This window comes from Colletes latitarsis, chromosome 12, assembly GCF_051014445.1.
Source record: "Colletes latitarsis isolate SP2378_abdomen chromosome 12, iyColLati1, whole genome shotgun sequence".
Lineage (NCBI taxonomy): Eukaryota > Metazoa > Arthropoda > Insecta > Hymenoptera > Colletidae > Colletes > Colletes latitarsis.
The window spans coordinates 10,729,637-10,873,815 of NC_135145.1; positions in this window are offsets into that span (position 1 = coordinate 10,729,637).

Here is a 144,179-nt window from a genome sequence, read left to right on the forward strand (position 1 = left end):
ACTTTTGCATTTTCCGCATACTTGTAGGCCAGATCCTGAGCTCTTTCTGGTTTGGATCACGTAGTAATGTGGCACCGCACTAAAACAGTGACTTAAACCTGGACTCGATCTATTTTTTAGAGGATAACACCGGTTAGGTTTGTGTTAGATCTGGTATTTACAATCATCTGGCTCATACCTTTTTTTTTTTTTTTTTTTCTTTTTTTGTCGTGGGGAAAATCTTCGAAAGACTCCCTCCCACCTCCTTGGGGAGAGGTGGGAGGGGTGTGTGGGATTCCCCGCGCCCGTACAACGACAGGCGCGGGACGTACCCACTAAGAACCCCACGGTGACCCTTCGGCACGCTTTGGGAGGATACCGGGAATCGCTCGAAGCATTCTTCCGGTATCCTCCCCGTGCCCGCGCTTTCGCGCCCATCCCCCGGGGGGACAATCGGTCCCCCCAGTAGACACACTGCCTCATAGCGGCGGGACGGGGCCACTCCATCCCGCCGCTATCCGTCCCGGGGCCGCGTTTAGTGGCGGCTGCGAGCCCCAACTCGCAACCGCCCGCGACCCCGTTTCCACCCCTCGGCGGCCGGGCGTTCATGGCCGCACCAGACCGCCGAGGGTGCCTCCCCTTGCGTCGGACCGGTAGGGGGAGGCACTCCTACCCCCAACCGGTCCGACCCGGCGCCGCCTGGCGGGAGGAGGGTCCCCTCAGGCGACCGGGCGACGACCTCGGGCCACCGCACGAGCGCGAGCTTCAGCGCGCCGCTGAAGCTCGCGCTCCCTCCCCGCGGCCTCCTTCTGCAACATTACGTTCTCGCAGAAGGAGGCCACGGCCCTCCACTTCTCCTCGCTGCCGAGCATGGCGCGCACCACGCCCGGCAGCGAGACATCCCGCCCGACGACGCCGACCAGGACACGGCGCTCCCCATCCCACGCGGGGCATACCTCCAGGGTATGATCCGCCGTGTCCTGCTCAGCGTCGCAGTGGCAGCAACGCGCCGTCGGCTCCTTCCCTATCCGGCACAGGTATCTTCCGAAGCTGCCATGCCCGGAAAATACCTGTGCCAGCCGGTAGGTGAGGCTGCCATGGCCTCTGTCCAGCCACTCCTTCAGGAGTGGCCGAACAGCCCCGACAGTCCGGTGCCCCGCGGTTGGCAGAGCCAGCCGCTCCTGCCACGCGAGCAACACGGACTGCCGGGCCTGGCGCTTCAAATCGCCCCAAGCAGGTTCCTGCCCGCCCGGGACCGCCCCCACCCCCGCGCGACGGTCGACGCGGTGCCGGTACATCACCGCGTGCGACCGCGCGAGCAGGTCCATGTGCGGCATCCCCGCTAGAACCGTCGCCGCCTCATGTGACATGGTCCGATACCCGCGGACGACCCTGAGCGCCATGCGCCTCTGCACCCGACGCAGCATAGTCATGCTGCGCCGGGAGGCAGCCAGGTCGTCCGCCCAGACGGGGGCCCCGTATAGGGCCACCGACTGGACCATTGCCACATAGAGGCGACGAACTCGGCCCGCCGGGCCCCCCAGGTTGGGCAGGATCCGGCCCAGAGCCGCAACCATCCTTTCCAACCGGGGGACCAGGCAGCGGAAGTGCTCCTCGAAACGCCAGTGGCTATCGAGGATCAGCCCTAGATACCTGATCTGGGGCTTCACCTCGATGTCAGCCCCACCCACCCGGATCAGAGGGGGTGGCGGATCCTGCCGAGGTGAATGAAACGCAATCACCTCGGTCTTATGGACCGCCACCGTCATCCCCATCCCCCTGATCCGGTCGACGACGCGTTGCGACCCCTCCTCCGCGCGACGCATGGCCCTCCCCCAGTGCGCCCCGACGGCCAGCACCAGTGTGTCATCCGCATAACACACCGTGCTGACGCCGTCGGGGAGGCCGGCCCGCAACACCGAGTCGTACGCGATGTTCCACAGGAGTGGCCCGAGGACCGACCCCTGCGGAACACCGCAGTACACCTCCCTCCGCATATCACCATCCCGGCCCGGATACTCGATCCACCTGCCGCGGAGATAATCCCCGACGACCGCCCTGAGACAAGGGGGGACTCGATGATATTCGAGTCCCCTCCTTATCTCTTCCCAGGGGAGGGTGTTAAAGGCATTGGCAATATCCAAGGATATTGCCAATGCCACCCCTCCCCGGGAGACGGCCGCCTCCGAGAGGGCCCTCAAACGACCTATCGCGTCGATAGTCGATCGGCCCCCCCGGAAACCGAACTGGCAGTCGGCCAGACCGGGATCACCCCGCGACAGGTGCTCGACGAGGCGGGCAGCAATCACACGCTCGAAGAGCTTGCCCACCTCGTCCAGGAGACAAATGGGCCGGTATGCGGAGGGAGACTCCGCGGACCGACCCTCCTTCCGGAGGAGGACCATCCTCGCCACCTTCCAACTGGGGGGGAATCGCCCGTCCCTCAGGCAGCGGTCGAACAACCGCCTGAGGTCGGCTCCAAGGACGCCCTGGGTCAAGACCCAAACCCGGCCGGGCACACCATCCGGACCCGGGGCCGTGTTACGAACCCCGAGCCGTCTGATGGCCGCTGCCAGCTCCTCCTGCGTGACCCCCAGCTCGGCCGTCCACTCCACTGGGACAGCCGCCGCCGCCGGAGGACGCGGTCCCCTCTCCCCAATTGGGAAGAGTGTATTGACCACGTCCTCCAGCAGCCGGGGGTCAAGACCCTCGGTGACGGGGGGCGCCCACGGGCGGAGCTTATTCAGCACCACCTTATATGGGCGCCCCCATGGATCGTCATCAAGGGTCTGGAGGAGCTCCTTCCATGCCTGGGTCTTGGCCCGTTTGATGGCGACCTGCAGAGCAACCCGCGCCACGCGGTATGCTCCATACAGGTCATCAGCTGCCCTCGCTCGCGCCACGCCGTCGCCTGTACGTTGACGACGGCGCGCGCGGGTGTACTGGCGTCGGGCGCGGACAGTCGCGACTCGCAACTCCGCGATCGCGTCCGACCACCAGTACACCGCCCGGCGAGGAGAAGCCCGTCCGACCCGAGGCATCGCCGCGTCGCAAATACCCGCGACCAATGCTCCGAGCCGGGCGACCTCCTCCTCTATGCTCGGCAACTCGGCCGCTCCCTGCGGCCAAGTTGCAGCGAGGGCAGCTGCCATCAGGGCGTCCTTGTCCAGGCGCCGAAGCGCCCAGCGGCATGGTGGGGTGCCACGCAGGCGGCCGTGTCGGGATGCACTCGCGGCGGCAGAGACCTCCATCCGGGTGTGCCGGTGATCGGAGAGTGTCTCTGCCCCCGCGACCACGTGCCAACCCGACACCATGCGCACGGCGTTGGGGGTCGCGAATCCAACATCCACGATGGACCCCCCATATCGCCGCACGCATGTGTGCTCCGACCCCCGGTTCAATACCCGGAGGTCGAGCCCCGCCGCCCAATCGCCCAGGATCCCGCCGCGAACGGAGGTCCTGGGGGATCCCCAAGCCACCGACTTGGCATTAAAATCCCCCAGGACCAGCACCGGCCGGGCCGCGTAGCGCTGCACGCATGCCGCGACCTCGGCCAAGTACAGCTCGAACGCAGCGTGACCGCTACGGGGCGAAATGTAGCACCCCACCACAGCGATTCCCCCCCAGTCCACGGCGACGAATCCCCGACCGCGCTCCAACAAGGAGAACGGTGGGGACCCGTCGCCCCCTCCCCATACCGTCGCCACCAAGCTGTCCGCGTCGCCCACCCAATGAGGGTGATCAGGGACGCGGTACGGCTCGGCGGCGACCGCCAGGCCAACCCCCCACTCCGCGAGGACTTGGGACATCAAGTCCTGTGCCGCGCGGCAGTGGTTGAGGTTGGCCTGGAGGAGGAGGCGGGGCGGCATTAATTAATGGCCGCGCCAGCCTCCTCCCAGCCGTCCGTCCCCGTAGCACCGTCCACCTCCATGGAGGACGATGCCACCGCCCTCGGCACCGGAGCCGGTGCAGCCCGCCTCTTCCTGTCTTTCCGGGTGGGGGGGGAGCACTTCTTGCTCCCCACCCTGTGATCGGCTGGCCTCCCCATGTCCGCACACAGCGGGCAGTGGGGGGCCGCCGAGCACTGGCTCGCACGGTGCTCTTTGGCACCGCAGCGGTAACACTGACCGCTGCGGTCCACCGGCGAGGTGCACCACTGCCTCACGTGCCCCAATTCGAGGCAGCGGTGACACTGGAGCGGGCGCGGCGCGAGGATTTCCACTCGCGCCGAAACCCACCCCACCAACACCCTCCCGGATTCCGCCACCTTACGGGCGGCGGAGAGGGGGCACCGGGCCCACACCGACCCGAGGCCGGAGGGCGACCTGCGGATCTCTCCGATCCGCAGGTCCTCCACAGGACAGTCCCCCGCCCTCGCAAGGGCACGGGACACATCCTGTGCGCTGACCGAGTCGTCCAGCCCACAAACGCGCATCTCCGTGCGCTTCGTGGGCCGGGCGACCCGGACACCTCGCTCGCCCAGCTGCTCCCGGAGCCTCTGGGCGAGACGATCCGCCTTCGCGCCGCCTTCTGCACCGGGGATCTCCAGCAAGAGACCCCCGGTCACGGCCCTCTTCGCCCTCACGGAGGCGATGCCCAGCTCTTCGAGGGAGATATTCTCCCTGGCGAGCCGCATCGCCTCCGCGAGGGTCAGGTCGCCCCCCTGCGCAACGGTCAGCGTCACCGCTGCCGTTTTTGGGGGACGACCTGGTCGTGCCTTCCCGACCTTCGCGGCCTTTACCTTGGCCGCCGGCGGCGGAGGCGGAGGCTGCGGTTGCGAGGCCTTCCTCGCCGCCCGCTTCGCCTTCCGCCCCACCACCTCACTCCACGCCACCCCCCCTTGGGAGGGTGCCGTGGAGGACGCGACCACCGCGACCACGGGTACACCACCCCCCTTGGGGGTCGCGACCCGGGGCCCTGGTGCCGCAACGCTGGGCGGAGCCTTCACTCCGCCCTTCTTTGCCTTCCCCGACTGTACCGGAACAGGGTCGGAGCCGTTCTGCTACAGGGGGACCCGCCGGAAGAGCACCCGGTCGAGTACGCAAGCCGCTTACTATCGGCCGCGGAAAAAAACTATTCCACTACGGAACGGGAAGCATTGGCCGTCATCTGGAGCATCTCCAAGTTCCGGGGATACATCGAAGGCGCACAAATACAGGTAATCTCAGATCACCAACCACTCCGATGGCTATTTAGCCTCAAAACGCCCAGCGGACGACTGGCCCGATGGGCCGTATTACTGCAGCCCTACAACCTGGTTATCGACTACGCTCCAGGAAAGGCCAACGTGGTCGCCGATTTCCTCTCGCGACCGTCCCCGAGTCCCCAGGACCAGGGGGAGCCAAGCAGGGTAAGCTTAGTCAGCATCGACTTCCCGACTAGGGGGAGCGCTGAGCTGCGCGAAAGCCAGCTCAGGGACGAACAACTACGGAACATCATCAACAGTTTCGAGGATACCGACCAAGGAGAAGAATTCCTCCGCTGGGCCCAGCGTGGCTACCTGCTCGCCAACGGAGTCCTGTACCACTTTTCGCCCGAAATAGACAGCGAGGACGCACAATTCGTCGTACCAAAGCACGAGCGAGAACACGCACTTCGGGAGTATCACGATTCACCTACAGCTGGTCACTACGGCACGGAAAGGACGATCCAACGAATAGCCTCCCGGTTCTTTTGGCCCCACCTTCGACGAGACGTCATTCCACACGTCCGAAATTGCGTACCCTGCCAGAGGTATAAGGCCACTAACCTGCGACCCGCGGGACTAATCCAGACACCCGCCATGCAGCAACGATTCGAGGTCCTCTCCGTCGACCTATTCGGGCCATTGCCCGCCTCCGCCAACAATCGACGATGGATCTTGATCGCCGAGGATTTGGCCAGCCGATGGGTGGAACTATTCGCCCTAGAAACCGCCACCGCCGAAGCCTGCGCCACTACCCTCATCGACGAAATATTTCTACGGTACGGCGTACCTCGCCGGATGGTATCCGACAACGGCACCCAATTCGTTAGCGGCATCATGCAGCACGCCCTACACTGCCTCGGGGTACACCTGCAACTGACACCCGTGTACCATCCCGCGGCCAATCCCGTGGAACGGAAGAACCGCGACCTTAAGGCGCAGTTAGCCATCCTGGTAGGAAACCAGCATATCCAATGGGAAGACAAGCTGCCGGCCATTCGCTTCGCCATGAACACGGCACGAAGCTCAAGCACCGGCTATTCCGCAGCATACCTAACGTTCGGACGAGAACTCCGCACCCCCGATGACGCCACCCGGGACCTGCGAACCATCACCGAACAGGAGAATTTTATTCCAGAGATCACCCCCCGCTTGCTGCAGCTCGCCAATATACTTGGCTTGGCACGCGAAACCCATGAGGAGCAGCAGGACCGCCGCAAAAGACATGGAGATCAGAAAAGGAGAGCCGACCCAGGGTACTCTCCCGGTGACCTGGTATGGGTCACGACGCACACCCTGCGTCGTGCCACAAAGGGAATCACCGCCAAACTCGCCCCGAAGCGGGACGGGCCATACGTAATCCTGCGGTCCGTGGGACCTGACAGTTATGAGATCGCCGCTCAGGATGACCCACAGACTCCATTAGGAGTGCACCACACCTCGGCATTGAAGCTTTGCCAGCTTCCCGAAACGCAGGACGACATCTCGCCCATCGTACCGCGCCGCCGCCGAGGTCGACCACGAAAAGCCACTACTTGAAGAAAACTAACCCACCCCTCCCCATCGCGTTCTCATTTTCTGGCCATCTTGCCGGGACGGCCTCGAGGCCAGAGGGGGAGTCTGTAACGCGATTTAATAGATATAAGAACGACGACGCGACTTTCGCCAATACCCCGCGCCCTTAGTTTTAACTAGGATAAAACACCGACGTAGCTCTCGCCAAAATACTCAGGTAAGGCTAAAAATAGAAAGGGTCGCGACCAATCAGCGGCGGCCCAGGTCAGCGCTAGCGCGCTACCCCGAGTATAAATACGGGCCCTCAGGCCCATGTTCGACAGTCTCTATCCGACTAAGTCAGAGAAGCTCCACAGTGTCGGCTCCTACGCGGACGTGCCAAACTGCTGGAAAACCTATCGGCTAACAGTCGGGTATACTCGCTCCGGAAAGCTCCTCAGTGCCGGCTCCTACGCGGATGTGCCAAACTGCAGGAGAGCGCCCCACCACCGTTCCGGAAGGACTACTCAATGCCCCGCGCACTGAGCCAAAGTCTAGCAACCTCCGACGTCGGACTTTTGTACGAGAAGTCAAATAAACACGAGTCCACCTCCGGGCTGACTCCTGCATCCACCAAAGCGGCCAGTGTCTTCTTAAGCACCCACACCTTCCCCATCTACCCCTTACCACATCCTCTCCCAATCCGTTCACATTTTCCTCACCGTCCCCTCCAGGACACGTAACTCTCCCTTACAAATTTCTTTTTATTATGGCACTCTATAGCTATACAGGGTGTTCGGCCACTCCTGGGAAAAATTTTAATGAGGGATTCTATAGGCCAAAATGAGACGAAAATCAAGAATACCAATTTCCTGAAGGAGACTTCGTTAAAAAGTTATCAACAATTAAATTCAAAAATTTCAAATCATTCAGGAAAAATTATTTTTGGTTGCAAAGGTCAGTTACAATCATTATTTATGAATACACATACCTCCGAAATCCTATCCACTTTTGAGAAAAAAAATTTGGCAGGTGCTGAAATTTTTCCGCGAAAAAAAAATTTTTCAAATCGTTCAATTACAATCATTTTTGGTGAATAGACATACCCCCGAAATCCTACCCACTTTCTAGAAAAAAACTCGAGAAGGTGTAAAATTTTTCGACGGAAAAAAAAATTTGAAATCATTTTGGAAAAATTATTTTCGGTTGCGGGGTAAATAAATACACCTCGGAAATCTTGCGCATTTTTGAGAAAAAAATTCAGTATGAGCAGAACTTCAAACGCTAACTTTTTAACGAAGCCTCCATCAACAAATTGGTATTCTTGATTTTCGTCTTATTTTGGCCTCTAGAATTCCCCATTAAAATTTTTTCCAAGGGTGGCCGAACACTCTGTATAGATTGGAAAGTAAAAATGCCTAGGCAGTCAAGATTCGAAATCGCATGCCGGTGATACGAGATCGAAATTCAACTGTGTTGAGAGCAAGAAGGGGAAAGACTCACATTCGACTTCCTTCTCGAATCCCCGAAGCTATACGAAACACCGGAACTCAAATACAAGGTGTCTATGCATTATTGCGTTTAAGTGGAGGGGTAGTTTCCTTTAGGCACAAGCCTGCCGCCTGATAATACAGTAGTGCCCACATAAGTGAACTGATGTTTGCTCACATAAATGACCAGGGATATCCCCACCAATTCTTAGAAGCCAAGCGACTTCGAACATCGAGCGTGTCGAATACAACCTGACGCCACCGGTCGATATCGATACATTGTATATATGGTTCCGGGTGGAAGCTATTGTACCTTACTCGCACTTATCCTCCTTCCCTATCTCTGCTGAATTCTGAGAACTAACCATGCCCACATAAATGGCCGAAGCCGGTCCCGAGCTTGGTCATTTATGTAGGCATTACTATACTGGATTGCCTTTTTCAATCCCTCCCATAGTCAATCCACATGCATTTACGCATATACTACAGCTGTCTGCCCATCAATACTAATTCGAAGAGGGCACTAAAATCACCTCCGAATTTTGCAGGTCTACTCGTATGAAGGAGCTCCTCCAGACCCTTGATGACGATCCATGGGGGCGCCCATATAAGGGGGTGCTGAATAAGCTCCGCCCGTGGGCGCCCCCCGTCACCGAGGGTCTTGACCCCCGGCTGCTGGAGGACGTGGTCAATACACTCTTCCCAATTGGGGAGAGGGGACCGCGTCCTCCGGCGGCGGCGGCTGTCCCAGTGGAGTGGACGGCCGAGCTGGGGGTCACGCAGGAGGAGCTGGCAGCGGCCATCAGACGGCTCGGGGTTCGTAACACGGCCCCGGGTCCGGATGGTGTGCCCGGCCGGGTTTGGGTCTTGACCCAGGGCGTCCTTGGAGCCGACCTCAGGCGGTTGTTCGACCGCTGCCTGAGGGACGGGCGATTCCCCCCCAGTTGGAAGGTGGCGAGGATGGTCCTCCTCCGGAAGGAGGGTCGGCCCGCGGAGTCTCCCTCCGCATACCGGCCCATTTGTCTCCTCGACGAGGTGGGCAAGCACTTCGAGCGTGTGATTGCTGCCCGCCTCGTCGAGCACCTGTCGCGGGGTGATCCCGGTCTGGCCGACTGCCAGTTCGGTTTCCGGGGGGGCCGATCGACTATCGACGCGATAGGTCGTGTGAGGGCCCTCTCGGAGGCGGCCGTCTCCCGGGGAGGGGTGGCATTGGCAATATCCTTGGATATTGCCAATGCCTTTAACACCCTCCCCTGGGAAGAGATAAGGAGGGGACTCGAATATCATCGAGTCCCCCCTTGTCTCAGGGCGGTCGTCGGGGATTATCTCCGCGGCAGGTGGATCGAGTATCCGGGCCGGGATGGTGATATGCGGAGGGAGGTGTACTGTGGTGTTCCGCAGGGGTCGGTCCTCGGGCCACTCCTGTGGAACATCGCGTACGACTCGGTGTTGCGGGCCGGCCTCCCCGACGGCGTCAGCACGGTGTGTTATGCGGATGACACACTGGTGCTGGCCGTCGGGGCGCACTGGGGGAGGGCCATGCGTCGCGCGGAGGAGGGGTCGCAACGCGTCGTCGACCGGATCAGGGGGATGGGGATGACGGTGGCGGTCCATAAGACCGAGGTGATTGCGTTTCATTCACCTCGGCAGGATCCGCCACCCCCTCTGATCCGGGTGGGTGGGGCTGACATCGAGGTGAAGCGCCAGATCAGGTATCTAGGGCTGATCCTCGATAGCCACTGGCGTTTCGAGGAGCATTTCCGCTGCCTGGTCCCCCGGTTGGAAAGGATGGTTGCGGCTCTGGGCCGGATCCTACCCAACCTGGGGGGCCCGGCGGGCCGAGTTCGTCGCCTCTATGTGGCAATGGTCCAGTCGGTGGCCCTATACGGGGCCCCCGTCTGGGCGGACGACCTGGCTGCCTCCCAGCGCATGGCGCTCAGGGTCGTCCGCGGGTATCGGACCATGTCACATGAGGCGGCGACGGTTCTAGCGGGGATGCCGCACATGGACCTGCTCGCGCGGTCGCACGCGGTGATGTACCGGCACCGCGTCGACCGTCGCGCGGGGGTGGGGGCGGTCCCGGGCGGGCAGGAACCTGCTTGGGGCGATTTGAAGCGCCAGGCCCGGCAGTCCGTGTTGCTCGCGTGGCAGGAGCGGCTGGCTCTGCCAACCGCGGGGCACCGGACTGTCGGGGCTGTTCGGCCACTCCTGAAGGAGTGGCTGGACAGAGGCCATGGCAGCCTCACCTACCGGCTGGCACAGGTATTTTCCGGGCATGGCAGCTTCGGAAGATACCTGTGCCGGATAGGGAAGGAACCGACGGCGCGTTGCTGCCACTGCGACGCTGAGCAGGACACGGCGGATCATACCCTGGAGGTATGCCCCGCGTGGGAGGGGGAGCGCCGTGTCCTGGTCGGCGTCGTCGGGCGGGATGTCTCGCTGCCGGGCGTGGTGCGCGCCATGCTCGGCAGCGAGGAGAAGTGGAGGGCCGTGGCCTCCTTCTGCGAGAACGTAATGTTGCAGAAGGAGGCCGCGGGGAGGGAGCGTGAGCTTCAGCGGCGCGTTGAAGCTCGCGCTCGTGCGGTGGCCCGAGGTCGTCGCCCGGTCGCAAGGCGTCGCGGGCGGCCGCCTCGGCGTGGCGGATGACCTAGGCTGGGAGGGGGGTCCTGAGGGGACCCTCCTCCCGCCAGGCGGCGCCGGGTCGGACCGGTTGGGGGTAGGAGTGCCTCCCCCTACCGGTCCGACGCAAGGGGAGGCACCCTCGGCGGTCTGGTGCGGCCATGAACGCCCGGCCGCCGAGGGGAGGAAACGGGGTCGCGGGCGGTTGCGAGTTGGGGCTCGCAGCCGCCACTAAACGCGGCCCCGAGACGGATAGCGGCGGGATGGAGTGGCCCCGTCCCGCCGCTATGAGGCAGTGTGTCTACTGGGGGGACCGATTGTCCCCCCGGGGGATGGGCGCGAAAGCGCGGGCACGGGGAGGATACCGGAAGAATGCTTCGAGCGATTCCCGGTATCCTCCCAAAGCGTGCCGAAGGGTCACCGTGGGGTTTTTAGTGGGTAGGTCCCGCGCCTGTCGTTGTACGGGCGCGGGGAATCCCACACACCCCTCCCACCTCTCCCCAAGGAGGTGGGAGGGAGTCTTTCGAAGATTTTCCCCACGACAAAAAAAAAAAAAAAAAAAAAAAAGTACGTTCACGTAAGTCGCTGCTTACGGACAAATTAACTTCGAGTAGATTATAAAATCCTCGAATCAGAAATCAGCATGTCTGTAGCCAAGGATGAAGGTCGAAGCGAGTTCGAAGACGATCTCGGCGACCTGATCACCCGGTTCGACATGATGTCAAGGTCGATCTCTTATTTAAAGAAACGTGGCCGAGCTCAATACACTGAAGAACTCCTCAGAACAAAGCTCGCCACCGTGTCCGAACAATATAAGGAAGCCGTTGAGCAGTACTTGTTGATTCGGAGAAAATATGCCCCTGCGAAACGCAACACTTGCGACTTCGTCGCAAAAGGTGGCGTAGAAACTAAGGAGACCGAGTACATGGAGTTCCAGGCGTACGTTACCACCCACGCACCCGTTTGGTTGTCCAGGCGGCAGGGGAGGTGAACCCCTACGTGGCGCGTCCCCAGGTGGCGGATAGGGGTAGCCGCTGGGATGGGGTGCGGGGATGGGGTCACCAACCTGTGGAGGCTGGTGACCACATCCTCGCATGTGATCCCGGAGGTTGGAGCGAAAGCTCCCGCGGACCAAACACCGGTATGAATGCTTTGCATGGGTGAATGTGTGTGTGAGTGGCCCGGGGCATAGGATATTTGCCGCGGGTGTTACCTAAGGCTGCAGGTTGGCCCGTTGGCTCCGGATAAGTCCAGCGGCCAACGTGGCCACCCAGTCGGCGGCTTAGTCCTATGTCACGGGGCCGTGGGCGCTGGTGACCAGGCGCCTGCGGTTGAGTGGGAATGTGGTGGGAGGAGTGCCTCCCACCGGGAGGGGCCTGAAAAGGCACGACGCGGTGGGGGACTCTGTGATGTCTCACTAGAGTTCCCGGTCCCTCGCCAGGCGTCTGAGGATGGTCACCGTGGGGTTTTAGTCGGTTAGAGTCCGACACATAAGTGTCCATGAGGATTTCCCCACGTACAAAAAAAAAAAAGGCGTACGTTACCACGGAGCTGACCAGACTGGCCGCTGAATCAAAAGCGGCACCCACGTCGGTTAGCCCGCATGACGTCGCTATCGAACTTCCGAAACAACGTCTCCCCAAGTTCGGAGGTGATCCACGCAAATGGAGACATTTCGCTAAAAAACTGCATTTGGCTGGATTGTTTCCGGCCCAACAGATACTAAGAGCAATAAAAACAAAACTTTGCGGACGTTGCACTGTAACGTCCTCGAATCGCTGGACACGGCGATTCGCAAGTTTTGGGAAGTCGAAGAACTCCCTTCGACCTCAGTACGCACCAAGGCGGAGGAGGAGTGTGAAACGCACTTCTAAAAAACCGTCGCTCGAGATGCGACAGGACGGTTTGTCGTCCGATTGCCTTTTTTTCACACCGAGACCGGACGAAGCGTTAGGAAACTCCTATCGAATCGCTCTCTCCGCCCTTGGGAGGTTAAGGAAAAAATTGGACACAAACCAGACCCTCGTAAGAGAATATACGACGTTTCTCGAGGAATATGAGGAGCTGGGTCATATGACTCGCATAGAGCCTATTGACGAGACCAGACTCTATATTCCACCTCGAGCGGTCATACGCACCGAGAGTGCAACGACTAAATTAAGAGTCGTATTTAACGCGACAAGCCGAACTACCGGCGGTCGTTCTTTAAATGACATCCTACACGTAGGTCCAAAATTGCAGAACGACATCACGTCAGTTTTGACCCGATGGAGTCTGTATGAATACGTGTTGGTGGCCGACATAGAGAAAATGTTCGGACAAATTCTCGTCGCCCCGCAGGATCGTCGTTTTCAATGCATCCTATGGCGCACACCCGAAAACGAACAGCTCAGTGCGTTCGAATTAAATACCGTAACTTACGGTACGTCGTGTGCACCATACTTGTCGATGCGAACCCTTCCTGAGCTGAAAAATGAGGACGCGCACAGGTACCCCCTTGCCGCCCCGATATTCGAGCAGGACATTTACGTAGACGACGTTTTTATGGGAGCACCCGATACGTCTTTGTTGGAGAAAATTCATAACCAAGTTTGCGAGCTCCTACAAAGCGGTGGGTTTAAGCTGCGAAAATGGGCAGGAAATTCGCCATTATTATTGCGAAATATCCCCCAAAGCGCTCACTCCCACGCCGTCGACCTTACCTTGTTCGATGACAGCGAATTAAAGGTATTAGGTTTACGCTGGATACCGTCCGGCGATTACTTTTATTTCAATCTGCAACGGTTTCAGCCGTCTGCCTTGCCGATGACAAAACGAAATTTGTTTTTGGAGATTGCTAAGTTGTTCGATCCGCTCGGCTGGTTATCACCAGTCGTGATTCGCGCGAAGGTTTTGATGCAATCCCAATGGCTGGAGAAAATCCAGTGGGACGATCAAATCTCGGCGAATACGCTCAATGCGTGGAATACGTTTTGCGTGGATTGGAGCAGCTTAAACAAGTTAAAAAAAAACCCAGATGGATTAATTACGGAGCCGACACAATTTCCGTGGAAATTCATGGATTTTAAGACGCTTCGCTCGCGACCTTCTCAGCGGTCACTTATTTAGGAGTGACAGCAATGAGCAATGTCACGTCCTCGACATTGATAATGGCAAAAACGCGAGTGGCTCCGATTAAAAAGCAGTCAATTCTTGTATTGGAATTGATCGGCGCCGTGTTGCTCGCCGAACTCGTTACGCACGTGGAAAAGTCACTTTCATTGAAGGTCGACCGAATAATCTGCTGGACAGATTCCACGATCGCATTGGCATGGTTGAGATAGCACGCCTCCACATGGAAGGTTTTAATCGCCAACCGTGTGTCAAAGGTCCAAACGTTACTTCCGAATGCTGCATGGAGACACGTTTCCACCCGCTGCAATCCCGCGGATCTGAATTCGCGCGGAACGGAAGCTACAAAACTCCTTCAATCTAAGCTGTGGATTTCAGGTCCAAATTGACAAACGGAATCGAAAGATTGTTGGCCGAAAACGCCTTCGTCCATCGAGACCGAAGAAGGGAAGCGGAAAGTGCACGCCCACGTAGCAATTCCGGAGAAAGAATGGGAATTTCTATTTCGATTCTCGACCTGGAATAAACTACTTCGCGTAACCGCATACTGTCTCCGACTGAGGGGACCGATGCAAGGTGAGCGAAGGTCGCATGATGCGAATATCGTTGAGGCGTCTGAGATGCAGCTCGCAAGCGAAAGAATTGTCCGTTACATCCAGCGCACGCATTATGCAAAGGAGTACCGGTGTTTGAAAAATCACCGAAAAATCCCAGCAAAATCAACGTTGAAAAGTCTGAACCCTTTTCTCGATGACAAAGATGTCTTGAGAGTCGGAGGCAGACTGGAAAATACAGCACTGGCATGGGAAATCAAGCACCCCATAATTTTGCCGAAACTTCACGTTTCTACTATGATAATTCGGCAGTGTCACATTGATACCTTGCACGGGGGATTGCAGTTGACCATGTGTACGGTGCGACAAAAATTTTGGATTCTCGGCTGTCGAAATGCAGCGCAAACGGTAATCCACGGATGCATGCGATGCGTTAGATGGAAGGCGAAAACCTCCACGCAAATCATGCAGGATTTAATACCTGAGCGTTGCCACGAGGCGAGAGCATTTTCGAACTGCGGAGTGGATTATGCGGGACCTTTCCGTGTCCGCGACTCCGCCGGTCGAGAAAAACCGCCCACAAAGCGTGCATAGTAGTTTTCGTCTGTTACGCGACACAGGCCATCCACATCGAACTCGTCCACGATTATACGACGAGTGCCTTTTTGGCAGCGTTAGATCGATTCATTGCACGAAGGGGAGTTCCGTGCTGTATTTTCAGTGACAATGGAACGAACTTTGTTGGTGCAGATCGAGAATTACGTGAAAATTTCGAAGCAGTGTACAACACGCCAGAAATGCGTAATAAATGCAGTCAAAAAGGAATTAGATGGAAATTTAACCCACCGAGTGCACCGCACTTCGGTGGCGTGCAAGAGGCCGGTGTGAAATCGGTGAAATTTCACCTGAAGCGGACTGTGGACGAATTCACTGCCACAAGCGAAGAGTTACAGACATTGCTTTGTAAAATCGAAGCAAGTTTAAACTCGCGACCGATTGCCGCTTTGAGTGATAGCTCGGACGATTACGCGACGCTCACACCAGGACATCTCTTAGTCGGAAGTCCGTTGAACGCGCTTACGACGCAATCAGTGGAAATTGAAAAACTCTCCCGTTTCACACGTTGGAGGGTAATACAAAAGTATCAGCTAGATGATGGCAAATACCATACCTAACCCAGACGTAACCGGCGTTATCCTCTAAGGTATTAATCGGAACCAAGTCAGTTGACGGTTTCAGTGTGGTACCATATTACTATGTGATCCAAAGCAGAAAAAACCCAGGATCTTGCCAAGAAGTATGCGAAAAATGCAAAAGTATGAGCCAGATGATTGCAAATACCAGAACTAACCCAAAAGTAACCGGCGTTATCCTCTAAATTATTGATCAAATCCAGGTTTAATTGACTGTCTCAGTGTGGTACCACATTACTACCTGATCCAAATCAGAAAAAGCCCAGTATATGGCCAACAAGTATGCGAAAAATTCGAAAGTATGAGGAAGATGATTGCAAACACCAGACGTAACCCAGACCTAACCGGTGTTATCCTCTAAAATATTGATCGAATCCAGGTTGAATCGACTATTCCAGTGTGACACCACATTAATACGTAATCCAAACCAGAAAAAGCTCAGGATCTGGCCATCAACTATGCGAAAAATGTGAAAGTATGTGCCAGATGAAGGCAAATCCCAAACCTAACCCAGACCTAACCAGCGTTATCCTCTAAAATATTCATCGGAACCAGGTTTAATTGACTGCTTCAGTGTGATACCACATTACTACGTAATCCAAACCAGAAAAAGCTCAGGATCTGGCCAAGAAGTATGGGAAATGTATGAAAGTATGAGCCAGATGAGGGCAAATCCAAGACCTAAACGTGACCCAACAGGTGTTATACTTTAAAATATTGATCGAGGCCAGGCTTAATTGACTGTTTCTGTGTAGTACCACATTACTACGTGATCCAAACCAGAAAATGCCCAGGCATTGGCCAACAAGTATGCGAAAAATGCGAAAGTATGTGGCAGATGATTGCAAATGCCAGACCTAACAAAAACTTAAACGGTGTTATCCTCTAAAGTATTGATCGAATCCAGGCTCAATTGAAAGGTTCAGTGTGGTACCACATTACTACGTGATCCAAACCAGAAAAAAACCCTGGATCTGGCCAAGGAGTATGCGAAAAATGCGAATGTTCCAGATAGATGAAGGCAAATCCCAGAACTAACCCAGACCTAACCGGTGTTATCCCCTAAAATATTGTTCGAAACTAGGTTTAACTTACAGTTTCAGTGTGGTGCCACATTACTACGTTATGCAAACCAGAAGCAACCCTGGATCTTGCCAAGAAGTATGCGAAAAATGCGAAAGTATGAGCTAAATGGGGGCAAATTCCCGACGTAACCCAGACCTAACCGGTGGTATCCTCTAAAATAGTGATGGAATCCAGGCTTAATTGACTGTTTCTGAGAGGTACACATTTACTACGTTATGCAAACCAGAAAAAAACCCAGGATATGGCCAAGAGGTATGCGAAAAATGCGAATGTAAGAGACAGATGGGGGCAAATCGACGACCTAAACGAGACCCATCCGGAGTTATCCTTTAAAATATTGATCGAGGCCAGGTTTAATTGCCTGTTTCAGTGTAGTACCACATTACTATGTTATGCAATCCAGAAAGAGTCCAGGATCTGGCCATCAAGTATGCGAAAAATACGAAAGTATGAGCCAGGTGAGGGCAAATCGCAGACCTAAACGAGACCCAACCGGAGTTATCCTTTAAAATATTGATCGAGCCAGGTTTAATTGCCTATTTCAGTGTAGTACCACATTACTACGTGATCCAAATCAGAGAAAGCCCTGGATCAGGCCAACAGGTATGCGGAAAATGCGGAAGTATGAGCCAGATGAGGGTAAATCCAATTGCTAAACGTGTCCCAACCGGTGTTATACTTTAAAATATTGATCGAAACCAGGTTTAATTGACTGTTTCATTCCGGTACCATATTACAACGTGATCCAAGCCAGATAAAACCCAGGATGTTGCCAAGAAGTATGCGGAAAATGCGAAAGTACGAGCCAGATGAGGGCAATTCCCAGACCTAGCCCAGACCGAACCGGTGTTATCCTCTAAAATATTGATCGAAACCAGGATTAATTGACTGTTTCTGTGTTGTACCACATTACTACGTGATCCAAATCAGAAAACGCCCTGGATCAGGCCAACAGGTATGCTTAGAATGCGAAAGTATGATCCAGATGATTGCAAATATGAGACCTAACACATACCTACGCGGTGTAATCCCCTATAATATTGATCGAATCCAGGTTTAATTGACTGTTACAGGGTGGCACACAATTACTACGTTATCCAAACCAGAAAAAAACCCAGGAACTGGCCAAGAAGTAGAGGAAAAATATGAAACTATGAGCCAGATGAGGGCAATTCCCAGACCTAGCCCAGACCGAACCGGTGTTATCCTCTAAAATATTGATCAAATCCAGGTTTAATTGTCAGTTTCAGTATGGTACCACATTACTACGTGATCCAAATCAGAAAATTTCCGGGATCTGGCCAACAAGTTTTCGAAAAATGCGAAAGTATGAGGAAGATTCCCTCAGGGGCTGCCAGCCTTTCAGCTGCAGTACGGGCTTAACGAACCCGGGGTACCCGAGTCATACACACACCGTAAGCCTCCTGTTGGTCGTCACAACGACCCATTCACAATTCCCTATTGGTTTTGTGAATGGTACGTGACGGCAGGAGGAACGGGGGTCTTTTTTTTTTTTTTTTTTTTTTTTTTTTTTTTTTTTTTTTTTTTTGTCGTGGGGAAAATCTTCGAAAGACTCCCTCCCACCTCCTTGGGGAGAGGTGGGAGGGGTGTGTGGGATTCCCCGCGCCCGTACAACGACAGGCGCGGGACCTACCCACTAAAAACCCCACGGTGACCCTTCGGCACGCTTTGGGAGGATACCGGGAATCGCTCGAAGCATTCTTCCGGTATCCTCCTCGTGCCCGCGCTTTCGCGCCCATCCCCCGGGGGGACAATCGGTCCCCCCAGTAGACACACTGTCTCATAGCGGCGGAACGGGGCCACTCCATCCCGCCGCTATCCGTCCCGGGGCCGCGTTTAGTGGCGGCTGCGAGCCCCAACTCGCAACCGCCCGCGACCCCGTTTCCACCCCTCGGCGGCCGGGCGTTCATGGCCGCACCAGACCGCCGAGGGTGCCTCCCCTTGCGTCGGACCGGTAGGGGGAGGCACTCCTACCCCCAACCGGTCCGACCCGGCGCCGCCTGGCGGGAGGAGGGTCCCCTCAGGACCCCCCTCCCAGCCTAGGTCATCCGCCACGCCGAGGCGGCCGCCCGCGACGCCTCGCGACCGGGCGACGACCTCGGGCCACCGCACGAGCGCGAGCTTCAGCGCGCCGCTGAAGCTCGCGCTCCCTCCCCGCGGCCTCCTTCTGCAACATTACGTTCTCGCAGAAGGAGGCCACGGCCCTCCACTTCTCCTCGCTGCCGAGCATGGCGCGCACCACGCCCGGCAGCGAGACATCCCGCCCGACGACGCCGAAAAGGACACGGCGCTCCCCCTCCCACGCGGGGCATACCTCCAGGGTATGATCCGCCGTGTCCTGCTCAGCGTCGCAGTGGCAGCAACGCGCCGTCGGCTCCTTCCCTATCCGGCACAGGTATCTTCCGAAGCTGCCATGCCCGGAAAATACCTGTGCCATCCGGTAGGTGAGGCTGCCATGGCCTCTGTCCAGCCACTCCTTCAGGAGTGGCCGAACCGCCCCGACAGTCCGGTGCCCCGCGGTTGGCAGAGCCAAGGAACGGGGGTCTTGGCTTAACCGCCTGGGCCACGAGTATGGCGACTCTATAAAATCGCCCTCCAATCCTAAGCTATGGTGCGCGGCGATGGGATGCATGGTTGGGGGAGAAGGCCCAATCCCAAGCGACCACCTCCGGGGAACCTGCCGAACCCCCGGAGTATATAGGCTTACCCGGGTAAGGCGGCTCTGCCCGGGCGGACCTTTTCTTCCGACCTGCTCGTGGGAATATTATGGAGTTCAATATTAAAACGGGGATGGGACGGGGTAAGTCAGAGGGGGAGGACGAAGGCGGTGTTGGGACTGGAGTGACGGCGCTCGCGCCGCCTCCAGCGCCTGGCCCGGCTTCGTGGAAGGTGGAGGAGGACGACGAGACTGCGTCAGTCTCGTCCTTCTCCTCCACCAGGAGCCTCATAGGCTCTAAGAGGAACAGGGCGGGGCAGGCCGTCGTCGAGGTGGGCGGAGCGATGAGCCCGTCGGTGAGGCTGAGTTGCCTCAGGGACGAGGTGACCGAGGAGATATCGGAGAGGATCTCCTCGTCCCTGAGGCGGGTGGAGAAAGTCGCCGCTGCCTGCGCCTTTAAGGGGCAGAAAAGCGGTAGCGCGGAGGCCCTGAAGGCCGCGGCGGAGGAAATGAGGGAGGCGGCGCGGGAGCTCAGAGGGCGGAACGCCCGTCTGCAGCTCCTGTTGGAGGAGGAGCGACAGGGGAGGAGGAGGGCAGAGGCGCTGTGGAACAGCGCGGCCCTCCCTCCCATCCTCCCTCCTCCTCCACCGCCGCGACCCTCGGCGGAGGTAAATAAGCGGAGTGCGGCGGCAGTGGTGCGGGGCACCGCGGGCCCCTCCACCCGCACTCCGCCCGTGAAGAAGTCCCCATCCTCCTCAGAAGACGATCTTCTGAGGAGGATTGGGGACATGATTGATGGCAAGCTGGCCGCCTTCCGGGAGGAGCTCCTCGCCGGAAGAGCGGTCAGCAGGAAGGCGGTGCCTCCCCGACCTGTTCCGGTACAGTCAGGGAAGGCAAAGAAGGGCGGAGTGAAGGCTCCGCCCAGCGTTGCGGCACCAGGGCCCCGGGTCGCGACCCCCAAGGGGGGTGGTGTACCCGTGGTCGCGGTGGTCGCGTCCTCCACGGCACCCTCCCAAGGGGGGGTGGCGTGGAGTGAGGTGGTGGGGCGGAAGGCGAAGCGGGCGGCGAGGAAGGCCTCGCAACCGCGGCCTCCGCCTCCGCCGCCGGCGGCCAAGGTAAAGGCCGCGAAGGTCGGGAAGGCACGACCAGGTCGTCCCCCAAAAACGGCAGCGGTGACGCTGACCGTTGCGCAGGGGGGCGACCTGACCCTCGCGGAGGCGATGCGGCTCGCCAGGGAGAATATCTCCCTGGAAGAGCTGGGCATCGCCTCCGTGAGGGCGAAGAGGGCCGTGACCGGGGGTCTCTTGCTGGAGATCCCCGGTGCAGAAGGCGGCGCGAAGGCGGATCGTCTCGCCCAGAGGCTCCGGGAGCAGCTGGGCGAAAGAGGTGTCCGGGTCGCCCGGCCCACGAAGCGCACGGAGATGCGCGTTTGTGGGCTGGACGACTCGGTCAGCGCACAGGATGTGTCCCGTGCCCTTGCGAGGGCGGGGGACTGTCCTGTGGAGGACCTGCGGATCGGAGAGATTGCGCCTCCTTCTCCAACCATGCATCCCATCGCCGCGCACCATAACTTAGGATTGGAGGGCGATTTTAGAGAGCCGCCATACTCGCGGTCCCGGGCGGTTAAGCCAAGGCCCCCGTTCCTCCTGCCGTCACGTACCATTCACAAAAACAAAAAAGGAATTGTGAATGGGTCGCTGTGACGACCAACAGGAGGCTTACGGTGTGATAAGCATCAGGTACCTCGGGGTCGCTACGCCCCGTACTGCGGCCGACGACTGCTGGACACAGCCCCTGAGGGGATCTGGCTCATACTTTCGCATTTTTCGCATACTTCTTGGCCAGACCCTGGCCTTTTTCTGGTTTGGATCACGTAGTAATGTGGTACCACACTGAAACCGTCAATTAAACCTGGTTTCGGTCAATATTTTAGGTCTGGGTTAGGTCTGGGTTACGTCTGGTATTTGCAATCATGTGCCTCATACATTCGCAATATTCGCACACTTGTTTTGGCCAGATCCGGGGTTTTTTTCTGGTTAGGATCACGTTTTAATGTGGTACCGGACCGAAAAGAGCCTATTAAACCTGTATTCGATCAATATTTTAGAGGATAAGAACGGTTAGATCTGGGTTACGTCTGGTATTTGCAATCATGTGCCCCATACTTTCGCAATTTTCGCACACTTGTTGGCCAGATCCTGGGTTTTTTTTCTAGTTAGGATCACGTTTTAATGTGGTACCACACTGAAACAGTCAATTAAACCTGGCTTCCATCAATATTTTAGAGGATAACAACGGTTATGTCTGGGTTACGTCTGGGATTTGCCATCAACTAGCTCGTACTTTTTCATTTTTCGCATACCTGCCGGCCTGATCCTGAGCTTTTTCTGGTTTGGGTTCCGTAGTAATGTGGTACCACACTGAAACAGTCAATAAAACCTGGATTCGATCAATATTTTAGAGGATAACACCGGTTAGGTCTGGGTTGTGTCTGGTATTTCCCATTATCTGGCTCATAGTTTCGCATTCTTCGCATAGTTGATGGCCAGATCCTGGGCTTCAACTGGTTTGGAGCACACAGTAATGTGGTACCACACTGAAACAGTGAGTTAAACCTGGGTCCGATCAACATTTGAGAGGATAGCACAGGTTAGGTCATGGTTAGTTCTGGTATTTGACACGATGTGACTTATACTTTAGCAATTTTCGCATACTTGTTGGCAGGATCCTGTGCTTTTTCTGGTTTGGATCACGTAGTAATGTGGTACCACACAGAAGCAGTGGGTTAAACCTGGATTCGATCAATATTTTAGACGATAACGGCGGTTATCTCTGGGTTAGATCTGATATTTCCCATGACCTAGTTCACACTTTCGCATTTCTCCCATACTTGTTGGCCAGATCCTGAGCTTTTTCTGGTTTGGATCACTTTGTAATGTGGTACCACACTGAAACAGTGAGTTAAACCTGGGTCCGATCAACATTTGAGAGGATAGCACAGGTTAGGTCATGGTTAGTTCTGGTATTTGCCATGATCTGGCTTATACTTTCGCATTTTTCGCATACTTGTTGGCCAGATCCTATCCTTTTCCTGGTTTCGATCACGTAGTAATGCGTTACCGCAATGAAACAGTGAGCTATACCTGGGTTCGATTAATATTTTAGCGGATAACACTGGTTAGGTCAGGCTTAGGTATGGTATTTGCCATCATCTGGCTCATACTTTCGCATTTCTCCCATACTTGTTGGCCAGATCCTGAGCTTTTTCTGGTTTGGATCACTTTGTAATGTGGTACCACACTGAAACAGTGAGTTAAACCTGGGTCCGATCAACATTTGAGAGGATAGCACAGGTTAGGTCATAGTTAGTTCTCGTATTTGCCATGATCTGGCTTATACTTTCGCATTTTTCGCATACTTGTTGGCCAGATCCTATCCATTTCCTGGTTTCGATCACGTAGTAATGCGGTACCACGCAGAAACAGTGGGTTAAACCTGGATTCGATCAATATTTCAGGGGATAACGCCGGTTCGGTTTGTGTTAGGTCTGGTATAAGCAACCATCTGGCTCATACTTTCGCATTTTTCGCAAACTTGTTAGCCCGATCCAGGGCTTTTTCTGGATTGGATCGAGTAGTAATGTGGTACCGCATTGAAACAGTCAATTAAACCTGGTTTCGATAAATATTTTAGAGGATAACACCGTTTAGGTCATGGTTAGGTCTGGTATTTCCCATCATCTGGCTCATATTTTCGCATTCTTCGCATACTTCATGGCCAGATCCTGTCCTCTTTCTGGTTTCGATCACGTAGTAATGCGTTACCGCAATGAAACAGTGCGTTAAACCTGGGTACGATCAGTATTTTAAAGGATACCGCCGGTTAGGTCTGGTATTTGCCATCATCTGGCTCATTCATTTCGCAAGTTTTTGCATACTTCTTGGCAGGATCCTGGGCTTTTTCTGCTTTGGAGCACGTTGTGATGTGGTACCACTCTGAAACAGTGAGATAAACCTGGGCCCGATCAATATTTTAGAGGATAACACCGGTTAGGTGAGGGCTAGGTCTGGTATTTGCCATCATCTGGCTCATACTTTCGAAATTTTCGCATACATGTTGGCCAGATGCTGGGCTTTTCCTGGTTTGGATCACGTAGTAATGCGGTACGACACAGAAACAGTGGGTTAAACCTGGATTCGATCAATCTTTCAGAGGATAACGCCGGTTATGTCTGGGTTACGGATGGGATTTACCCTCATTTGGCTCATACTTTCGCATTTTTCGCAATACTTGTTGGCCAGATCCTGGGCCTTTTCTAGACAGGATCACGAAGTAATGTGGTACCACGATGAAACAGTCAATTAAACCTGGTTTCGATCAAAATTTTAGATAACACCGTTTAGGTCAGTGTTAGGTCTGAAATTTGCATCATCTGGCTCATAGTTTCGCATTCTTCGCATACTTGACGGCCAGATCCTGGGCTTCATCTGGTTTGGATCACGTAGTAATGTGGTACCACACTGAAACAGTGAGATAAACCTGGGTCCGATCAACACTAGAGAGAATAGCACAAGTTAGGTCATGGTTAGTTCTGGTATTTGCCATGATCTGGCTCATAGTTTCGCATTCTTCGCATACTTAATGGCCAGATCCTGCGCTTCATCCGATTTGGATCACGTAGTAATGTGATACCACACTGAAACAGTGAGTTAAACCTGGGTCCGATCAACAGTTGAGAGGATAGCGCAGGTTAGGTCATGGTTAGGTCTGGTATTTGCCATGATCTGGCTCATACTTTCATATTTTTCGCATACTTGTTGGCCAGATCGTGGGCATTTTCTGATTTGGATGACGTAGAAATGCGGTACCACACAGAAACCGTGGGTTAAAACTGGATTCGATCAATATTTCAGAGGATAACGCCGGTTACGTCAGGGTAAGGTCTGGTATTTGCCATCATCTGGCTCATACTTTCGAAATTTTCGCAATACTTGTTGGCTAGATCCTGGGCCTTTTCTAGACAGGATCACGAAGTAATGTGGTACAGCAATGAAACAGTCAATTAAACATGGATTGGATCAATATTTTAGAGGATAACGCCGGTTTGGTCTGCGATAGGTCTGGCATTTGCCATCATCTTGCTCATCCTTTCGCATTTGTCACACACTTGTTGGTGAGATCCTGGGCTTTTCCTGGTTTGTATCACGTTGTAATGTGGTACCACACAGAAACAGTGGGTTAAACCTGGATTCGATCAATATTTTAGAGGATAACACCGGTTAGGTCAGGGTTAGGTCTGGTGTTTGCCATCATCTGGCTCATACTTTCGCAATTTTCACAAACTTGTTGCCCACATCCTGGGCTTTTCCTGGTTTGTATCACGTTGTAATGTGGTACCACACAGAAACAGTGGGTTAAACCTGGATTCGATCAATATTTTAGAGGATAACACCGGTTAGGTCAGGGCTAGGTCTGGTATTTGCCATCATCTGCCTCATACTTTCGCATTTTTCGCATACTTGTTGGCCAGATCCTGGGCTTTTTCTGGTATGGATCACGTTGCAATGCGGTACAACACTGAAACAATGGATTATACCTGGACTCGATCAATATTTTAGAGGATAACATCGCTTAGGTCAGGGTTAGGTCTGGTATGTCCCATCATCTGGCTCATAGTTTCGCATTCTTCGCATACTTGACGGCCAGATCCTGGGCTTCATCTGGTTTGGATCTCGTAGTAATGTGGTACCACACTGAAACAGTGAGATAAACCTGGGTCCGATCAACACTAGAGAGAATAGCACAAGTTAGGTCATGTTAGTTCTGGTATTTGCCATGATCTGGCTCATAGTTTCGCATTCTTCGCATACTTAATGGCCAGATCCTGCGCTTCATCTGGTTTGGATCACGTAGTAATAAGGTATCACACTGTAACAGCGAGTTAAACCTGGGTCCGATCAATATTTTAGAGGATAACGCCGGTTATGTCTGGGTTCGGTCTGGTATTTGCAATCACCTGGCTCATTCTTTCGGCAGTTTTCGCATACTTGTTGGCAGGATCCTGGGCTTCTTCTGCTTTGGAGCACGTTGTGATGTGGTACCACACTGAAACGGTGAGTTAAACCTGGATTCGATCAATGTTTTAGAGGATAACGCCGGATAGGTCTGGGTTTGGTCTGGAATTTGCCATCATCTGGCTCATTCTTTCACATTTTTCGCAATACTTGTTGGCCAGATCCTGGGCTTTTTCTGGTTTGGATCACGTAGTAATGTAGCACCGCATTCAAACAGTCAATTAAACCTGGTTTCGATCAATATTTTAGAGGATAACACCGTTTAGGTCGGGGCTAGGTCTGGTATTTCCCATCATCTGGCTCATAGTTTCGCATTCTTCGCATACTTGACGGCCTGATCCTGGGCTTCATCTGGTTTGGATCACGTAGTAATATGGTACCACACTGAAACAGTGAGTTAAACCTGGGTCCGATCAGCACTAGAGAGAATAGCACAAGTTAGGTCATGGTTAGTTCTGGTATTTGCCATGATCTGGCTCATACTTTCGCATTTTTCTCATACCTGTTGGCCAGATCCTGGGCCTTCTCTGGTTTGGATCACGTAGTAATGCGGTACCACACAGAAACAGTGTGTTAAACCTGGATTCGATCAATATTCTAGAGGGTAACACCGTTTAGGTCATGGTTAGTTCTGGTATTTGCCATGATCTGGCTCATACTTTTGCAGTTTTCGCATACTTGTTGGGCAAATCCTGTCCATTTTCTGGTTTGGATCACGTAGTAATGTTGTACCGCATTGAAACAGTCAATTAAACCTGGTTTCGATCAATATTTTAGAACGATAACACCGTTTAGGTCAGGGTTAGGTCTGGTATTTGCTATGATCTGGCTCATACTTTCGCATTTTTCTCATACCTGTTGGCCAGATCCTGGGCCTTCTCTGGTTTGGATCACGTAGTAATGCGGTACCACACAGAAACAGTGTGTTAAACCTGGACTCGATCAATATTCTAGAGGATAACACCGTTTAGGTCATGGTTAGTTCTGGTATTTGCCATGATCTGGCTCATACTTTTGCATTTTTCGCATACTTGTTGGGCAGATCCTGTCCTTTTTCTGGTTTGCATCACGTAGTAATGTCGTACCGCATTGATACAGTCAATTAAACCTGGGTCCGATCAACAGTTGAGAGGATAGCACAGGTTAGGTCATGGTTAGGTCTGGTATTTGCTATGATCTGGCTCATACTTTCGCATGTTTCGCATACTTGTTGTCCAGATCCTGGGCATTTTCTGCTTTTGAGCTTGTTGTAATGTGGTACCACACCCAAACAGGCATTTAAACCTGGTTTCGATCAATATTTTAGAGGATAACGCCGGTTAGGTCACGGTTAGGTCTGGTATTTGCTATGATCTGGCTCATACTTTCGCATTTTTCTCATACCTGTTGGCCAGATCCTGGGCCTTCTCTGGTGTGGATCACGTAGTAATGGGGTACCACACTGAAACAGTGAGCTAAACCTTGGGTTTGATTAATATTTAAGAGGATAACACCGGTTAGGTCACGGTTGGGTCTGGTATTTGCCATGATCTGGCTCATTCTTTCGCATGTTTCGCATACTTGTTGTCCAGATCCTGGGCATTTTCTGCTTTTGAGCTTGTTGTAATGCGGTACCACACAGAAACAGTGTGTTAAACCTGGACTCGATCAATATTCTAGAGGATAACACCGTTTAAGTCACGGTTAGGTCTGGTATTTGCCATCATCTGGCTCATACTTTCGGAATTTTCGCATACATGTTGGCCAGATCCTGCGCTTTTTCTGGTTTGGATCACGTAGTAATGAGGTACCACACTGAAACAGTGAGCTAAACCTTGGGTTTGATTAATATTTAAGAGGATAACACCGGTTAGGTCACGGTTGGGTCTGGTATTTGCCATCATCTGGCTCATATTTGTGCATTTTTCGCATACCTGTTGGCCAGATCCTGGGCCTTCTCTGGTTTGGATCACGTAGTAATGCGGTACCACACAGAAACAGTGGGTTAAACCTGGATTCGATCAATATTTCAGAGGATAACGGCGGTTACGTCTGGGCTAGGTCTGGGACTTGCCCTCCCCCCCGTGGCTGCTACCTTGGCGTGGTGGGGGGGCTTGTGTGCCCTGATGATCTCTGGAGCTATGCCGGCTGGGGTCATTGACCCCTAGCAGGTTCTACCATGCCGGACAGGTTCGGGGTGAAGGGTCAGACAAAAGTAGCCGACACTAGACACATACACACCTCGACGGACATATACATGCACATATACGCACGTTCATGCAGACATATACAGCCAGTCGCGCAAGTACACTACACTTCATAGTTACCTGAGAGACATACACTATAATTACCTACACCGATGCACACAGACATACACACCCACTGGACTTGGCCGACCCAGTGGGCTAGGTGGCCAAGCCAAATAAACATGGATATGGACAACAAAAGGGATAAAGTTACCGGACCAGGGGTGCTCGGAACCCCAGGTCCCGGCCCGAGTGTTGGTGCGCGGACAGGCCGCTCCGGGTCGTTATCCGAATACTGCCTAGCGTCTCTGGCGGATGCCGGGCCAGGACGCGGACTTAAGCTACCGGAGGATTGTAGGACAGGAAAGGGAAACGACAGGCGACTGACACTGGACATAGAAAGGAAGAATGACAGGAACGAGGATGAAGAACGCAAGGACACCAGCGACTCTGTGGAAGAGGTGGAGATTTTTGCTACCCCACAAAGCAGGGTACCCAAAAAAGAGGGAACAATGGACCCCTTCGTTGTCCGCAGCAGGGTGGTAAGGTCTCCAGTACGTAAGGGCTCTGGATCTGGTCACACTGCGCAGAAACCAAGGGACACCAAGTCGGCTAGGGGTCTGGTATACGAAACGGAATCCGAGGGGGAATCGGAGGCGGAAGGAATTCGAGAAGACTCAGGGGGCGGCAGGATTAAGTTGACCATGGCCAATGTATACGCTGGCGTTAAAAAGGTTGGAAAATACATGGCGAATGTAGAAAACATAAGACCCGACATACAGCAATCCATCCTGGATACTTACCTGGAGCTTAAAAATTTAAGAAAGCATCTGAAAGAAAATAGTAATATGAGGAACAGGATGGTGGAGGAGATAGCTGAGATGAGGGAGGAAATAGGAAGGATGAGGAGAAGAGAGATAGATAGGGAAAAGGAAATGGACGAAATGAAGAAAAGGCAGGAGGACCGTGAAAAGGAATTAGAAGGAATGAAGAGGAGAGAGAAGGATCGAGAAAAGGAGTTGGAAGAAATAAAGAGGACAGAGAAGGAAAGAGAAAGGGAGCTGGATGCCAGGGTGGAAAGAGAAAAGAAGAGGGAGAGGGAGAATAGAGAGGAGATGGAAAAAATGAGAGAGAGGGAGCGAGATAGAGATAGGGAAATACAGGAACTGAGAGGAATTGTGGGAGCAGGATTCCGGGGGGAAGCGGGCACACCGAATGTGCCTAGTAAAAGGAAGATCCGATCGCCCCCGGTGGACGGTGCTGCACAGGAGGCAGTCAGAAAGGTCAGATGGAAGGGGATGGACAAGGAAGGGTCCAAGGATAAGGAAGGGACAGACACGAGTGCTTTGGAGATTAGGAGGGATCAGGATGAAACCCCTAAGGACAAGGAGGCAACGATGGGGAAGAATGGGGCCACCAACGACAAAGGAAACGATTGGGGCGCGGTCACGAGGGGTGGAAGGGTAAGAAAAGGAAGTATTGGAACAGAGGCAGTACGGCAGGAGACACAGGCCCAGGGAGGAAAGGGCGCCAAGGAAGCAGCAGAGAGGGGGGGAAGGAAGAGGCCCAGCGGGAAATCTGAGGTCCCAAGGATTTTAGGTCCGAAAACGGAGGCGATCTGTGTAACCGCAGGAACGAAGACCTACGCGGAGGTCTTCAGGGACATCGCAGGAAAGGCCAGGACGTGCTTGGAGGATATAAGAGGGGTCAGGAGATCCAGGAAAGGAGAGTTAATCGTCGAATTTTCGAAGACGGGGTCTGCGGTAAAGAGTAAAGAGACGATATTAGGAAAACTGGGAGCAGAATACGTAGTAAGGGCCATGGTCCCAAGGGTGGAAGTTGAGATTAGGGACCTTGACCCTATATGTGAGGCTCCGGAAGTGATCGAAGGGTTTTGCAATTCTTACGGGATCGTGGAGAAGAGCGGGATAAGGGTAAAGGCACTCAGGGTTACTTACCTGGGTACCCAAATCGCTGTGCTGGAGATACCTGCGGCGTTGGCCCCTAAGGTTGACAAGAACCGAAAGGCCAAGATTGGGTATACCGTGGTGAGGGTGAGTGTAGTACCTAGGGTCCTAAGGTGCTTTAGGTGCCACGCTTTTGGGCACATGAGTTACGGCTGCACGAAGAAAGACGCGGAAAGGTGTCGGAAATGCGGTGAGGATGGACATGGGATGCGGGATTGCGCGAAGGACCCCTGCTGCGTATTGTGCAGGGAAAAGGGGATCCCGGCAGACAGGAGTCGCCATGTGGCAGGGGCGGTTAGCTGCCCACAATTTAGGGAGGCCTTAAGGAGGAATAGGGCAACCGGGGGTAGTTAATACTTACCTTCTTGCGGCTACTTCAGATTAACTTAAACCACTGCAGGCTGGCACAGGACCTGCTCTTAAGGACGGCGGAGGAGCTGAGGGCAGACGTTGTCGCCATAGCGGAACCCTATAGGGTAAGGGCAAACTGGGTCACCGATACCTCCAGCAGGGCGGCGATATGGATCACAGGATTCAATGGAAGGAGACACAAACAGGACAGGATCGACAGAGGGAACGGATTCGTCGCTGTTGAGGTGGAGGGGGAGACGATAGCCAGTTGCTACTACTCCCCCCGCCTCAGCAGCGGCGAATTTGCGGCAGTTCTAGGGGAGCTGGAGGAGGCCAGGAGGATTTGGAACAGGAATCTCGTGGTGATGGGGGACTTTAATGCGAAGTCCCCTGCCTGGGGTGCAAGGACGTTGGATGCTAAGGGCGGCATCCTACTGGCTGCGCTCACCAGGATGGGCCTGGAGGTTGCGGACACGTGTGGCACGCATACATTCGAGAAAGCGGGAAGGATGTCTAAAATAGATATCATTGCCTGTAACAAAAACAAGTTAGAAATACTTACATCGAGCGAAGTCCTCTCAAGATACACGGCGTCAGACCATTTGTACCTGCTACACGTGTTCGCGGGCCGTCGCCGGGTGCGACCGGCGGATCCTGGTGGGTGGAAGGTGTGCACGCTGGACGCACCCAGGATGTTACAGGTGCTGGACATGGAGACCGCGGATCTGGATTTCACGCGGCCGATGGACAGTAGGTCCATCGAAAGGGTTCTCGATGCATTCATTGTAGCATGCGATGCCAGCATGGAGCCCAGAAGGACGGCCCCCTTTTACAGGGCCACGAAAATCTGGTGGTCTAACGAGATCGCCGAGCTGAGGACGCAAGTAAACGCGTGCCGCAGGCGGTATCAACGGGCGGCGAAGAGGAGGAGCCCTGAGACACCAGCACTCGCTGCGGCGTATAAAAACTGCAGGAAACTGCTGAATAAGGAGATCATTAAAAGCAAGATCAGGGCGTGGCGAGAGCTGTGCGGTTCGGTTGAGAGCGATGTATGGGGACGGCCCTATAAGGCAGTCATGAAGACGGTAAGGCCCAGGAAGGACCCCCCGGAGCTGACCAAAGACAAGATCAGTCAGGTACTGGAAGAGCTGTTCCCAACTGCGGCCGGTCCCAGGGAACAGGGCGTTAACCTAGCCTGGCTCGTAGGGGTCGGTAGGAGGTTGGCAACAGATGAAGAGATTCTGGAGGCAGCTAAAAACGTAAAGTTCGCGAAGGCACCCGGACGAGACCTAATACCTGGGGAGACAGTAAAAATAATAGTAGAAAATAGACTGGAACTAGTTAAGAGCTTCCTCAATGGATGTATTGTGCAAGGGACGGTACCAGCGAGATGGAAAGAGCAGAGGTTAGTACTACTGCACAAGGATGGCAGGGACCCCAACCTTGCGTCGGCATATAGTCGGCATTAGCCCTTATGCCTAATTAGCCACTGGGCTAAATTGTTTGAATGCGTCCTTAGGCAGCGCATATTGGAAGCCCTGGGCCCTGAGGGGTTGTCCAGACGACAGTTTGGGTTCCGTAAGGGATATAGCACCCTGCAGGCGCTGTCAGAAGTACAGAAAATGGCTGAAGAGGCTAAGAAAAAACGAAATTATTGCTTGTTACTCACCTTTGATGTGAAGAATGCATTTAACACGGTCCCATTCCGCTTGATAATAGAGGAAATGACTAGGAGGGGGTTCCCACCCTACCTTGTCAAGATAATCGACGAGTACCTGAAAGGAAGAAAAATTTATTATAAAGTAGATGATACCTGGTGCTGGAGATGGATGGATATGGGTGTTCCGCAGGGATCCGTCATCGGACCGCTTCTTTGGAACATCGCCTATGACGGAGTCCTGAGGGTGAAGCTTCCGAAGGGCTGTGAGAGCATCGGCTTCGCTGACGATCTGGCGTTGGTAGCCATGAGCCCTGACGAGCTGAACCTGAAAAAGAAAACGGAGGTTAGTACAAAAGGGATACTCAAATGGTTTGAGGAGAACGGGCTTAAAATCACGCCCGAGAAGACGGAACTGATGTTCCTCAACAAGAAGAGGCATAGGGGCCCCGAGTTCGCGATCGACGTCTTACACCAGAGGATCCGTGCAGGGACGGAGGTTAATTATTTGGGTCTCACGTTCGATAAGAGCCAAATATTCAAGAAGCACATTGAGAACGTGACCAGCAAGGGCATCAAGACGATGGCAGCGCTCGGTAGGATTATGCCGAATGTTGGAAGACCGGGGCATAAGACGAGCCTTCTTTTTTATTACGTCCTGGAATCCATCCTGCTGTACGCGGCGCCAATTTGGGCACGATGGACTAGCGTCGGGGCCAACCTGAAAAGGCTTGAAAGCGCGCAGAGTCTAGGATTGATTAGGGTTACCAAGGCGTACCGCACGGTTGCGCGAATCGTCTTACCGGTGATAGCGGGCGTCATTCCGATTGCGCTGAAGATCAAGGAGAGAGGTCGGATCCTGCAGGCAGAAGAGGAGGTAAGGGAGATGCTGGGGGCGGACCATCAGGATCTTCATGCCACCATCCTCGCGGAAAGAAAGAGGGTAAGAGAGGAGACCCTAGAGGAATGGCAGGATGCATGGGATCAGGAAGGAAGGGAGAAACTAACCTATCGTTGGATCCCGAATATTGAGGCATGGCTCAAAAGACCTGTAGGACAGGTGAATTATTATTTGACACAGGCGCTTACAGGACATGGATCCTTTGCCACGTTTAGAAAAAGGATTGGAAAAGCGCAGAGTGAGTTATGCTGGTACGGGTGCGCGGTCGCGGACACGGCAGAGCACACCATCACTCGATGTAAGAAGTGGATGGGACAACGTGAGAGACTTCGTGAAGAACTACAATTAGAAGAGGAAATTAGTATTGAAGATCTGGGTACCAGGATGATTCAAGGACACGATCAATGGAGTGCGATACTGTCGTTCATTACGGAGATCATGATTGGGAAGGCCGGAATGGAAAGAGAGATGGATAGAGAGGCTAGACGTAGACGTACTAGAACATAGAAACAGAGATAGTAGCAAGAATGGCGGAATGATTTATTTCATTACTGACTGGACACACCCATGTGTACAACTTATCGAATTTATTTAACTGTTTATTATTTATGTATTTAATTATTTATTAGTGGCTTTCTTAAACATTTACTTATTACTTTAATAACTTATTCGTCACTTACTTATTTATTTACTGCGTTTTGCCTCAATATTTATTTACTTATCTACTTATTTATTTATTTACTTATTTATTTATTTATTTATTTACTCACTGTTATTTTATTTATTGTTATTTTACTGACGGGATGGTGACTTTACACGCCTCCCCTATTTATTTTATTTTATTAGTTTGACAGTTATGTTATTTTACTTTTAATATTTTATACTACTTTGTTTTATCTTATTTTATCTTATTTGACAGCGCCTTATATTATTATTGTTATTATTTTTATACACTGTTTTATTCTATCATCACATATTTATTTCTATCATTTTCATTGTGCTACAATATCACCTTTACTTTTATCATCTTCATTGTGCTACAATACTACCTAGACTTTCATTATTTTCATTGCGCTATTATTTGTATTATTATTATTTCTTTCTTTATTATTATTTCCTTTTTATGTTTATGTTTATGTCACGGTAGGTCTTATCCTAGATGTTCGGTTATACTTTGTATATATATATGTATAAGTATTAGGATAATAAAGACAAGCGGGGAACTAACACCGACCTATTGTGATACCCCACCCTCGGGCTTCTCCCGACTGTGGGAAGTTTGTGTGCCCATTTGTCACCAGGACTTCCCTGGTGACCTCCGCGGGGCGAAGTAATGCGGAAAGCAGTTCCGCCCTGCGGTGTGGGGGTCAGTGGAGGGTCTTTAAAAAAGAAAAAAAAAAAAAAAAAAAAGGTCTGGGACTTGCCCTCATCTGGCTCATACTTTCGCATTTGTCACATATTTGTTGGTCAGATCCTGGGCTTTCCCTGGTATGGATCACGTAGTAATGTGGTACCACACTGAGACAGTGTGTTAAACCTGGATTCGATCATTATTCTAGAGAATAACACCGTTTAGCTCAGGGTGAGGTCTGGTATTTGCCATCATCTGGCTCATAGTTTCGCATTCTTCGCATACTTGATGGTCAGATCCTGCTCTTCATCTGGTTTGGATCACGTAGAAATGTGTTACCGCAATGAAACAGTGAGTTAAACGTGGGTCCGATCAATATTTTAGAGGATAACGCCGGATAGGTCTGGGTTGGGTCTGGTATTTGCCATCATCTGGCTCAGTCTTTCGCTGTTTTCGCATACTTCTTGGCAGGATCCTAGGCTTTTTCTGCTTTGGAGCACGTTGTGATGTGGTACCACACAGAAACAGTGGGTTAAACCTGGATTCGACCAATATGTTAGAGGATAACATCGGATAGGTCAGGGTTAGGACTGGTGTTTGCCATGATGTGCCTCATACTTTCGCATTTTTCGCATACTTGTTGGCCAGATCCTGTCCTTTTTCTGGTTTCGATCACGTAGTAATGTGGTACCGCATTGAAACAGTTACTTAAACCTGGTTTCGATCTATATTTTAGAGGATAACGCCGGTTAGGTCTGGGTTAGGTCTGGTATTTGCCATCATCTGTCTCATTCTTTCGCAGTTTTCGCATACTTGTTGGTCAGATCCTGGGCTTTTCCTGGTTTGTATCACGTAGTAATCTGGTACCGCACAGAAACAGTGGGTTAAACCTGGATTCGACCACTATTTTAGAGGATAAGATCGGTTAGGTCAGGGTTAGGACTGGTGTTTGCCATGATGTGCCTCATACTTTCGCATTTTTCGCATACTTGTTGGCCAGATCCTGTCCTTTTTCTGGTTTCGATCACGTAGTAATGTGTTACCGCAATGAAACAGTGAGTTAAACGTGGGTCCGATCAATATTGTAGAGGAAAACGCCGGATAGGTCTGGGTTGGGTCTGGTATTTGCCATCATCTGGCTCAGTCTTTCGCTGTTTTCGCATACTTCTTGGCAGGATCCTAGGCTTTTTCTGCTTTGGAGCACGTTGTGATGTGGTACCCCACAGAAACAGTGTGTTAAACCTGGATTCGACCAATATTTTAGAGGATAACACCGTTTAGGTCAGGGTTAGGTCTGTTATTTGCCATCATCTGGCTCATATTTTCGCATTCATCGCATACTTGATGGCCAGATCCAGGGCTTCATCTGGTTTGGATCACGTAGTAATGTGGTACCACACTGAAACCGTGGGTTAAAACTGGGTCCGATCAACAGTTGAGAGGATAGCACAGGTTAGGTTATGTTTAGGTCTGGTATTAGCCATCATCCCGCTCTTTCTATCGCAGTTTTCGCATACTTGTTGGTAGGATCCTGGGCTTTTTCTGCCTTGGATCACGTTGTGATGTGGTACCACACTGAAAGAGTGAGTTAAACCTGGGCCCGATCAATATTTTAGAGGATAACATCGGGTAGGTCAGGGTTAGGACTGGTGTTTGCCGTGATGTGCCTCATACTTTCGCATTTTTCGCATACTTGTTGGCCAGATCCTGTCCTTTTTCTGGTTTCGATCACGTAGTAATGTGGTACTGCATTGAAACATTTACTTAAACCTGGTTTCGATCAATACTTCAGAGGAAAACGACTGTTATGTCTGTGTTTCGAATGGGATTTGCTCTCATCTGGCTCATGCTTTCGCATTTTTCGCAATACTTGTTGGCCAGATCCTGGGCTTTTTCTAGACAGGATCACGAAGTAATGTGGTACAGCAATGAAACAGTCAATTAAACCTGGATTTGATCAATATTCTAGAGGATAACACCGTTTAGGTCATGGTTAGTTCTGGTATTTGCAGTGATCTGGCTCATACTTTTGCATTTTTCGCATACTTGTTGGCCAGATCCTTTCCTTTTTCTGGTTTCGATCACGTAGTAATGCGGTACCGCATTGAAACAGCCACTTAAACCTGGTTTCGATCTATATTTTAGAGGATAACGCCGGTTAGGTCTGGGTTAGGTCTGGTATTTGCCATCATCTGACTCATTCTTTCGCAGTTTTCGCATACTTGTTGTCCAGATCCTGGGCATTTTCTGCTTTTGAGCTTGTTGTAATGTGGTACCACACCCAAACAGGCAATTAAACCTGGTTTCGATCAATATTTTAGAGGATAACACCGTTTAGGTAAGGGTTAGTTCTGGTATTTGCAATCATCTGGCTCATAGTTTCGCATTCTTCGCATACTTGATGGCCAGATCCTGGGCTTCATCTGCTTTGGAGCACGTTGTGATGTGGTACCACACTGAAACAGTGTATTAAACCTGGGCGCGATCAATATTTTAGAGGATAACACCGGTTATGTCAGGGTTTGGTCTGGTATTTGCCATCATCTAGCTCATACTTTCGCATTTTTCGCATACTTGTTGGCCAGATCCTGTCCTTTTTCTGGTTTCGGTCACGTCGTAATGCGTTACCGCAATGAATCAGTGAGTTAAACGTGGGTCCGGTCAATACTTTAGAGGATAACGCCGGATAGGTCTGGGTTAGGTCTGGTATTTGCCATCATCTGGCTCATTCTTTCGCAGTTTTCTTCGTATACATGTTGGCAGGATCCTGGGCTTTTTCTGGTTTGGATCACGTAGTAATGAGGTACCACACTGAAACAGTGAGCTAAACCTTGGGTTCGATTAATATTTTAGAGGATAACACCGGTTAGGTCACTGTTAGGTCTGGTATTTGCCATCATCTGGCTCATACTTTCGCATTTTTCGCACACCTGTTGGCCAGATCCTGGGCCTTCTCTGGTTTGGGTCACGTAGTAATGTGGTACCACACTGGAACAGTGAGTTAAACCTGGATTCGATCGATATTCTAGAGGATAACACCGTTTAGGTCATGGTTAGTTCTGGTATTTGCCATGGTCTGCCTCATACTTTTGCATTTTTCGCATACTTGTTGGCCAGATCCTGTCCTTTTTCTGGTTTCGATCACGTAGTAATGTGGTACCGCATTGAAACAGTCACTTAAACCTGGTTTCGATCTATATTTTAGAGGATAGCACAGGTGAGGACGTGGTTAGGTCTAGGATTTGCCCCCATCTGGCTCATACTTTCGCATTTTTCGCATACTTGTTGGCCAGATGCTGTGCTTTTTCTGCATTGGTGCACGTTGTAATGTGGCACAACACTGTCACAGTGAGTTGAACCTGGGCGCGATCAATATTTTAGAGGATAACACCGGTTAGGTCAGGGTTAGGTCTGGTATTTGCCATCACCTAGCTCATTCTTACGCAGTTTTCGCATACTTGTTGTCCAGATCCTGGGCATTTTCTGCTTTTGAGCTTGTTGTAATGTGGTACCACACCCAAACAGGTAATTAAACCTGGTTTCGATCAATATTTTATGGATAACACCGTTTAGGTCAGGGTTAGGTCTGGTATTTGCCCTCATCTGGCTCATACTTTCGCATTTTTCGCATACCTGTTGGCCAGATCCTGGGCCTTCTGTGGTTTGGATCACGTAGTAATGCGGTACCACACAGAAACAGAGGGTTAAACCTGGATTCGATCACTATTTCAGAGGATAACGGCGGTTATGTCTGGCTTAGGTCTGGGATTTGCCCTCATCTGTCTCATATTTTCGCATTTGTCACATATTTTTTGGTCAGATCCTGGGCTTTTCCTGGTTTGGATCACGTAGTAATGTGGTACCACGCAGAAACAGTGTGTTAAACCTGTATTCGATCAATATTCTAGAGGATAACACCGTTTAGGTCATGGTTAGTTCTGGTATTTGCAGTGATCTGGCTCATACTTTTGCATTTTTCGCATACTTGTTGGCCAGATCCTGTCCTTTTTCTGGTTTCGATCACGTAGTAATGTGGTACCGCATTGAAACAGCCACTTAAACCTGGTTTCGATCTATATTTTAGAGGATAACGCCGGTTAGGTCTGGGTTAGGTCTGGTATTTGCCATCATCTGGCTCATTCTTTCGCAGTTTTCGCATACTTGTTGTCCAGATCCTGGGCATTTTCTGCTTTTGAGCTTGTTGTAATGTGGTACCACACCCAAACAGGCAATTAAACCTGGTTTCGATCAATATTTTAGAGGATAACACCGTTTAGGTCATGGTTAGGTCTGGTATTTCCCATCATCTGGCTCTTAGTTTCGCATTTTTCGCGTACTTGATGGCCAGATGCTTGGTCTTTTCCAGACAGGATCACGAAGTAATGTGGTACAGCAATGAAACAGTCAATTAAACCGGGTTTAGATCAATATTTTAGAGGATAACGCCGGTTAGGTCTGGGATAGGTCTGGCATTTGCCATCATCTTGCTCATACTTTCGCATTTGTCGCATACTTGTTGGCGGATCCTAAGCTTTTTCTGCTTTGGAGCACGTTGGGATGTGGTACCACACTGAAACAGTGAGCTAAACCAGGGCCCGATCAATATTTTAGAGGATAACACCGATTAGGTCGGGGTTAGGTCTGGTATTTGCCATCATCTGGCTCATAGATTCGCATTGTTCGCATACTTGATGGCCCGATCCTGGGCTTCATCTGGTTTGGATCACGCAGTAATGTGGTACCACACTGACCCAGTGAGTTGAACCTGGGCGGGATCAATATTATAGAGGATAACGCCGGATAGGTCTGGGTTAGGTCTGGTATTTGCCATCATCTAGCTCATTCTTTCGCAGTTTTCGCATACTTGTTGGCAGGATCTTGGACTTTTTCTGCTTTGGATCACGTAGTAATGCGGTACCACACAGAAACAGTGGGTTAAACCTGGCTGCAATCAATAGTTTAGGGGATTACACCGTTTAGGTCTGGGTTAGGTCTGGGATTTGCCCCATCTGGCTCATACTTTCGCATTTTTCGCATACTTGTTGGCCAGATGCTGTGCTTTTTCTGCATTGGAGCACGTTGTAATGTGGTACAACACTGACACAGTGAGTTGAACCTGGGCGCGATCAATATTTCAGACGACAACACCGGTTAGGTCAGGGTTAGGTCTGGTATTTGCCATCATCTGGCTCATAGTTTCGAATTCTTCGCATACTTGTTGGCAGGATCATGGGCTTTTTCTGCTTTGGTGCACGTTGTGATGTGGTACCACACTGAAACAGTGAGTGAAACCTGGATTCGATCAATATTTCAGAGCATAACGCCGGATAGGTCTGGGTTAGGTCTGGGTTAGGTCTGGTATTTGCCATCATCTGGCTCATTCTGTCGCAGTTTTCGCATACTTGTTGGCTGGATCCTGGGCTTTTCCTGGTTTGTATCACGTAGTAATGTGGTACCACACAGAAACAGTGAGTTAAATCTGGGTCCGAGCAACAGTTGAGAGGATAGCACAGGATAGGTCATGTTTAGGTCTGGTATTTGCCATCATCTGGCTCATTCGTTCGCATTTTTCGCATACTTGTTGGCCAGATCCTGGGCTATTTCTGGTATGGATCACGTTGTAATGCGCTACAACACTGAAACAGTGGATTATACCTGGATTCGATCAATATCTTAAAGGATAACACCGTTTAGGTCATGGTTAGGTCTGGTATTTCCAATCATCTGGCTCATAGTTTCGCATTCTTCGCATACTTGATGGCCAGATCCTGGGCTTCATCTTGTTTGGATCACGTAGTAATGTGGTACAACACTGAAACCGTGAGTTAAACGTGGGCCCGATCAATATTTTAGAGGATAACGCCGGATAGGTCTGTGTTAGGTCTGGTATTTCCCATCATCTGGTTCATTCTTTCGCAGTTTTCGCATACTTTTTGGCAGGATCCTGGGCTTTTTCTGCTTCGGAGCACGTTGTGATGTGGTACCACACTGAAACAGTGAGTAAAACCTGGGCCCAATCAATATTTTAGAGGATAACACCGGTTAGGTCAGGGTTAGGTCTGGTATTTGCCATCATCTGGCTCATACTTTCGCATTTTTCGCAATACATGTTGGCCAGATCCTGGGCCTTTCCTAGACATGATCTCGTAGTAATGTGGTACAGCAATGAAACAGTCAATTAAACCTGGTTTGGATCAAAATTTTAGAGGATAACGCCGGTTAGGTCTGGGATAGGACTGGTTTTTCCCATCATCTGGCTCATTCTTTCTCATTTTACGCATACTTGTTGGCCAGATCCTGGGCTTTTTCTGGTATGGTTCACGTTGCAATGCGGTACAACACTGAAGCAATGGATTATACCTAGACTCGATCAATATTTTAGAGGATAACATCGCTTTGGTCAGGGTTAGGTCTGGTATGTCCCATCATCTGGCTCATAGTTTCGCATTCTTCGCATACATGATGGCCAGATCCTGGGCTTTTCCTTGTTTGTATCACGTAGTAATGTGGTACCACACAGAAACAGTGGGTTAAACCTGGATTCGACCAATATTTTAGAGGATAACACCGTCTAGGTCAGGGTTAGGTCTGGTATTTGCCATCATCTGGCTCATAGTTTCGCATTCCCGCATACTCGATGGCCAGATCCTGGGCTTCATCTGGTTTGGATCACGTAGTAATGTGGTACCACACTGAAACCGTGAGTTAAACCTGGGCGCGATCAATATTTTAGAGGATAACACCGGTTAGGTCAGGGTTAGGTCTGGTATTTGCCATCATCTTGCTCATACTTTCGCATTTCCGCATACTCGATGGCCAGATCCTGGGCTTCATCTGGTTTGGATCACGTAGTAATGTGGTACCACACTGAAACCGTGAGTTAAACCTGGGCGCGATCAATATTTTAGAGGATAACACCGGTTAGGTCAGGGTTAGGTCTGGTATTTGCCATCATCTGGCTCATACTTTCGCATTTTTCGCAATACCTGTTGGCCAGATCCTGGGCCTTTTCTAGACATGATAGCGTAGTAATGTGGTACAGCAATGAAACAGTCAATTAAACCTGGTTTGGATCAATATTTTATAGGATAACGCCGGTTAGGTCTGGGATAGGACTGGCATTTGCCATCATCCTGCTCATACTTTCGCATTTTTCGCAAACTGGTTGGCCAGATCCTGGGCTTTTCCTGGTTTGGATCACGTAGTAATGTGGTACCACACAGAAACAGTGGGTTAAACCTGGATTCGACCAATATTTTAGAGGATAACACCGTCTAGGTCAGGGTTAGGTCTGGTATTTGCCATCATCTGGCTCATAGTTTCGCATTCCCGCATACTCGATGGCCAGATCCTGGGCTTCATCTGGTTTGGATCACGTAGTAATGTGGTACCACACTGAAACCGTGAGTTAAACCTGGGCGCGATCAATATTTTAGAGGATAACACCGTCTAGGTCAGGGTTAGGTCTGGTATTTCCCATCATCTGGCTCATTCTTTCGCAGTTTTCGCATACTTGTTGGTCAGATCCTGGGATTTTTCTGCGTCGGAGCACGTTGTGATGTGGCACCACACTGAAACAGTGAGTCAAACCTGGGCCCGATCAATATTTTAGAGGATAACACCGGTTAGGTCAGGGTTAGGTCTGGTGTTTGCCATCATCTGCCTCATACTTTCTCATTTTTCGCGTACTTGTTGGTCAGATCCTGGGCTTTTTCTGGTATGGATCACGTTGCAATGCAGTACAACTCTGAAACAATGGATTATACCTAGACTCGATCAATATTTTAGAGGATAACATCGCTTAGGTCAGGGTTAGGTCTGGTATGTCCCATCATCTGGCTCATAGTTTCGCATTCTTCGCATACATGATGGCCAGATCCTGGGCTTTTCCTTGTTTGTATCACGTAGTAATGTCGTACCACACAGAAACAGTGGGTTAAACCTGGATTCGACCAATATTTTAGAGGATAACACCGTCTAGGTCAGGGTTAGGTCTGGTATTTGCCATCATCTGGCTCATACTTTCGCAATTTTCGCATACTTGTTGGCCGGATCCTGTCCTTTTTCTGGTTTCGATCACGTAGTAATGTGTTACCGCAATGAAACAGTGAGTTAAACGTGGGTCCGATCAATATTGTAGAGGAAAACGCCGGATAGGTCTGGGTTGGGTCTGGTATTTGCCATCATCTGGCTCAGTCTTTCGCTGTTTTCGCATACTTCTTGGCAGGATCCTAGGCTTTTTCTGCTTTGGAGCACGTTGTGATGTGGTACCCCACAGAAACAGTGTGTTAAACCTGGATTCGACCAATATTTTAGAGGATAACACCGGTTAGGTCAGGGTTAGGTCTGGTGTTTGCCATCATCTGCCTCATACTTTCTCATTTTTCGCGTACTTGTTGGTCAGATCCTGGGCTTTTTCTGGTATGGATCACGTTGCAATGCAGTACAACTCTGAAACAATGGATTATACCTAGACTCGATCAATATTTTAGAGGATAACATCGCTTAGGTCAGGGTTAGGTCTGGTATTTGCCATCATCTGTCTCATTCTTTCGCAGTTTTCGCATACTTGTTGGTCAGATCCTGGGCTTTTCCTGGTTTGTATCACGTAGTAATCTGGTACCGCACAGAAACAGTGGGTTAAACCTGGATTCGACCACTATTTTAGAGGATAAGATCGGTTAGGTCAGGGTTAGGACTGGTGTTTGCCATGATGTGCCTCATACTTTCGCATTTTTCGCATACTTGTTGGCCAGATCCTGTCCTTTTTCTGGTTTCGATCACGTAGTAATGTGTTACCGCAATGAAACAGTGAGTTAAACGTGGGTCCGATCAATATTGTAGAGGAAAACGCCGGATAGGTCTGGGTTGGGTCTGGTATTTGCCATCATCTGGCTCAGTCTTTCGCTGTTTTCGCATACTTCTTGGCAGGATCCTAGGCTTTTTCTGCTTTGGAGCACGTTGTGATGTGGTACCCCACAGAAACAGTGTGTTAAACCTGGATTCGACCAATATTTTAGAGGATAACACCGTTTAGGTCAGGGTTAGGTCTGTTATTTGCCATCATCTGGCTCATATTTTCGCATTCATCGCATACTTGATGGCCAGATCCAGGGCTTCATCTGGTTTGGATCACGTAGTAATGTGGTACCACACTGAAACCGTGGGTTAAAACTGGGTCCGATCAACAGTTGAGAGGATAGCACAGGTTAGGTTATGTTTAGGTCTGGTATTAGCCATCATCCCGCTCTTTCTATCGCAGTTTTCGCATACTTGTTGGTAGGATCCTGGGCTTTTTCTGCCTTGGATCACGTTGTGATGTGGTACCACACTGAAAGAGTGAGTTAAACCTGGGCCCGATCAATATTTTAGAGGATAACATCGGGTAGGTCAGGGTTAGGACTGGTGTTTGCCGTGATGTGCCTCATACTTTCGCATTTTTCGCATACTTGTTGGCCAGATCCTGTCCTTTTTCTGGTTTCGATCACGTAGTAATGTGGTACTGCATTGAAACATTTACTTAAACCTGGTTTCGATCAATACTTCAGAGGAAAACGACTGTTATGTCTGTGTTTCGAATGGGATTTGCTCTCATCTGGCTCATGCTTTCGCATTTTTCGCAATACTTGTTGGCCAGATCCTGGGCTTTTTCTAGACAGGATCACGAAGTAATGTGGTACAGCAATGAAACAGTCAATTAAACCTGGATTTGATCAATATTCTAGAGGATAACACCGTTTAGGTCATGGTTAGTTCTGGTATTTGCAGTGATCTGGCTCATACTTTTGCATTTTTCGCATACTTGTTGGCCAGATCCTTTCCTTTTTCTGGTTTCGATCACGTAGTAATGCGGTACCGCATTGAAACAGCCACTTAAACCTGGTTTCGATCTATATTTTAGAGGATAACGCCGGTTAGGTCTGGGTTAGGTCTGGTATTTGCCATCATCTGACTCATTCTTTCGCAGTTTTCGCATACTTGTTGTCCAGATCCTGGGCATTTTCTGCTTTTGAGCTTGTTGTAATGTGGTACCACACCCAAACAGGCAATTAAACCTGGTTTCGATCAATATTTTAGAGGATAACACCGTTTAGGTAAGGGTTAGTTCTGGTATTTGCAATCATCTGGCTCATAGTTTCGCATTCTTCGCATACTTGATGGCCAGATCCTGGGCTTCATCTGCTTTGGAGCACGTTGTGATGTGGTACCACACTGAAACAGTGTATTAAACCTGGGCGCGATCAATATTTTAGAGGATAACACCGGTTATGTCAGGGTTTGGTCTGGTATTTGCCATCATCTAGCTCATACTTTCGCATTTTTCGCATACTTGTTGGCCAGATCCTGTCCTTTTTCTGGTTTCGGTCACGTCGTAATGCGTTACCGCAATGAATCAGTGAGTTAAACGTGGGTCCGGTCAATACTTTAGAGGATAACGCCGGATAGGTCTGGGTTAGGTCTGGTATTTGCCATCATCTGGCTCATTCTTTCGCAGTTTTCTTCGTATACATGTTGGCAGGATCCTGGGCTTTTTCTGGTTTGGATCACGTAGTAATGAGGTACCACACTGAAACAGTGAGCTAAACCTTGGGTTCGATTAATATTTTAGAGGATAACACCGGTTAGGTCACTGTTAGGTCTGGTATTTGCCATCATCTGGCTCATACTTTCGCATTTTTCGCACACCTGTTGGCCAGATCCTGGGCCTTCTCTGGTTTGGGTCACGTAGTAATGTGGTACCACACTGGAACAGTGAGTTAAACCTGGATTCGATCGATATTCTAGAGGATAACACCGTTTAGGTCATGGTTAGTTCTGGTATTTGCCATGGTCTGCCTCATACTTTTGCATTTTTCGCATACTTGTTGGCCAGATCCTGTCCTTTTTCTGGTTTCGATCACGTAGTAATGTGGTACCGCATTGAAACAGTCACTTAAACCTGGTTTCGATCTATATTTTAGAGGATAGCACAGGTGAGGACGTGGTTAGGTCTAGGATTTGCCCCCATCTGGCTCATACTTTCGCATTTTTCGCATACTTGTTGGCCAGATGCTGTGCTTTTTCTGCATTGGTGCACGTTGTAATGTGGCACAACACTGTCACAGTGAGTTGAACCTGGGCGCGATCAATATTTTAGAGGATAACACCGGTTAGGTCAGGGTTAGGTCTGGTATTTGCCATCACCTAGCTCATTCTTACGCAGTTTTCGCATACTTGTTGTCCAGATCCTGGGCATTTTCTGCTTTTGAGCTTGTTGTAATGTGGTACCACACCCAAACAGGTAATTAAACCTGGTTTCGATCAATATTTTATGGATAACACCGTTTAGGTCAGGGTTAGGTCTGGTATTTGCCCTCATCTGGCTCATACTTTCGCATTTTTCGCATACCTGTTGGCCAGATCCTGGGCCTTCTGTGGTTTGGATCACGTAGTAATGCGGTACCACACAGAAACAGAGGGTTAAACCTGGATTCGATCACTATTTCAGAGGATAACGGCGGTTATGTCTGGCTTAGGTCTGGGATTTGCCCTCATCTGTCTCATATTTTCGCATTTGTCACATATTTTTTGGTCAGATCCTGGGCTTTTCCTGGTTTGGATCACGTAGTAATGTGGTACCACGCAGAAACAGTGTGTTAAACCTGTATTCGATCAATATTCTAGAGGATAACACCGTTTAGGTCATGGTTAGTTCTGGTATTTGCAGTGATCTGGCTCATACTTTTGCATTTTTCGCATACTTGTTGGCCAGATCCTGTCCTTTTTCTGGTTTCGATCACGTAGTAATGTGGTACCGCATTGAAACAGCCACTTAAACCTGGTTTCGATCTATATTTTAGAGGATAACGCCGGTTAGGTCTGGGTTAGGTCTGGTATTTGCCATCATCTGGCTCATTCTTTCGCAGTTTTCGCATACTTGTTGTCCAGATCCTGGGCATTTTCTGCTTTTGAGCTTGTTGTAATGTGGTACCACACCCAAACAGGCAATTAAACCTGGTTTCGATCAATATTTTAGAGGATAACACCGTTTAGGTCATGGTTAGGTCTGGTATTTCCCATCATCTGGCTCTTAGTTTCGCATTTTTCGCGTACTTGATGGCCAGATGCTTGGTCTTTTCCAGACAGGATCACGAAGTAATGTGGTACAGCAATGAAACAGTCAATTAAACCGGGTTTAGATCAATATTTTAGAGGATAACGCCGGTTAGGTCTGGGATAGGTCTGGCATTTGCCATCATCTTGCTCATACTTTCGCATTTGTCGCATACTTGTTGGCGGATCCTAAGCTTTTTCTGCTTTGGAGCACGTTGGGATGTGGTACCACACTGAAACAGTGAGCTAAACCAGGGCCCGATCAATATTTTAGAGGATAACACCGATTAGGTCGGGGTTAGGTCTGGTATTTGCCATCATCTGGCTCATAGATTCGCATTGTTCGCATACTTGATGGCCCGATCCTGGGCTTCATCTGGTTTGGATCACGCAGTAATGTGGTACCACACTGACCCAGTGAGTTGAACCTGGGCGGGATCAATATTATAGAGGATAACGCCGGATAGGTCTGGGTTAGGTCTGGTATTTGCCATCATCTAGCTCATTCTTTCGCAGTTTTCGCATACTTGTTGGCAGGATCTTGGACTTTTTCTGCTTTGGATCACGTAGTAATGCGGTACCACACAGAAACAGTGGGTTAAACCTGGCTGCAATCAATAGTTTAGGGGATTACACCGTTTAGGTCTGGGTTAGGTCTGGGATTTGCCCCATCTGGCTCATACTTTCGCATTTTTCGCATACTTGTTGGCCAGATGCTGTGCTTTTTCTGCATTGGAGCACGTTGTAATGTGGTACAACACTGACACAGTGAGTTGAACCTGGGCGCGATCAATATTTCAGACGACAACACCGGTTAGGTCAGGGTTAGGTCTGGTATTTGCCATCATCTGGCTCATAGTTTCGAATTCTTCGCATACTTGTTGGCAGGATCATGGGCTTTTTCTGCTTTGGTGCACGTTGTGATGTGGTACCACACTGAAACAGTGAGTGAAACCTGGATTCGATCAATATTTCAGAGCATAACGCCGGATAGGTCTGGGTTAGGTCTGGGTTAGGTCTGGTATTTGCCATCATCTGGCTCATTCTGTCGCAGTTTTCGCATACTTGTTGGCTGGATCCTGGGCTTTTCCTGGTTTGTATCACGTAGTAATGTGGTACCACACAGAAACAGTGAGTTAAATCTGGGTCCGAGCAACAGTTGAGAGGATAGCACAGGATAGGTCATGTTTAGGTCTGGTATTTGCCATCATCTGGCTCATTCGTTCGCATTTTTCGCATACTTGTTGGCCAGATCCTGGGCTATTTCTGGTATGGATCACGTTGTAATGCGCTACAACACTGAAACAGTGGATTATACCTGGATTCGATCAATATCTTAAAGGATAACACCGTTTAGGTCATGGTTAGGTCTGGTATTTCCAATCATCTGGCTCATAGTTTCGCATTCTTCGCATACTTGATGGCCAGATCCTGGGCTTCATCTTGTTTGGATCACGTAGTAATGTGGTACAACACTGAAACCGTGAGTTAAACGTGGGCCCGATCAATATTTTAGAGGATAACGCCGGATAGGTCTGTGTTAGGTCTGGTATTTCCCATCATCTGGTTCATTCTTTCGCAGTTTTCGCATACTTTTTGGCAGGATCCTGGGCTTTTTCTGCTTCGGAGCACGTTGTGATGTGGTACCACACTGAAACAGTGAGTAAAACCTGGGCCCAATCAATATTTTAGAGGATAACACCGGTTAGGTCAGGGTTAGGTCTGGTATTTGCCATCATCTGGCTCATACTTTCGCATTTTTCGCAATACATGTTGGCCAGATCCTGGGCCCTTCCTAGACATGATCTCGTAGTAATGTGGTACAGCAATGAAACAGTCAATTAAACCTGGTTTGGATCAAAATTTTAGAGGATAACGCCGGTTAGGTCTGGGATAGGACTGGTTTTTCCCATCATCTGGCTCATTCTTTCTCATTTTACGCATACTTGTTGGCCAGATCCTGGGCTTTTTCTGGTATGGTTCACGTTGCAATGCGGTACAACACTGAAGCAATGGATTATACCTAGACTCGATCAATATTTTAGAGGATAACATCGCTTTGGTCAGGGTTAGGTCTGGTATGTCCCATCATCTGGCTCATAGTTTCGCATTCTTCGCATACATGATGGCCAGATCCTGGGCTTTTCCTTGTTTGTATCACGTAGTAATGTGGTACCACACAGAAACAGTGGGTTAAACCTGGATTCGACCAATATTTTAGAGGATAACACCGTCTAGGTCAGGGTTAGGTCTGGTATTTGCCATCATCTGGCTCATAGTTTCGCATTCCCGCATACTCGATGGCCAGATCCTGGGCTTCATCTGGTTTGGATCACGTAGTAATGTGGTACCACACTGAAACCGTGAGTTAAACCTGGGCGCGATCAATATTTTAGAGGATAACACCGGTTAGGTCAGGGTTAGGTCTGGTATTTGCCATCATCTTGCTCATACTTTCGCATTTCCGCATACTCGATGGCCAGATCCTGGGCTTCATCTGGTTTGGATCACGTAGTAATGTGGTACCACACTGAAACCGTGAGTTAAACCTGGGCGCGATCAATATTTTAGAGGATAACACCGGTTAGGTCAGGGTTAGGTCTGGTATTTGCCATCATCTGGCTCATACTTTCGCATTTTTCGCAATACCTGTTGGCCAGATCCTGGGCCTTTTCTAGACATGATAGCGTAGTAATGTGGTACAGCAATGAAACAGTCAATTAAACCTGGTTTGGATCAATATTTTATAGGATAACGCCGGTTAGGTCTGGGATAGGACTGGCATTTGCCATCATCCTGCTCATACTTTCGCATTTTTCGCAAACTGGTTGGCCAGATCCTGGGCTTTTCCTGGTTTGGATCACGTAGTAATGTGGTACCACACAGAAACAGTGGGTTAAACCTGGATTCGACCAATATTTTAGAGGATAACACCGTCTAGGTCAGGGTTAGGTCTGGTATTTGCCATCATCTGGCTCATAGTTTCGCATTCCCGCATACTCGATGGCCAGATCCTGGGCTTCATCTGGTTTGGATCACGTAGTAATGTGGTACCACACTGAAACCGTGAGTTAAACCTGGGCGCGATCAATATTTTAGAGGATAACACCGTCTAGGTCAGGGTTAGGTCTGGTATTTCCCATCATCTGGCTCATTCTTTCGCAGTTTTCGCATACTTGTTGGTCAGATCCTGGGATTTTTCTGCGTCGGAGCACGTTGTGATGTGGCACCACACTGAAACAGTGAGTCAAACCTGGGCCCGATCAATATTTTAGAGGATAACACCGGTTAGGTCAGGGTTAGGTCTGGTGTTTGCCATCATCTGCCTCATACTTTCTCATTTTTCGCGTACTTGTTGGTCAGATCCTGGGCTTTTTCTGGTATGGATCACGTTGCAATGCAGTACAACTCTGAAACAATGGATTATACCTAGACTCGATCAATATTTTAGAGGATAACATCGCTTAGGTCAGGGTTAGGTCTGGTATGTCCCATCATCTGGCTCATAGTTTCGCATTCTTCGCATACATGATGGCCAGATCCTGGGCTTTTCCTTGTTTGTATCACGTAGTAATGTCGTACCACACAGAAACAGTGGGTTAAACCTGGATTCGACCAATATTTTAGAGGATAACACCGTCTAGGTCAGGGTTAGGTCTGGTATTTGCCATCATCTGGCTCATACTTTCGCAATTTTCGCATACTTGTTGGCCGGATCCTGAGCTTTTTCTGCATTGGAGCACGTTGTGATGTGGTACCACACTGAAACAGTGAGTTAAACCCGGGCCCGATCATTATTTTAGAGGATAACACCGGTTAGGTCAGGTATGATCCGGTATTTACCATCATCTGGCTCATACTTTCGCAATGTTCGCATACTTGTTGGCGGATCCTGGGCTTTTTCTGGTATGGATCACGTTGCAATGCGGTACAACACTGAATCAGTGGATAGTACCTGGACTCGATCAATATTTTAGAGGATAACATCGGTTAGGTCAGGGTTAGGTCTGGTATTTCCAATCATCTGGCTCATTCTTTCGCAGTTTTCGCATACTTTTTGGCAGGATCCTGGGCTTTTTCTGCTTCGGAGCACGTTGTAATGCGTTACCGCAATGAAACAGTGAGTTAAACGTGGGTCCGATCAATATTTTAGAGGATAAAGCCGGATAGGTCTGGGTTAGGTCTGGTATTTGCCATCATCTGGCTCATACTTTCGCATTTTTCGCATACTTGTTGGCCAGATCCTGGGCTTTTTCAGGTATGGATCACGTTTCAATGCGGTACAACACTGAAACAGTGGATAATACATGGACTCGATCAATATTTTAGAGGATAACATCGGTTAGGTCAGGGTTAGGTCTGGTATTTCCCATCATCTGGCTCATAGTTTCGCATTCCCGCATACTCGATGGCCAGATCCTGTGCTTCATCTGGTTTGGATCACGTAGTAATGTGGTACCACACTGAAACCGTGAGTTAAACCTGGGCGCGATCAATATTTTAGAGGATAACACCGGTTAGGTCAGGGTTAGGTCTGGTATTTGCCATCATCTGGCTCATACTTTCGCATTTTTCGCAATACCTGTTGGCCAGATCCTGGGCCTTTTCTAGACATGATCGCGTAGTAATGTGGTACAGCAATGAAACAGTCAATTAAACCTGGTTTGGATCAATATTTTAGAGGATAACGCCGCTTAGGTCTGGGATAGGACTGGCATTTGCCATCATCTTGTTCATACTTTCGCATTTTTCGCAAACTGGTTGGCCAGATCCTGGGCTTCATCTGGTTTGGATCACGTAGTAATGTGGTACCACACTGAAACCGTGAGTTAAACCTGGGCGCGATCAATATTTTAGAGGATAACACCGGTTAGGTCAGGGTTAGGTCTGGTATTTGCCATCATCTAGCTCATACTTTCGCATTTTTCGCATACTTGATGGCCAGATCCTGGGCTTCAGCTGGTTTGGATCAGGCAGTAATGTGGTACCACATTGAAACAGTGAGTTAAGCCTGGGTGCCATCATCATTTGAGAGGATACCGCCGGATAGGTCTGGGTTAGGTCTGGTATTTGGCATCATCTGGCTCATTCTTTCGCAGTTTTCGCATACTTGTTGGTCAGATCCTGGGATTTTTCTGCGTCGGAGCACGTTGTGATGTGGCACCACACTGAAACAGTGAGTCAAACCTGGGCCCGATCAATATTTTAGAAGATAACACCGGTTAGGTCAGGGTTAGGTCTGGTGTTTGCCATCATCTGCCTCATACTCTCTCATTTTTCGCATACTTGTTGGCCAGATCCTGGGCTTTTTCTGGTATGGATCACGTTGCAATGCGGTACAACACTGAAACAATGGATTATACCTGGACTCGATCAATATTTTAGAGGATAACATCGCTTAGGTCAGGGTTAGGTCTGGTATGTCCCATCGTCTGGCTCATAGTTTCGCATTCTTCGCATACATGATGGCCAGATCCTGGGCTTTTCCTTGTTTGTATCACGTAGTAATGTGGTACCACACAGAAACAGTGGGTTAAACCTGGATTCGGCCAATATTTTAGAGGATAACACCGTCTAGGTCAGGGTAGGGTCTGGTATTTGCCATCATCAGGCTCATACTTTCGCATTTTTCGCAATACCTGTTGGCAGGATCCTGGGCTTTTTCTGCTTCGGAGCACGTTGTGATGTGGTACCACACTGAAACAGTGAATAAAACCTGGGCCCAATCAATATTTTAGAGGATAACACCGGTTAGGTCAGGCTCAGGTCTGGTATTTGCCATCATCTGGCTCATACTTTCGCATTTTTCGCAATACCTGTTGGCCAGATCCTGGGCCTTTTCTAGACATGATCGCGTAGTAATGTGGTACAGCAATGAAACAGTCAATTAAACCTGGTTTGGATCAATATTTTAGAGGATAACGCCGCTTAGGTCTGGGATAGGACTGGCATTTGCCATCATCTTGCTCATACTTTCGCATTTTTCGCAAACTGGTTGGCCAGATCCTGGGCTTCATCTGGTTTGGATCACGTAGTAATGTGGTACCACACTGAAACCGTGAGTTAAACCTGGGCGCGATCAATATTTTAGACGATAACACCGCTAAGGTCAGGGTTAGGTCTGGTATTTGCCATCATCTAGCTCATACTTCCGCATTTTTCGCATACTTGTTGGCCAGGTCCTGGGCTTCATCTGGGTTGGATCACGTAGTAATGCGGTACCACACTGAAACCGTGAGTTAAACCTGGGCGCGATCAATATTTTAGAGGATAACACCGGTTAGGTCAGGGTTAGGTCTGGTATTTGCCATCATCTAGCTCATACTTTCGCATTTTTCGCATACTTGTTGGCCAGGTCCTGGGCTTCATCTGGTTTGGATCACGTAGTAATGCGGTACCACACAGAAACAGTGGGTTAAACCTGGATTCCATCAATATTTTAAAGGATAACACCGTTTAGGTCATGGTTAGGTCTGGTATTTCCCATCATCTGGCTCATAGTTTCGTATTCTTGGCATACTTGATGGCCAGATCCTGGGCTTCAGCTGGTTTGGATCAAGCAGTAATGCGGTACCACACAGAAACAGTGGGTTAAACCTGGATTCCATCAGTATTTTAAAGGATAACACCGTTTAGGTCATGGTTAGGTCTGGTATTTGCCATCATCTTGCTCATACTTTCGCATTTTTCGCAAACTGGTTGGCCAGATCCTGGGCTTCATCTGGTTTGGATCACGTGGTAATGTGGTACCACACTGAAACCGTGAGTTAAACCTGGGCGCGATCAATATTTTAGAGGATAACACCGGTTAGGTCTGGGTTAGGTCTGATATTTGGCATCATCTGGCTCATTCTTTCGCAGTTTTCGCATACTTGTTGGCCGGATCCTGAGCTTTTTCTGCATTGGAGCACGTTGTGATGTGGTACCACACTGAAACAGTGAGTTAAACCCGGGCCCGATCAATATTTTGGAGGATAACACCGGTTAGGTCAGGTATGGTCCGGTATTTACCATCATCTGGCTCATACTTTCGCAATTTTCGTATACTTGTTGGCGGATCCTGAGCTTTTTCTGCTTTGGAGCACGTTGTGATGTGGTACCACAATGAAACAGTGAGTTAATCCTGGATTCGATCAATATTTTAGAGGATAACGCCGGATAGGTCTGGGTTAGGTCTGGTATTTGCCATCATATGGCTCATTCTTTCACAGTTTTCGCATACTTGTTGGTCGGATCCTCGGCTTTTTCTGGTATGGATCACGTTCCAATGCGGTACAACACTGAATCAGTGGATTATACCTGGACTCGATCAATATTTTAAAGGTTAACATCGGTTAGGTCAGGGTGAGGTCTGGTATTTCCCATCATCTGGCTCGTTCTTTCGCAGTTTTCGCATACTTGTTGGCCGGATCCTGAGCTTTTTCTGCATTGGAGCACGTTGTGATGTGGTACCACACTGAAACAGTGAGTTAAACCCGGGCCCGATCAATATTTTGGAGGATAACACCGGTTAGGTCAGGTATGGTCCGGTATTTACCATCATCTGGCTCATACTTTCGCAATTTTCGTATACTTGTTGGCGGATCCTGAGCTTTTTCTGCTTTGGAGCACGTTGTGATGTGGTACCACACTGAAACAGTGAGTTAATCCTGGATTCGATCAATATTTTAGAGGATAACGCCGGATAGGTCAGGGTTAGGTCTGGGATTTGCCTCAATCTGGCTCATACTTTCGCATTTTTCGCATACTTGTTGGCCAGATCCTGGGCTTTTCCTGTTTTGTATTACGTAGTAATGTGGTACCACACTGAAAGAGTGAGTTAAACGTGGGCCCGATAAATATTTTAGAGGATAACGCCGGATAGGTCTGTGTTAGGTCTGGTATTTGCCATCATCTGGCTCATTCTTTCGCAGTTTTCGCATACTTGTTTTCAGGATCCTGGGCTTTTTCTGCTTCGGAACACGTTGTGATATGGTACCACACTGAAACAGTGAGTCAAACCTGGGCCCAATCAATATTTTAGAGGATAACACCGGTTAGGTCAGGGTTTGGTCTGGTATTTGCCATCATCTAGCTCATACTTTCGCATTTTTCGCATACTTGTTGGCCAGGTCCTGGGCTTTTTCTGGTATGGATGACGTTGTAATGCGGTACAACACTGAAACAGTGGATTATACCTGGACTCGATCAATATTTTAGAGCATAACATCGGTTAGGTCAAGGGTTGGGTCTGGTATTTCCCATCATCTGTCTCATAGTTTCGCATTCTTCGCATACTTGATGGCCAGATCCTGGGCTTTTTCTGGTATGGATCACGTTGCAATGCGGTACAACACTCAATCAGTGGATTATACCTGGACTGGATCAACATTTTAGAGGCTAACATCGGTTAGGTCAGGGTTAGGTCTGGTATTTCCCATCATCTGGCTCATTCTTTCGCTGTTTTCGCATACTTTTTGGCAGGATCCTGGGCTTTTTCTGCTTCGGAGCACGTTGTGATGTGGTACCACACTGAAACAGTGAGTCAAACCTGGGCCCAATCAATATTTTAGAGGATAACACCGGTTAGGTCAGGGTTAGGTCTGGTATTTGCCATCATCTAGCTCATACTTTCGCATTTTTCGCATACTTGTTGGCCTGATCCTGGGATTTTTCTGCTTCGGAGCACGTTGGGATGTGGCACCACACTGAAACAGTGAGTCAAACCTGGGCCCGATCAATATTTTAGAGGATAACGCCAGTTAGGTCTGGGATAGGTCTGGCATTTGCCATCATATAGCTCATACTTTCGCATTTGTCACATACTTGTTGGTCAGATCCTGGGCTTTTCCTTGTTTGTATCACGTAGTAATGTGGTACCACACAGAAACAGTGGGTTAAACCTGGATTCGACCAATATTTTAGAGGATAACACCGTCTAGGTCAGGGTTAGGTCTGGTATTTGCCATCATCTGGCTCATAGTTTCGCATTCTTCGCATACTTGACGGCCAGATCCTGGGCGTCAGCTGGTTTGGATCAGGCAGTAATGTGGTACCTCACTGAAGCAGTGAGTTAAGCCTGGGTCCTATCAACATTTGAGAGGATACCGCCGGATAGGTCTGGGTTAGGTCTGGTATTTGGCATCATCTGGCTCATTCTTTCGCAGTTTTCGCATACTTGTTGGTCAGATCCTGGGAGTTTTCTGCTTCGGAGCACGTTGTGATGTGGCACCACACTGAAACACTGAGTCAAACCTGGGCCGGATCAATATTTTAGAGGATAACACCGTGTAGGTCAGGGTTAGGTCTGGTATTTGCCATCATCTAGCTCATACTTTCGCATTTTTCGCAAACTGGTTGGCCAGATCCTGGGCTTCATCTGGTTTGGATCACGTAGTAATGTGGTACCACACTGAAACCGTGAGTTAAACCTGGTCGCGATCAATATTTTAGAGGATAACACCGGTTAGGTCTGGGTTAGGTCTGGTATTTGGCATCATCTGGCTCATTCTTTCGCAGTTTTCGCATACTTGTTGGCCAGATCCTGGGCTTTTTCTGGTATGGATCACGTTGCAACGCGGTACAACACTGAAACAGTGGATTGTACCTGGACTCGATCAATATTTTAGAGGATAACATCTCTTAGGTCAGGGTTAGGTCTGGTATTTCCCATCATCTGGCTCATAGTTTCGCATTCTTCACATACATGATGGCCAGATCCTGGGCTTCATCTGGTTTGGATCACGTAGTAATGTGGTACAACACTGAAACCGTGAGTTAAACTTGGGCGCGATCAATATTTTAGAGGATAACACCGGTTAGGTCAGGGTTAGGTCTGGCATTTTGCATCATCTGGCCCATTCTTTCGCAGTTTTCGCATACTTGTTGGCAGGATCCTGGGCTTTTTCTGCTTCGGAGCACGTTGTGATGTGGTACCACACTCAAACAGTGAGTCAAACCTGGACTCGGTCAATATTTTAGAGGATAACGTCGGTTAGGTCAGGGTTGGGTCTGGTATTTCCCATCATCTGGCTCATAGTTTCGCATTCTTCGCATACTTGATGGCCTGATCCTGGGCTTTTTCTGGTATGGATCACGTTGCAATGCGGTACAACACTGGATCAGTGGATTATACCTGGACTCGATCAATATTTTAGAGGTTAACATCGGTTAGGTCAGGGTTAGGTCTGGTATTTGGCATCATCTGGCCCATTCTTTCGCAGTTTTCGCATACTTTTTGGCAGGATCCTGGGCTTTTTCTGCTTCGGAGCACGTTGTGATGTGGTACCACACTGAAACAGTGAGTCAAACCTGGGCCCAATCAATATTTTAGAGGATAACACCGGTTAGGCCAGGGTTAGGTCTGGTATTTGCCATCATCTGGCTCATCTTTGGCAGTTTTCGCATACTTGTTGGTCGGATCCTGAGCTTTTTCTGCTTTGGAGCACGTTGTAATGTGGTACAGCAATGAAACAGTCAATTAAACCTGGTTTGGATCTATATTTTAGAGGATAACGCCGGTTAAGTCTGGGATAGGACTGGCATTTGCCATCATCTTGCTCATACTTTCGCATTTTTCGCAAACTGGTTGGCCAAATCCTGGGCTTTTCCTGGTTTGTATCACGTAGTAATGCGGTACCACACAGAAACAGTGGGTTAAACCTGGATTCGATCAATATTTTGAAGGATAACACCGTTTAGGTCATGGTTAGGTCTGGTATTTCCCATCATCTGGCTCATAGTTTCGCATTCTTCGCATACTTGATGGCCAGATCCTGGGCGTCAGCTGGTTTGGATCAGGCAGTAATGTGGTACCACACTGAAGCAGTGAGTTAAGCCTGGGTCCTATCAACATTTGAGAGGATACCGCCGGATAGGTCTGGGTTAGGTCTGGTATTTGGCATCATCTGGCTCATTCTTTCGCAGTTTTCGCATACTTGTTGGTCAGATCCTGGGATTTTTCTGCTTCGGAGCACGTTGGGATGTGGCACCACACTGAAACAGTGAGTCAAACCTGGGCCCGATCAATATTTTAGAGGATAACGCCAGTTAGGTCTGGGATAGGTCTGGCATTTGCCATCATATAGCTCATACTTTCGCATTTGTCACATACTTGTTGGTCAGATCCTGGGCTTTTCCTTGTTTGTATCACGTAGTAATGTGGTACCACACAGAAACAGTGGGTTAAACCTGGATTCGACCAATATTTTAGAGGATAACACCGTCTAGGTCAGGGTTAGGTCTGGTATTTGCCATCATCTGGCTCATACTTTCGCAATTTTTGCATACTTGTTGGCCGGATCCTGAGCTTTTTCAGCTTTGGAGCACGTTGTGATGTGGTACCACACTGAAACAGTGAGTTAAACCTGGATTCGATCAATATTTTAGAGGATAGCGCCGGATAGGTCTGGGTTAGGTCTGGTATTTGCCATCATCTGGCTCATTCTTTCGCAGTATTCGCATACTTGTTGGCAGGATCCTGGGCTTTTTCTGCTTCGGAGCACGTTGTGATGTGGTACCACACTGAAACAGTGAGTTAAACCCGGGCCCGATCAATATTTTAGAGGATAACACCGGTTTGGTCAGGTATGGTCCGGTATTTACCATCATCTGGCTCATACTTTCGCAATTTTCGCATACTTGTTGGCGGATCCTGAGCTTTTTCAGCTTTGGAGCACGTTGTGATGTGGTACTACACTGAAACAGTGAGTTAAACCTGGGCGCGATCAATATTTTAGACGACAACACCGGTTAGGTCAGGGTTAGGTCTGGTATTTGCCATCATCTGGCTCATAGTTTCGCATTCTTCGCATACTTGATGGCCAGATCCTGGGCTTCATCTGGTTTGCATCACGCAGTAATGTGGTACCACACTGAAACAGTGAGTTAAACCTGGGTCCGATCAACAGTTGAGAGGATAGCACAGGTTAGGTTATGTTTAGGACTGGTATTTGCCATCATCTGCCTCATTCTGTCGCAGTTTTCGCATACTTGTTGGCTGGATCCTGGGCTTTTCCTTGTTTGTATCACGTAGTAATGTGGTACCACACAGAAACAGTGGGTTAAACCTGGACTCGACCAATATTTTAGAGGATAACACCGTCTAGGTCAGGGTTAGGTCTGGTATTTGCCATCATCTGGCTCATACTTTCGCAATTTTTGCATACTTGTTGGCAGGATCCTGGGCTTTTTCTGCTTCGGAGCACGTTGTGATGCGGTACCACACTGAAACAGTGAGTTAAACCAGGGCCCGATCAATATTTTGGAGGATAACACCAGTTAGGTCAAGGTTAGTGCTGGTATTTGCCATCATCTGGCTCATAGTTTCGCATTTTTCGCATACTTGTTGGCCAGATGCTGTTCTTTTTCTGCATTGGAGAACGTTGTAATGTGGTGCAACACAGACACAGTGAGTTGAACCTGGGCGGGATCAATATTTTAGGGGATAACACCGGCTAGGTCAGGGTTAGGTCTGGTATTTGCCATCATCTGGCTCATACTATCGCATTCTTCGCATACTTGTTGGCCAGATCCTGGGCTTTTCTTTGTTTGTATCACGTAGTAATGTGGTACCACACAGAAACAGTGGGTTAAACCCGGATTCGATCAATATTTTAGAGGATAACACCGGTTAGGTCAGGGTTAGGTCTGGGATTTGCGCCCATCTGGCTCATACTTTCGCATTTTTCGCACACTTGTTGGCCAGAAGCTGTGCTTTTTCTGCATTGGAGCACGTTATAATGTGGTACAACACTGACACAGTGAGTTGAACCTGGGCGCGATCAATATTTTAGACCACAACACCGGTTAGGTCAGGGTTAGGTCTGGTATTTGCCATCATCTAGCTCATACATTCCCATTCTTCGCATACTTGTTGGCCAGATCCTGGGCTTTGTCTGGTATGGATCACGTTGTAATGCGGTACAACACTGAAACAGTGGATTATACCTGGACTCGATCAATATTTTAGCGGATAACACCGTTTAGGTCAGGGTTAGGTCTGGTATTTGCCATCATCTGGCTCATAGTTTTGCATTCTTCGCATAGTCGATGGCCAGATCCTGGGCTTCATCTGGTTTTGATCATGTAGTAATGTCGTACCACACTGAAACCGTAAGATAAACCTGGGTCCGATCAACAGTTGAGAGGATTGCACAGGTTAGGTCATGTTTAGGTGTGGTATTTGCCATCATCTCGCTCATTCTTTCGCAGTTTTCGCATACTTGTTGGCAGGATCCTGGGCTTTTTCTGCTTTGGAGCACGTTGTGATGTGGTACCACACTGAAACAGTGAGTTAAACCTGGGTCCGAGCAACAGTTGAGATGATAGCACAGGTTAGGTCATGTTTAGGTCTGGTATTTGCCATCATCTAGCTCATACTTTCGCATTTTTCGCATACTTGTTGGCCAGATCGTGGGCATTCGCTGGTTTGGATGACGTAGTAATGCGGTACCACGCAGAAACGGTGGGTTAAAGCTGGATTCGATCAATATTTTAGAGGATAACACCGTCTAGGTCAGGGTTAGGTCTGGTATTTGCCATCATCTGGCTCATAGTTTCGCATTCCCGCATACTCGATGGCCAGATCCTGGGCTTCATCTGGTTTGGATCACGTAGTAATGTGGTACCACACTGAAACCGTGAGTTAAACCTGGGCGCGATCAATATTTTAGAGGATAACACCGGTTAGGTCAGGGTTAGGTCTGGTATTTGCCATCATCTTGCTCATACTTTCGCATTTCCGCATACTCGATGGCCAGATCCTGGGCTTCATCTGGTTTGGATCACGTAGTAATGTGGTACCACACTGAAACCGTGAGTTAGACCTGGGCGCGATCAATATTTTAGAGGATAACACCGGTTAGGTCAGGGTTAGGTCTGGTATTTGCCATCATCTGGCTCATACTTTCGCATTTTTCGCAATACCTGTTGGCCAGATCCTGGGCCTTTTCTAGACATGATAGCGTAGTAATGTGGTACAGCAATGAAACAGTCAATTAAACCTGGTTTGGATCAATATTTTATAGGATAACGCCGGTTAGGTCTGGGATAGGACTGGCATTTGCCATCATCCTGCTCATACTTTCGCATTTTTCGCAAACTGGTTGGCCAGATCCTGGGCTTTTCCTGGTTTGGATCACGTAGTAATGCGGTACCACACAGAAACAGTGGCTTAAACCTGGATTCCATCAATATTTTAAAGGATAACACCGTTTAGGTCATGGTTAGGTCTGGTTTTTCCCATCATCTGGCTCATTCTTTCGCAGTTTTCGCATACTTGTTGGTCAGATCCTGGGATTTTTCTGCGTCGGAGCACGTTGTGATGTGGCACCACACTGAAACAGTGAGTCAAACCGGGGCCCGATCAATATTTTAGAGGATAACACCGGTTAGGTCAGGGTTAGGTCTGGTGTTTGCCATCATCTGCCTCATACTTTCTCATTTTTCGCGTACTTGTTGGTCAGATCCTGGGCTTTTTCTGGTATGGATCACGTTGCAATGCAGTACAACTCTGAAACAATGGATTATACCTAGACTCGATCAATATTTTAGAGGATAACATCTCTTAGGTCAGGGTTAGGTCTGGTATGTCCCATCATCTGGCTCATAGTTTCGCATTCTTCGCATACATGATGGCCAGATCCTGGGCTTTTCCTTGTTTGTATCACGTAGTAATGTCGTACCACACAGAAACAGTGGGTTAAACCTGGATTCGACCAATATTTTAGAGGATAACACCGTCTAGGTCAGGGTTAGGTCTGGTATTTGCCATCATCTGGCTCATACTTTCGCAATTTTCGCATACTTGTTGGCCGGATCCTGAGCTTTTTCTGCATTGGAGCACGTTGTGATGTGGTACCACACTGAAACAGTGAGTTAAACCCGGGCCCGATCATTATCTTAGAGGATAACACCGGTTAGGTCAGGTATGATCCGGTATTTACCATCATCTGGCTCATACTTTCGCAATGTTCGCATACTTGTTGGCGGATCCAGGGCTTTTTCTGGTATGGATCACGTTGCAATGCGGTACAACACTGAATCAGTGGATAGTACCTGGACTCGATCAATATTTTAGAGGATAACATCGGTTAGGTCAGGGTTAGGTCTGGTATTTCCCATCATCTGGCTCATTCTTTCGCAGTTTTCGCATACTTTTTGGCAGGATCCTGGGCTTTTTCTGCTTCGGAGCACGTTGTAATGCGTTACCGCAATGAAACAGTGAGTTAAACGTGGGTCCGATCAATATTTTAGAGGATAAAGCCGGATAGGTCTGGGTTAGGTCTGGTATTTGCCATCATCTGGCTCATACTTTCGCATTTTTCGCATACTTGTTGGCCAGATCCTGGTCTTTTTCAGGTATGGATCACGTTTCAATGCGGTACAACACTGAAACAGGGGATAATACATGGACTCGATCAATATTTTAGAGGATAACATCGGTTAGGTCAGGGTTAGGTCTGGTATTTCCCATCATCTGGGTCATAGTTTCGCATTCCCGCATACTCGATGGCCAGATCCTGTGCTTCATCTGGTTTGGATCACGTAGTAATGTGGTACCACACTGAAACCGTGTGTTAAACCTGGGCGCGATCAATATTTTAGAGGATAACACCGGTTAGGTCAGGGTTAGGTCTGGTATTTGCCATCATCTGGCTCATACTTTCGCATTTTTCGCAATACCTGTTGGCCAGATCCTGGGCCTTTTCTAGACATGATCGCGTAGTAATGTGGTACAGCAATGAAACAGTCAATTAAACCTGGTTTGGATCAATATTTTAGAGGATAACGCCGCTTAGGTCTGGGATAGGACTGGCATTTGCCATCATCTTGTTCATACTTTCGCATTTTTCGCAAACTGGTTGGCCAGATCCTGGGCTTCATCTGGTTTGGATCACGTAGTAATGTGGTACCACACTGAAACCGTGAGTTAAACCTGGGCGCGATCAATATTTTAGAGGATAACACCGGTTAGGTCAGGGTTAGGTCTGGTATTTGCCATCATCTAGCTCATACTTTCGCATTTTTCGCATACTTGATGGCCAGATCCTGGGCTTCAGCTTGTTTGGATCAGGCAGTAATGTGGTACCACATTGAAACAGTGAGTTAAGCCTGGGTGCCATCATCATTTGAGAGGATACCGCCGGATAGGTCTGGGTTAGGTCTGGTATTTGGCATCATCTGGCTCATTCTTTCGCAGTTTTCGCATACTTGTTGGTCAGATCCTGGGATTTTTCTGCGTCGGAGCACGTTGTGATGTGGCACCACACTGAAACAGTGAGTCAAACCTGGGCCCGATCAATATTTTAGAAGATAACACCGGTTAGGTCAGGGTTAGGTCTGGTGTTTGCCATCATCTGCCTCATACTCTCTCATTTTTCGCATACTTGTTGGCCAGATCCTGGGCTTTTTCTGGTATGGATCACGTTGCAATGCGGTACAACACTGAAACAATGGATTGTACCTGGACTCGATCAATATTTTAGAGGATAACATCGCTTAGGTCAGGGTTAGGTCTGGTATGTCCCATCGTCTGGCTCATAGTTTCGCATTCTTCGCATACCTGTTGGCAGGATCCTGGGCTTTTTCTGCTTCGGAGCACGTTGTGATGTGGTACCACACTGAAACAGTGAATAAAACCTGGGCCCAATCAATAGTTTAGAGGATAACACCGGTTAGGTCAGGCTCAGGTCTGGTATTTGCCATCATCTGGCTCATACTTTCGCATTTTTCGCAATACCTGTTGGCCAGATCCTGGGCCTTTTCTAGACATGATCGCGTAGTAATGTGGTACAGCAATGAAACAGTCAATTAAACCTGGTTTGGATCAATATTTTAGAGGATAACGCCGCTTAGGTCTGGGATAGGACTGGCATTTGCCATCATCTTGCTCATACTTTCGCATTTTTCGCAAACTGGTTGGCCAGATCCTGGGCTTCATCTGGTTTGGATCACGTAGTAATGTGGTACCACACTGAAACCGTGAGTTAAACCTGGGCGCGATCAATATTTTAGACGATAACACCGCTAAGGTCAGGGTTAGGTCTGGTATTTGCCATCATCTAGCTCATACATTCCCATTCTTCGCATACTTGTTGGCCAGATCCTGGGCTTTGTCTGGTATGGATCACGTTGTAATGCGGTACAACACTGAAACAGTGGATTATACCTGGACTCGATCAATATTTTAGCGGATAACACCGTTTAGGTCAGGGTTAGGTCTGGTATTTGCCATCATCTGGCTCATAGTTTTGCATTCTTCGCATAGTCGATGGCCAGATCCTGGGCTTCATCTGGTTTTGATCATGTAGTAATGTCGTACCACACTGAAACCGTAAGATAAACCTGGGTCCGATCAACAGTTGAGAGGATTGCACAGGTTAGGTCATGTTTAGGTGTGGTATTTGCCATCATCTGGCTCATAGTTTCGCATTCTTCGCATACTTGATGGCCAGATCCTGGGCTTCAGCTGGTTGGGATCAAGCAGTAATGCGGTACCACACAGAAACAGTGGGTTAAACCTGGATTCCATCAGTATTTTAAAGGATAACACCGTTTAGGTCATGGTTAGGTCTGGTATTTGCCATCATCTTGCTCATACTTTCGCATTTTTCGCAAACTGGTTGGCCAGATCCTGGGCTTCATCTGGTTTGGATCACGTAGTAATGTGGTACCACACTGAAACCGTGAGTTAAACCTGGGCGCGATCAATATTTTAGAGGATAACACCGGTTAGGTCTGGGTTAGGTCTGGTATTTGGCATCATCTGGCTCATTCTTTCGCAGTTTTCGCATACTTGTTGGCCGGATCCTGAGCTTTTTCTGCATTGGAGCACGTTGTGATGTGGTACCACACTGAAACAGTGAGTTAAACCCGGGCCCGATCAATATTTTGGAGGATAACACCGGTTAGGTCAGGTATGGTCCGGTATTTACCATCATCTGGCTCATACTTTCGCAATTTTCGTATACTTGTTGGCGGATCCTGAGCTTTTTCTGCTTTGGAGCACGTTGTGATGTGGTACCACACTGAAACAGTGAGTTAACCCTGGATTCGATCAATATTTTAGAGGATAACGCCGGATAGGTCTGGGTTAGGTCTGGTATTTGCCATCATCTGGCTCATTCTTTCACAGTTTTCGCATACTTGTTGGTCGGATCCTGGGCTTTTTCTGGTATGGATCACGTTCCAATGCGGTACAACACTGAATCAGTGGATTATACCTGGACTCGATCAATATTTTAGAGGTTAACATCGGTTAGGTCAGGGTGAGGTCTGGTATTTCCCATCATCTGGCTCATTCTTTCGCAGTTTTCGCATACTTGTTGGCCGGATCCTGAGCTTTTTCTGCATTGGAGCACGTTGTGATGTGGTACCACACTGAAACAGTGAGTTAAACCCGGGCCCGATCAATATTTTGGAGGATAACACCGGTTAGGTCAGGTATGGTCCGGTATTTACCATCATCTGGCTCATACTTTCGCAATTTTCGTATACTTGTTGGCGGATCCTGAGCTTTTTCTGCTTTGGAGCACGTTGTGATGTGGTACCACACTGAAACAGTGAGTTAATCCTGGATTCGATCAATATTTTAGAGGATAACGCCGGATAGGTCAGGGTTAGGTCTGGGATTTGCCTCAATCTGGCTCATACTTTCGCATTTTTCGCATACTTGTTGGCCAGATCCTGGGCTTTTCCTGTTTTGTATTACGTAGTAATGTGGTACCACACTGAAAGAGTGAGTTAAACGTGGGCCCGATAAATATTTTAGAGGATAACGCCGGATAGGTCTGTGTTAGGTCTGGTATTTGCCATCATCTGGCTCATTCTTTCGCAGTTTTCGCATACTTGTTTTCAGGATCCTGGGCTTTTTCTGCTTCGGAACACGTTGTGATGTGGTACCACACTGAAACAGTGAGTCAAACCTGGGCCCAATCAATATTTTAGAGGATAACACCGGTTAGGTCAGGGTTTGGTCTGGTATTTGCCATCATCTAGCTCATACTTTCGCATTTTTCGCATACTTGTTGGCCAGGTCCTGGGCTTTTTCTGGTATGGATGACGTTGTAATGCGGTACAACACTGAAACAGTGGATTATACCTGGACTCGATCAATATTTTAGAGCATAACATCGGTTAGGTCAAGGGTTGGGTCTGGTATTTCCCATCATCTGTCTCATAGTTTCGCATTCTTCGCATACTTGATGGCCAGATCCTGGGCTTTTTCTGGTATGGATCACGTTGCAATGCGGTACAACACTCAATCAGTGGATTATACCTGGACTGGATCAACATTTTAGAGGCTAACATCGGTTAGGTCAGGGTTAGGTCTGGTATTTCCCATCATCTGGCTCATTCTTTCGCTGTTTTCGCATACTTTTTGGCAGGATCCTGGGCTTTTTCTGCTTCGGAGCACGTTGTGATGTGGTACCACACTGAAACAGTGAGTCAAACCTGGGCCCAATCAATATTTTAGAGGATAACACCGGTTAGGTCAGGGTTAGGTCTGGTATTTGCCATCATCTAGCTCATACTTTCGCATTTTTCGCATACTTGTTGGCCTGATCCTGGGCTTTTTCTGGTATGGATCACGTTGCAATGCGGTACAACACTGAATCAGTGGATTATACCTGGACTCGATCAATATTTTAGAGGTTAACATCGGTTAGGTCAGGGTTAGGTCTGGTATTTCCCATCATCTGGCTCATAGTTTCGCATTCTTCGCATACTTGACGGCCAGATCCTGGGCGTCAGCTGGTTTGGATCAGGCAGTAATGTGGTACCTCACTGAAGCAGTGAGTTAAGCCTGGGTCCTATCAACATTTGAGAGGATACCGCCGGATAGGTCTGGGTTAGGTCTGGTATTTGGCATCATCTGGCTCATTCTTTCGCAGTTTTCGCATACTTGTTGGTCAGATCCTGGGAGTTTTCTGCTTCGGAGCACGTTGTGATGTGGCACCACACTGAAACACTGAGTCAAACCTGGGCCGGATCAATATTTTAGAGGATAACACCGTGTAGGTCAGGGTTAGGTCTGGTATTTGCCATCATCTAGCTCATACTTTTTTTTTTTTTTTTTTTTTTTTTTTTTGTCGTGGGGAAAATCTTCGAAAGACTCCCTCCCACCTCCTTGGGGAGAGGTGGGAGGGGTGTGTGGGATTCCCCGCGCCCGTACAACGACAGGCGCGGGACCTACCCACTAAAAACCCCACGGTGACCCTTCGGCACGCTTTGGGAGGATACCGGGAATCGCTCGAAGCATTCTTCCGGTATCCTCCCCGTGCTCGCGCTTTCGCGCCCATCCCCCGGGGGGACCGGTCCCCCCAGTAGACACACTGCCTCATAGCGGCGGGACGGGGCCACTCCATCCCGCCGCTATCCGTCCCGGGGTCGCGTTTAGTGGCGGCTGCGAGCCCCAACTCGCAACCGCCCGCGACCCCGTTTCCACCCCTCGGCGGCCGGGCGTTCATGGCCGCACCAGACCGCCGAGGGTGCCTCCCCTTGCGTCGGTCCGGTAGGGGGAGGCACTCCTACCCCCAACCGGTCCGACCCGGCGCCGCCTGGCGGGAGGAGGGTCCCCTCAGGACCCCCCTCCCAGCCTAGGTCATCCGCCACGCCGAGGCGGCCGCCCGCGACGCCTCGCGACCGGGCGACGACCTCGGGCCACCGCACGAGCGCGCGCTTCAGCACGCCGCTGAAGCTCGCGCTCCCTCCCCGCGGCCTCCTTCTGCAACATTACGTTCTCGCAGAAGGAGGCCACGGCCCTCCACTTCTCCTCGCTGCCGAGCATGGCGCGCACCACGCCCGGCAGCGAGACATCCCGCCCGACGACGCCGACCAGGACACGGCGCTCCCCCTCCCACGCGGGGCATACCTCCAGGGTATGATCCGCCGTGTCCTGCTCAGCGTCGCAGTGGCAGCAACGCGCCGTCGGCTCCTTCCCTATCCGGCACAGGTATCTTCCGAAGCTGCCATGCCCGGAAAATACCTGTGCCATCCGGTAGGTGAGGCTGCCATGGCCTCTGTCCAGCCACTCCTTCAGGAGTGGCCGAACCGCCCCGACAGTCCGGTGCCCCGCGGTTGGCAGAGCCAGCCGCTCCTGCCACGCGAGCAACACGGACTGCCGGGCCTGGCGCTTCAAATCGCCCCAAGCAGGTTCCTGCCCGCCCGGGACCGCCCCCACCCCCGCGCGACGGTCGACGCGGTGCCGGTACATCACCGCGTGCGATCGCGCGAGCAGGTCCATGGGCGGCATCCCCGCTAGAACCGTCGCCGCCTCATGTGACATGGTCCGATACCCGCGGACGACCCTGAGCGCCATGCGCCTCTGCACCCGACGCAGCATAGTCATGCTGCGCCGGGAGGCAGCCAGGTCGTCCGCCCAGACGGGGGCCCCGTATAGGGCCACCGACTGGACCATTGCCACATAGAGGCGACGAACTCGGCCCGCCGGGCCCCCCAGGTTGGGCAGGATCCGGCCCAGAGCCGCAACCATCCTTTCCAACCGGGGGACCAGGCAGCGGAAATGCTTCTCGAAACGCCAGTGGCTATCGAGGATCAGCCCCAGATACCTGATCTGGGGCTTCACCTCGATGTCAGCCCCACCCACCCGAATCAGAGGGGGTGGCGGATCCTGCCGAGGTGAATGAAACGCAATCACCTCGGTCTTATGGACCGCCACCGTCATCCCCATCCCCCTGATCCGGTCGACGACGCGTTGCGACCCCTCCTCCGCGCGACGCATGGCCCTCCCCCAGTGCGCCCCGACGGCCAGCACCAGTGTGTCATCCGCATAACACACCGTGCTGACGCCGTCGGGGAGGCCGGCCCGCAACACCGAGTCGTACGCGATGTTCCACAGGAGTGGCCCGAGGACCGACCCCTGCGGAACACCGCAGTACACCTCCCTCCGCATATCACCATCCCGTCCCGGATACTCGATCCACCTGCCGCGGAGATAATCCCCGACGACCGCCCTGAGACAAGGGGGGACTCGATGATATTCGAGTCCCCTCCTTATCTCTTCCCAGGGGAGGGTGTTAAAGGCATTGGCAATATCCAAGGATATTGCCAATGCCACCCCTCCCCGAGAGACGGCCGCCTCCGAGAGGGCCCTCACACGACCTATCGCGTCGATAGTCGATCGGCCCCCCCGGAAACCGAACTGGCAGTCGGCCAGACCGGGATCACCCCGCGACAGGTGCTCGACGAGGCGGGCAGCAATCACACGCTCGAAGAGCTTGCCCACCTCGTCGAGGAGACAAATGGGCCGGTATGCGGAGGGAGACTCCGCGGGCCGACCCTCCTTCCGGAGGAGGACCATCCTCGCCACCTTCCAACTGGGGGGGAATCGCCCGTCCCTCAGGCAGCGGTCGAACAACCGCCTGAGGTCGGCTCCAAGGACGCCCTGGGTCAAGACCCAAACCCGGCCGGGCACACCATCCGGACCCGGGGCCGTGTTACGAACCCCGAGCCGTCTGATGGCCGCTGCCAGCTCCTCCTGCGTGACCCCCAGCTCGGCCGTCCACTCCACTGGGACAGCCGCCGCCGCCGGAGGACGCGGTCCCCTCTCCCCAATTGGGAAGAGTGTATTGACCACGTCCTCCAGCAGCCGGGGGTCAAGACCCTCGGTGACGGGGGGCGCCCACGGGCGGAGCTTATTCAGCACCACCTTATATGGGCGCCCCCATGGATCGTCATCAAGGGTCTGGAGGAGCTCCTTCCATGCCTGGGTCTTGGCCCGTTTGATGGCGACCTGCAGAGCAACCCGCGCCACGCGGTATGCTCCATACAGGTCATCAGCTGCCCTCGCTCGCGCCACGCCGTCGCCTGTACGTTGACGACGGCGCGCGCGGGTGTACTGGCGTCGGGCGCGGACAGTCGCGACTCGCAACTCCGCGATCGCGTCCGACCACCAGTACACCGCCCGGCGAGGAGAAGCCCGCCCGACCCGAGGCATCGCCGCGTCGCAAATACCCGCGACCAATGCTCCGAGCCGGGCGACCTCCTCCTCTATGCTCGGCAACTCGGCCGCTCCCTGCGGCCAAGTTGCAGCGAGGGCAGCTGCCATCAGGGCGTCCTTGTCCAGGCGCCGAAGCGCCCAGCGGCGTGGTGGGGTGCCACGCAGGCGTCCGTGTCGGGATGCACTCGCGGCGGCAGAGACCTCCATCCGGATGTACCGGTGATCGGAGAGTGTCTCTGCCCCCGCGACCACGTGCCAACCCGACACCATGCGCACGGCGTTGGGGGTCGCGAATCCAACATCCACGATGGACCCCCCATATCGCCGCACGCATGTGTGCTCCGACCCCCGGTTCAATACCCGGAGGTCGAGCCCCGCCGCCCAATCGCCCAGGATCCCGCCGCGAACGGAGGTCCTGGGGGATCCCCAAGCCACCGACTTGGCATTAAAATCCCCCAGGACCAGCACCGGCCGGGCCGCGTAGCGCTGCACGCATGCCGCGACCTCGGCCAAGTACAGCTCGAACGCAGCGTGACCGCTACGGGGCGAAATGTAGCACCCCACCACAGCGACTCCCCCCCAGTCCACGGCGACGAATCCCCGACCGCGCTCCAACAAGGAGAACGGTGGGGACCCGTCGCCCCCTCCCCATACCGTCGCCACCAAGCCGTCCGCGTCGCCCACCCAATGAGGGTGATCAGGGACGCGGTACGGCTCGGCGGCGACCGCCAGGCCAACCCCCCACTCCGCGAGGACTTGGGACATCAAGTCCTGTGCCGCGCGGCAGTGGTTGAGGTTGGCCTGGAGGAGGAGGCGGGGCGGCATTAATTAATGGCCGCGCCAGCCTCCTCCCGGCCGTCCGTCCCCGTAGCACCGTCCACCTCCATGGAGGACGATGCCAGCGCCCTCGGCACCGGAGCCGGTGCAGCCCGCCTCTTCCTCTCCTTCCGGGAGGGGGGGGAGCACTTCTTGCTCCCCACCCTGTGATCGGCTGGCCTCCCCATGTCCGCACACAGCGGGCAGTGGGGGGCCGCCGAGCACTGGCTCGCACGGTGCTCTTTGGCACCGCAGCGGTAACACTGACCGCTGCGGTCTACCGGCGAGGTGCACCACTGCCTCACGTGCCCCAATTCGAGGCAGCGGTGACACTGGAGCGGGCGCGGCGCGAGGATTTCCACTCGCGCCGAAACCCACCCCACCAACACCCTCCCGGATTCCGCCACCTTACGGGCGGCGGAGAGGGGGCACCGGGCCCACACCGACCCGAGGCCGGAGGGCGACCTGCGGATCTCTCCGATCCGCAGGTCCTCCACAGGACAGTCCCCCGCCCTCGCAAGGGCACGGGACACATCCTGTGCGCTGACCGAGTCGTCCAGCCCACAAACGCGCATCTCCGTGCGCTTCGTGGGCCGGGCGACCCGGACACCTCGCTCGCCCAGCTGCTCCCGGAGCCTCTGGGCGAGACGATCCGCCTTCGCGCCGCCTTCTGCACCGGGGATCTCCAGCAAGAGACCCCCGGTCACGGCCCTCTTCGCCCTCACGGAGGCGATGCCCAGCTCTTCCAGGGAGATATTCTCCCTGGCGAGCCGCATCGCCTCCGCGAGGGTCAGGTCGCCCCCCTGCGCAACGGTCAGCGTCACCGCTGCCGTTTTTGGGGGACGACCTGGTCGTGCCTTCCCGACCTTCGCGGCCTTTACCTTGGCCGCCGGCGGCGGAGGCGGAGGCTGCGGTTGCGAGGCCTTCCTCGCCGCCCGCTTCGCCTTCCGCCCCACCACCTCACTCCACGCCACCCCCCCTTGGGAGGGTGCTGTGGAGGACGCGACCACCGCGACCACGGGTACACCACCCCCCTTGGGGGTCGCGACCCGGGGCCCTGGTGCCGCAACGCTGGGCGGAGCCTTCACTCCGCCCTTCTTTGCCTTCCCCGACTGTACCGGAACAGGTCGGGGAGGCACCGCCTTCCTGCTGACCGCTCTTCCGGCGAGGAGCTCCTCCCGGAAGGCGGCCAGCTTGCCATCAATCATGTCCCCAATCCTCCTCAGAAGATCGTCTTCTGAGGAGGACGGGGACTTCTTCACGGGCGGAATGCGGGTGGAGGGGCCCGCGGTGCCCCGCACCACTGCCGCCGCACTCCGCTTATTTACTTCCGCCGAGGGACGCGGCGGTGGAGGAGGAGGGAGGATGGGAGGGAGGGCCGCGCTGTTCCACAGCGCCTCTGCCCTCCTCCTCCCCTGTCGCTCCTCCTCCAACAGGAGCTGCAGACGGGCGTTCCGCCCTCTGAGCTCCCGCGCCGCCTCCCTCATTTCCTCCGCCGCGGCCTTCAGGGCCTCCGCGCCACCGCTTTTCTGCCCCTTAAAGGCGCAGGCAGCGGCGACTTTCTCCACCCGCCTCAGGGACGAGGAGATCCTCTCCGATATCTCCTCGGTCACCTCGTCCCTGAGGCAACTCAGCCTCACCGACGGGCTCATCGCCCCGCCCACCTCGACGACGGCCTGCCCCGTCCTCTTCCTCTTAGAGCCTATGTGGCTCGTGCTGGAGGAGAAGGACGAGACCGACGCCGTCTCGTCGTCCTCCTCCACCCTCCACGAAGCCGGACCTGGCGCTGAGTGGGGCGCGAGCGCCGCCACCCTAACCCCAACCCCGTCTCCGTCCTCCCCAACCGACAAAACCCGCCCCATCCCCATTTTATTTTCAGTGTCCATAAAAATCCCACGAGATGGTCGGAAATAAAGGTCCACCCGGGCAGAGCCGCCTTACCCGGGTAAGCCTAATACTCCGGGGGTTCGGCAGGTTCCCCGGAGGTGGTCGCTTGGGATTGGGCCTTCCCCCCCAACCATGCATCCCATCGCCGTGCACCATAGCTTAGGATTGGAGGGCGATTTTATAGAGTCGCCATACTCGTGGCCCAGGCGGTTAAGCCAAGACCCCCGTTCCTCCTGCCGTCACGTACCATTCACAAAACCAATAGGGAATTGTGAATGGGTCGTTGTGACGACCAACAGGAGGCTTACGGTGTGTGTATGACTCGGGTACCCCGGGTTCGTTAAGCCCGTACTGCAGCTGAAAGGCTGGCAGCCCCTGAGGGGATCTAGCTCATACTTTCGCATTTTTCGCAAACTGGTTGGCCAGATCCTGGGCTTCATCTGGTTTGGATCACGTAGTAATGTGGTACCACACTGAAACCGTGAGTTAAACCTGGGCGCGATCAATATTTTAGAGGATAACACCGGTTAGGTCTGGGTTAGGTCTGGTATTTGGCATCATCTGGCTCATTCTTTCGCAGTTTTCGCATACTTGTTGGCCAGATCCTGGGCTTTTTCTGGTATGGATCACGTTGCAACGCGGTACAACACTGAAACAGTGGATTGTACCTGGACTCGATCAATATTTTAGAGGATAACATCTCTTAGGTCAGGGTTAGGTCTGGTATTTCCCATCATCTGGCTCATAGTTTCGCATTCTTCACATACATGATGGCCAGATCCTGGGCTTCATCTGGTTTGGATCACGTAGTAATGTGGTACAACACTGAAACCGTGAGTTAAACTTGGGCGCGATCAATATTTTAGAGGATAACACCGGTTAGGTCAGGGTTAGGTCTGGTATTTTGCATCATCTGGCCCATTCTTTCGCAGTTTTCGCATACTTGTTGGCAGGATCCTGGGCTTTTTCTGCTTCGGAGCACGTTGTGATGTGGTACCACACTCAAACAGTGAGTCAAACCTGGACTCGGTCAATATTTTAGAGGATAACGTCGGTTAGGTCAGGGTTGGGTCTGGTATTTCCCATCATGTGGCTCATAGTTTCGCATTCTTCGCATACTTGATGGCCTGATCCTGGGCTTTTTCTGGTATGGATCACGTTGCAATGCGGTACAACACTGGATCAGTGGATTATACCTGGACTCGATCAATATTTTAGAGGTTAACATCGGTTAGGTCAGGGTTAGGTCTGGTATTTAGCATCATCTGGCCCATTCTTTCGCAGTTTTCGCATACTTTTTGGCAGGATCCTGGGCTTTTTCTGCTTCGGAGCACGTTGTGATGTGGTACCACACTGAAACAGTGAGTCAAACCTGGGCCCAATCAATATTTTAGAGGATAACACCGGTTAGGCCAGGGTTAGGTCTGGTATTTGCCATCATCTGGCTCATCTTTGGCAGTTTTCGCATACTTGTTGGTCGGATCCTGAGCTTTTTCTGCTTTGGAGCACGTTGTAATGTGGTACAGCAATGAAACAGTCAATTAAACCTGGTTTGGGTCTATATTTTAGAGGATAACGCCGGTTAAGTCTGGGATAGGACTGGCATTTGCCATCATCTGGCTCATTCTTTCGCAGTTTTCGCATACTTGTTGGTCAGATCCTGGGATTTTTCTGCTTCGGAGCACGTTGGGATGTGGCACCACACTGAAACAGTGAGTTAAGCCTGGGTCCTATCAACATTTGAGAGGATACCGCCGGATAGGTCTGGGTTAGGTCTGGTATTTGGCATCATCTGGCTCATTCTTTCGCATTTTTCGCAAACTGGTTGGCCAGATCCTGGGCTTTTCCTGGTTTGGATCACGTAGTAATGCGGTACCACACAGAAACAGTGGGTTAAACCTGGATTCGATCAATATTTTAGAAGATAACGCCGGATATGTCTGGGTTAGGTCTGGTATTTGCCATCATCTGGCTCATTTTTCGCAGTTTTCGCATACTTGTTGACAGGATCCTGGGCTTTTTCTGCTTTGGAGTACGTTGTGATGTGGTTCCGCACTGAAACAATGAGTTAAACGTGGGCCCGATCAATATTTTAGAGGATAACGCCGGATAGGTCTGTGTTAGGTCTGGTATTTGCCATCATCTGGCTCATTCTTTCGCAGTTTTCGCATACTGGTTGGCAGGATCCTGGGCTTTTTCTGCTTTGGAGCACGTTGTAATGTGGTACAACACTGACACTGCGAGTTGATCCTGGGCGCGATCAATATTTTAGAGGATAACATCGGTTAGGTCAGGGTTAGGTCTGGTATTTGCCATCATCTAGCTCATACTTTCGCATTTTTCGCATACTTGTTGGCCAGGTCCTGGGCCTTTTCTGGTATGGATGACGTTGTAATGCGGTACAACACTGAAACAGTGGATTATACCTGGACTCGATCAATATTTTAGAGGATAGCATCGGTTAGGTCAGGGTTAGGTCTGGTATTTCCCATTATCTGGCTCATAGTTTCGCATTCTTCGCATACTTGATGGCCAGATCCTGGGCTTTTTCTGGTATGGATCACGTTGCAATGCGGTACAACACTGAATCAGTGGATTATACCTGGACTCGATCAATATTTTAGAGGATAACACCGGTTAGGTCAGGGTTAGGTCTGGTATTTGCCATCATCTGGCTCATACTTTCGCATATTTTGCAATACCTTTGGACAGATCCTGGGCCTTTTCTAGACATGACCGCGAAGTAATGTGGTACAGCAATGAAACAGTCAATTAAACCTGGTTTGGATCAATATTTTAGAGGATAACGCCGGTTAGGTCTGGGATAGGACTGGCATTTGCCATCATCTTGCTCATACTTTCGCATTTTTCGCAAACTGGTTGGCCAGATCCTGGGCTTTTCCTTGTTTGGATCACGTAGTAATGCGGTACCACACAGAAACAGTGGGTTAAACCTGGATTCGATCAATATTTTAAAGGATAACACCGTTTAGGTCATGGTTAGGTCTGGTATTTCCCATCATCTGGCTCATAGTTTCGCATTCTTCGTATACTTGAAGGACAGATCCTGGGCTTCAGCTGGTTTGGATCAGGCAGTAATGTGGTACCACACTGAAACAGTGAGTTAAGCCTGGGTCCTATCAACATTTGAGAGGATACCGCCGGATAGGTCTGGGTTAGGTCTGGTATTTGGCATCATCTGGCTCATTCTTTCGCAGTTTTCGCATACTTGTTGGTCAGATCCTGGGATTTTTCTGCTTCGGAGCACGTTGTGATGTGGCACCACACTGAAACAGTGAGTCAAACCTGGGTCCTATCAACATTTGAGAGGATACCGCCGGTTAGGTCAGGGTTAGGTCTGGTATTTGCCATCATCGAGCTCATACTTTCACATTTTTCGCATACTTGGTGGCCAGATCCTGGGCTTTTCCTGGTTTGGATCACGTAGTAATGCGGTACCACACAGAAACAGTGGGTTAAACCTGGATTCGATCAATATTTTAAAGGATAACACCGTTTAGGTCATGGTTAGGTCTGGTATTTCCCATCATCTGGCTCATAGTTTCGCATTCTTCGCATAATAGATGGCCAGATCCTGGGCTTCGGCTGGTTTGGATCAGGCAGTAATGTGGTACCACACTGAAACAGTGAGTTAAGCCTGGGTCCTATCAACATTTGAGAGGATTTCGCCGGATAGGTCTGGGTTAGGTCTGGTATTTGGCATCATCTGGCTCATTCTTTCGCAGTTTTCGCATACTTGTTGGTCAGATCCTGGGATTTTTCTGCTTCGGAGCACGTTGTGATGTGGCACCACACTGAAACATTGAGTCATACCTGGGCCCGATCAATATTTTAGTGGATAACACCGGTTAGGTCAGGGTTAGGTCTGGTATGTGCCATCATCTAGCTCATACTTTCGCATTTTTCGCATACTTCGTGGCCAGATCCTGGGCTTTTCCTGGTTTGGATCAGGTAGTAATGCGGTACCACACAGAAACAGTGGGTTAAACCTGGATTCGATCAATATTTTAAAGGATAACACCGTTTAGGTCATGGTTAGGTCTGGTATTCCCCATAATCTGGCTCATAGTTTCGCATTCTTCGCATACTTGATGGCCAGATCCTGGGCTTCAGCTGGTTTGGATCAGGCAGTAATGTGGTACCACACTGAAACAGTGAGTTAAGCCTGGGTCCTATCAACATTTGAGAGGATACCGCCGGATAGGTCTGGGTTAGGTCTGGTATTTGGCATCATCTGGCTCATTCTTTCGCAGTTTTCGCATACTTGTTGGTCAGATCCTGGGATTTTTCTGCTTCAGAGCACGTTGTGATGAGGTACCACACTGAAACAGTGTGTTAAGCCTGGGTCCTATCAACATTTGAGAGGATACCGCCGGATAGGTCTGGGTTAGGTCTGGTATTTGGCATCATCTGGCTCATTCTTTCGCAGTTTTCGCATACTTGTTGGCAGGATCCTGGGCTTTTTCTGGTATGGATCACGTTGCAATGCGGTACAACACTGAATCAGTGGATTATACCTGGACTCGATCAATATTTTAGAGGATAACACCGGTTAGGTCAGGGTTAGGTCTAGTATTTCCCATCATCTGGCTCATAGTTTCGCATTCTTCGCATACTTGATGGCCAGATCCTGGGCTTCAGCTGGTTTGGATCAGGCAGTAATGTGGTACCACACTGAAACAGTGAGTTAAGCCTGGGTCCTATCAACATTTGAGAGGATACCGCCGGATAGGTCTGGGTTAGGTCTGGTATTTGGCATCATCTGGCTCATTCTTTCGCATATTTTGCAATACCTGTTGGCCAGATCCTGGGCCATTTCTAGACATGATCGCGAAGTAATGTGGTACAGCAATGAAACAGTCAATTAAACCTGGTTTGGATCAATATTTTAGAGGATAACGCCGGTTAGGTCTGGGATAGGACTGGCATTTGCCATCATCTATCTCATACTTTCATATTTTTTGAATTCTTGTTGGCCAGATCCTGGGCTTTTCCTGGTTTGGATCACGTAGTAATGCGGTACCACACAGAAACAGTGGGTTAAACCTGGATTCGATCAATATTTTAAAGGATAACACCGTTTAGGTCGTGGTTAGGTCTGGTATTTCCCATCATCTGGCTCATAGTCTCGCATTCTTCGCATACTTGATGGCCAGATCCTGGGCTTCAGCTGGTTTGGATCAGGCAGTAATGTGGTACCACACTGAAACAGTGAGTTAAGCCTGGGTCCTATCAACATTTGAGAGGATACCGCCGGATAGGTCTGGGTTAGGTCTGGTATTTGGCATCATCTGGCTCATTCTTTCGCAGTTTTCGCATACTTGTTGGTCAGATCCTGGGATTTTTCTGCTTCAGAGCACGTTGTGATGAGGTACCACACTGAAACAGTGAGTTAAGCCTGGGTCCTATCTACATTTGAGAGGATACCGCCGGTTAGGTCATGGTTAGGTCTGGTATTTGCCATCATCTAGCTCATACTTTCGCATTTTTCGCATACTTGTTGGCCAGATCCTGGGCTTTTTCTGGTATGGATCACGTTGCAATGCGGTACAACACTGAAACAATGGATTATACCTGGACTCGATCAATATTTTAGAGGATAACATCGGTTAGGTCAGGGTTAGGTCTAGTATTTCCCATCATCTGGCTCATAGTTTCGCATTCTTCGCATACATGATGGCCAGATCCTGGGCTTCATCTGGTTTGAAAAAGTGAGACACACTGAAACAGTGAGTTAAACCTGGGCCCGATCAATGTTTTAGAGGATAATGCCGGATAGGTCTGGGTTAGGTCTGGTATTTGCCATCATCTAGCTCATACCTTCGCATTTTTCGCATACTTGTTGGCCAGGTCCTGGGCTTTTTCTGGTATGGATGACGTTGTAATGCGGTTCAACACTGAAACAGTGGATTATACCTGGACTCGATCAATATTTTAGAGGATAACGCCGGATATGTCTGGGTTAGGTCTGGTATTTGCCATCATCTGGCTCATTCTTTCGCAGTTTTCGCATACTTGTTGGTATGATCCTGTGCTTTTTCTGCTTCGGAGCACGTTGTAATGTGGTACAACACTGACACAGTGAGTTGATCCTGGGCGCGATCAATATTTTAGAGGATAACATCGGTTAGGTCAGGGTTAGGTCTGGTATTTGCCATCATCTAGCTCATACTTTCGCATTTTTCGCATACTTGTTGGCCAGGTCCTGGGCTTTTTCTGGTATGGAAGACGTTGTAATGCGGTACAACACTGAAACAGTGGATTATACCTGGACTCGATCAATATTTTAGAGGATAACACCGGTTAGGTCAGGGTTAGGTCTGGTATTTGCCATCATCTGGCTCATACTTTCGCATATTTTGCAATACCTGTTGGCCAGACCCTGGCCCTTTTCTAGACATGATCGCGAAGTAATGTGGTACAGCAATGAAACAGTCAATTAAACCTGGTTTGGATCAATATTTTAGAGGATAACGCCGGTTAGGTCTGGGATAGGACTGGCATTTGCCATCATCTTGCTCATACTTTCGCATTTTTCGCAAACTGGTTGGCCAGATCCTGGGCTTTTCCTGGTTTGGATCACGTAGTAATGCGGTACCACACAGAAACAGTGGGTTAAACCTGGATTCGATCAATATTTTAAAGGATAACACCGTTTAGGTCATGGTTAGGTGTGGTATTTCCCATCATCTGGCTCATAGTTTCGCATTCTTCGCATACTTGATGGCCAGATCCTGGGCTTCAGCTGGTTTCGATCAGGCAGTAATGTGGTACCACACTGAAACAGTGAGTTAGGCCTGGGTTCTATCAACATTTGAGAGGATACCGCCGGATAGGCCTGGGTTAGGTCTGCTATTTGCCATCATCTGGCTCATACTTTCGCATTTTTCGCAATAATTGTTGGCCAGATCCTGTCCTTTTTCTGGTTTCGATCACGTTGTAATGCGTTACCGCAATGAAACTGTGAGTTAAACGTGGGTCCGATCAATATTTTGGAGGATAACATCGGTTAGGTCAGGGTTAGGTCTGGTATTTCCCATCATCTGTCTCATAGTTTCGCATTCCCGCATACTTGATGGCCAGATCCTGGGCTTCATCTGGTTTGGCTCACGTAGTAATGTGGTACCACACTGAAACAGTGAGTTAAGCCTGGGTCCTATCAACATTTGAGAGGATACCGCCGGATAGGTCTGGGTTAGGTCTGGTATTTGGCATCATCTGGCTCATTCCTTCGCAGTTTTCGCATACTTGTTGGCAGGATCCTGGGCTTTTTCTGCTTTGGAGCACGTTGTGATGTGGTACCACACTGAAACAGTGAGTTAAACTTGGGCCCGAACCATATTTTACAGGATAACACCGTTTAGGTCACGGTTAGGTCTGGTATCATCTGGTTCATAGTTTGGCATTCTTCGTATACTTGATGGCCAGATCCTGGGCTTCGTCTGGTTTGGATTACGCAGTAATGTGGTACCACACTGACACAGTTAGTTGAACCCTGGCGCGATCAATATTTTAGAGGATAACACCGGTTATGTCAAGGTTAGGTTTGGTATTTGCCATCATCTCGCTCATACTTTCGCATTTTTCGCATACTTGTTGGCCAGTTCCTGGGCTTTTTCTGGTATGGATCACGTTGTAATGCGGTACAACACTGAAACAGTGGATTATACCTGGACTCAAACAATATTTTAGAAGATAACAACGGTTGGGTTTGTGTTAGGTCTGGTATTTGCCATGATCTGGCTCATACTTTCGCATTTTTCGCAAACTTGTTGGCCAGATCCTGGGCTTTTCCTGGTTTGGATCACGTAGTAATGCGGTACCACACAGAAACAGTGAGTTGATCCTGGGCGCGATCAATATTTTAGAGGATAACATCGGTTAGGTCAGGGTTAGGTCTGGTATTTGCCATCATCTAGCTCATACTTTCGCATTTTTCGCATACTTGTTGGCTAGGTCCTGGGCTTTTTCTGGTATGGAAGACGTTGTAATGCGGTACAACACTGAAACAGTGGATTATACCTGGACTCGATCAATATTTTAGAGGATAACACCGGTTAGATCAGGGTTAGGTCTGGTATTTGCCATCATCTGGCTCATACTTTCGCATATTTTGCAATACCTGTTGGCCAGATCCTGGCCCTTTTCTAGACATGATCGCGAAGTAATGTGGTACAGCAATGAAACAGTCAATTAAACCTGGTTTGGATCAATATTTTAGAGGATAACGCCGGTTAGGTCTGGGATAGGACTGGCATTTGCCATCATCTTGCTCATACTTTCGCATTTTTCGCAAACTGGTTGGCCAGATCCTGGGCTTTTCCTGGTTTGGATCACGTAGTAATGCGGTACCACACAGAAACAGTGGGTTAAACCTGGATTCGATCAATATTTTAAAGGATAACACCGTTTAGGTCATGGTTAGGTGTGGTATTTCCCATCATCTGGCTCATAGTTTCGCATTCTTCGCATACTTGATGGCGAGATCCTGGGCTTCAGCTGGTTTCGATCAGGCAGTAATGTGGTACCACACTGAAACAGTGAGTTAGGCCTGGGTTCTATCAACATTTGAGAGGATACCGCCGGATAGGCCTGGGTTAGGTCTGCTATTTGCCATCATCTGGCTCATTCTTTCGCAATTTTCGCATACTTGTTGGCCGGATCCTGAGCTTTTTCTGCATTGGAGCACGTTGTGATGTGGTACCACACTGAAACAGTGAGTTAAACCCGGGCCCGATCAATATTTTAGAGGATAACACCGGTTAGGTCAGGTATGGTCCGGTATTTACCATCATCTGGCTCATACTTTCGTAATTTTCGCATACTTGTTGGCGGATCATGAGCTTTTTCTGCTTTGGAGCACGTTGTGATGTGGTACCACACTGAAACAGTGAGTTAAACCTGGATTCGATCAATATTTTAGAGGATAACGCCGGATAGGTCTGGGTTAGGTCTGGAATTTGCCATCATCTGGCTCATTCTTTCGCAGTTTTCGCATACTTGTTGCCAGGGTCCTGGGCTTTTTCTGCTTTGGAGCACGTTGTGATGTGGTACCACACTGAAACAGTGAGCTAAACCAGGGCCCATTCAATATTTTGGAGGATAACACCAGTTAGGTCAGGGTTAGTTCTGGTATTTGCCATCATCTGGCTCATACTTTCGCATTTTTCGCAACAATTGTTGGCCAGATCCTGTCCTTTTTCTGGTTTCGATCACGTTGTAATGCGTTACCGCAATGAAACTGTGAGTTAAACGTGGGTCCGATCAATATTTTTGAGGATAACGCCGGATAGGTCTGGGTTAGGTCTCGTATTTGCCATCATCTGGCTCATACTTTCGTATTTTTTGAATACTTGTTGGCCAGATCCTGGGCTTTTTCTGGTATGGATCACGTTGTAATGCGGTACAACACTGAAACAGTGGATTATACCTGGACTCGATCAATATTTTGGAGGATAACATCGGTTAGTTCAGGGTTAGGTCTGGTATTTCCCATCATCTGTCTCATAGTTTCGCATTCCCGCATACTTGATGGCCAGATCCTGGGCTTTTCCTGGTTTGGATCACGTAGTAATGCGGTACCACACAGAAACAGTGAGTTAAATCTGGATTCGATCAATATTTTAGAGGATAACGCCGGATAAGTCTGGGTTAGGTCTGGTATTTGCCATCATCTGGCTCATTCTTTCGCAGTTTTCGCATACTTGTTGGTAGGATCAAGGGTTTTTTCGGCTTTGGAGCACGTTGTGATGTGGTACCACACTGAGTCAGTGAGTTAAACCAGGGACCGATCAATATTTTGGAGGATAACACCGGTTAGGTCAGGGTTAGGTCTGGTATTTGCCCTCGTCTGGCTCATACTTTCACAATTTTCGCATACATGTTGGTCAGATCCTGCGTTTTTTCTGGTTTGGATCACATTGTAATAAGGTACCACACTGAAACAGTGAGTTAAACGTGGGTCCGATCAATATTTTAGAGGATAACGCCGGATAGGTCTGGGTTAGGTCTGGTATTTGCCATCATCTGGCTCATACTTTCGCAGTTTTCGCATACTTGTAGGCAGGATCTTGGGCTTTTTCTGCTTTGGAGCACGCTGTGATGTCGTACCGCACTGACACAGTGAGTTGAACCTGGGCGGGATCAATATTATAGAGGATAACACCGGTTAGGTCAGGGTTAGGTCTGGTATTTGCCATCATCTAGCTCATACTTTCGCATTTTTCGCATACTTGTTGGCAAGATCCTGTTTTTTTTCTGGTTTCGATCAGGTAGTAATGCGTTACCGCAATGAAACAGTGAGTTAAACGTGGGTCCGATCAATATTTTAGAGGATAACGACGGATAGGTCTGGGTTGGGTCTCGTATTTGCCATCATCTGGCTCATACTTTCGCATTTTTCGCATACTTGTTGGCCAGATCCTGGGCTTTTCCTGGTTTGTATCACGTAGTAATGTGGTACCACACTGGAACAGTGAGTTAAACCTGGGTCCGATCAGCAGTTGAGAGGATAGCACAGGCTAGGTCATGGTTAGGTCTGGTATTTGCTATGATCTGGCTCATAGTTTCGCATTTTTCGCATACTTGTTGACCAGATCGTGGGCATTCGCTGGTTTGGATGACGTAGTAATGCGGTACCACACAGAAACAGTGGGTTAAAACTGGATTCGATCAATATTTCAGTGGATAACGCCGGTTATGTCTGTGTTACGTATGGGATTTGCACTCATCTGGCTCATACTTTCGCATTTTTCGCATACTTGTTGGCAGGATCCTGTCCTTTTTCTGGTTTCGATCACGTAGTAATGCGTTACCGCAATGAAACTGTGAGTTAAACATGGGTCCGATCAATATTTTTGAGGATAACGCCGGATAGGTCTGGGTTAGGTCTCGTATTTGCCATCATCTGGCTCATTCTTTCGCAGTTTTCGCATACTTGTTGGTAGGATCCTGTGCTTTTTCTGCTTCGGAGCACGTTGTGATGTGGTACCACACTGAAACAGTGAGTCAAACCTGGGCCCGATCAATATTTTAGAGGATAACGCCGGATAGGTCTGTGTTAGGTCTGGTATTTGCCATCATCTGGCTCATTCTTTCGCAGTTTTCGCATACTGGTTGGCAGGATCCTGGGGTTTTTCTGCTTTGGAGCACGTTGTAATGTGGTACAACACTGACACAGTGAGTTGATCCTGGGCGCGATCAATATTTTACAGGATAACATCGGTTAGGTCAGGGTTAGGTCTGGTATTTGCCATCATCTAGCTCATACTTTCGCATTTTTGGCATACTTGTTGGCCAGATCCTGGGCTTTTTCTGGTATGGATCACGTTGTAATGCGGTACAACACTGAAACAGTGGATTATACCTGGACTCGATCAATATTTTAGAAGATAACAACGGTTGGGTTTGTGTTAGGTCTGGTATTTGCCATCATCTGGCTCATACTTTTTTTTTTTTTTTTTTTTTTTTTTTTTTTTTGTCGTGGGGAAAATCTTCGAAAGACTTCCTCCCACCTCCTTGGGGAGAGGTGGGAGGGGTGTGTGGGATTCCCCGCGCCCGTACAACGACAGGCGCGGGACCTACCCACTAAAAACCCCACGGTGACCCTTCGGCACGCTTTCGGAGGATACCGGGAATCGCTCGAAGCATTCTTCCGGTATCCTCCCCGTGCCCGCGCTTTCGCGCTCCCTCCCCGCGGCCTCCTTCTGCAACATTACGTTCTCGCAGAAGGAGGCCACGGCCCTCCACTTCTCCTCGCTGCCGAGCATGGCGCGCACCACGCCCGGCAGCGACACATCCCGCCCGACGACGCCGACCAGGACACGGCGCTCCCCCTCCCACGCGGGGCATACCTCCAGGGTATGATCCGCCGTGTCCTGCTCAGCGTCGCAGTGGCAGCAACGCGCCGTCGGCTCCTTCCCTATCCGGCACAGGTATCTTCCGAAGCTGCCATGCCCGGAAAATACCTGTGCCAGCCGGTAGGTGAGGCTGCCATGGCCTCTGTCCAGCCACTCCTTCAGGAGTGGCCGAACAGCCCCGACAGTCCGGTGCCCCGCGGTTGGCAGAGCCAGCCGCTCCTGCCACGCGAGCAACACGGACTGCCGGGCCTGGCGCTTCAAATCGCCCCGAGCAGGTTCCTGCCCGCCCGGGACCGCCCCCACCCCCGCGCGACGGTCGACCCGGTGCCGGTACAACACCGCGTGCGACCGCGCGAGCAGGTCCATGGCCAGCATCCCCGCTAGAACCGTCGCCGCCTCATGTGACATGGTCCGATACCCGCGGACGACCCTGAGCGCCATGCGCCTCTGCACCCGACGCAGCATAGTCATGCTGCGCCGGGAGGCAGCCAGGTCGTCCGCCCAGACGGGGGCCCCGTATAGGGCCACCGACTGGACCATTGCCACATAGAGGCGACGAACTCGGCCCGCCGGCCCCCCCAGGTTGGGCAGGATCCGGCCCAGAGCCGCAACCATCCTTTCCAACCGGGGGAGCAGGCAGCGGAAATGCTCCTCGAAACGCCAGCGGCTATCGAGGATCAGCCCCAGATACCTGATCTGGGGCTTCACCTCGATGTCAGCCCCACCCACCCGGATCAGAGGGGGTGGCGGATCCTGCCGAGGTGAATGAAACGCAATCACCTCGGTCTTATGGACCGCCACCGTCATCCCCATCCCCCTGATCCGGTCGACGACGCGTTGCGACCCCTCCTCCGCGCGACGCATGGCCCTCCCCCAGTGCGCCCCGACGGCCAGCACCAGTGTGTCATCCGCATAACACACCGTGCTGACGCCGTCGGGGAGGCCGGCCCGCAACACCGAGTCGTACGCGATGTTCCACAGGAGTGGCCCGAGGACCGACCCCTGCGGAACACCGCAGTACACCTCCCTCCGCATATCACCATCCCGGCCCGGATACTCGATCCACCTGCCGCGGAGATAATCCCCGACGACCGCCCTGAGACAAGGGGGGACCCGATGATATTCGAGTCCCCTCCTTATCTCTTCCCAGGGGAGGGTGTTAAAGGCATTGGCAATATCCAAGGATATTGCCAATGCCACCCCTCCCCGGGAGACGGCCGCCTCCGAGAGGGCCCTCACACGACCTATCGCGTCGATAGTCGATCGGCCCCCCCGGAAACCGAACTGGCAGTCGGCCAGACCGGGATCACCCCGCGACAGGTGCTCGACGAGGCGGGCAGCAATCACACGCTCGAAGAGCTTGCCCACCTCGTCGAGGAGACAAATGGGCCGGTATGCGGAGGGAGACTCCACGGGCCGACCCTCCTTCCGGAGGAGGACCATCCTCGCCACCTTCCAACTGGGGGGGAATCGCCCGTCCCTCAGGCAGCGGTCGAACAACCGCCTGAGGTCGGCCCCAAGGACGCCCTGGGTCAAGACCCAAACCCGGCCGGGCACACCATCCGGACCCGGGGCCGTGTTACGAACCCCGAGCCGTCTGATGGCCGCTGCCAGCTCCTCCTGCGTGACCCCCAGCTCGGCCGTCCACTCCACTGGGACAGCCGCCGCCGCCGGAGGACGCGGTCCCCTCTCCCCAATTGGGAAGAGTGTATTGACCACGTCCTCCAGCAGCCGGGGGTCAAGACCCTCGGTGACGGGGGGCGCCCACGGGCGGAGCTTATTCAGCACCACCTTATATGGGCGCCCCCATGGATCGTCATCAAGGGCCTGGAGGAGCTCCTTCCATGCCCGGGTCTTGGCCCGTTTGATGGCGACCTGCAGAGCAACCCGCGCCACGCGGTATGCTCCATACAGGTCATCAGCTGCCCTCGCTCGCGCCACGCCGTCGCCTGTACGTTGACGACGGCGCGCGCGGGTGTACTGGCGTCGGGCGCGGACAGTCGCGACTCGCAACTCCGCGATCGCGTCCGACCACCAGTACACCGCCCGGCGAGGAGAAGCCCGCCCGACCCGAGGCATCGCCGCATCGCAAATACCCGCGACCAATGCCCCGAGCCGGGCGACCTCCTCCTCTATGCTCGGCAACTCGGCCGCTCCCTGCGGCCAAGTCGCAGCGAGGGCAGCTGCCATCAGGGCGTCCTTGTCCAGGCGCCGAAGCGCCCAGCGGCGTGGTGGGGTGCCACGCAGGCGGCCGTGTCGGGATGCACTCGCGGCGGCAGAGACCTCCATCCGGATGTACCGGTGATCGGAGAGTGTCTCTGCCCCCGCGACCACGTGCCAACCCGACACCATGCGCACGGCGTTGGGGGTCGCGAATCCAACATCCACGATGGACCCCCCATATCGCCGCACGCATGTGTGCTCCGACCCCCGGTTCAATGCCCGGAGGTCGAGCCCCGCCGCCCAATCGCCCAGGATCCCGCCGCGAACGGAGGTCCTGGGGGATCCCCAAGCCACCGACTTGGCATTAAAATCCCCCAGGACCAGCACCGGCCGGGCCGCGTAAAGCTGCACGCATGCCGCGACCTCGGCCAAGTACAGCTCGAACGCAGCGTGACCGCTACGAGGCGAAATGTAGCACCCCACCACAGCGACTTCCCCCCAGTCCACGGCGACGAATCCCCGACCGCGCTCCAACAAGGAGAACGGTGGGGACCCGTCGCCCCCTCCCCATACCGTCGCCACCAAGCCGTCCGCGTCGCCCACCCAATGAGGGTGATCAGGGACGCGGTACGGCTCGGCGGCGACCGCCAGGCCAACCCCCCACTCCGCGAGGACTTGGGACATCAATTCCTGTGCCGCGCGGCAGTGGTTGAGGTTGGCCTGGTGGAGGAGGCGGGGCGGCATTAATTAATGGCCGCGCCAGCCTCCTCCCGGCCGTCCGTCCCCGTAGCACCGTCCACCTCCATGGAGGACGATGCCACCGCCCTCGGCACCGGAGCCGGTGCAGCCCGCCTCTTCCTCTCCTTCCGGGAGGGGGGGGGGAGCACTTCTTGCTCCCCACCCTGTGATAGGCTGGCCTCCCCATGTCCGCACACAGCGGGCAGTGGGGGGCCGCCGAGCACTGGCTCGCACGGTGCTCTTTGGCACCGCAGCGGTAACACTGACCGCTGCGGTCCACCGGCGAGGTGCACCACTGCCTCACGTGCCCCAATTCGAGGCAGCGGTGACACTGGAGTGGGCGCGGCGCGAGGATTTCCACTCGCGCCGAAACCCACCCCACCAACACCCTCCCGGATTCCGCCACCTTCCGGCGGCGGAGAGGGGGCACCGGGCCCACACCGACCCGAGGCCGGAGGGCGACATGCGGATCTCTCCGATCCGCAGGTCCTCCACAGGACAGTCCCCCGCCCTCGCAAGGGCACGGGACACATCCTGTGCGCTGACCGAGTCGTCCAGCCCACAAACGCGCATCTCCGTGCGCTTCGTGGGCCGGGCGACCCGGACACCTCGCTCGCCCAGCTGCTCCCGGAGCCTCTGGGCGAGACGATCCGCCTTCGCGCCGCCTTCTGCACCGGGGATCTCCAGCAAGAGACCCCTCACGGTCACGGCCCTCTTCGCCCTCACGGAGGCGATGCCCAGCTCTTCCAGGGAGATATTCTCCCTGGCGAGCCGCATCGCCTCCGCGAGGGTCAGGTCGCCCCCCTGCGCAACGGTCAGCGTCACCGCTGCCGTTTTTGGGGGACGACCTGGTCGTGCCTTCCCGACTTTCGCGGCCTTTACCTTGGCCGCCGACGGCGGAGGCGGAGGCTGCGGTTGCGAGGCCTTCCTCGCCGCCCGCTTCGCCTTCCGCCCCACCACCTCACTCCACGCCACCCCCCCTTGGGAGGGTGCTGTGGAGGACGCTACCACCGCGACCACGGGTACACCACCCCCCTTGGGGGTCGCGACCCGGGGCCCTGGTGCCGCAACGCTGGGCGGAGCCTTCACTCCGCCCTTCTTTGCCTTCCCCGACTGTACCGGAACAGGTCGGGGAGGCACCGCCTTCCTGCTGACCGCTCTTCCGGCGAGGAGCTCCTCCCGGAAGGCGGCCAGCTTGCCATCAATCATGTCCCCAATCGTCCTCAGAAGATCGTCTTCTGAAGAGGACGGGGACTTCTTCACGGGCGGAGTGCGGGTGGAGGGGCCCGCGGTGCCCCGCACCACTGCCGCCGCACTCCGCTTATTTACCTCCGCCGAGGGACGCGGCGGTGGAGGAGGAGGGAGGATGGGAGGGAGGGCCGCGCTGTTCCACAGCGCCTCTGCCCTCCTCCTCCCCTGTCGCTCCTCCTCCAACAGGAGCTGCAGACGGGCGTTCCGCCCTCTGAGCTCCCGCGCCGCCTCCCTCTTTTCCTCCGCCGCGGCCTTCAGGGCCTCCGCGCCACCGCTTTTCTGCCCCTTAAAGGCGCAGGCAGCGGCGACTTTCTCCACCCGCCTCAGGGACGAGGAGATCCTCTCCGATATCTCCTCGGTCACCTCGTCCCTGAGGCAACTCAGCCTCACCGACGGGCTCATCGCCCCGCCCACCTCGACGACGGCCTGCCCCGTCCTCTTCCTCTTAGAGCCTATGTGGCTCGTGCTGGAGGAGAAGGACGAGACCGACGCCGTCTCGTCGTCCTCCTCCACCCTCCACGAAGCCGGACCTGGCGCTGAGTGGGGCGCGAGCGCCGCCACCCTAACCCCAACCCCGTCTCCGTCCTCCCCAACCGACAAAACCCGCCCCATCCCCATTTTATTTTCTGTGTCCATAGCAATCCCACGAGATGGTCGGAAATAAAGGTCCACCCGGGCAGAGCCGCCTTACCCGGGTAAGCCTAATACTCCGGGGGTTCGGCAGGTTCCCCGGAGGTGGTCGCTTGGGATTGGGCCTTCTCCCCCAACCATGCATCCCATCGCCGCGCACCATAGCTTAGGATTGGAGGGCGATTTTATAGAGTCGCCATACTCGTGGCCCAGGCGGTTAAGCCAAGACCCCCGTTCCTCCTGCCGTCACGTACCATTCACAAAACCAATAGGGAATTGTGAATGGGTCGTTGTGACGACCAACAGGAGGCTTACGGTGTGTGTATGACTCGGGTACCCCGGGTTCGTTAAGCCCGTACTGCAGCTGAAAGGCTGGCAGCCCCTGAGGGGATCTGGCTCATACTTTCGCATTTTTCGCAAACTTGTTGGCCAGATCCTGCGCTTTTCCTGGTTTGGATCACGCAGTGATGTGGTACCACACTGAAACTGTGGGTTAAACCTGGGTTCGATCAATATTTTAGAGAATACCACCGTTTAGGTCTGGGTTAGGTCTGGGATTTGCCCGCATCTGGCTCATAGTTTCGCATTCTTCGCTTACTTGATGGCCAGATGCTGTGCTTTTTCTGCATTGGAGCACGTTGTAATGTGGTACAACACTGACACAGTGAGTTGAACATGGCCCCAATCAATATGTTAGACGATAATACCGGTTATGTCAGGGTTAGATCTGGTATTTGCCATCATCTAGCTCATACTTTCGCATTTTTCGCATACTTGTTGTCCAGATCCTGTCCTTTTTCTGGTTTCGATCACGTAGTAATGCGTTACCTCAATGAAACAATGATTTAAACGTAAGTCCGATCAATATTTTAGAGGATAACACCGGTTAGGTCTGGTATTTGCCATCATCTGGCTCATTCTTTCGCAGTTTTCGCATACTTGTTGTCCAGATCGTGGGCTTCATCTGGTTTGGATCACGCAGTAATGTGGTACCACACTGAAACCGTGGGTTAAACCTGGATTCGATCAATATTTCAGAGGATAACACCGTTTAGGTCTGGGTTACGTCTGGGATTTGCCCCCATCTTGCTCATACTTTCGCATTTGTCACATACTTGTTGGTCAGATCCTGGGCTTTTCCTGGTTTGTATCAGGTAGTAATGTCTTACCACACAGAAACAGTGGGTTAAACCTGGTTTCGACCAATATTTTAGAGGATAACATCGGTTAGGTCAGGGTTAGGTCTGGTATTTGCCATCATCTGGCTCATACTTTCGCAATTTTCGCATACATGTTGGTCAGATGCTGCCCTTTTTCCAGTTTGGATCACATTGTAATAAGGTACCACACTGAAACAGTGAGCTAAACCTGGGTTCGATTAATATTGTAGAGGATAACGCCGGATAGGTCTGGGTTAGGTCTGGTATTTGTCATCATCTGGCTCATACCTTCGCATTTTTCGCATATTTGTTGTCCAGATCATTGGCATTTTCTGCTTTTGACCTTGTTGTAATGTGGTACCACACCCAAACAGGCAATTAAACCTGGTTTCGATCAATATTTTAGAGGATAACATCGGTTAGGTCAGGGTTAGGTCTGGTATTTCCCATCATCTGGCTCATAGTTTCGCATTCTTCGCATACTTGATGGCCAGATCCTGGGCTTCATCTGGTTTGGATCACGTAGTAATGTGGTACCACACTGAAACCGTGAGTTAAACCTGGGTCCGATCTACAGTTGAGAGGATAGCAAAGGTTAGGTCATGTTGAGGTCTAGTATTTGCCATCATCTCGCTCATTCTTACGCAGTTTTCGCATACTTGTTGGCAGGATCCTGGGCGTTTTCTGCTTTGAGCACGTTGGGTTGTGGAACCACACTGAAACAGTGAATTAAACCTGGATTCGATTAATATTTTAGAGGATACCGCCGGATAGGTCTGGGTTAGGTCTGGTATTTGTCATCATCTGGCTCATTCTTTCGCTTTTTTCGCATACTTGTTGGCTGGATCCTGGGCTTTTTCTGCTTCGGAGCACGTTGTGATGTGGTACCACACTGAAACAGTGAGTCAAACCTGGGCCCAATCAATATTTTAGAGGATAACACCGGTTAGGTCTGGGATAGGACTGGCATTTGCCATCATATAGCTCATACTTTCGCATTTGTCACATACTTGTTGGTCAGATCCTGGGCTTCAGCTGGTTTGGATCAGGCAGTAATGTGGTACTACACTGAAACAGTGAGTTAAGCCTGGGTCCTATCAACATTTGAGAGGATACCGCCGGATAGGTCTGGGTTAGGTCTGGTATTTGGCATCATCTGGCTCATTCTTTCGCAGTTTTCGCATACTTGTTGGCAGGATCCTGGGCTTTTTCTCTCTCGGAGCACGTTGTGATGTGGTACCACACTGAAACAGTGAGTCAAACCTGGGCCCGATCAATATTTTAGAGGATAACACCGGTTAGGTCAGGGTTATGTCTGGTATTTGCCATCATCTGGATCATACTTTCGCATTTTTCGCAATACTTGTTGGCCAGATCCTGGGCCATTTCTAGACAGGATCACGAAGTAATGTGGTACAGCAATGAAACAGTCAATTAAACCTGGTTTGGATCAATATTTTAGAGGATAACGCCGGTTAGGTCTGGGATAGGTCTGGCATTTGCCATCATATAGCTCATACTTTCGCATTTGTCACATACTTGTTGGTCAGATCCTGGGCTTTTCCTTGTTTGTATCACGTAGTAATGTGGTACCACACAGAAACAGTGGGTTAAACCTGGATTCGACCAATATTTTACAGGATAACACCGTCTAGGTCAGGGTTAGGTCTGGTATTTGCCATCATCTGGCTCATACTTTCGCAGGTTTCGCATACTTGTTGCCAGGATCCTGGGCTTTTTCTGCTTTGGAGCACGTTGTGATGTGGTACCACACTGAAACAGTGAGTTAAACCAGGGCCCGATCAATATTTTAGAGGATAACACCAGTTAGGTCAGGGTTAGTACTGGTATTTGCCATCATCTGGCTCATACTTTCGCATTTTCCGCATACTTGTTGGCCAGATGCTGTCCTTTTTCTGCATTGGAGCACGTTGTAATGTGGTGCAACACAGACACAGTGAGTTGAACCTGGGCGGGATCAATATTTTAGAGGATAACACCGGATAGGTCAGGGTTAGGCCTGGTATGTGCCATCATCTAGCTCATACTTTCGCATTCTTCGCAACTTGTTGGCCAGATCCTCTCATTTTTCTGGTTTCGATCACGTTGTAATGCGTTACCGCAATGAAACAGTGAGTTAAACGTGGGTCCGATCAATATTTTAGAGGATATCGCCGGATAGGTCTGGGTTAGGTCTGGTATTTGCCATCATCTGGCTCATACTTTCGCATTTTTCGCATACTTGTTGGCCAGATCCTAAGCTTTTTCTGGTATGGATCACGTTGCAATGCGGTACAACACTGAAACAATGGATTATACCTGGACTCGATCAATATTTTAGAGGATAACATCGGTTAGGTCAGGGTTAGGTCTGGTATTTCCCATCATCTGGCTCATACTTTCGCAATTTTCGCATACATGTTGGTCAGAAGCTGCCCTTTTTCTAGTTTGGATCACATTGTAATAAGGTACCACACTGAAACAGTGAGCTAAACCTGGGTTCGATTAATATTTTAGAGGATAACGCCGGATAGGTCTGGGTTAGGTCTGGTATTTGTCATCATCTGGCTCATACCTTCGCATTTTTCGCATACTTGTTGGCAGGATCCTGGGCGTTTTCTGCTATGGATCACGTTGCAATGCGGTACAACACTGAAACAGTGGATTATACCTGGACTCGATCAATATATTAGAGGATAACTTCGGTTAGTTCAGTGTTAGGTCTGGTAATTGCCATCATCTGGCTCATTCTTTCGCAGTTTTCGCAAACTTGTTGGCAGGATCCTGGGCTTTTTCTGCTTTGGAGCACGTTGTGATGTGGTACCACACTGAAACAGTGAGTTAAACCTGGATTCGATCAATATTTTAGAGGATAACACCGGTTAAGTCAGGGTTAGGTCTGGTATTCGCCATCATCTGGCTCATACTTCCGCAATTTTCGCATACATGTTGGTCAGATGCTGCCCTTTTTCTAGTTTGGATCACATTGTAATAAGGTACCACACTGAAACAGTGAGCTAAACCTGGGTTCGATTAATATTTTAGAGGATAACGCCGGATAGGTCTGGGTTAGGTCTGGTATTTGCCATCATCTGGCTCACACTTTCGCAATTTTCGCATACATGTTGGTCAGATGCTGCCCTTTTTCTAGTTTGGATCACATTGTAATAAGGTACCACACTGAAACAGTGAGCTAAACCTGGTTTGGATCAATATCTTAGAGGATAACATCGGTTAGGTCAGGGTTAGGTCTGGTATTTCCCATCATCTGGCTCATAGTTTCGCATTCTTCGTATACTTGATGGCAAGATCCTGGGCTTCATCTGGTTTGGATCACGTAGTAATGTGGTACCACACTGAAACCGTGAGTTAAACCTGGGTCCGATCAACAGTTGAGAGGATAGCAGAGGTTAGGTCATGTTGAGGTCTGGTATTTGCCATCATCTCGCTCATTCTTACGCAGTTTTCGCATACTTGTTTGCAGGATCCTGGGCTTTTTCTGCTTCGGAGCACGTTGTCATGTGGTACCACACTGAAACAGTAAGTCGAACCTGGGCCCGATCAATATTTTAGAGGATAACACCGGTTAGGTCAGGGTTAGGTCTGGTATTTGACATCATCTGGCTCATACTTTCGCATTTTTCGCAATACTTGTTGGCAGATCCTGGGCCTTTTCTAGACAGGATCACGAAGTAATGTGGTACAGCAATGAAACAGTCAATTAAACCTGGTTTGGATCAATATTTAACAGGATAACGACGGTTAGGTCTGGGATAGGTCTGGCATTTGCCATTATCTTGCTCATACTTTCGCATTTGTCACATACTTGTTGGTCAGATCCTGGGCTTTTCCTGGTTTGTATCACGTAGTAATGTGGTACCACACAGAAACAGTGGATTCGACCAATATTTTAGAGTATAACACCGTTTAGGTCAGGGTTAGGTCTGGTATTTGCCATCATCTGGCTCATACGTTCGCAATTTTCGCATACATGTTGGTCAGATGCTGCCCTTTTTCTAGTTTGGATCACATTGTAATAAGGTACCACACTGAAACAGTGAGCTAAACCTGGGTTCGATTAATATTTTAGAGGATATCGCCAGATAGGTCTGGGTTAGGTCTGGTATTTGCCATCATCTGGCCCATTCTTACGCAGTTTTCGCATACTTGTTGGCAGGATCCTGGGCTTTTTCAGCTTCGGAGCACGTTGTGATGTGGTACCATACTGAAACAGTGAGTCGAACCTGGGCCCGATCAATATTTTAGAGGATAACACCGGTTAGGTCAGGGTTAGGTCTGGTATTTGACATCATCTGGCTCATACTTTCGCATTTTTCGCATACTTGTTGGCCACATCCTGGGCTTTTTCTGGTTTGGATCACTTAGTAATGTGGTACCACACTGAAACCGTGAGTTAAACCTGGGTCCGATCAACAGTTGAGAGGATAGCAAAGGTTAGGTCATGTTGTGGTCTGGTATTTGCCATCATCTCGCTCATTCTTACGCAGTTTTCGCATACTTGTTGGCAGGATCCTGGGCTTTTTCTGCTTCGGAGCACGTTGTGATGTGGTACCACACTGAAACAGTGAGTCGAACCTGGGCCCGATCAATATTTAAGAGGATAACACCGGTTAGGTCAGGGTTAGGTCTGGTATTTGACATCATCTGGCTCATACTTTCGCATTTTTCGCATACTTGTTGGCCAGGTCCTGGGCTTTTTCTGGTATGGATGACGTTGTAATGCGGTACAGCACTGAAACAGTGGATTATACCTGGACTCGATCAATGTTTTCGAGGATAACATCGGTTAGGTCAGGGTTAGGTCTGGTATTTCCCATCATCTGGCTCATAGTTTCGCATTCTTCGCATACTTGATGGCCAGATCCTGGGCTTTTTCTGGTTTGGATCACGTTGTAATGCGGTACAACACTGAATCAGTGGATTATACCTGGACTCGATCAATATTTTAGAGGTTAACATCGGTTAGGTCAGGGTTAGGTCTGTTTTTTCCCATCATCTGGATCATACTTTCGCATTTTTCGCAATACTTGTTGGCCAGATCCTGGGCCATTTCTAGACAGGATCACGAAGTAATGTGGTACAGCAATGAAACAGTCAATTAAACCTGGTTTGGATCAATATTTTAGAGGATAACGCCGGTTAGGTCTGGGATAGGTCTGGAATTTGCCATCATGTAGCTCATACTTTCGCATTTGTCACATACTTGTTGGTCAGATCCTGGGGTTTTCCTTGTTTGTATCACGTAGTAATGTGGTACCACACAGAAACAGTGGGTTAAACCTGGATTCGATCAATATTTTAGAGGATAACGCCGGACAAGTCTGGGTTAGGTCTGGTATTTGCCATCATCTGGCTCATTCTTTCGCAGTTTTCGCATACTTTTTGGCAGGATCCTGGGCTTTTTCTGCTTCGGAGCACGTTGTGATGTGGTACCACACTGAAACAGTGAGTCAAACCTGGGCCCAATCAATATTTTAGGGGATAACACCGGTTAGGTCAGGGTTAGGTCTGGTATTTGCCATCATCTGGCTCATACTTTCGCATTTTTTGCAATACCTGTTGGCCAGATCCTCGGCCTTTTCTAGACATGATCGCGAAGTAATGTGGTACAGCAATGAAGCAGTCAATTAAACCTGGTTTGGATCAATATTTTAGAGGATAACGCCGGTTAGGTCTGGGATAGGACTGGCATTTGCCATCATCTTGCTCATACTTTCGCATTTTTCGCATACTTGTTGGCCAGATCCTGGGCTTTTTCTGGTATGGATCACGTTGCAATGCGGTACAACACTGAAACAATGGATTATACCTGGACTCGATCAATATTTTAGAGGATAACATCGGTTAGGTCAGGGTTCGGTCTGGTATTTCCCATCATCTGGCTCATAGTTTCGCATTCTTCGCATACATGATGGCCAGATCCTGGGCTCCATCTGGTTCGGATCACGCAGTAATGTGGTACCACACTGAAACAGTGAGTTAAGCCTGGGTCCGATCAACATTTGAGAGGATAACGCCGGATAGGTATGGGTTAGGTCTGGTATTTGGCATCATCTGGCTCATTCTTTCGCAGTTTTCGCATACTTGTTGGCAGGATCCTGGGGTTTTTCTGCTTCGGAGCACGTTGTGATGTGGTACCACACTGAAACAGTGAGTCAAACCTGGGCCCGATCAATATTTTAGAGGATAACACCGGTTAGGTCAGGGTTAGGTCTGGTATTTGCCATCATCTGGATCATACTTTCGCATTTTTCGCAATACTTGTTGGCCAGATCCTGGGCCATTTCTAGACAGGATCACGAAGTAATGTGGTATAGCAATGAAACAGTCAATTAAACCTGGTTTGGAGCAATATTTTAGAGGATAACGCCGGATAGGTCTGGGTTAGGTCTCGTATTTGCCATCATCTGGCTCATACTTTCCCATTTTTCGCAATACTTGTTGGCCAGATTCTGAGCTTTTCCTGGTTTGTATCACGTAGTAATGTGGTACCACACTGGAACAGTGAGTTAAACCTGGGTCCGATCAACAGTTGAGAGGATAGCACAGGCTAGGTCATGGTTAGGTCTGAAATTTACTATGATCTGGCTCATACTTTCGCATTTTTCGCATACTTGTTGGCCAGATCGTGGGCATTCACTGGTTTCGATGACGTAGTAATGCGGTACCACACAGAAACAGTGAGTTAAAACTGGATTCGATCAATATTTCAGAGGATAACGCCGGTTATGTCTATGCTACGTATGGGATTTGCCCTCATCTGGCTCATACTTTCGCATTTTTCGCAATACATGTTGGCCAGATCCTGGGCCTTTTCTAGACAGGAGAACGAAGTAATGTGGTATAGCAATGAAACAGTCAATTAAACCTGGTTTGGAGCAATATTTTAGAGGATAACGCCGGATAGGTCTGGGTTAGGTCTCGTATTTGCCATCATCTGGCTCATACTTTCGCAATTTTCGCATACTTGTTGTCCAGATCCTGAGCTTTTTCTGCTTTGGAGCACGTTGTGGTGTGGTACCACACTGAAACAGTGAGTTAAAGCTGGATTCGGTCAATATTTTAGAGGATAACGCCGGATAGGTCTGGGTTAGGTCTGGCGTTTGCCATCATCTGGCTCATTCTTTCGCATTTTTCGCAAACTTGTTGGCCAGATCCCAGGCCTTTTCTGGTATGGATCACGTTGTGATGTGATACCACACTGATACAGTGAGTTAAACCTGGATTCGATCAATATTTTACAGGATAACACCGGTTAGGTCAGGGTTAGGTCTGGTATTTGCCATCATCTGGCTCATACTTTCGCAATTTTCGCATACATGTTGGTCAGTTCCTGCGCTTTTTCTAGTTTGGATCACATTGTAATAAGGTACCACACTGAAACAGTGAGCTAAACCTGGGGTCGATTAATATTTTAGCGGATAACACCTGTTAGGTCCGGGGAAGGTCTGGTATTTGCCATCATCTAGCTCATACTTTCGCATTTTTCGCATACATGTTGGCCAGACCCTAGGCTTTTTCTGCATCGGAGCACGTTGTGATGTGGTTCCACACTGAAACAGTGAGTCAAACCTCGGCCCGATCAATATTTTAGAGGATAACGCCGGATAGGTCTGGGTTAGGTCTCGTATTTGCCATCATCTGGCTCATACTTTCGCAATTTTCGCATACTTGTTGTCCAGATCCTGAGCTTTTTCTGCTTTGGAGCACGTTGTGATGTGGTACCGCACCGAAACAGTGAGTTAAACCAGGGTCCGATCAATATTTTAGGGGATAACACCGTTTAGGTCTGTGTTATGTATGGGATTTGCCCTCATCTGGCTCATTCTTTCGCATTTATCCAATACTTGTTGGCCAGATCCAGGGCCTTTTCTAGACAGGATAACGAAGTAATGTGGTACAGCAATGAAACAGTCAATTAAACCTGGTTTGGAGCAATATTTTAGAGGATAACGCCGGTTAGGTCTGGGTTAGGTCTGGTATTTGCCATCATCTGGCTCATTCTTTCGCAGTTTTCGCATACTTGTTGGCAGGATCCTGGGCTTTTTCTGCTTTGGAGCACGTTGTGATGTAGAACCACACTGAAACAGTGAGTTAAACCTGGATTCGATCAATATTTTAGAGGATAACGCCGGATAGGTCTGGGTTAGGTCTGGTATTTGTCATCATCTGGCTCATTCTTTCGCAGTTTTCGCATACTTGTTGGCTGGATCCTGGGCTTTGCCTGGTTTGTATCACGTAGTAATGTGGTACCACACAGAAACAGTGAGTTAAACCTGGATCCGAGCGACAATTGAGAGGGTAGTACAGGTTAGGTCATGCTTAGGTCTGGTATTTGCCATCATCTAGCTCATACTTTCGCATTTTTCGCATACTTGTTGGCCAGATCCTAGGCTTGTTCTGGTATGGATCACGTTGCAATGCGGTACCACACTGAAACAGTCAGTCAAACCTGGGCCCGATCAATATTTTAGAGGATAACACGGGTTAGGTCAAGGTTAGGTCTGGTATTTGCCATCATCTGGCTCATACTTTCGCAATTTTCGCATACTTGTTGGCGGATCCTAAGCTTTTTCTGCTTTGGAGCACGTTGTGATGTGGTACCGCACTGAAACAGTGAGTTAAATCAGGGTCCGGTCAATATTTTAGGGGTTAACACTGTTTAGGTCTGGGTAAGGTCTGGGATTTGCCCCCATCAGGCTCATACTTTCGCATTTTTCGCATACTTGTTGGCCAGATCCTGTCCTTTTTCTGGTTTTGATCACGTAGTAATGAGGTACCACACTGAAACAGTGAGCTAAACCTTGGGTTCGATCAATATTTTAGAGGATAGCACCGGTTAGGTCAGAGTTAGGTCTGGTACTTGCCATCATCTAGCTCATACTTTCGCATTTTTCGCATACTTGCTGGCACGATCCAGTCCTTTTTCTGGTTTCGATCACTTAGTAATGTGTTACCGCAATGAAACAGTGAGTTAAACGTGGGTCTGATCAATATTTTAGAGGATAACGCCGGGTAGGTCTGGGTTAGGTCTCGGATTTGCCCTCATCTGGCACATACTTTCGCATATTTCGCAATACTTGTTGGCCAGATCCTGGGCCTTTTCTAGACAGGATCACGATGTAATGCGTTACCGCAATGAAACAGTGAGTTAAACGTGGGTCCGATCAACAGTTGAGAGGATAGCAAAGGTTAGGTCATTTTTAGGTCTGGTATTTGCCATCATCTCGCTCATTCTTTCGCAGTTTTCGCATACTTGTTGGCAGGATCCTGGGCTTTTTTTGCCTTGGAGCACGTTGTGATGTGGTACCACGCTGAAACAGTGAGTTAAACCTGGGCCCGATCAATATCTTAGAGGATAACATCGGTTAGGTCAGGGTTAGGTCTGGTATTTCCCATCATCTGGCTCATAGTTTCGCATTCTTCGCATACTTGATGGCCAGATCCTGGGCTTCATCTGGTTTGGATTACGCAGTAATGTGGTACCACACTGACACAGTGAGTTGAACCTGGGCGCGATCAATATTTTAGAGGATAACACCGGTTAGGTCACGGTTAGGTCTGGTATTTGCCATCATCTAGCTCATACTTTCGCATTTTTCGCATACTTCTTGGCCAGATGCTGTGCTTTTTCTGCCATGGAGCACGTTGTAATGTGGTACAACACTGACACAGTGAGTTGAACCTGGGCGCGATCAATATTTTTGAGGATAACACCGGTTAGGTCAGGGTTAGGTCTGGTATTTGCCATCATCTAGCTCATACTTTCGCATTTTTCGCATACTTGTTGGCCAGATCCTGTCCTTTTTCTGGTTTTGATCACGTAGTAATGAGGTACCACACTGAAACAGTGAGCTAAACATTGGGTTCGATTAATATTTTAGAGGATAACACTGGTCAGGTCGCGGTTAGGTCTGGTATTTGCCATCATCTCGCTCATACCTTCGAAATTTTCGCATACATGTTGGCCAGATCCTGCGTTTTTTCTGGTTTGGATCACGTAGTAATGAGGTACCAAACTGAAACAGTGAGCTAAACCTTGGGTTCGATTAATATTTTAGAGGATAACACCGGTTAGGTCATGTTTAGGTCTGGTATTAGCCATCATCTCGCTCTTTCCTTCGCAGTTTTCGCATACCTTTTGGCCAGATCCTGGGCCTTCTGTGGTTTCGATCACGTAGAAATGCGGTACCACACAGAAACAGTGGGTTAAACCTGGATTCGATCACTATTTCAGAGGATAACGCCGGTTAGGTCTGGGTTAGGTCTGGTATTTGCCATCATCTGGCTCATTCTTTCGCAGTTTTCGCATACTTCTTGGCCAGATGCTGTGCTTTTTCTGCCATGGAGCACGTTGTAATGTGGTACAACACTGACACAGTGAGTTGAACCTGGGCGCGATCAATATTTTTGAGGATAACACCGGTTAGGTCAGGGTTAGGTCTGGTATTTGCCATCATCTGGCTCATTCTTTCGCAGTTTTCGCATACTTGTTGGCCAGATGCTGTGCTTTTACTGCCATGGAGCACGTAATGTAGTACAACACTGACACAGTGAGTTGAACTTGGGCGCGATCAATATTTTAGAGGATAACACCGGTTAGGTCAGGGTTAGGTCTGATATTTGCCATCATCTAGCTCATACTTTCGCATTTTTCGCATACTTGTTGGCCAGATCCTGTCCTTTTTCTGGTTTCGTTCACGTAGTAATGCGTTACCGCAATGAAACAGTGAGTTAAACCTGGGCCCGATCAATATTTTAGAGGATAACACTGGTTAGGTCAGGGTTAGGTCTGGTATTTGCCATCATCTGGCTCATACTTTCGAAATTTTCGCATACATGTTAGCCAGATCCTGCGTTTTTTCTGGTTTGGATCACGTAGTAATGAGGTACCACACTGAAACAGTGAGCTAAACCTTGGGTTCGATTAATATTTTAGAGGATAACACCGGTTAGGTCATGTTTAGGTCTGGTATTAGCCATCATCTCGCTCTTTCCTTCGCAGTTTTCGCTTACCTGTTGGGCAGATCTTGGGCCTTCTGTGGTTTGGATCACGTAGTAATGCGGTACCACACAGAAACAGTGGGTTAAACCTAGATTCGATCACTATTTCAGAGGATAACGGTGGTTATGTCTGGGTTAGGTCTGGGATTTGCCCTCATCTGTCTCATACTTTCGCATTTGTCACATATTTGTTGGTCAGATCCTGGGCATTTCCTGGTTTCGATCACGTAGTAATTAGGTACCACACAGAAACAGTGTGTTAAACCTGGATTCGATCAATATTCTGGAGGATAACACCGTTTAGGTCTGGGTTAGGTCTGGAATTTGCAATGATCTGGCTCATACTTTCGCATTTTTCGCACACTTGTTGATCAGTTGCTGTCCTTTTTCTGGATTCGATCACGTAGTAATGCGTTACCGCAATGAAACAGTGAGTTAAACCTGGATTCGATCTATATTTTAGAGGATAGCGCAGGTTAGGTCATGTTTAGGTCTGGTATTTGCCATCATCTGGCTCATTCTTTCGCATTTTTCGCCTACTTGTTGGCCAGATCCAGTCCTTTTTCTGGTTTCGATCACTTAGTAATGTGTTACCGCAATGAAACAGTGAGTTAAACGTGGGTCTGATCAATATTTTAGAGGATAACGCCGGGTAGGTCTGGGTTAGGTCTCGTATTTGCCATCATCTGGCTCATACTTTCGCATTTTTCGCATACATGTTGGCCAGATCCTGTCCTTTTTCTGGTTTGGATCACGTAGTAATGCGGTACCACACAGAAACAGTGGGTTAAAACTGGATTCGATCAGTATTTCCGCGGATAACGCCGGTTATGTCTGTGTTATGTATCGGATTTGCCCTCATCTGGCTCATACTTTCGCATATTTCGCAATACTTGTTGGCCAGATCCTGGGCCTTTTCTAGACAGGATCACGATGTAATGCGTTACCGCAATGAAACAGTGAGTTAAACGTGGGTCCGGTCAACAGTTGAGAGGATAGCAAAGGTTAGGTCATGTTTAGGTCTGGTATTTGCCATCATCTCGCTCATTCTTTCGCAGTTTTCGCATACTTGTTGGCAGGATCCTGGGCTTTTTTTGCCTTGGAGCACGTTGTGATGCGGTACCACACAGAAACAGTGGGTTAAACCTAGATTCGATCACTATTTCGGAGGATAACGGTGGTTATGTCTGGGTTAGGTCTGGGATTTGCCCTCATCTGTCTCATACTTTCGCATTTGTCACATATTTGTTGGTCAGATCCTGGGCATTTCCTGGTTTCGATCACGTAGTAATGTGGTACCACACAGAAACAGTGAGTTAAACCTGGGCCCTATCAACAGTTGAGAGGATAGCACAGGTTAGGTCATGGTTAGTTCTGGTAATTGCCATGATCTGGCTCATACTTTCGCATTTTTCGCACACTTGTTGACCAGTTGCTGTCCGTTTTCTGGATTCGATCACGTAGTAATGCGTTACCGCAATGAAACAGTGAGTTAAACCTGGGTCCGACCAATATTTTAGAGGATAACACTGGTCAGGTCGCGGTTAGGTCTGGTATTTGCCATCATCTCGCTCATACTTTCGAAATTTTCGCATACATGTTGGCCAGATCCTGCGTTTTTTCTGGTTTGGATCACGTAGTAATGAGGTACCCAACTGAAACAGTGAGCTAAACCTTGGGTTCGATTAATATTTTAGAGAATAACACCGGTTAGGTCATGTTTAGGTCTGGTATTAGCCATCATCTCGCTCTTTCCTTCGCAGTTTTCGCATACCTTTTGGCCAGATCCTGGGCCTTCTGTGGTTTCGATCACGTAGAAATGCGGTACCACACAGAAACAGTGGGTTAAACCTGGATTCGATCACTATTTCAGAGGATAACGCCGGTTAGGTCTGGGTTATGTCTGGTATTTGCCATCATCTGGCTCATTCTTTCGCAGTTTTCGCATACTTCTTGGCCAGATGCTGTGCTTTTTCTGCCATGGAGCACGTTGTAATGTGGTACAACACTGACACAGTGAGTTGAACCTGGGCGCGATCAATATATTAGAGGATAACACCGGTTAGGTCAGGGTTAGGTCTGGTATTTGCCATCATCTGGCTCATTCTTTCGCAGTTTTCGCATACTTGTTGGCCAGATGCTGTGCTTTTTCTGCCATGGAGCACGTAATGTGGTACAACACTGACACAGTGAGTTGAACCTGGGCGCGATCAATATTTTAGAGGATAACACCGGTTAGGTCAGGGTTAGGTCTGATATTTGCCATCATCTAGCTCATACTTTCGCATTTTTCGCATACTTGTTGGCCAGATCCTGTCCTTTTTCTGGTTTCGATCACGTAGTAATGAGGTACCACACTGAAACAGTGAGCTAAACCTTGGGTTCGATTAATATTTTAGAGGATAACACCGGTTAGGTCATGTTTAGGTCTGGTATTAGCCATCATCTCGCTCTTTCCTTCGCAGTTTTCGCATACCTGTTGGGCAGATCCTGGGCCTTCTGTGGTTTGGATCACGTAGTAATGCGGTACCACACAGAAACAGTGGGTTAAACCTAGATTCGATCACTATTTCGGAGGATAACGGTGGTTATGTCTGGGTTAGGTCTGGGATTTGCCCTCATCTGTCTCATACTTTCGCATTTGTCACATATTTGTTGGTCAGATCCTGGGCATTTCCTGGTTTCGATCACGTAGTAATGTGGTACCACACAGAAACAGTGAGTTAAACCTGGGCCCTATCAACAGTTGAGAGGATAGCACAGGTTAGGTCATGGTTAGTTCTGGTAATTGCCATGATCTGGCTCATACTTTCGCATTTTTCGCACACTTGTTGACCAGTTGCTGTCCGTTTTCTGGATTCGATCACGTAGTAATGCGTTACCGCAATGAAACAGTGAGTTAAACCTGGGTCCGACCAATATTTTAGAGGATAACACCGGTTAGGTCAGGGTTAGGTCTGGTAGTTGCCATAATCTGGCTCATACTTTCGCATTTTTCGCACACTTGTTGGCCAGATCCTGTCCTTTTTCTGGTTTCGATCACGTAGTAATGCGTTACCGCAATGAAACAGTGAGTTAAACCTGGGTCCGATTAACATTTGAGAGGATAGCACAGGGTAGGTCATGTTTAGGTCTGGTATTTCCCACGATCTGGCTCATACTTTCGCAATTTTCGCATACCTGTTGGCAGGATCCTGGGATTTTTCTGCTTTGGAGCACGTTGTGATGTGGTGCCACACTGAAACAGTGAGATAAACCTGGGCCCGATCAATATTTTAGAGGATAACACAGGTTAGGTCAGGGTTAGGTCTGGTATTTGCCATTATCTGGCTCATTTTTTCGCATTTTTCGCACACTTGTTGGCCAGTTGCAGTCCTTTTTCTGGTTTCGATCACGTAGTAATGCGTTACCGCAATGACACATTGAGTTAAACCTGGGTCCGATCAATATTTTAGAGGATAACGCCGGTTAGGTCTGGGTTAGATCTGGTATTTGCATCATCTGGCTCATTCTTTCGCAGTTTTCGCATACTTGTTGGTAAGATCCTGGGCTTTTTCTGCATTGGAGCACGTTGTGATGTGGTACCACACTGAAACAGTGAGCTAAACCTGGGTCCGATCAACAGTTGAGAGGATAGCACAGGTTAGGTCATGTTTAGGTTTGGTAGTTCCCACGATCTGGCTCATACTTTCGCAATTTTCGCATACTTGTTGACAGGATCCTGGGCTTTTACTGGTTTCGATCACGTAGTAATGCGATACCACCCTGAAACAGTGAGTTAAACCTGGGCCCGATCACTATTTTAGAGGATAACGCCGGTTATGTTTGGGTTAGGTCTGAGATTTGCCCTCATCTGGCACATACATTCTCATTTTTCTCAATACTTGTTGGCCAGATCCTGGGCCTTTTCTAGACACGATCACGAAGTAATGTGGTACCGCAGTGAAACAGTCAAATAAACCTGGTTTCGATCAATATTTTAGAGGATAACGCCGGTTATGTCTGGGTTAGGTCTGGGATTTGCCACGATCTGGCTCATACTTTCGCATTTTTCGCATACTTGTTGGCCAGATCCTGGGCTTTTCCTAGTTTGGATCACGTAGTAATGTGGTACCGCATTGAAACAGTCAATTAAACCTGGTTTCGATCAATATTTTAGAGGATAACGCCGGATAGGTCTGGGTTAGGTCTGGTATTTGCTATCGTCTTGCTCATACTTTCGCATTCTTCGCATACTTGATGGCCAGATCCTGGGCTTCAACTGGTTTGGATCACGTAGTAATGTGGTACCGCAATGAAGCAGGCAACTAAACCTGGGTCCGATCAACATTTGAGAGGATAGCACAGGTTAGGTCATGGTTAGTACTGGTATTTGCCATGATCTGGCTCATACTTTCGCAGTTTTCGTATACTTGTTGGCAGGATCCTGGGCTTTTACTGGTTTCGATCACGTAGTAATGCGTTACAATAATTTCAACATACGAGAGGATAGCACAGGTTAGGTCATGGTTAGTTCTGGTATTTGCCATGATCTGGCTCATACTTTCGCATTTTTCGTAAACTTGTTGGCCATATCCTGGGCTTTTCCTAGTTTGTATCACGTAGTAATGTGGTACCGCATTGAAACTGTCAATTAAACCTGGTTTCGATCAATATTTCAGAGGATAACGCCGGATAGGTCTGGGTTAGGTCTGGTATTTGCCATCATCTGGCTCATTCCTTCGCAGTTTTCGCATACTTGTTGGCAGGATCCTGGGCTTTTTCTGCTTTGGAGCAGGTTGTGATGTGGTACTACACTGAAACAGTGAGTTAAACCTGGGCCCGATCAATATTTTAGAGGATAACACCGGTTAGGTCAGGGTTAGGTCTGGTATTTGCCATCATGTGGCTCATACTTTCGCATTTTTCGCAAACTCGTTGGCCAGAATCTGGGCTTTTTCTTGCTTGGATCACGTAGTAATGTGCCACCACACTGAAACAGTGAGCTAAACCTGGACCCGATCAATATTCTACGGGATAACACCGGTTAGGTCAGGGTTAGTACTGGTATTTGCCATGATCTGGCTCATACTTTCGCAGTTTTCGTATACTTGTTGGCAGGATCCTGGGCTTTTACTGGTTTCGATCACGTAGTAATGCGTTACAATAATTTCAACATACGAGAGGATAGCACAGGTTAGGTCATGGTTAGTTCTGGTATTTGCCATGATCTGGCTCATACTTTCGCAGTTTTCGTAAACTTGTTGGCCATATCCTGGGCTTTTCCTAGTTTGTATCACGTAGTAATGTGGTACCGCATTGAAACTGTCAATTAAACCTGGTTTCGATCAATATTTCAGAGGATAACGCCGGATAGGTCTGGGTTAGGTCTGGTATTTGCCATCATCTGGTTCATTCCTTCGCAGTTTTCGCATACTTGTTGGCAGGATCCTGGGCTTTTTCTGCTTTGGAGCAGGTTGTGATGTGGTACTACACTGAAACAGTGAGTTAAACCTGGGCCCGATCAATATTTTAGAGGATAACACCGGTTAGGTCAGGATTAGGTCTGGTATTTGCCATCATGTGGCTCATACTTTCGCATTTTTCGCAAACTCGTTGGCCAGAATCTGGGCTTTTTCTTGCTTGGATCACGTAGTAATGTGCCACCACACTGAAACAGTGAGCTAAACCTGGACCCGATCAATATTCTACGGGATAACACCGGTTAGGTCAGGGTTAGTTCCGGTATTTACCATAATTTGGCTCATACTTTCGCATATTTCGCATACTTGCTGGCAAAATCCTGGGCTCTTTCTTGTTTGGAGCACGTAGTAATGTGATACCACACTGAAACAGTGAGATAAACCTGGATTTCATCAATATTTTAGAGGATAACACCGGTTAGGTCTAGGGTAGGTCTTGTATTTGCCATATTCTAGCTCATACCTTCGCATTTGTCGCATACTTGTTGGCCAGATCCTGGGCTTTTTCTGGGTTGGATCACGTAGTAATGTGGTACCGCAATGAAGGAGGCAATTAAACCTGGTTTGGATCAATATTTTAGAGGATAACACCGGTTAGGTCAGGGTTAGGTCTGGTATTTGCCATCGTCTGGCTCATACTTTCGCATTTTTCGCGTACTTGTTGGCGGATCCTAAGCTTTTTCTGCTTTGGAGCACGTTGTGATGTGGTACCGCACTGAAACAGTGAGTTAAATCAGGGTCCGATCAATATTTTAGGGGTTAACACCGTTTAGGTCTGGGTTAGGTCTGGGATTTGCCCCCATCAGGCTCATACTTTCGCATTTTTCGCATGCTTGTTGGCCAGATGCTGTGCTTTTTCTGCATTGGAGCACGTTGTAATGTGGTGCAACACTGACACAGCGAGTTGAGTCTGGGCGGAATCAATATTTTAGAGGATAACACCGGTTAGGTCAGAGTAAGGTCTGGTACTTGCCATCATCTAGCTCATACTTTCGCATTTTTCGCATACTTGTTGGCAAGATCCAGTCCTTTTTCTGGTTTGGATCACTTAGTAATGCGTTACCGCAATGAAACAGTGAGTTAAACGTGGGTCTGATGAATATTTTAGAGGATAACGCCGGGTAGGTCTGGGTTAGGTCTCGTATTTGCCATCATCTGGCTCATACTTTCGCATTTTTCGCATACATGTTGGCCAGATCCTGTCCTTTTTCTGGTTTGGATCACGTAGTAATGCGGTACCACACAGAAGCAGTGGGTTAAAACTGGATTCGATCAATATTTCCGCGGATAACGCCGGTTATGTCTGTGTTATGTATCGGATTTGCCCCAATCTGGCTCATACTTTCGCATATTTCGCAATACTTCTTGGCCAGATCCTGGGCCTTTTCTAGACAGGATCACGATGTAATGCGTTACCGCAATGAAACAGTGAGTTAAACGTGGGTCCGATCAACAGTTGAGAGGATAGCAAAGGTTAGGTCATGTTTAGGTCTGGTATTTGCCATCATCTCGCTCATTCTTTCGTAGTTTTCGCATACTTGTTGACAGGATCCTGGGCTTTTTTTGCCTTGGAGCACGTTGTGATGTGGTACCACGCTGAAACAGTGAGTTAAACCTGGGCCCGATCAATATCTTAGAGGATAACATCGGTTAGGTCAGGGTTAGGTCTGGTATTTCCCATCATCTGGCTCATAGTTTCGCATTCTTCGCATACTTGATGGCCAGATCCTGGGCTTCATCTGGTTTGGATTACGCAGTAATGTGGTACCACACTGACACAGTGAGTTGAACCTGGGCGCGATCAATATTTTAGAGGATAACACCGGTTAGGTCAGGGTTAGTTCTGGTAATTGCCATGATCTGGCTCATACTTTCGCATTTTTCGCACACTTGTTGACCAGTTGCTGTCCGTTTTCTGGATTCGATCACGTAGTAATGCGTTACCGCAATGAAACAGTGAGTTAAACCTGGGTCCGACCAATATTTTAGAGGATAACACTGGTCAGGTCGCGGTTAGGTCTGGTATTTGCCATCATCTCGCTCATACTTTCGAAATTTTCGCATACATGTTGGCCAGATCCTGCGTTTTTTCTGGTTTGGATCACGTAGTAATGAGGTACCAAACTGAAACAGTGAGCTAAACCTTGGGTTCGATTAATATTTTAGAGAATAACACCGGTTAGGTCATGTTTAGGTCTGGTATTAGCCATCATCTCGCTCTTTCCTTCGCAGTTTTCGCATACCTTTTGGCCAGATCCTGGGCCTTCTGTGGTTTCGATCACGTAGAAATGCGGTACCACACAGAAACAGTGGGTTAAACCTGGATTCGATCACTATTTCAGAGGATAACGCCGGTTAGGTCTGGGTTAGGTCTGGTATTTGCCATCATCTGGCTCATTCTTTCGCAGTTTTCGCATACTTCTTGGCCAGATGCTGTGCTTTTTCTGCCATGGAGCACGTTGTAATGTGGTACAACACTGACACAGTGAGTTGAACCTGGGCGCGATCAATATTTTAGAGGATAACACCGGTTAGGTCAGGGTTAGGTCTGGTATTTGCCATCATCTGGCTCATTCTTTCGCAGTTTTCGCATACTTGTTGGCCAGATGCTGTGCTTTTTCTGCCATGGAGCACGTAATGTGGTACAACACTGACACAGTGAGTTGAACCTGGGCGCGATCAATATTTTAGAGGATAACACCGGTTAGGTCAGGGTTAGGTCTGATATTTGCCATCATCTAGCTCATACTTTCGCATTTTTCGCATACTTGTTGGCCAGATCCTGTCCTTTTTCTGGTTTCGATCACGTAGTAATGAGGTACCACACTGAAACAGTGAGCTAAACCTTGGGTTCGATTAATATTTTAGAGGATAACACCGGTTAGGTCATGTTTAGGTCTGGTATTAGCCATCATCTCGCTCTTTCCTTCGCAGTTTTCGCATACCTGTTGGGCAGATCCTGGGCCTTCTGTGGTTTGGATCACGTAGTAATGCGGTACCACACAGAAACAGTGGGTTAAACCTAGATTCGATCACTATTTCGGAGGATAACGGTGGTTATGTCTGGGTTAGGTCTGGGATTTGCCCTCATCTGTCTCATACTTTCGCATTTGTCACATATTTGTTGGTCAGATCCTGGGCATTTCCTGGTTTCGATCACGTAGTAATGTGGTACCACACAGAAACAGTGAGTTAAACCTGGGCCCTATCAACAGTTGAGAGGATAGCACAGGTTAGGTCATGGTTAGTTCTGGTAATTGCCATGATCTGGCTCATACTTTCGCATTTTTCGCACACTTGTTGACCAGTTGCTGTCCGTTTTCTGGATTCGATCACGTAGTAATGCGTTACCGCAATGAAACAGTGAGTTAAACCTGGGTCCGACCAATATTTTAGAGGATAACACCGGTTAGGTCAGGGTTAGGTCTGGTAGTTGCCATAATCTGGCTCATACTTTCGCATTTTTCGCACACTTGTTGGCCAGATCCTGTCCTTTTTCTGGTTTCGATCACGTAGTAATGCGTTACCGCAATGAAACAGTGAGTTAAACCTGGGTCCGATTAACATTTGAGAGGATAGCACAGGGTAGGTCATGTTTAGGTCTGGTATTTCCCACGATCTGGCTCATACTTTCGCAATTTTCGCATACCTGTTGGCAGGATCCTGGGATTTTTCTGCTTTGGAGCACGTTGTGATGTGGTGCCACACTGAAACAGTGAGATAAACCTGGGCCCGATCAATATTTTAGAGGATAACACAGGTTAGGTCAGGGTTAGGTCTGGTATTTGCCATTATCTGGCTCATTTTTTCGCATTTTTCGCACACTTGTTGGCCAGTTGCAGTCCTTTTTCTGGTTTCGATCACGTAGTAATGCGTTACCGCAATGACACATTGAGTTAAACCTGGGTCCGATCAATATTTTAGAGGATAACGCCGGTTAGGTCTGGGTTAGGTCTGGTATTTGCATCATCTGGCTCATTCTTTCGCAGTTTTCGCATACTTGTTGGTAAGATCCTGGGCTTTTTCTGCATTGGAGCACGTTGTGATGTGGTACCACACTGAAACAGTGAGCTAAACCTGGGACCGATCAACAGTTGAGAGGATAGCACAGGTTAGGTCATGTTTAGGTTTGGTAGTTCCCACGATCTGGCTCATACTTTCGCAATTTTCGCATACTTGTTGACAGGATCCTGGGCTTTTACTGGTTTCGATCACGTAGTAATGCGATACCACCCTGAAACAGTGAGTTAAACCTGGGCCCGATCACTATTTTAGAGGATAACGCCGGTTATGTTTGGGTTAGGTCTGAGATTTGCCCTCATCTGGCACATACATTCTCATTTTTCTCAATACTTGTTGGCCAGATCCTGGGCCTTTTCTAGACACGATCACGAAGTAATGTGGTACCGCAGTGAAACAGTCAAATAAACCTGGTTTCGATCAATATTTTAGAGGATAACGCCGGTTATGTCTGGGTTAGGTCTGGGATTTGCCACGATCTGGCTCATACTTTCGCATTTTTCGCATACTTGTTGGCCAGATCCTGGGCTTTTCCTAGTTTGGATCACGTAGTAATGTGGTACCGCATTGAAACAGTCAATTAAACCTGGTTTCGATCAATATTTTAGAGGATAACGCCGGATAGGTCTGGGTTAGGTCTGGTATTTGCTATCGTCTTGCTCATACTTTCGCATTCTTCGCATACTTGATGGCCAGATCCTGGGCTTCAACTGGTTTGGATCACGTAGTAATGTGGTACCGCAATGAAGCAGGCAACTAAACCTGGGTCCGATCAACATTTGAGAGGATAGCACAGGTTAGGTCATGGTTAGTACTGGTATTTGCCATGATCTGGCTCATACTTTCGCAGTTTTCGTATACTTGTTGGCAGGATCCTGGGCTTTTACTGGTTTCGATCACGTAGTAATGCGTTACAATAATGTCAACATACGAGAGGATAGCACAGGTTAGGTCATGGTTAGTTCTGGTATTTGCCATGATCTGGCTCATACTTTCGCATTTTTCGTAAACTTGTTGGCCATATCCTGGGCTTTTCCTAGTTTGTATCACGTAGTAATGTGGTACCGCATTGAAACTGTCAATTAAACCTGGTTTCGATCAATATTTCAGAGGATAACGCCGGATAGGTCTGGGTTAGGTCTGGTATTTGCCATCATCTGGCTCATTCCTTCGCAGTTTTCGCATACTTGTTGGCAGGATCCTGGGCTTTTTCTGCTTTGGAGCAGGTTGTGATGTGGTACTACACTGAAACAGTGAGTTAAACCTGGGCCCGATCAATATTTTAGAGGATAACGCCGGTTAGGTCAGGGTTAGGTCTGGTATTTGCCATCATGTGGCTCATACTTTCGCATTTTTCGCAAACTCGTTGGCCAGAATCTGGGCTTTTTCTTGCTTGGATCACGTAGTAATGTGCCACCACACTGAAACAGTGAGCTAAACCTGGACCCGATCAATATTCTACGGGATAACACCGGTTAGGTCAGGGTTAGTACTGGTATTTGCCATGATCTGGCTCATACTTTCGCAGTTTTCGTATACTTGTTGGCAGGATCCTGGGCTTTTACTGGTTTCGATCACGTAGTAATGCGTTACAATAATTTCAACATACGAGAGGATAGCACAGGTTAGGTCATGGTTAGTTCTGGTATTTGCCATGATCTGGCTCATACTTTCGCATTTTTCGTAAACTTGTTGGCCATATCCTGGGCTTTTCCTAGTTTGTATCACGTAGTAATGTGGTACCGCATTGAAACTGTCAATTAAACCTGGTTTCGATCAATATTTCAGAGGATAACGCCGGATAGGTCTGGGTTAGGTCTGGTATTTGCCATCATCTGGCTCATTCCTTCGCAGTTTTCGCATACTTGTTGGCAGGATCCTGGGCTTTTTCTGCTTTGGAGCAGGTTGTGATGTGGTACTACACTGAAACAGTGAGTTAAACCTGGGCCCGATCAATATTTTAGAGGATAACACCGGTTAGGTCAGGATTAGGTCTGGTATTTGCCATCATGTGGCTCATACTTTCGCATTTTTCGCAAACTCGTTGGCCAGAATCTGGGCTTTTTCTTGCTTGGATCACGTAGTAATGTGCCACCACACTGAAACAGTGAGCTAAACCTGGACCCGATCAATATTCTACGGGATAACACCGGTTAGGTCAGGGTTAGTTCCGGTATTTACCATAATTTGGCTCATACTTTCGCATATTTCGCATACTTGCTGGCAAAATCCTGGGCTCTTTCTTGTTTGGAGCACGTAGTAATGTGATACCACACTGAAACAGTGAGATAAACCTGGATTTCATCAATATTTTAGAGGATAACACCGGTTAGGTCTAGGGTAGGTCTTGTATTTGCCATATTCTAGCTCATACCTTCGCATTTGTCGCATACTTGTTGGCCAGATCCTGGGCTTTTTCTGGGTTCGATCACGTAGTAATGTGGTACCGCAATGAAGGAGGCAATTAAACCTGGTTTGGATCAATATTTTAGAGGATAACACCGGTTAGGTCAGAGTAAGGTCTGGTACTTGCCATCATCTAGCTCATACTTTCGCATTTTTCGCATACTTGTTGGCAAGATCCAGTCCTTTTTCTGGTTTGGATCACTTAGTAATGCGTTACCGCAATGAAACAGTGAGTTAAACGTGGGTCTGATGAATATTTTAGAGGATAACGCCGGGTAGGTCTGGGTTAGGTCTCGTATTTGCCATCATCTGGCTCATACTTTCGCATTTTTCGCATACATGTTGGCCAGATCCTGTCCTTTTTCTGGTTTGGATCACGTAGTAATGCGGTACCACACAGAAGCAGTGGGTTAAAACTGGATTCGATCAATATTTCCGCGGATAACGCCGGTTATGTCTGTGTTATGTATCGGATTTGCCCCAACCTGGCTCATACTTTCGCATATTTCGCAATACTTCTTGGCCAGATCCTGGGCCTTTTCTAGACAGGATCACGATGTAATGCGTTACCGCAATGAAACAGTGAGTTAAACGTGGGTCCGATCAACAGTTGAGAGGATAGCAAAGGTTAGGTCATGTTTAGGTCTGGTATTTGCCATCATCTCGCTCATTCTTTCGTAGTTTTCGCATACTTGTTGACAGGATCCTGGGCTTTTTTTGCCTTGGAGCACGTTGTGATGTGGTACCACGCTGAAACAGTGAGTTAAACCTGGGCCCGATCAATATCTTAGAGGATAACATCGGTTAGGTCAGGGTTAGGTCTGGTATTTCCCATCATCTGGCTCATAGTTTCGCATTCTTCGCATACTTGATGGCCAGATCCTGGGCTTCATCTGGTTTGGATTACGCAGTAATGTGGTACCACACTGACACAGTGAGTTGAACCTGGGCGCGATCAATATTTTAGAGGATAACACCGGTTAGGTCAGGGTTAGGTCTGGTATTTGCCATCATCTAGCTCATACTTTCGCATTTTTCGCATACTTGTTGGCCAGATCCTGTCCTTTTTCTGGTTTCGATCACGTAGTAATGAGGTACCACACTGAAACAGTGAGCTAAACCTTGCGTTCGATTAATATTTTAGAGGATAACACTGGTCAGGTCGCGGTTAGGTCTGGTATTTGCCATCATCTCGCTCATACTTTCGAAATTTTCGCATACATGTTGGCCAGATCCTGCGTTTTTTCTGGTTTGGATCACGTAGTAATGAGGTACCAAACTGAAACAGTGAGCTAAACCTTGGGTTCGATTAATATTTTAGAGGATAACACCGGTTAGGTCATGTTTAGGTCTGGTATTAGCCATCATCTCGCTCTTTCCTTCGCAGTTTTCGCATACCTTTTGGCCAGATCCTGGGCCTTCTGTGGTTTCGATCACGTAGTAATGCGGTACCACACAGAAACAGTGGGTTAAACCTGGATTCGATCACTATTTCAGAGGATAACGCCGGTTAGGTCTGGGTTAGGTCTGGTATTTGCCATCATCTGGCTCATTCTTTCGCAGTTTTCGCATACTTGTTGGCCGGATGCTGTGCTTTTTCTGCCATGGAGCACGTTGTAATGTGGTACAACACTGACACAGTGAGTTGAACCTGGGCGCGATCAATATTTTAGAGGATAACACCGGTTAGGTCAGGGTTAGGTCTGGTATTTTCCATCATCTGGCTCATTCTTTCGCAGTTTTCGCATACTTGTTGGCCAGATGCTGTGCTTTTTCTGCCATGGAGCACGTAATGTGGTACAACACTGACACAGTGAGTTAAACCTGGGTCCGATCAATATTTTAGAGGATATCACCGGTTAGGTGTGGATTAGGTCTGGGATTTGCCATCATCTAGCTCATACTTTCGCATTTTTCGCACACTTGTTGGCCAGATCCTGTCCTTTTTCTGGTTTCGATCACGTAGTAATGAGTAACCGCAATGAAACAGTGAGTTAAACCTGGGTCCGATTAACATTTGAGAGGATAGCACAGGGTAGGTCATGTTTAGGTCTGGTATTTGCCACGATCTGGCTCATATTTTCGCAATTTTCGCATACCTGTTGGCAGGATCCTGGGCTTTTTCTGCTTTGGAGCACGTTGTGATGTGGTGCCACACTGAAACAGTGAGATAAACCTGGGCCCGATCAATATTTTAGAGGATAACACCGGTTAGGTCAGGGTTAGGTCTGGTATTTGCCATGATCTGGCTCATACTTTCGCATTTTTCGTAAACTTGTTGGCCATATCCTGGGCTTTTCCTAGTTTGTATCATGTAGTAATGTGGTACCGCATTGAAACTGTCAATTAAACCTGGTTTCGATCAATATTTCAGAGGACAACGCCGGATAGGTCTGGGTTAGGTCTGGTATTTGCCATCATCTGGCTCATTCCTTCGCAGTTTTCGCATACTTGTTGGCAGGATCCTGGGCTTTTCCTGCTTTGGAGCAGGTTGTGATGTGGTACTACACTGAAACAGTGAGTTAAACCTGGGCCCGATCAATATTTTAGAGGATAACACCGGTTAGGTCAGGGTTAGGTCTGGTATTTGCCATCATGTGGCTCATACTTTCGCATTTTTCGCAAACTTGTTGGCCAGAATCTGGGCTTTTTCTTGCTTGGATCACGTAGTAATGTGCCACCACACTGAAACAGTGAGCTAAACCTGGACCCGATCAATATTCTACGGGATAACACCGGTTAGGTCAGGGTTAGTTCCGGTATTTACCATAATTTGGCTCATACTTTCGCATATTTCGCATACTTGCTGGCAAAATCCTGGGCTCTTTCTTGTTTGGAGCACGTAGTAATGTGATACCACACTGAAACAGTGAGATAAACCTGGATTTCATCAATATTTTAGAGGATAACACCGGTTAGGTCTAGCGTAGGTCTTGTATTTGCCATATTCTAGCTCATACCTTCGCATTTGTCGCATACTTGTTGGCCAGATCCTGGGCATTTTCTGGTTTGGATCACGTAGTAATGTGGTACCGCAATGAAGCAAGCAATTAAACCTGGTTTGGATCAATATTTTAGAGGATAACACCGGTTAGGTCAGGGTTAGGTCTGGTATTTGCCATCGTCTGGCTTATACTTTCGCATTTTTCGCGTACTTGTTGGCGGATCCTAAGCTTTTTCTGGTATGGATCACGTTGTAACGCGGTACAACACTGAAATAGTGCATTACACCAGGACTCGATCAATATCTTAGAAGATAACAAAGGGTTAGTTCAGGGTTAGGTCTGGTATTTGCAATCATCTGGCTCATACTTTCGCATTGTCGCAAACTTGTTGGCCAGAATCTGGGCTTTTTCTGGTTTGGATCACGTAGTAATGTGGTACCGTAATGAAACAGGCAACTAAACCTGGTTTGGATCAATATTTTAAAGGATAACACCGGTTAGGTCAGGGTTAGGTCTGGTATTTGCCATCGTCTGGCTTATACTTTCGCATTTTTCGCGTACTTTTTGGCCGGATTCTGAGCTTTTTCTGGTATGGATCACGTTGTAATGCGGTACAACACTGAAATAGTGCATTACACCTGGACTCGATCAATATCTTAGAAGATAACAAAGGGTTAGTTCAGGGTTAGGTCTGGTATTTGCAATCATCTGGCTCATACTTTCGCATTGTCGCAAACTTGTTGGCCAGAATCTGGGCTTTTTCTGGTTTGGATCACGTAGTAATGTGCCACCACACTGAAACAGTGAGCTAAACCTGGACCCGATCAATATTCTACGGGATAACACCGTTTAGGTCAGGGTTAGGTCCGGTATTTACCATAATTTGGCTCATACTTTCGCATATTTCGCATACTTTTTGGCCAGATCCTGAGCTTTTTCTGGTATGGATCACGTTGTAATGCGGTACAACACTGAAACAGTGCATTATACCTGCACTCGATCAATATCTTAGAAGATAACAAAGGGTTAGCTCAGGGTTAGGTCTGGTATTTGCAATCATCTGGCTCATACTTTCGCATTTTTCGCAAACTTGTTGGCCAGAATCTGGGCTCTTTCTTGTTTGGAGCACGTAGTAATGTGATACCACACTGAAACAGTGAGATTAACCTGGATTTCATCAATATTTTAGAGGATAACGCCGGCTAGGTCTGCGTTAGGTCTGGGATTTGCCATCGTCTGGCACATACTTTCGCATTTTTCGCATACCTGTTGGACAGATCCACGGCTTTTTCTGGCTCGGATCACGTAGTGATGTGCTACCACACAGAAACAGTGGGTTAAACCTGGATTCGATCAATATTTTAGTGGATAACGTCGGTTAGGTCTGGGTTAGGTCTGGGATTAGCCATCACCTGGCTTATACTTTAGCATTTCTCGCATACTTGTTGGCCAGTTCCTTGGCTTTTTCTGGTTTGGATCACGTTGTAATGCGGTACCGCAATGAAACAGTCAATTAAACCTGGATTCGATCAATATTTTAGTGGATAACACCGGTTAGGTCAGGGTTAGGTCTGGTATTTGCCATCATCTGTCATATACCTTCGCAATTTCCGCATACTTGTTGGCCAGATCCTGGGCTTTTGCTGGTTTTGTTCACGTAGTAATGTGGTACCACACAGAAACAGTGGGTTAAACCTGGTTTCGATCAATATTTTAGAGGATAACACCGGTTAGGTCAGGGTTAGGTCTGGGATTTCCCAATATCTGTCTGATACTTTCGCATTTGTCACATACTTGTCGGCCAGATCCTGGGCTTTTTCTGGTTTCGATCACGTAGTAATGCGTTACCGCAATGAAACAGTGAGTTAAATCTGGGTCCGACCAATATTTTAGGGAATGACACCGGTTAGGTCAGGGTTAGGTCTGGTATTTGCCATCATCTGGCACATACTTTTTTTTTTTTTTTTTTTTTTTTTGTCGTGGGGAAAATCTTCGAAAGACTCCCTCCCACCTCCTTGGGGAGAGGTGGGAGGGGTGTGTGGGATTCCCCGCGCCCGTACAACGACAGGCGCGGGACCTACCCACTAAAAACCCCACGGTGACCCTTCGGCACGCTTTGGGAGGATACCGGGAATCGCTCGAAGCATTCTTCCGGTATCCTCCCCGTGCCCGCGCTTTCGCGCCCATCCCCCGGGGGGACAATCGGTCCCCCCAGTAGACACACTGCCTCATAGCGGCGGGACGGGGCCACTCCATCCCGCCGCTATCCGTCTCGGGGCCGCGTTTAGTGGCGGCTGCGAGCCCCAACTCGCAACCGCCCGCGACCCCGTTTCCTCCCCTCGGCGGCCGGGCGTTCATGGCCGCACCAGACCGCCGAGGGTGCCTCCCCTTGCGTCGGACCGGTAGGGGGAGGCACTCCTACCCCCAACCGGTCCGACCCGGCGCCGCCTGGCGGGAGGAGGGTCCCCTCAGGACCCCCCTCCCAGCCTAGGTCATCCGCCACGCCGAGGCGGCCGCCCGCGACGCCTTGCGACCGGGCGACGACCTCGGGCCACCGCACGAGCGCGAGCTTCAACGCGCCGCTGAAGCTCACGCTCCCTCCCCGCGGCCTCCTTCTGCAACATTACGTTCTCGCAGAAGGAGGCCACGGCCCTCCACTTCTCCTCGCTGCCGAGCATGGCGCGCACCACGCCCGGCAGCGAGACATCCCGCCCGACGACGCCGACCAGGACACGGCGCTCCCCCTCCCACGCGGGGCATACCTCCAGGGTATGATCCGCCGTGTCCTGCTCAGCGTCGCAGTGGCAGCAACGCGCCGTCGGCTCCTTCCCTATCCGGCACAGGTATCTTCCGAAGCTGCCATGCCCGGAAAATACCTGTGCCAGCCGGTAGGTGAGGCTGCCATGGCCTCTGTCCAGCCACTCCTTCAGGAGTGGCCGAAGAGCCCCGACAGTCCGGTGCCCCGCGGTTGGCAGAGCCAGCCGCTCCTGCGACGCGAGAAACACGGACTGCCGGGCCTGGCGCTTCAAATCGCCCCAAGCAGGTTCCTGCCCGCCCGGGACCGCCCCCACCCCCGCGCGACGGTCGACGCGGTGCCGGTACATCACCGCGTGCGACCGCGCGAGCAGGTCCATGGGCGGCATCCCCGCTAGAACCGTCGCCGCCTCATGTGACATGGTCCGATACCCGCGGACGACCCTGAGCGCCATGCGTCTCTGCACCCGACGCAGCATAGTCATGCTGCGCCGGGAGGCAGCCAGGTCGTCCGCCCAGACGGGGGCCCCGTATAGGGCCACCGACTGGACCATTGCCACATAGAGGCGACGAACTCGGCCCGCCGGGCCCCCCAAGTTGGGCAGGATCCGGCCCAGAGCCGCACACCCGAATCAGAGGGGGTGGCGGATCCTGCCGAGGTGAATGAAACGCAATCACCTCGGTCTTATGGACCGCCACCGTCATCCCCATCCCCCTGATCCGGTCGACGACGCGTTGCGACCCCTCCTCCGCGCGACGCATGGCCCTCCCCCAGTTCGCCCCGACGGCCAGCACCAGTGTGTCATCCGCATAACACACCGTGCTGACGCCGTCGGGGAGGCCGGCCCGCAACACCGAGTCGTACGCGATGTTCCACAGGAGTGGCCCGAGGACCGACCCCTGCGGAACACCGCAGTACACCTCCCTCCGCATATCAACATCCCGGCCCGGATACTCGATCCACCTGCCGCGGAGATAATCCCCGACGACCGCCCTGAGACAAGGGGGGACTCGATGATATTCGAGCCCCCTCCTTATCTCTTCCCAGGGGAGGGTGTTAAAGGCATTGGCAATATCCAAGGATATTGCCAATGCCACCCCTCCCCGGGAGACGGCCGCCTCCGAGAGGGCCCTCACACGACCTATCGCGTCGATAGTCGATCGGCCCCCCCGGAAACCGAACTGGCAGTCGGCCAGACCGGGATCACCCCCGACAGGTGCTCGACGAGGCGGGCAGCAATCACACGCTCGAAGAGCTTGCCCACCTCGTCGAGGAGACAAATGGGCCGGTATGCGGAGGGAGACTCCGCGGGCGACCCTCCTTCCGGAGGAGGACCATCCTCGCCACCTTCCAACTGGGGGGGAATCGCCCGTCCCTCAGGCAGCGGTCGAACAACCGCCTGAGGTCGGCCCCAAGGACGCCCTGGGTCAAGACCCAAACCCGGCCGGGCACACCATCCGGACCCGGGGCCGTGTTACGAACCCCGAGCCGTCTGATAGCCGCTGCCAGCTCCTCCTGCGTGACCCCCAGCTCGGCCGTCCACTCCACTGGGACAGCCGCCGCCGCCGGAGGACGCGGTCCCCTCTCCCCAATTGGGAAGAGTGTATTGACCACGTCCTCCAGCAGCCGGGGGTCAAGACCCTCGGTGACGGGGGGCGCCCACGGGCGGAGCTTATTCAGCACCACCTTATATGGGCGCCCCCATGGATTGTCATCAAGGGTCTGGAGGAGCTCCTTCCATGCCCGGGTCTTGGCCCGTTTGATGGCGACCTGCAGAGCAACCCGCGCCACGCGGTATGCTGCATACAGGTCATCAGCTGCCCTCTCTCGCGCCACGCCGTCGCCTGTACGTTGACGACGGCGCGCGCGGGTGTACTGGCGTCGGGCGCGGACAGTCGCGACTCGCAACTCCGCGATCGCGTCCGACCACCAGTACACCGCCCGGCGAGGAGAAGCCCGCCCGACCCGAGGCATCGCCGCGTCGCAAATACCCGCGACCAATGCTCCGAGCCGGGCGACCTCCTCCTCTATGCTCGGCAACTCGGCCGCTCCCTGCGGCCAAGTTGCAGCGAGGGCAGCTGCCATCAGGGCGTCCTTGTCCAGGCGCCGAAGCGCCCAGCGGCGTGGTGGGGTGCCACGCAGGCGGCCGTGTCGGGATGCACTCGCGGCGGCAGAGACCTCCATCCGGATGTACCGGTGATCGGAGAGTGTCTCTGCCCCCGCGACCACGTGCCAACCCGACACCATGCGCACGGCGTTGGGGGTCGCGAATCCAACATCCACGATGGACCCCCCATATCGCCGCACGCATGTGTGCTCCGACCCCCGGTTCAATACCCGGAGGTCGAGCCCCGCCGCCCAATCGCCCAGGATCCCGCCGCGAACGGAGGTCCTGGGGGATCCCCAAGCCACCGACTTGGCATTAAAATCCCCCAGGACCAGCACCGGCCGGGCCGCGCAGCGCTGCACGCATGCCGCGACCTCGGCCAAGTACAGCTCAAACGCAGCGTGACCGCTACGGGGCGAAATGTAGCACCCCACCACAGCGACTCCCCCCCAGTCCACGGCGACGAATCCCCGACCGCGCTCCAACAAGGAGAACGGTGGGGACCCGTCGCCCCCTCCCCATACCGTCGCCACCAAGCCGTCCGCGTCGCCCACCCAATGAGGGTGATCAGGGACGCGGTACGGCTCGGCGGCGACCGCCCGGCCAACCCCCCACTCCGCGAGGACTTTGGACATCAAGTCCTGTGCCGCGCGGCAGTGGTTGAGGTTGGCCTGGAGGAGGAGGCGGGGCGGCATTAATTAATGGCCGCGCCAGCCTCCTCCCGGCCGTCCGTCCCCGTAGCACCGTCCACCTCCATGGAGGACGATGCCACCGCCCTCGGCACCGGAGCCGGTGCAGCCCGCCTCTTCCTCTCCTTCCGGGAGGGGGGGGAGCACTTCTTGCTCCCCACCCTGTGATCGGCTGGCCTCCCCATGTCCGCACACAGCGGGCAGTGGGGGGCCGCCGAGCACTGGCTCGCACGGTGCTCTTTGGCACCGCAGCGGTAACACTGACCGCTGCGGTCCACCGGCGAGGTGCACCACTGCCTCACGTGCCCCAATTCGAGGCAGCGGTGACACTGGAGTGGGCGCGGCGCGAGGATTTCCACTCGCGCCGAAACCCACCCCACCAACACCCTCCCGGATTCCGCCACCTTCCGGCGGCGGAGAGGGGGCACCGGGCCCACACCGACCCGAGGCCGGAGGGCGACCTGCGGATCTCTCCGATCCGCAGGTCCTCCACAGGACAGTCCCCCGCCCTCGCAAGGGCACGGGACACATCCTGTGCGCTGACCGAGTCGTCCAGCCCACAAACGCGCATCTCCGTGCGCTTCGTGGGCCGGGCGACCCGGACACCTCGCTCGCCCAGCTGCTCCCGGAGCCTCTGGGCGAGACGATCCGCCTTCGCGCCGCCTTCTGCACCGGGGATCTCCAGCAAGAGACCCCCGGTCACGGCCCTCTTCGCCCTCACGGAGGCGATGCCCAGCTCTTCCAGGGAGATATTCTCCCTGGCGAGCCGCATCGCCTCCGCGAGGGTCAGGTGGTCCCCCTGCGCAACGGTCAGCGTCACCGCTGCCGTTTTTGGGGGACGACCTGGTCGTGCCTTCCCGACCTTCGCGGCCTTTACCTTGGCCGCCGGCGGCGGAGGCGGAGGCTGCGGTTGCGAGGCCTTCCTCGCCGCCCGCTTCGCCTTCCGCCCCACCACCTCACTCCACGCCACCCCCCCTTGGGAGGGTGCTGTGGAGGACGCGACCACCGCGACCACGGGTACACCACCCCCCCTTGGGGGTCGCGACCCGGGGCCCTGGTGCCGCAACGCTGGGCGGAGCCTTCACTCCGCCCTTCTTTGCCTTCCCCGACTGTACCGGAACAGGTCGGGGAGGCACCGCCTTCCTGCTGACCGCTCTTCCGGCGAGGAGCTCCTCCCGGAAGGCGGCCAGCTTGCCATCAATCATGTCCCCAATCCTCCTCAGAAGATCGTCTTCTGAGGAGGACGGGGACTTCTTCACGGGCGGAGTGCGGGTGGAGGGGCCCGCGGTGCCCCGCACCACTGCCGCCGCACTCCGCTTATTTACCTCCGCCGAGGGACGCGGCGGTGGAGGAGGAGGGAGGATGGGAGGTAGGGCCGCGCTGTTCCACAGCGCCTCTGCCCTCCTCCTCCCCTGTCGCTCCTCCTCCAACAGGAGCTGCAGACGGGCGTTCCGCCCTCTGAGCTCCCGCGCCGCCTCCCTCATTTCCTCCGCCGCGGCCTTCAGGGCCTCCGCGCCACCGCTTTTCTGCCCCTTAAAGGCGCAGGCAGCGGCGACTTTCTCCACCCGCCTCAGGGACGAGGAGATCCTCTCCGATATCTCCTCGGTCACCTCGTCCCTGAGGCAACTCAGCCTCACCGACGGGCTCATCGCCCCGCCCACCTCGACGACGGCCTGCCCCGCCCTCTTCCGCTTAGAGCCTATGAGGCTCCTGGTGGAGGAGAAGGACGAGACTGACGCAGTCTCGTCGTCATCCTCCACCTTCCACGAAGCCGGGCCAGGCGCTGGAGGCGGCGCGAGCGCCGTCACTCCAGTCCCAACACCGCCTTCGTCCTCCCCCTCTGACTTACCCCGTCCCATCCCCGTTTTAATATTGAACTCCATAATATTCCCACGAGCAGGTCGGAAGAAAAGGTCCGCCCGGGCAGAGCCGCCTTACCCGGGTAAGCCTATATACTCCGGGGGTTCGGCAGGTTCCCCGGAGGTGGTCGCTTGGGATTGGGCCTTCTCCCCCAACCATGCATCCCATCGCCGCGCACCATAGCTTAAGATTGGAGGGCGATTTTATAGAGTCGCCATACTCGTGGCCCAGGCGGTTAAGCCAAGACCCCCGTTCCTCCTGCCGTCACGTACCATTCACAAAACCAATAGGGAATTGTGAATGGGACGTTGTGACGACCAACAGGAGGCTTACGGTGTGTGTATGACTCGGGTACCCCGGGTTCGTTAAGCCCGTACTGCAGCTGAAAGGCTGGCAGCCCCTGAGGGAATCTGGCTCATACTTTCGCATTTTTCGCATTCATGTTGGCCAGATCCTGGGCTTTTTCTGGTATGGATCACTTAGTAATGTCGTACCACACAGAAACAGTGAGTTAAACCTGGATTCGATCAATATTTTAGAGGATAACGCCGGTTAGGTCTGGGGTTATGTCTGGGATTTGCCATCATCTGTATCGTACTTTCGCATTTGTCCCATACTTATTGCCCAGATCCGGGGCTTTTTCTGGTTAGGATCACGTTGTAATGCGGTACCGCAATGAAACAGTCAATTAAACCTGGATTCGATCAACATTTTAGAGGATAACGCCGGTTAAGTCTGGGTTAGGTCTGGGATTTGCCATCATCTGGCTCATACTTTCGCATTCTTCGCATACTTTTTGGCCAGATCCCGGGCTTTTTCTGTTTTGGTTCACGTTGTAATGAGGTACCGCAATGAAACAGTCAATTAAACCTGGATTCAATCAATATTTTAGTGGATAAGACCGGTCAGGGTTGGGTTAGGTCTGGGATTTGCCATCATCTGGCTCATAGTTTCGCATTTTTCGCGTACCTGTTGGCCAGATCCTGGGCTTCCTCTGGTTTGGATCACGTAGTAATGTGGTACCACACTGAAACAGTGGGTTAAACCCGGATTCGATCAATATTTTAGAGGATAACACCGCTTAGGTCAGGGTTAGGTCTGGTATTTGCCATCATCTGGCTCATACTTTCGCAATTTTCGCATACTTTTTGGCCAGGTCCTGGGCTTCCTCTAGTTTGGATCACGTAGTAATGTGGTACCGCAATGAAACAGTCAAATAAACCTGGATTGGGTCAATATTTTAGAGGATAACACCGGTTAGGTCAGGGGTTAGGTCTGACATTTCCAAACATCTGGCTCATACTTTCGCATTTTTCGTAATACTTCTTGGCCAGGTCCTGGGCTTCCTCTAGTTTGGATCACGTAGTAATGTGGTACCGCAATGAAACAGTCAAATAAACCTGGATTGGGTCAATATTTTAGAGGATAACACCGGTCAGGGTTGGGTTAGGTCTGGGATTTGCCATCATCTGGCTCATAGTTTCGCATTTTTCGCGTACCTGTTGGCCAGATCCTGGGCTTCCTCTGGTTTGGATCACGTAGTAATGTGGTACAACACAGAAACAGTGGATTAAACCTGGATTCGATCAATATTTAGGAGGACAACGCCAGTTAGGTCAGGGTTAGGTCTGGCATTTGCCAGTATCTGGCACATACTTTCGCATTTTTCACATACTTTTTGGCCAGATCGCGGGCATTTTCTGGTTTGGATATCGTAGTAATGTGGTACCACAGAGAAACAGTGGGTTAAACCCGGAATCGATCAACATTATAGAGAATAACGCCTGTTAGGTCTGGGTTAGGTGTGGGATTTCCCTTCATCTGCCTCATACTTTCGCATTTTTCGCATACTTTTTGGCCAGATCCCGGGCTTTTTCTGGCTTGGATCACGTAGTAATGTGGTACAACACAGAAACAGTGGATTGAACCTGGATTCGATCAACATTTTAGAGGATAACGCCTGTTAGGTCTGGGTTAGGTCTGGGATTTACCTTCATCTGGCTCATACTTTCGCATTTTTCGCATACTTTTTGGCCAGATCCTAGCCTTTCTCTGGCTTGGATCACGTGGTAATGTGGTACAACGCAGAAACAGTGGATAAACCAGGATTCGATCAACATTCTAGAGGATAACGCCTGTTAGGTCTGGGTTAGGTCTGGGATTTCCCTTCATCTGCCTCATACTTTCGCATTTTTCGCATACTTTTTGGCCGGATCCCGGGCTTTTTCTGTTTTGGATCACGTTGTAATGCGGTACTGCAATGAATCAGTCAATAAAACCAGGATTCGATCAATATTTTAGAGGATAACACCGGTTAGATAAGGGTTAGGTCTGGCATTTGCCATCATCTGGCTCATACTTTCGCATTTTTCGCATACCTTTTGGCCAGATCCTGGGCTTTTTCTGGTATGGATCACTTAGTAATGTCGTACCACACAGAAACAGTGAGTTAAACCTGGATTCGATCAATATTTTAGAGGATAACGCCGGTTAGGTCTGGGGTTATGTCTGGGATTTGCCATCATCTGTATCGTACTTTCGCATTTGTCCCATACTTATTGCCCAGATCCGGGGCTTTTTCTGGTTTGGATCACGTTGTAATGCGGTACCGCAATGAAACAGTCAATTAAACCTGGATTCAATCAATATTTTAGTGGATAACACCGGTCAGGGTTGGGTTAGGTCTGGTATTTGCCATCATCTGTATCATACTTTCGTATTTGTCGCATACTTGTTGCCCAGATGCCGGGCTTTTTCTGGTTAGGATCACGTTGTAATGCGGTACCGCATTGAAACAGACAATTAAACCTGGATTCAATCAATATCTTAGTGGATAACACCGGTTAGGTCTTGGTTAGGTCTGGTATTTGGAAACATCTGGCTCATACTTTCGCATTTTGTCGCATACTTCTTGGCCAGATCCTGGGCTTTTTCTGGTTTGGTTCACGTTGTAATGCGTTACCGCAATGAAACAGTCAATTAAACTTGGATTCGGTCAATATTTTAGAGGATAACACCGGTCAGGGTTGGGATAGGTCTGGGATTTGCCATCATCTGGCTCATAGTTTCGCATTTTTCGCGTACCTGTTGGCCAGATCCTGGGCTTCCTCTGGTTTGGATCACGTAGTAATGTGGTACCGCAATGAAACAGTCAATTAAACCTGGATTCAATCAATATTTTAGTGGATAACACCGGTCAGGGTTGGGTTAGGTCTGGTATTTGCCATCGTCTGGCACATACTTTCGTATTTTTCGCATACTAGTTGGCCAGGTCCTGGGCTTTTTCTGGCATGGATCACGTAGTAATGCGGTACCACACAGAAATGGTGGGTTAAACCTGGATTCGATCAATATTTAGGAGGATAACGCCAGTTAGGTCAGGGTTAGGTCTGTCATTTGCCATCATGTAGCACATACTTTCGCATTTTTCGGATATTTCTTGTCCAGATCCTGGGCTATTTCAGGTGCGGATCATATAGTGATGTGGTACCACACTGAATCAGTGAGTTAAATCTGGATTCGATCAATATTTTAGAAGATAACAACGGTTAGGTTTGTGTTAGGTCTGGTATTTGCCATCGTCTGGCTCATACTTTCGCATTTTTCGCAATACATCTTGGCCAGATCCTGGGCTTTTTCTGGTTTGGATCACGTTGTAATGCGGTACCGCAATGAATCAGTCAATTACACCTGGATTCGATCAATATTTTTCAGGATAACACCGGTTAAGTCAGGGTTAGGTCTGGCATTTGCCATCGTCTGGCACATAGTTTCGCATTTTTCCCATACATGTTGGACAGATCCAGGGCTCTTTCTGGCTCGGATCAAGCAGTAATGTGGTACCACACAGAAACAGTGGGTTAAACCAGGATTCGATGAATATTTTAGAGGATAACGGCGGTTAGGTCAGGGTTAGGTCTGGTATTTGCCATCATCTGGCTCATACTTTCGCATTTTTCGCATTCATGTTGGCCAGATCCTGGGCTCTTGCTGGTATGGATCACTTAGTAATGTCGTACCACACAGAAACAGTGAGTTAAACCTGGATTCGATCAATATTTTAGAGGATAACGCCGGTTAGGTCTGGAGTTATGTCTGGGATTTGCCATCATCTGTATCGTACTTTCGCATTTGTCCCGTTCTTATTGCCCAGATCCGGGGCTTTTTCTGGTTAGGATCACGTTGTAATGCGGTACCGCAATGAAACAGTCAATTAAACCTGGATTCAATCAATATTTTAGTGGATAACACCGGTTAGGTCTGGGTTAGGTCTGGGATTTGCCTTCATCTGGCTCATACGTTCTAATTTTTCGCATGCTTTTTGGCCAAATCATGGTTTTTTCTGGTTTGGATCACGTAGTAATGTAGTACCAAACTGAAACAGTCAATTAAACCTGAATTCGATCAATATTTTAGAGGATAACACCGGTTAGGTCAGGGTTAGGTCTGGGATTTGCCATCATCTGTATCGTACTTTCGCATTTGTCCCGTTCTTATTGCCCAGATCCGGGGCTTTTTCTGGTTAGGATCACGTTGTAATGCGGTACCGCAATGAAACAGTCAATTAAACCTGGATTCAATCAATATTTTAGTGGATAACACCGGTTAGGTCTGGGTTAGGTCTGGGATTTGCCTTCATCTGGCTCATACGTTCTAATTTTTCGCATACTTTTTGGCCAGATCATGGTTTTTTCTGGCTTGGATCACGTAGTAATGTAGTACCAAACTGAAACAGTCAATTAAACCTGAATTCGATCAATATTTTAGAGGATAACACCGGTTAGGTCAGGGTTAGGTCTGGTATTTGCCATCATCTGGCTCATACTTTCGCAATTTTCGCATACTTGTTGGCCAGGTCCTGGGCTTTTTCTGGCTTGGATCACGTAGTATTGTAGTACAACACAGAAACAGTGGGTTAAACCTGGATTCGATCAATATTTTAGAGGATAACGCCGGTTAGGTCTGGGGTTATGTCTGGGATTTGCCATCATGTGTGTCATACTTTCGCATTTGTCGCATACTTGTTGCCCAGAGCCCGGGCTTTTTCTGGTTAGGATCACGTTGTAATGCGGTACCGCAATGAAACAGACAATTAAACCAGGATTCGATCAATATTTTAGAGGATAACACCGGTTAAGTCAGGGTTAGGTCTGGCATTTGCCATCATCTGGCACATGCTTTCTAATTTTTCGCATACTTGTTGGCCAGATCCTGGGCTTTCTCTGGTTTGAATCACGCAGTAATGTGGTACCGCATTGAAACAGTGGGTTAAACCTGGATTCGATGAATATTTTAGAGGAAAACGCCGGTTAGGTCTGGGTCAGGTCTGGGATTTGCCATCATCTGGCTCATACTTTCTAATTTTTCGCATACTTTTTGGCCAGATCCTGGGCTTTTTCTGGCTTGGATCACGTAGTATTGTAGTACCACACAGAAATAGTGGGTTAAACCTGGATTCGATTAATATTTAGGAGGATAACGCCAGTTAGGTCAGGGTTAGGTCTGGCATTTGCCATCATCTAGCACATACTTTCGCATTTTTCGGATATTTCTTGTCCAGATCCTGGGCTATTTCAGGTGTGGATCATATAGTGATGTGGTACCACACTGAATCAGTGAGTTAAATCTGGATTCGATCAATATTTTAGAAGATAACAACGGTTAGGTTTGTGTTAGGTCTGGTATTTGCCATCATCTGGCACATACTTTCTAATTTTTCGCATACTTGTTGGCCTGATCCTGGGCTTTTTCTGGTTTGAATCACGCAGTAATGCGGTAACGCATTGAAACAGTGGGTTAAACCTGGATTCGATCAACATTTTAGAGGAAAACGCCGGTTAGGTCTGGGTCAGGTCTGGGATTTGCCATCATCTGGCTCATACTTTCTAATTTTTCGCATACTTTTTGGCAGATCGTGGACTTTTTCTGGCTTGGATCACGTAGTAATGTGGTACAACACAGAGTCAGTGGGTTAAACCTGGAAACGATCAACATTTCAGAGGATAACGCCGGCTAGGTCTGGCTTGGGTCTGGGATTTGCCTTCATCTGGCTCATACTTTCGCATTATTCGCATACTTCTTGGCCAGGTACTGGGCTTTTTCTGGTTTGGGTCACGTAGTAATGAGGTTCCACACAGAAACAGTGGGTTAAACCAGGATTCGATCAATATTTTAGAGGATAACGCCGGTTAGGTCTTTGTTATGTCTGGGATTTGCCATGATGTGGCTCATACTTTCGCATTTTTCGCAAACATTTTGGCCAGATCCCGGGCATTTCCTGGTTTGGATCACGTTGTAATGCGGTACCGCAATGAATCAGTCAATTAAACCTGGATTCGATCAATATTTTACAGGATAACACCGGTTAGGTCAGGGTTAGGTCTGGTATTTGCCATCATCTGGCTCATACTTTCGCATTCTTCTCATACTGGTTGGCCAGATCCTGGTCTTTTTCTGGTTTGGATCACATAGTAACGTGGAACCACACGGAAACTGTGAGTTAAAGCTGGTTCCGATTAATATTTTAGAGGATAACGCCGGATAGGTCTGGGTCAGGTCTGGCATTTGCCATCATCTGGCTCATACCTTCGCATTTTTCGCATACTTTTTGGCCAGATCCTCGGCTTTTTCTGGCTTGGATCACGTAGTATTGTAGTACAACACAGAAACAGTGGGTTAAACCTGGATTCGATCAACATTTTAGAGGATAACGCCGGTTAGGTCTGGGTTAGGTCTGGGATTTGCCATGATGTGGCTCATACTATTCGCATTTTCCGCAAACTTTTTGGCCAGTTCCCGGGATTTTTCAGGTTTGGATCACGTTGTAATGCGCTACCGCAATGAATCAGTCAATTAAACCAGGATTCGATCAATATTTTAGAGGATAACACCAGTTAGGTCAGGGTTAGGTCTGGCATTTGCCATCATCTAGCTCATACATTCACATTTTTCGGATACTTGGTGTCCAGATCCTGGCCTTTTTCTGGTATGGTTCACGTTGTAATGCGGTACATCAGGGAAAGAGTGCATTATACTTGGGCTCGATCAATATTTTAGAAGATAACGCCGGTTAGGTCTGGGTTAGCTCTGGGATTTGCCCTCATCTGGCTCATATTTTCGCATTCTTCGCATTCTTGTTGGCCAGATCCTGGGCTTTTGCTGGCTTAGATCACGTAGTAGTGTGGTACCACACTGAAACAGTCAATTAAACCTGGATTCGATCAAAATTTTACAAGATAACACCGGTTAGGTCAGGGTTAGGTCTGGTATTTGCCGTCATCTGGCTCATACTTTCGCAATTTTCGCATACTTGTTGGCCAGGTTCTGGGCTTTTTCTGGTTTGAATCACACAGTAATGTGGTACCGCATTGAAACAGTGGGTTAAACCTCGATTCGATCAACATTTTAGAGGAAAACGCCGGTTAGGTCTGGGTCAGGTCTGGGATTCGCCACCATCTGGCTCATACTTTCTAATTTTTCGCATACTTTTTGGCCAGATCGTGGGTTTTATCTGGTTTGGATCACGTAGTAATGTAGTACCAAACTGAAACAGTCAATTAAACCTGGATTCGATCAATATTTTAGAGGATAACACCGGTTAGGTCAGGGTTGGGTCTGGTATTTGCCATCATCTGGCTCATACTTTCGCAATTTTCGCATACTTGTTGGCCAGGTTCTGGGCTTTTTCTGGTTTGAATCACACAGTAATGTGGTACCGCATTGAAACAGTGGGTTAAACCTGGATTCGATCAACATTTTAGAGGAAAACGCCGGTTAGGTCTGGGTCAGGTCTGGGATTCGCCACCATCTGGCTCATACTTTCTAATTTTTCGCATACTTTTTGGCCAGATCGTGGGTTTTATCTGGTTTGGATCACGTAGTAATGTAGTACCAAACTGAAACAGTCAATTAAACCTGGATTCGATCAATATTTTAGAGGATAACGCCGGTTAGGCCTGGGTCAGGTCTAGGATTTGCCATCATCTGGCACATACTTTCGCATTTTTCGCATACTTTTTGGCCAGATCCCGGGCTTTTTCTGGTTTGGATCACGTTGTAATGCGGTACCGCAATGAATCAGTCTATAAAACCTGGATTCGATCAACATTTTAGAGGATAACGCCTGTTAGGTCAGGGTTAGGCCTGGTATTTGCCATCATCTGGCTCATACTTTCGCATTCTTCTCATACTTGTTGGCCAGATCCCTGGCTTTTTCTGGTTCGGTTCACGTAGTATCGTGGTACCACGCAGAAACAGTGAGTTAAGCCCGGATTCGATCAATATTTGACAGGATAACACCGCTTAGGTCAGGGTTAGGTCTGGTATTTGCCATCATCTGGCTCATACTTTCGCAATTTTCGCATACTTTTTGGCCAGGTCCTGGGCTTCCTCTAGTTTGGATCACGTAGTAATGTGGTACCGCAATGAAACAGTCAAATAAACCTGGATTGGGTCAATATTTTAGAGGATAACACCGGTCAGGGTTGGGTTAGGTCTGGGATTTGCCATCATCTGGCTCATAGTTTCGCATTTTTCGCGTACCTGTTGGCCAGATCCTGGGCTTCCTCTGGTTTGGATCACGTAGTAATGTGGTACCGCAATGAAACAGACAATTAAACCTGGATTCAATCAATATTTTAGTGGATAACACCGGTCAGGGTTGGGTTAGGTCTGGTATTTGTCATCGTCTGGCACATACTTTCGTATTTTTCGCATACTTGTTGGCCAGGTCCTGGGCCTTTTCTGGCATGGATCACGTAGTAATGCGGTACCACACAGAAATAGTGGGTTAAACCTGGATTCGATCAATATTTAGGAGGATAACGCCAGTTAGGTCAGGGTTAGGTCTGGCATTTGCCATCATCTGGCACATACTTTCGCATTTTTCACATACTTTTTGGCCAGATCGCGGGCATTTTCTGGTTTGGATATCGTAGTAATGTGGTACCACAGAGAAACAGTGGGTTAAACCCGGAATCGATCAACATTATAGAGAATAACGCCTGTTAGGTCTGGGTTAGGTGTGGGATTTCCCTTCATCTGCCTCATACTTTCGCATTTTTCGCATACTTTTTGGCCAGATCCCGGGCTTTTTCTGGCTTGGATCACGTAGTAATGTGGTACAACACAGAAACAGTGGATTAAACCTGGATTTGATCAACATTTTAGAGGATAACGCCTGTTAGGTCTGGGTTAGGTCTGGGATTTACCTTCATCTGGCTCATACTTTCGCATTCTTCGCATACTTTTTGGCCAGATCCTGGCCTTTTTCTGGCTTGGATCACGTGGTAATGTGGTACAACGCAGAAACAGTGGATTAAACCAGGATTCGATCAACATTCTAGAGGATAACGCCTGTTAGGTCTGGGTTAGGTCTGGGATTTCCCTTCATCTGCCTCATACTTTCGCATTTTTCGCATACTTTTTGGCCGGATCCCGGGCTTTTTCTGTTTTGGATCACGTTGTAATGCGGTACTGCAATGAATCAGTCAATAAAACCTGGATTCGATCAACATTTTAGAGGATAACGCCTGTTAGGTCAGGGTTAGGCCTGGTATTTGCCATCATCTGGCTCATACTTTCGCATTCTTCTCATACTTGTTGGCCAGATCCCTGGCTTTTTCTGGTTCGGTTCACGTAGTATCGTGGTACCACGCAGAAACAGTGAGTTAAGCCCGGATTCGATCAATATTTGACAGGATAACACCGCTTAGGTCAGGGTTAGGTCTGGTATTTGCCATCATTTGGCTCATACTTTCGCATTATTCGCATACTTTTTGGCCAGTTACTGGGCTTTTTCTGGTTTGGGTCACGTAGTAATGAGGTTCCACACAGAAACAGTGGGTTTAACCAGGATTCGATCAATATTTTAGAGGATAACGCCGGTTAGGTGTTTGTTAGGTCTGGGATTTGCCATGATGTGGCTCATACTTTCGCATTTTTCGCAAACTTTTTGGCCAGATCCCGGGCATTTCCTGGTTTGGATCACGTTGTAATGCGGTACCGCAATAAATCAGTCAATTAAACTTGGATTCGATCAATATTTTACAGGATAACACCGGTTAGGTCAGGGTTAGGTCTGGTATTTGCCATCATCTGGCTCATACTTTCGCATTCTTCTCATACTGGTTGGCCAGATCCTGGTCTTTTTCTGGTTTGGATCACATAGTAACGTGGAACCACACGGAAACTGTGAGTTAAAGCTGGTTCCGATTAATATTTTAGAGGATAACGCCGGATAGGTCTGGGTCAGGTCTGGCATTTGCCATCATCTGGCTCATACCTTCGCATTTTTCGCATACTTTTTGGCCAGATCCTCGGCTTTTTCTGGCTTGGATCACGTAGTATTGTAGTACAACACAGAAACAGTGGGTTAAACCTGGATTCGATCAACATTTTAGAGGATAACGCCGGTTAGGTCTGGGTCAGGTCTGGGATTCGCCATCATCTGGCTCATACTTTCTAATTTTTCGCATACTTTTTGGCCAGATCCTGGGCTTTTTCTGGTTTGGATCACGCAGTAATGTGGTACCGCATTGAAACAGTCAATTAAACCTGGTTTCGATCAACATTTTAGAGGATAACGCCGGTTAGGCCTGGGTCAGGTCTAGGATTTGCCATCATCTGGCACATACTTTCGCATTTTTCGCATACTTTTTGGCCAGATCCCGGGCTTTTTCTGGTTTGGATCACGCAGTAATGCGGTACCGCAATGAATCAGTCTATAAAACCTGGATTCGATCAACATTTTAGAGGATAACGCCTGTTAGGTCAGGGTTAGGCCTGGTATTTGCCATCATCTGGCTCATACTTTCGCATTCTTCTCATACTTGTTGGCCAGATCCCCGGCTTTTTCTGGTTCGGTTCACGTAGTATCGTGGTACCACGCAGAAACAGTGAGTTAAGCCCGGATTCGATCAATATTTGACAGGATAACACCGCTTAGGTCAGGGTTAGGTCTGGTATTTGCCATCATCTGGCTCATACTTTCGCAATTTTCGCATACTTTTTGGCCAGGTCCTGGGCTTCCTCTAGTTTGGATCACGTAGTAATGTGGTACCGCAATGAAACAGTCAAATAAACCTGGATTGGGTCAATATTTTAGAGGATAACACCGGTCAGGGTTGGGTTAGGTCTGGGATTTGCCATCATCTGGCTCATAGTTTCGCATTTTTCGCGTACCTGTTGGCCAGATCCTGGGCTTCCTCTGGTTTGGATCACGTAGTAATGTGGTACCGCAATGAAACAGTCAATTAAACCTGGATTCAATCAATATTTTAGTGGATAACACCGGTCAGGGTTGGGTTAGGTCTGGTATTTGCCATCGTCTGGCACATACTTTCGTATTTTTCGCATACTTGTTGGCCAGGTCCTGGGCCTTTTCTGGCATGGATCACGTAGTAATGCGGTACCACACAGAAATAGTGGGTTAAACCTGGATTCGATCAATATTTAGGAGGATAACACCAGTTAGGTCAGGGTTAGGTCTGGCATTTGCCATCATCTGGCACATACTTTCGCATTTTTCACATACTTTTTGGCCAGATCGCGGGCATTTTCTGGTTTGGATATCGTAGTAATGTGGTACCACAGAGAAACAGTGGGTTAAACCCGGAATCGATCAACATTATAGAGAATAACGCCTGTTAGGTCTGGGTTAGGTGTGGGATTTCCCTTCATCTGCCTCATACTTTCGCATTTTTCGCATACTTTTTGGCCAGATCCCGGGCTTTTTCTGGCTTGGATCACGTAGTAATGTGGTACAACACAGAAACAGTGGATTAAACCAGGATTCGATCAACATTCTAGAGGATAACGCCTGTTAGGTCTGGGTTAGGTCTGGGATTTCCCTTCATCTGCCTCATACTTTCGCATTTTTCGCATACTTTTTGGCCGGATCCCGGGCTTTTTCTGTTTTGGATCACGTTGTAATGCGGTACTGCAATGAATCAGTCAATAAAACCAGGATTCGATCAATATTTTAGAGGATAACACCGGTTAGATAAGGGTTAGGTCTGGCATTTGCCATCATCTGGCTCATACTTTCGCATTTTTCGCATACCTTTTGGCCAGATCCTGGGCTTTTTCTGGTATGGATCACTTAGTAATGTCGTACCACACAGAAACAGTGAGTTAAACCTGGATTCGATCAATATTTTAGAGGATAACGCCGGTTAGGTCTGGGGTTATGTCTGGGATTTGCCATCATCTGTATCGTACTTTCGCATTTGTCCCATACTTATTGCCCAGATCCGGGGCTTTTTCTGGTTTGGATCACGTTGTAATGCGGTACCGCAATGAGACAGTCAATTCAACCTGGATACAATCAATATTTTAGTGGATAACACCGGTTAGGTCTGGGTTAGGCCTAGGATTTGCCTTCATCTGGCACATACTTTCGCATTTTTCGGATACTTGTTGTCCAGATCCTGGCCTTTTTCTGGTATGGATCACGTTGTAATGCGGTTCAACAGGGAAAGAGTGCATTATTCTTGGACTTGATCAATATTTTAGAAGAAAACGTCGGTCAGGTCTGGGTTATGTCTGGGATCTGCCATCATCTCTATCATACTTTCGTATTTGTCGCATACTTGTTGCCCAGATGCCGGGCTTTTTCTGGTTAGGATCACGTTGTAATGCGGTACCGCATTGAAACAGACAATTAAACCTGGATTCAATCAATATCTTAGTGGATAACACCGGTTAGGTCTTGGTTAGGTCTGGTATTTGGAAACATCTGGCTCATACTTTCGTATTTTTCGCATGCTTTTTGGCCAGATCCTAGGCTTTTTCTGGCTTGGATCACGTAGTAATGTGGTACAACACAGAAACAGTGGATTAAACCTGGATTCGATCAACATTTTAGAGGATAACTCCTGTTAGGTCTGGGTTGGGTCTGGGATTTGCCTTCATCTGGCCCATACTTTCGCATTTTGTCGCATACTTCTTGGTCAGATCCTGGGCTTTTTCTGGTTTGGTTCACGTTGTAATGCGTTACCGCAATGAAACAGTCAATTAAACTTGGATTCGGTCAATATTTTAGAGGATATCACCGGTCAGGGTTGGGTTAGGTCTGGGATTTGCCATCATCTGGCTCATAGTTTCGCATTTTTCGCGTACCTGTTGGCCAGATCCTGGGCTTCCTCTGGTTTGGATCACGTAGTAATGTGGTACCGCAATGAAACAGTCAATTAAACCTGGATTCAATCAATATTTTAGTGGATAACACCGGTCAGGGTTGGGTTAGGTCTGGTATTTGCCATCGTCTGGCACATACGTTCGTATTTTTCGCATACTTGTTGGCCAGGTCCTGGGCTTTTTCTGGCATGGATCACGTAGTAATGCGGTACCACACAGAAATGGTGGGTTAAACCTGGATTCGATCAATATTTAGGAGGATAACGCCAGTTAGGTCAGGGTTAGGTCTGTCATTTGCCATCATCTAGCACATACTTTCGCATTTTTCGGATATTTCTTGTCCAGATCCTGGGCTATTTCAGGTGCGGATCATATAGTGTTGTGGTACCACACTGAATCAGTGAGTTAAATCTGGATTCGATCAACATTTTAGAAGATAACAACGGTTAGGTTTGTGTTAGGTCTGGTATTTGCCATCGTCTGGCTCATACTTTCGCATTTTTCGCAATACAACTTGGCCAGATCCTGGGCTTTTTCTGGTTTGGATCACGTTGTAATGCGGTACCGCAATGAATCAGTCAATTACACCTGGATTCGATCAATATTTTTCAGGATAACACCGGTTAGGTCAGGGTTAGGTCTGGCATTTGCCATCGTCTGGCACATAGTTTCGCATTTTTCCCATACATGTTGGACAGATCCAGGGCTCTTTCTGGCTCGGATCAAGCAGTAATGTGGTACCACACAGAAACAGTGGGTTAAACCTGGTTTCGATCGATATTTTAGAGGATAACAACGGTTAGGTCAGGGCTAGGTCTGGGATTTTCAATCATGTGGCTCATACTTTCGCATTTTTCGCATACATTTTGGCCAGATCCCGGGCTTTTTCTGGTTTGGATCACGTCGTAATGCGGTACCGCAATGAATCAGTCCATAAAACCAGGATTCGATCAATATTTTAGAGGATAACACCGGTTAGGTCAGGGTTAGGTCTGGCATTTGCCATCATCTGGCTCATACTTTCGCATTTTTCGCATACCTTTTTGCCAGATCCTGGGCTTTTTCTGGCTTGAGTCACGTAGTAATGAGGTTCCACACAGAAACAGTGGGTTAAACCAGGATTCGATGAATATTTTAGAGGATAACGGCGGTTAGGTCAGGGTTAGGTCTGGTATTTGCCATCATCTGGCTCATACTTTCGCATTTTTCGCATTCATGTTGGCCAGATCCTGGGCTCTTGCTGGTATGGATCACTTAGTAATGTCGTACCACACAGAAACAGTGAGTTAAACCTGGATTCGATCAATATTTTAGAGGATAACGCCGGTTAGGTCTGGAGTTATGTCTGGGATTTGCCATCATCTGTATCGTACTTTCGCATTTGTCCCGTTCTTATTGCCCAGATCCGGGGCTTTTTCTGGTTAGGATCACGTTGTAATGCGGTACCGCAATGAAACAGTCAACTAAACCTGGATTCAATCAATATTTTAGTGGATAACACCGGTTAGATCTGGGTTAGGTCTGGGATTTGCCTTCATCTGGCTCATACGTTCTAATATTTCGCATGCTTTTTGGCCAAATCATGGTTTTTTCTGGTTTGGATCACGTAGTAATGTAGTACCAAACTGAAACAGTCAATAAAACCTGAATTCGATCAATATTTTAGAGGATAACACCGGTTAGGTCAGGGTTAGGTCTGGGATTTGCCATCATCTGTATCGTACTTTCGCATTTGTCCCGTTCTTATTGCCCAGATCCAGGGCTTTTTCTGGTTAGGATCACGTTGTAATGCGGTACCGCAATGAAACAGTCAATTAAACCTGGATTCAATCAATATTTTAGTGGATAACACCGGTTAGGTCTGGGTTAGGTCTGGGATTTGCCTTCATCTGGCTCATACGTTCTAATTTTTCGCATACTTTTTGGCCAGATCATGGTTTTTTCTGGCTTGGATCACGTAGTAATGTAGTACCAAACTGAAACAGTCAATTAAACCTGAATTCGATCAATATTTTAGAGGATAACACCGGTTAGGTCAGGGTTAGGTCTGGTATTTGCCATCATCTGGCTCATACTTTCGCAATTTTCGCATACTTGTTGGCCAGGGCCTGGGCTTTTTCTGGCTTGGATCACGTAGTATTGTAGTACAACACAGAAACAGTGGGTTAAACCTGGATTCGATCAATATTTTAGAGGATAACGCCGGTTAGGTCTGGGGTTATGTCTGGGATTTGCCATCATGTGTGTCATACTTTTGCATTTGTCGCATACTTGTTGCCCAGAGCCCGGGCTTTTTCTGGTTAGGATCACGTTGTAATGCGGTACCGCAATGAAACAGACAAATAAACCAGGATTCGATCAATATTTTAGAGGATAACACCGGTTAAGTCAGGGTTAGGTCTGGCATTTGCCATCATCTGGCACATGCTTTCTAATTTTTCGCGTACTTGTTGGCCAGATCCTGGGCTTTTTCTGGTTTGAATCACGCAGTAATGTGGTACCGCATTGAAACAGTGGGTTAAACCTGGATTCGATCAATATTTTAGAGGAAAACGCCGGTTAGATCTGGGTCAGGTCTGGGATTTGCCATCATCTGGCTCATACTTTCTAATTTTTCGCATACTTTTTGGCCAGATCCTGGGCTTTTTCTGGCTTGGATCACGTAGTATTGTAGTACCACACAGAAATAGTGGGTTAAACCTGGATTCGATTAATATTTAGGAGGATAACGCCAGTTAGGTCAGGGTTAGGTCTGGCATTTGCCATCATCTAGCACATACTTTCGCATTTTTCGGATATTTCTTGTCCAGATCCTGGGCTATTTCAGGTGTGGATCATATAGTGATGTGGTACCACACTGAATCAGTGAGATAAATCTGGATTCGATCAATATTTTAGAAGATAACAACGGTTAGGTTTGTGTTAGGTCTGCTATTTGCCATCGTCTGGCTCATACTTTCGCGATCTTCTCATACTTGTTGGCCAGGTCCTGGGCTCTTTCTGGCTCGGATCAAGCAGTAATGTGGTACCACACAGAAATAGTGGGTTAAACCTGGATTCGATGAATATTTTAGAGGATAACGGCGGTTAGGTCAGGGTTAGGTCTGGTATTTGCCATCATCTGGCACATGCTTTCTAATTTTTCGCATACTTGTTGGCCAGATCCTGGGCTTTTTCTGGTTTGAATCACGCAGTAATGTGGTACCGCATTGAAACAGTGGGTTAAACCTGGATTTGATCAACATTTTAGAGGAAAACGCCGGTTAGGTCTGGGTCAGGTCTGGGATTTGCCATCATCTGGCTCATACTTTCTAATTTTTCGCATACTTTTTGGCAGATCGTGGGCTTTTTCTGGCTTGGATCACGTAGTAATGTGGTACAACACAGTGTCAGTGGGTTAAACCTGGATTCGATCAACATTTCAGAGGATAACGCCGGCTAGGTCTGGCTTGGGTCTGGGATTTGCCTTCATCTGGCTCATACTTTCGCATTATTCGCATACTTTTTGGCCAGGTACTGGGCTTTTTCTGGTTTGGGTCACGTAGTAATGAGGTTCCACACAGAAACAGTGGGTTAAACCAGGATTCGATCAATATTTTAGAGGATAACGCCGGTTAGGTCTTTGTTAGGTCTGGGATTTGCCATGATGTGGCTCATACTTTCGCATTTTTCGCAAACTTTTTGGCCAGATCCCGGGCATTTCCTGGTTTGGATCACGTTGTAATGCGGTACCGCAATGAATCAGTCAATTAAACCTGGATTCGATCAATATTTTACAGGATAACACCGGTTAGGTCAGGGTTAGGTCTGGTATTTGCCATCATCTGGCTCATACCTTCGCATTTTTCGCATACTTTTTGGCCAGATCCTCGGCTTTTTCTGGCTTGGATCACGTAGTATTGTAGTACAACACAGAAACAGTGGGTTAAACCTGGATTCGATCAACATTTTAGAGGATAACGCCGGTTAGGTCTGGGTTAGGTCTGGGATTTGCCATGATGTGGCTCATACTATTCGCATTTTCCGCAAACTTTTTGGCCAGTTCCCGGGATTTTTCATGTTTGGATCACGTTGTAATGCGCTACCGCAATGAATCAGTCAATTAAACCAGGATTCGATCAATATTTTAGAGGATAACACCAGTTAGGTCAGGGTTAGGTCTGGCATTTGCCATCATCTAGCTCATACATTCACATTTTTCGGATACTTGGTGTCCAGATCCTGGCCTTTTTCAGGTATGGATCACGTTGTAATGCGGTACATCAGGGAAAGAGTGCATTATACTTGGGTTCGATCAATATTTTAGAAGATAACGCCGGTTAGGTCTGGGTTAGCTCTGGGATTTGCCCTCATCTGGCTCATATTTTCGCATTCTTCGCATTCTTGTTGGCCAGATCCTGGGCTTTTGCTGGCTTAGATCACGTAGTAGTGTGGTACCACACTGAAACAGTCAATTAAACCTGGATTCGATCAAAATTTTACAAGATAACACCGGTTAGGTCAGGGTTAGGTCTGGTATTTGCCATCATCTGGCTCATACTTTCGCAATTTTCGCATACTTGTTGGCCAGGTTCTGGGCTTTTTCTGGTTTGAATCACACAGTAATGTGGTACCGCATTGAAACAGTGGGTTAAACCTGGATTCGATCAACATTTTAGAGGAAAACGCCGGTTAGGTCTGGGTCAGGTCTGGGATTCGCCATCATCTGGCTCATACTTTCTAATTTTTCGCATACTTTTTGGCCAGATCGTGGGTTTTATCTGGTTTGGATCACGTAGTAATGTAGTACCAAACTGAAACAGTCAATTAAACCTGGATTCGATCAATATTTTAGAGGATAACACCGGTTAGGTCAGGGTTGGGTCTGGTATTTGCCATCATCTGGCTCATACTTTCGCAATTTTCGCATACTTGTTGGCCAGGTCCTGGGTTTTTTCAGGCTTGGATCACGTAGTATTGTAGTACAACACAGAAACAGTGGGTTAAACCTGGATTCGATCAACATTATAGAGGATAACGCCGGTTAGGTCTGGGTTAGGTCTGGGATTTGCCATCATCTGTCTCATACTTTCGCATTTTTCGCATTCTTGTTGGCCAGATCAAAGGCTTTTGATGGCTTAGATCACGTAGTAATGTAGTACCAAACTGAAACAGTCTATTAAACCTGGATACGATCAATATTTTAGAGGGTAACACCGGTTAGGTCAGGGTTAGGTCTGGTATTTGCCATCATCTGGCTCATACTTTCGCATTCTTCTCATACTGGTTGGCCAGATCCTGGTCTTTTTCTGGTTTGGATCACATAGTAACGTGGAACCACACGGAAACTGTGAGTTAAAGCTGGTTCCGATTAATATTTTAGAGGATAACGCCGGATAGGTCTGGGTCAGGTCTGGCATTTGCCATCATCTGGCTCATACCTTCGCATTTTTCGCATACTTTTTGGCAGATCGTGGGCTTTTTCTGGCTTGGATCACGTAGTAATGTGGTACAACACAGAGTCAGTGGGTTAAACCTGGATTCGATCAACATTTCAGAGGATAACGCCGGCTAGGTCTGGCTTGGGTCTGGGATTTGCCTTCATCTGGCTCATACTTTCGCATTATTCGCATACTTTTTGGCCAGGTCCTGGGCTTTTTCTGGTTTGGGTCACCTAGTAATGAGGTTCCACACAGAAACAGTGGGTTAAACCAGGATTCGATCAATATTTTAGAGGATAACGCCGGTTAGGTCAGGGTTAGGTCTGGTATTTGCCATCATCTGGCTCATACTTTCGCATTCTTCTCATACTGGTTGGCCAGATCCTGGTCTTTTTCTGGTTTGGATCACATAGTAACGTGGAACCACAGGGAAACTGTGAGTTAAAGCTGGTTCCGATTAATATTTTAGAGGATAACGCCGGATAGGTCTGGGTCAGGTCTGGCATTTGCCATCATCTGGCTCATACCTTCGCATTTTTCGCATACTTTTTGGCAGATCGTGGGCTTTTTCTGGCTTGGATCACGTAGTAATGTGGTACAACACAGAGTCAGTGGGTTAAACCTGGATTCGATCAACATTTCAGAGGATAACGCCGGCTAGGTCTGGCTTGGGTCTGGGATTTGCCTTCATCTGGCTCATACTTTCGCATTTTTCGCAAACTTTTTGGCCAGATCCCGGGCATTTCCTGGTTTGGATCAGGTTGTAATGCGGTACCGCAATGAATCAGTCAATTAAACCTGGATTCGATCAATATTTTACAGGATAACACCGGTTAGGTCAGGGTTAGGTCTGGTATTTGCCATCATCTGGCTCATACTTTCGCATTCTTCTCATACTGGTTGGCCAGATCCTGGTCTTTTTCTGGTTTGGATCACATAGTAACGTGGAACCACACGGAAACTGTGAGTTAAAGCTGGTTCCGATTAATATTTTAGAGGATAACGCCGGATAGGTCTGGGTCAGGTCTGGCATTTGCCATCATCTGGCTCATACCTTCGTATTTTTCGCATACTTTTTGGCCAGATCCTCGGCTTTTTCTGGCTTGGATCACGTAGTATTGTAGTACAACACAGAAACAGTGGGTTAAACCTGGATTCGATCAACATTTTAGAGGATAACGCCGGTTAGGTCTGGGTTAGGTCTGGGATTTGCCATGATGTGGCTCATACTATTCGCATTTTCCGCAAACTTTTTAGCCAGTTCCCGGGATTTTTCAGGTTTGGATCACGTTGTAATGCGCTACCGCAATGAATCAGTCAATTAAACCAGGATTCGATCAATATTTTAGAGGATAACACCAGTTAGGTCAGGGTTAGGTCTGGCATTTGCCATCATCTAGCTCATACATTCACATTTTTCGGATACTTGGTGTCCAGATCCTGGCCTTTTTCTGGTATGGATCACGTTGTAATGCGGTACATCAGGGAAAGAGTGCATTATACTTGGCTTCGATCAATATTTTAGAAGATAACGCCGGTTAGGTCTGGGTTAGCTCTGGGATTTGCCCTCATCTGGCTCATATTTTCGCATTCTTCGCATTCTTGTTGGCCAGATCCTGGGCTTTTGCTGGCTTAGATCACGTAGTAGTGTGGTACCACACTGAAACAGTCAATTAAACCTGGATTCGATCAAAATTTTACAAGATAACACCGGTTAGGTCAGGGTTAGATCTGGTATTTGCCATCATCTGGCTCATACTTTCGCATTTTTCGCATACTTTTAGGCCAGATCCTGGCCTTTCTCAAGTATGGATTATGTTGTAATGCGGTACAACTCTGAAAGAGTGAATTATACCTGGACTAGATCAATATTTTAGACGATAACATCGGTTAGGTTTGTGTTAGGTCTGGTATTTGCAATCATCTGGCACATACTTTCGCATATTTCGCATACTTTTTGGCCAGATCCTGGGCTTTTTCTGGCTTGCATCACCTAGTAATGTGGTACCGCAATGAAACAGTCAAATAATCCTGGATTGGGTCAATATTTTAGAGGATAACACCGGTTAGGTCAGGGGTTAGGTCTGGGATTTCCAATCATCTGGCTCATACCTTCGCATTTTTCGTAATACTTCTTGGCCAGATCCTGGGCTTTTTCTGGTTTGGTTCACGTTGTAATGCGGTACCGCAATGAATCTGTGAGTTAAATCTGGATTCAATCAATATTTTAGTGGATAACACCGGTCAGGGTTGGGTTAGGTCTGGTATTTGCCATCGTCTGGCACATACTTTCGTATTTTTCGCATACTTGTTGGCCAGGTCCTGGGCCTTTTCTGGCATGGATCACGTAGTAATGCGGTACCACACAGAAATAGTGGGTTAAACCTGGATTCGATCAATATTTTAGAGGATAACGCCGGTTAGGTCTGGGTTAGGTCTGGGATTTGCCATCATCTGGCTCATACTTTCGCATTTTCGCATTCATGTTGGCCAGATCCTGGGCTCTTGCTGGTATGGATCACTTAGTAATGTCGTACCACACAGAAACAGTGAGTTAAACCTGGATTCGATCAATATTTTAGAGGATAACGCCGGTTAGGTCTGGGGTTATGTCTGGGATTTCCCATCATCTGTATCGTACTTTCGCATTTGTCCCGTTCTTATTGCCCAGATCCGGGGCTTTTTCTGGTTAGGATCACGTTGTAATGCGGTACCGCAATGAAACAGTCAATTAAACCTGGATTCAATCAATATTTTAGTGGATAACGCCGGTTAGGTCTGGGTTAGGTCTGGGATTTGCCATCATCTGGCTCATACGTTCTAATTTTTCGCATACTTTTGGCCAGATCATGGTTTTTTCTGGTTTGGATCACGTAGTAA